The sequence below is a fragment of the Malaclemys terrapin genome, chromosome 3, assembly GCF_027887155.1.
Source record: "Malaclemys terrapin pileata isolate rMalTer1 chromosome 3, rMalTer1.hap1, whole genome shotgun sequence".
NCBI classification, from domain to species: Eukaryota; Metazoa; Chordata; order Testudines; family Emydidae; genus Malaclemys; species Malaclemys terrapin.
Genome location: NC_071507.1, coordinates 195401593 through 195545771, shown reverse-complemented (window position 1 = coordinate 195545771; position 144179 = coordinate 195401593). Strand labels below are relative to the sequence as shown.

At 41.9% G+C, this 144179-nt stretch overlaps 1 protein-coding gene across 1 annotated transcript; it reads right to left on the bottom strand.

Annotated features, from left to right (window-relative positions):
- Nucleotides 1-26851: 26851 nt before the first annotated feature.
- TFAP2D (transcription factor AP-2 delta) lies at nucleotides 26852-80704 on the bottom strand. Its single transcript, XM_054024339.1, has 8 exons — nucleotides 80666-80704; nucleotides 79351-79848; nucleotides 75908-75968; nucleotides 64099-64264; nucleotides 62032-62150; nucleotides 52035-52176; nucleotides 44093-44206; nucleotides 26852-27071 (listed from the first exon to the last, which is right to left on the bottom strand). Exons 1-8 carry the CDS (start codon nucleotides 80702-80704, stop codon nucleotides 26852-26854), a joined length of 1359 nt encoding a protein of 452 aa, XP_053880314.1.
- Between the last annotated feature and the right edge of the window lie 63475 nt (nucleotides 80705-144179).

Sequence of the window (144179 nt, the reverse complement as noted above, 5' to 3'; positions counted from 1 at the left end):
TGTAAATTCGTCTTTCTTCTGTCTCCCTTCCCAGCTCCCCCCTCCCCCTCCATACACCCCATTTCCAAGCATGCATCTCCACTGGAAGCTCAACCCACAAAGGGGACGAAACAAATAGCAGATAGTTATTATAAGAGGAGCAGGGCAATTTCTGTGGCAAGTTATTAAAGCAGATAAGAGGGATTCTCGGCGAAGATTGTCTTATTATCCATTGCTGCGTGGGGCTATCAAATAGGACTTTAGTTGGTTTGAGAGAAACGTCCGTCTCAAGCAGTAGTACAAATAGGATATTGAAAAGCGAAACGTATATGTGTTGTTTGCATGTAGGCTTATACTTTATGTTACACTCACAATCACAAAAGAAACGGTTCTGCCTGTAATGAGCAATACTTCCGATTCAAACAAATATCAGATAAAGGGACACTTTACTACCAGTTTTGCTGAAGTCTCTGGCTCATCTTCTAAAAGTCTGGTGCTGCAAAGTGACTCCGTTTTATGATCTATTTGTGCGTTATTACGAGTTACAATTGAGTAGTACGGGAGATTATGTAAGTGCCACGTATCAGAAAACAAAGTAATAATACAAAAAAAGATCAAATCGATGTATCGACCAATGCTGCTCCACTAGCAAAATGTTTTAGGCTGTGCATTCTGGTTCACAAGTCACATATTTATTAGAACTCTCATTAACACAACGCAATAGGGCCATGTGTCTGATGAACATTTGGAAAACGATTTGATTTATCAAGGATATTTTTTTCCCCTATGGAGTTTATTTCTGCTTAATGTGGTCATTTAAAATATAATCATATTATTTTATATTAATATATTATATTATATTAGCTAAAATGTATAATAAGCTTCATATTAAAGACGTTAGACGTATAATAATAATTGATCAACATAAATATGTGGCTTACATTTTAAAATGTTTATCGTTAGTGTTTTAAAAACTATTTTAATATACATTTTGAAATTAATGCAAACAAATATTTTCATGTCAAACGACTCAGAATTGTTGGAACTGATCAAATGATGTAATTTCAATATCATATTTGTTATGTTTTATTCTTCAGGGCCATATTTGAAAGAGTGAATACATATTTTAAAAGTAAGTTATCAACATGGAATCAAAATGTCCATAGCTAAATCTTACTGTTATTACGATTAAAATCTAAGAAAATTGTTCCAAACTGACCACATCTGAAAAATCCTACATATTTTAATACGAAGCTTTAAAATCCCTTTGAAATCCATCATTGAACGGGGCAGCAGCGCCCTCTGTTGGGATTTGTCTTAACACAATAACTCTTGACTATAGAGTTTAAAAGGTTGTTAGTTCTTGTGATTCTTACCGTCTACAACTTCAACTATAACTGTGATTCTTACCGTCTACCGTCTACAACTAAGAGTAACAAACAGCTAACGCTCTTCACTTCTAGCAATCACACGGATAGCTATTTTAGGACAGACATCTCTCTTTCTGTTGAACATTTTTACAAAATAATAAATGAAACAAGTCAAAATGCACTGTCAAATCTCAATAGTTTTATCCTTTCACAGTCAAGTAACAATGGTTCTTTTATGCTATCTTTTAAATGTATAAAAATACAAAATAAGTAATATTGTCTATTTACCCAAGTTAATAACTCTTCCCCCAATCAACTTAAATCTATTGTTATTTTGTCAAAAAGTAAGGCAATACTACATTATTTCAACAAATATTCTATTTTAACTCCCATTTTATTTAATATTTGATCTATCTATCTATCTATCTATCTATCTATCTATCTATCTATCTATCTATCTATCTATCTATCTATCTATCTATCTATCTATCTAATAAGCTTGCATCCTTTCCCTGTATTTTGAAGCCAGAATGCACGTTTATAATAACAAATCTCTCTCTCTCTCTCTCTCTCTCTCTCTCTCCCACCCCCTCCCCCAGTGTATTATTGGCTACAGTTTAAAATAAAATCAATTTAGTGCAACGCCCTCTGCTGGTAGCTGGAGGCTCTTATCCAAAGTGAATTTTATGACAACCATTTCAGACTGAAAATGCCTTTTATTCAGTAGTTCCAGGCACTATCAACTCTCTCTCTCTCTCTCTCTCTCTCTCTCTCTCTCTCTCTCTCTCTCACACACACACACACACACACAGACACACAATTTCAGAATCCAATCCTTCTTTTTCCCTTTTTAAACTTTACTCCTTCAGAAAAATGTGGAATTTTTACCCGTGGTTAAGATTTGGATGACACAATTTATATGCTTTTTTCACCTGAAACCTCTCTTGTTCTGATGCTAGGCCCTGTACCATTCAGCTCTCCTGTCCATGAATAACACAATATACACACGTTTCTAAATAGAAGTTAAATCCAGTTTCTAATTTTATTCCTGGTAAATCCATAAACTCCATTTATACTTTTCCAGTGGGTAGTCTGCAGAAGTTATCGATGCTCCTTTCCCATGAACAGTAATCTTGAAGCTGCACCTGCTGTTAAGTGGCAGGAATGGTTTGGATCAAGCCCATAAATCCAAGTGACTACACAAAAGCATCAAACTTCCTTTGAATCTTAAAATTTGTTAAAGTTATTTGCCTATCTTAATGGGAGGATCTTTCTTGATGGGACTGATCCTAATGTCAGGGCTTGCCTTACCAGGAGGTGAACTGAGGTGGCCGCCTCAGAGATGGTGGAGTGCTGTGCTGGAGGAAGGAGGGAACAAGAGAAATAACAGGCAGGCAGGAGAAAAGGTGAGAGGGAATAACAGAAAGCAGCAGGAGCTGCAGGGAGAGAGAGGAGGAGGATCGTCTTATGTACCTCTCTAGCACCCCCATGAGCCTGGACTGATTAACACCTGCTTCTCAGGGAGCTTCCTGATTCCTGCTGCTTCCCTGAACCCACTTGAGGAGAACAGGAAGTCAACTGAAGTAGTAGGAGCCCGTTAGGCCCTTAAGACGCTGATATCTTCCCTCACTCAGGCCCTGCTACCAGCCTGCTTATTTGTCCCCTTCAACTGAGTGTTGAGAGTCACTATAGCTGGCACAGAACAGCAGTCATGAGTGAAAGAAGAAAATGCCCCTCTGGGGCAGCATTCAGAAAAAGAAAGAAAGCAAAGGAAGCTTTTCTATCTAAGCAGGAAGGAGCTCTTCTGAAGTACATAGACACAAATGTTCACAGTGAGCCTTCCAGCCCCAGTGAGGATGTGAGTGGTGAGGAGATGACCAGTTAGTCAGAGTGCAGGGGACCTGACAGCTACTGCAGCATCCATATCTCCATCTCAAATGGATGTAACCAGGCACATTCCCGAAGAAAAGTGTAGATCAGAGAAGAGTGCGGTGGAGGCGCAAGAAACAGCTGCTGCTGAGTTTAGTTCCTTAAGTCTAGATGATCCAGGACTGTGGACACACTTGAGCAGTAGCCTGAGGGACTTCCTTGTACTGCCTGGGCCACAGCAAGTGAAAAACTTCATGTTCCCCAAAGACAATGAAAATAGAAGTTTCCATCCAACACATTACTGGCATGAAATCCCCAAAGGTGACAAAGTGGAGAGGCCATGGCTTATGTACTCAAAAACTCAGAATGCTGCATACTGTTTTTGTTGCAAACTCTTCCAGTCTAATGTTCCAGCCACATTGGGTTCTACAGGAACAAAGGACTGGAAAAATCTGGCTAGAAATCTGGCATGCCATGAGAAGGCAGCAAATCACCAGAGAGCATTCCATAGGTGGAAAGAGCTTGAGATGAGACTAAGGTCAAAGGCCACCATAGATGATCAGCATCAAGAGAAGATTGCATCAAAGTCTCTTTACTGGCAACATTTTCTGAAAAGGCTCGTTGCCATTGTGAGAATGCTTGCTAGCCAAAACCTAGCACTGCGTGGCACTTCCAATCAGCTGTATGTGCCAAACAATGGGAACTTCCTTAAAATTGTGGCGCTGATGGCTGAGTTTGATGCTGTACTCCAGGAGCATCTAAGAAGAGTCACCACCCAAGAAATGTACATACACCATTAAATTGGAAAAACAATTCAAAACGAGATCATACAGTTACTGGCAACAAAAGTCAAACAGAAGATTGTGGCAGATCTGAAGTCAGCAAGATATTACTCTGTTATTCTGGACTGCACACCTGACATCAGCTATACGGAACAAATGACTTTAATGGTGCATTTTGTAACAACAACAGAGCCTAGTGAAAATGTCTTTGCAACGGTGACTGTCAGACAGCATTTTCTAGAATTTATTGACATTGATGATACTGCAAGAGCTGGTATGAGTGACAATGTGCTTCTTAAAAAGCTGGAGGATACGGGAATTGCGATAGCTGACATGAGAGGTCAGGGCTACGATAATGGTGCCAACATGAGAGGAAAGAACAGAACAGTGCAGACACGGAGCCGAGAGCTAAACCCTCAAGCTTTTTTTGTCCCATGCAGTTCTCATTCATTGAACTTGGTGGTCAGTGATGAATCAGCTTCTAGTGAGGCTGCTGAATTTTTTAATGTAATTCAAAGCATCTATGTATTTTTCTCTGCATCAACTCATAGATGGAAAATTTTGAAGCAACATCTGGGAACATCCTCTCTGACACTGAAACCACTGAGTGCCACACAATGGGAAAGTCGAGTGGAGGCGATAAAGCCTATCAAACACCAAATTGGGAAGATAGATGATGCCATAGTTGCCATTATGGAGGATAATACTATGACAGGAACTGTTTGTGGGAGAACAGTGGCAGAAGGAAATGGAATCACCAGAAACATACATAACTTCAAATTTCCATGTGGCTTAGTGTTTTGGCATGACCACAACATGTTTGAAATAAATGTTGTAAGCAAGAGACTCCAAGGTGTTGACCTTGATGTATCTGGAGCAATGGGACAACTGGACAAAGCAAAATCATACCTACAGTCTTACAGTCAGATGAGGGATTTCAAAATGTTCTGAAGAGTGCACACAAGTTGGTAGATGAGCTTCACACTGAAGCTATTTTCCCACCCATTCAAGAATACAAGAGTCACCGAAGAAGACGACATTTTGATTACGAGGCACAGGATAATCGCATAAGAGACCCCAAACAACAATTCAAAGTGGAATTCTTTAACCAGGTGCTAGATTGTTCAATACAGTCAGTCGAAGAACGTTCATGCAGCTCAAGGAACACAGCAGTATATTTGGGATGTTGTATGATATTCCAAAACTCCTCACTATACTTGAAGAAGACCTACACCAGCAATGCAGGGCACTAGAGACAGTGTTGACACATGATGACATGCGCAATATTGATGCGAGTGATTTAGGTGATGAACTGAAAGCCCTTTCAAGATACATTTCAGCAGGATCAACTCCAAAGGCTGTTCTGGAATATATGTGCACAAATAAGATGACCACCCTCTTCCCAAATGCTTTTGTTGCATACTTCTAACACTTCCTGTAACAGTTGCCAGTGGAGAACACAACTTCTTCAAGCTGAAGTTAATAAAAGCACATCTATGCTCCACAATGACACAGGAGAGGCTGGTTGGCTTTGCAACCATCTCAATAGAGCATGAGACAGCCTTGGAGGGGGAGGGATGGCTCAGTGGTTTGCACATGGGTCTCCTAAGCTCAGAGTTGTGAGCTCAATCCTTGAGGAGGCCATTTAGGGACCTAGGGTAAAAATCTGTCTGGGGATTGGTCCTGCTTTGAGCAGGGGGTTGAACTAGAAGACCTCCTGAGGTCCCTTCCAACCCCAATATTCTATGACTGTGGACCTTCAGGAAGCAGTTCAAATCTTTGCAACCAAGAAGGCAGGGAAAGCACCACTTTGATTATTCAAACAGATAAAAATGCCAGTGTTTAGTACGCAGACAAGAAAAGTTACATTTGCTGTTCATGCATTTGAAAGTTAAGTGTTACTTAACATTTTTGAACAGGCATTTTAAGTTGCTAGGTCTCCTTTATTGGGGTAGGTAGCAGAGCAGTACCATGAGAGGAGTAGAACAGGAAGAAGGCAGAACTGAGACCTTCCAAAGTTTTGGCCCAAGCAAGCGGGCATGGGGGCATCATTTGAGCTTCCCACCTCAAGTGCCAAAATGTTGTGGGCCGGCCCTGCCTAATGTGGATATAGGAATCTCCCATTATTATTGATTGCACACTTTCCATTTCCAGTAACCTCCCCACAGAGTCCCTCTCATAATATCTGTTTAAAACAGAGCAGAATCAGTACAAGTTATTAAAATATACTAAGAAAATAATAAATTCAAGTTCTCTTCATTTGGAGGCTGCATAACAGATTCATTGCCCTGCATGTCAGACTGGATAGAATTTGAAAGAGCAGAATATAGTGATTAAGTCAGTTCTCAATATGATCACAGTCAGGTTACCAGATTCATTTAAAAGGCCACAAAGAAAAAAGGTACCAAAGAAGACAGATTGGTAAGAGGTAAATGTGGTCAACTTGGTAACCAATAATACCTGTTTTTACCCCATCAAGAGAGAAGTGTCAGAGACTCCAGAAGTCCACTAGGGACTTCACTACTGTTAATGATTTTACAAGGAAGATGCTCAGATTTTACAGTGATTGCAGTATAAAACCCTATGACAAACAAATAGAAAAAAATGAAATTATAACTTAAATAGTCACAAAACATAAATACATCTCTCTCCCTCTCTCTCTCTCTGAGTGTGCATGATTTATAAGTGCCTGGCAAAATAAGCTAACACTTTGCCGCCTTGTTCACAATTTAGACAAGAATTCTATTAATAAATCATATGCAATGTGTTCTAAGGCACTTAGGCTAGGTCTATACTACCCGCCTGAATCGGCGGGTAGAAATCGACCTCTCGGGGATCGATTTATCGCGTCCCGTTGGGACGCGACAATCGATCCCCGAATCGGCGCTCTTACTCCACCAGCGGAGGTGGTAGTAAGCGCCGCCGACAGAAAGCCGCAGAAGTCAATTTTGCCGACGTCCTCACAACGGGGTAAGTCGGCTGCGATACGTTGAATTCAGCTACGCTATTCACGTAGCTGAATTTGCGTATCTTAAATCGACTCCCCCCTGTAGTGTAGATGTACCCTGAGACATTTCTACAAACACTCTTTGTTTGCTGGCTTTTGCTGAAGATTTTCTTTATCCTTGTCTGCATCTGTGTGTGTGGAGGGTGGGGAAGGGGTACAGGGGGTGGTAGAAGGAAATAGCTCAGGAAAATCCAATGCAATCTCATGCAGGCGCCACCCCTATCGCTAGGAGGCGCTGGAGGTCTCCTGGGTAAATATTTCCAACGGACGTGGAGGCGAATAGTCTATTTCATATTAGGAAACAAATAATGTAACATCTTCAAATGTGTAATAATGGAAAATTTCAGAGAGGGAGGAGGCAAAAGGTGAAGAGACAGAGAGCTGATAGATAGATAGATATCTGAACAATTAGTATGTTTTTTTTTAAATGATGCCAGTGAGCTAAAATTAAGAATAGAAAGTAAATAAACTCTAAATAAAATAACTGATCATCTGGTTTGGAGAGATTTATATTAACTATCTATTCACGACCAATTAACCCCCCCAAAATTTAGAGAAGTTAAAGAATGTTTACCAGAAATGGAAACTTAACTATACGAATATCCAGATTTTCTTTTTACTGAAGGATGCAGTGTTTAAAATTAAAACGTGGTCTAAATTGGGGAGACAAAATTATGTGAGCTGAAGCTAATATTAGTTCACTCATACTTACTATCTATCTAAGATATTTCTATAGCCCTCATCACAATAGTAGCTGGATGCCTATTTTTATTGTATTTATCCTCATGTCTTCCTGTGAGGCGGAGAAGTGCTACTATCCTCCTTTTACAGATTGGGAACTGAGGCCCAGAGAGACTAAAGACTTGCCCAAAGTTAGACAGGAAGTTTGTAGGGAGCAGGTAATTGAACCCTGAGGTTCTCAAGATGTAGGCTCACATCCTAACCACTGGCTAATCCTTCCTCTCTATCCTTCCATTTTTCAACCCTTTAGAACATAGGTGGTGGAACTAGAGATGTGGGGGGTGCTGCAACACCCCCTGGCTTGAAGTGGTTTCCATTATATACAGGGTTTACATTTGGTTCAATGGCTCTCAACACCCCACTATAAAAACTGTTCCAACACCCCTGCTTAAGAATATGATAGAATAATCTTTGGTTTAACAGACCCCAATTGCTGGAAGCCAAGTGCATATAGGTTTTGAAATAAAAATAGTATCTTATTCAATTTTCCCCGCACTTTGCATTGGATATTGAAACCAAAACTGATCATCGGAATATTCATCCGATTAAATCATACCTTTCTTATTTATTTAAACTCCTATGTTCCCATTGAAGTAACCGATCACTCGATGTACATTTGTAATCAGAAATTAATTTCAGTGGAGATATATTCATACTATGAAAACTGAAGGAAGTTTTCAGTCTGCTCAAACATTCAGATGTGAAGTCAGAAAGTTAGAAGATCTGATTTTATTTGTTTTACCTCAGTTCTGCTGTATACATTTTGATACAGCATTTGCGTATGCAATTTGCTTCATGGTGCTTTGAAATACAGATTTGCTTTCCATGTATACAAAAGCATCTATATTATAGGATACTCCCTGGCAGCCTGTTCAGTGAATAATCTATGGCCATGATACAGTACTTAAATTTCATGGCACAGGGGAGTCAACTTTAAGGAGTAAGAGGAAAAAGTAATAAACTAACCTACTGTCTGACTTTCTCTTTTTTTTCAGGGGCTTTTTTTCCCCTTCTCTTGACTCCACTCTGTAAATCAGTAAGATGGTGGCTTCCTTAATTAGGTATTTAGATACTAGGATCATTGGCATCCTTATAAGAATCTGCTTAGATGAATGGCTGGAATGCTCTCCAGTATAGCTGCAGTATAAGAACTAAAGCTGAATGATATTTGGAATTTCTGTCCCACAGAAAATTCTGACTTTTCAACATCTGTTTTTGTCCCAAAATGGGAGAAAAAGATTTTTTTTTTTTGAGTGGAAATTCGGACCGATTTCGAATCAGAAATGTCAACGTTTCATTTCAGCGTTGTTGCCTGAAACAGAGCACAGTGATGTTCCTGAAACTGAAACGTTTTGCTTTGTTGAGCTGACTCCGAACACTTCCTTTCCAGTCAGATCAGTATCAAACTGCACTTCTCTTGCCTTCTGGGAGTTGTCCTTCAGGTTCCCATGGTGTTCTATGGGCCAGGCTCCCTGGAGGACTATACGTCCCACAGTGCAATGTGGTCCAGCCCATTAAGTTGCTTGGTGCATCAGGGGTGTCACATGACTCTGCGGACATCAAGGTGTAGTCCTGCCAGGGAGTCTGGCCCATAGGGGACAAAAGAGGCATCTTGCTGGGTTACATATCCCATCATGCACCAGCACAGCCTATTACTAACCCACCCAGGGTTTCCAACTCTCGTGATATGTTGGGAGCGAGGTGAGTTTGATCTGATTCAATTTTTTTTGTTTGTTTTCATTTCAAGCATTTTTAACAAAAAGCAAAGGAGGACTAGATTCCCAAAATGGCAGGAGGCGCATGAGGTGGTAGAGCTGGTGTCCTCCTTATAACATTTAGCCCAGTGGTCCAGACACTCATGTGGCAGACCCAAGTTCAAACTGCCTTCTCCACATCAGGCAGAAGGGCACCTGGGTCTCCCTAACCACTGGTCTAAAAGTTATAAAAAGGTCACTACCATCCCCACCACCTTCTCCTCCTCTGGCCATTTTGTGACTCCAGCCCGAAAAATAGAAATGTGTTGGAAACAAACCGTTTCATTTTGACAATAACGGAACATTTTGATTTTTCAGTTCTGTCAAATATCAAAGTACTGGAATAAGACACCAAAGGAAGTTATGGAATCACCATCATTGGAGGTTTGTAAGAACAGGTTAGAGTCAGACAAACACCTATCAGGGATGATCTAGGTTTACTTTGTCCTGCTTCAGCATGGGGGTTGGACTAGATGACCTCTTGAGGTCCCATCCAGCCCTACCACATTTCAATGTTTCTATGCCTACAGTATCCACGGATATTCTTGTTAGGTAGAATAGATAGATCTACTGCCACACACTGTATTGGTAGCATTTTCAAGAAGAGGTGACAATGTGAACCTGGGGGAGTAGGGGGAGCTGATGTTCTATTAATGCAAAAAATGACCATGCTCAGTTTCAGCAATATTTTAGATGGCATGAACAGTTATGAAGGATCAGAGGGGTAGCCGTGTTAGTCTGAATCTGTAAAAAGCAATAGAGGGTCCTGTGGCACCTTAAAGACTAACAGAAGTATTGGAGCATAAGCTTTCGTGGGTGAATGCCCACTTCATCAGAAGCAAGGAAACACACTGCTTGAAAAGAGGAGCATTGTGGCTGTCTATTATTTCACACAGTTGTAGCCCTTATAACCTGAAACTCAAATATCCTGGATTTTTACATCAGACACACAGAAACATTGCTTTGGAAGACAAGGAGCTGGTTATTCAACGTATATGTGTGTAAAGGCCTGATTTAAAATTATTTTATTAAATAGTAGAGCTGGTTGGAAAAAGGAATTTCCATTCCACAGGAAAGTCTGACAGTTCGAAACAAAAAACTATTCCATATTGAAATGAGAAGTCAACATTTCCCTTGAAATGGAAATTATGAAAAAAATATGATGCAGAAACATTGAAATATTTCATTTTGATAAAGTTGAAACATTATTATGTACTTTAATATGACATAGAGTCTTAATTGTAATATATAATGTAGAAATGTAATATTATAGTTAAAATTCTAATATAGATGTCAAAACGAAATGCAATGGAATGAAAAAGTCAAACTGAAACACTTCGACATTATGAAAACGAAACCTTTTGATGATTCTGAATCAAAATGAGAAAGTCAGAACAGTTTAAAATGTTTCCATCGAAAATTCTGTCAAAATCGACACGTTTCTGTGAAATATTTCAGTTTCAATAAAACAACATTTTCCAATGCAAAACTGCTCCACTGAAAACATGTAAAACAGCTCTATTGAATAGTTTAAGCTCCAGAGTGGTTAGTAAATCAGGGAGCTTCAATTTTTGAGTGCTTGAAAGGGGCTTGATTTCCAAAAAGTGCAGAGCCTCTGCTCTTTGAAAAACAGTCCCTTTACCTTGGTTTCTTAGTCCAGTACTGAACTAACCTTATAGTTAGAACGTTTTTCTAATATCTAACCTAAATCTCCCCTGCTGTAGATTAAGTCGATTACTTCTTGTCCTACCTTCAGTGACCATGGCAAATAATTCAACACTGTCCTGTTTATAATGGCCTTTAATGTATTTGAAGACTGTTATCAGGTCCTCCGACCCGTCTTCATTTCTCAAGACTAGACATATCTAGATTTTTTAATCTTTCCTCATAGGTCAGGTTTTCTAAACTTCTGGTCATTTTTGCTGCTCTCCTTTGGACTCTCTCCATTTTGTCCACTTTTTAAACTGTGGTGACCAAAACTGGACACAATACTCTAGCCGAGGCTTCACCAATGCTGAACAGAGTGGAACAATTGCCTCCTATATCTTACATACCACACTCCTGTTTGTACAACCCAGAATGATATCAGCCTTTTTTGCAATTGCATTGCATTGTTGGCTCATATACAATTTGTGATCCACTGTAATCTCCAGATTCTTTTCTGCAGTACTCGGGCGAGCCAGTTATCCCCCATTTTGTACTTGTTCATTTGATTTTTCCTTCCTAGGTGTAGTACTATGCACTCATCTTTATTGAATTTCATTATCTTGTTGACTACAGACCAATTCTCTAATTTAGCAAGATAATTTTGAATTCTAATCCTGGCCTCCAAAGTGCTTGCAACCCTTCCAGCTTGGTGTCATCTGCCAATTTTATAAGCAGACTTATAAAAGTAATTAATGAAAATATTGAATAGTACTGGACCCACAACAGACATCTGCGGGACCCCACTCAATACGTCTGCCCAGTTTGAAAGTGAATAATTGATAACTATTTGTTTAGTATTGTTTTTCAACCAGTTGTGTGCCCACTTTATAGCAATTTCATTTAGAGCACAGTTCCTTATTTTGCAGATGAGAATGTCATGTGGGACTGGGTCAAAAGCTTCCCACCTCTGGCCCGCCCCCACCCTGTATGAATGTCCTGTCCTCACCATTATTTACCCTTCCACCAATCTTTGTGTCATCTGAAAATTTTATCAGAACTGATTTTATATTTACTTCCGGATCATTGCAGAGTTTGATCCTACACTCCCATTGAATTCACAATTTCAATTTGAGTTTGAGTGAATATTGCTACCATTGTATTGCAATTGAATGGAAAGGTTTTGTGGTCGAGCCACTGGACTGTGTAGTCAAGGGTTCAGTTCCTAGCTCTGCTACAAATTTACTGTGTAATCTCAGGTAGGTCACTTAATTTCTCTGTTTCTCTGTTCCTCATCTATAAAATGAGAAAAACAAGATGGGTTCACACAGTCCTGCTTAGCACGTAGTATTATTAGTTAGTGGCTATTATTTTCATAGTGGCTTGAAGATGAAAAGCACCACCTAAGTGTTGAGTATTTATTATTGCTTTCTTATACAGGTGAGCTGGTGTGACATATATACTCCAGTCGAGGGTCACCAATTCAAATGTGGCCCAAGTCGATAATGACTAAAAGTCATTCCCATTTGATGCTCACTTGGAGACCAATGGAAAATGAATTGGTGGTCCCAGTTTATATCACAAAAACCACCGTCACAACTGGCACTAACTGGCCACATTGGCTGCCTTACTCAGTGGCCAAGGACCCAGTCACAGCTTCTGTCCCTCTTCAAGCTGGTTCTTCCAGAACAAGATTGAGGCCATAGAAGAGAGCTGTAGCTGACAGTACTCATAATATACTTCACAAGCAACAGTTCTTTCCTACAAACTTTGGACAATTTCATTTTGTATTCAAAGTTTTCCACCTGACACCTTTCACAAGTATTTCATTCCCTTTCAAAGTGGCATTAAAATCAATTTTGTTTCATCAAAACTTTTTGATGAAAAATGCATTTTTCCCAAATGATATGAAATTTTAAATGAAAAAAAAATTGTTTGGTATGAGATATTTTCAGATTTTCCAACAAAATGATTTGAAACAAAAAAGAAGTTTGGAAACAGTTTGAACACATTTTTTTGCTTCAGATTGTTGAACTGAAAAATCAGTACATTCCACACCCCAAAAATTCCAATGAAACAACCATTTTTTATTACACTGGAACTTTTTCATGGGACAAATCCTTATTTTTCTACCAAACCTCAATTTAGAAAATGAGTTGGTGATATTGTGACACACCATCGTGGTTGAAAGTGCCTGTATTTACTGAGTACCCTCACAAACCGGCTATCTGTATCTCCTGCCCCTCCATTTACACCATGGCCGTTGACCATTCCTAATTCCTTGCGCAGTTTTATTACCCACTTCACAGTGTATGGTAATTGGCAAACTCTTTATGTCTTGATGACTCCTTCATTCCAGTGGTCATAATGACATTGCCTAGGGTAGTTCATTAATATTTTTATTAAATACATATTAATAAAAACATATGGAGACTAGATGGCTCACGGGTGGGAACAGTAATGGCCTGTGGAATATTTCATCTAGGTCACTATTGCAAATCCAGCCCAAATCAGTAATAAGCAAAAGTCATTACCTTCTCATGGCTGTATAGTGGTTTCTGTAAAATGAGTTTTGTGATCGCTGTTACAGGTATCTAGGTCAGACCTACGCTTCTTTTGATAGTTTCAGGAGAAGCTAAAGATTTTATGGACACAAAGACTGAATTATCTTGTGCCTCCTAGAAGCCACAGATTCAGGAATGGACGCCAGCTTGGAGAACGTGCCTTGCTATCATTCTTGCTCAGCCTGCTCTGGCAATACGCTGTGGTTTTATTGCTGCCAATCAAACTGCTTTCACATTCACAAAATCCCCTTAAAACAGTCTGAAACAATATGGGCAGATGGCTAGGGTGGTCAGATGTCCCGTTTTTAAAGGGACAGTGTCATATTTAAGCCCTCCTGCAGGAGTCCTGATTTTTTCTTAAAAATAGGCAAATTGTCTCATATTTTTTGCCTGTCGCACATCAGTACAGGTGGGTCCTGCTGCTGGCCAGATCCCTGCTCGCCAGCCGCCCGCCCACCAGTGGTGAGTGGGGGATTCCAGTGGCTGACAATGGGGTGGGTGTGCAAGGCTGGTGGAGGGGCAAAGATGCAGCGTGCGGGGCTGGCTGCTCCCTCTGCTGGTCTGTCAGTGCAGCTCTGCTGCATGCCGGCTCTCAGCCACCCCCCGTCCCATTTCCGTGTGGCACTGCCTGAAAGCTGCAAGCTGCGGTAGCTGGTGAGCGTGGGCAGGCACCAGGCGGCTGCCAGTTATGTGTCGTCTCTGCTGCCCACCCATCAACCCTTTATATGCTCCTCCTCTCGCTGTCTTCTCCCTGCTTTGCCCATTCACCACCACCCCAGCCCCGCTGCTCCTCCATATTCCCCCCGGTGGGGCGTGTCCGGCTCCCAGTGCTGTGTGGAGAGCCAGGTGTCCCGTATTCAGCATAGGGAAATATGGTCACCCTACAGCTGGCCAATGACCCTGTAGTCAGGCGCAAGTGAGGAAGCATGAGCACCAGCCGGTATAGCTGAGCGGGTATGGGAGAGGAACGCTGTAAAGGGATGGCAGAACATGGGAATGCTGATATGGGATGCCATCAGTAAAGAATTAAAGGATGGTAGCATAATTAATAACAATCAACCTGCTTTTGTGGAAAGTAGGTCTTGCCAAATAAACTTGATATTGGGTAACGTTTTCCAAAGCACTGAGATTCACAGACTGTAAGGCCAGAAGGGACAACCAGGCTCATAGGGGGGAGGGATAGCTCAGAGGTTTAAGCACTGGCCAGCTAAACCCAGGGTTGTGAGTTCAATCCTTAAAGGGGCCACTTAGAGATCTGGGGCAAAATCAGTACATGGTCCTGCTACTGAAGGGGGCTGGACTCAATGACCTTTCAAGGTCCCTTCCAGTTCTATGAGCGAAGTATATCTCCTTTTTTTTTTTTCATCTAGTCTGACCTCCTGCAGAACTCAGGCTGCAGAACTTCCTTGAATTAATTCTTGATTCAAATCCTATTGCTGTGGTTGAATTAGACCAGTGGTTCTCAATCTACTGTACCCCTTTCAGGAGTCGGATTGGTCTTGTGTTACCCCCAAGTTTCACCTCACTTAAAAACTACTTGCTTACAAAATCAGACATAAAAATACAAGTGTCACAGCCCACTGTTACTGACAAATTGTGTACTTTCTCATTTTGTCTGTATGAAATTGTAGTTTGTACTGACTTCGCTAGTGCTTTTTATGCAGACTGTTGCAAAACTAGGCAAATATTTAGATGAGCTGACGTACCCACGGGACGACCTCCGAGTACTCCCAGGGGTACGCGTATCCATGGTTGAGAACCACTGAATTAGAGCATATCTTTTAAACAAACATCCAGTCTTGATTTTAATACTTCCCATGATGGAGAATCCACCACAACACTTGGTAAGTTGTTCCAACAGTTAATTATCCTTGCTGTTAAAAATGTGTACATTATTTTTTGTCTGAATTTGTCTAGCTTCAACTTCCAGCCATTGGATCTTGTTTTACCTTTGTCTGCTAGATTGAAGAGATCTCTATTATCATATTTCTGTTCCCCATGTAGGTACTTATAGACTGGGATCAAGCCACCTCTTAGCTTTCTCTTTGTTTGGTAAAATCGATCGACCTCCTCGAGTCTATCACTAAGAGGCATGTTTTCTAATCCTTTCATCATTCTCATGACTCTTCTATTCATCCTCTCTAATTTTTCAACATCCTTCTTGAACTGAACACAATATTCCAGCAGTGATTGCACCATTGCCAAATATAGAGGTAATGTAACCTCTTTACCCCATACAACATTCCTGTTTATACATCCAACGATCACATTTGCACTTTGGCCACAGCATCACACTGAGAGTTAGGTACTTAGGTGCTTTTGAAAATCCCATTACGTATCTATTTGCATCTTTACATGCCTAAGTATCTTTAAAAATCTGAATCCTAAAATATATACATTGTTTTGATCATTTTTTAAAGAGATTAGAAGTTTGGCCAATAAAGATAACTGTGTTGACATAATGGACTTCTGTAAGGTATCTTAATTTAGTACCGTACAACATTCTTGATTAAAAAATTAGCACTATACAAAATCAATGAAGCATATATTAGATGGATTACAAAATATCTAACCCATGAATCTTGACAAAGTAATTGTAAATGCGGAATCATTGTCCTACAGGGGCATTTCCAGTGGGGTCCCTCAGGGATACGTTCTTAACCCAATGCTTTTAAATGTCTTTATCTAAGATTTGGAAGAAAAAAACATATAGCCTGCCAAGTTTGCACATTACACAAAAGTTGGTGGAATGGTAAATAATAAGAACAGGTCAGTCTTACAGAATGATTTGGATCTCGTGTTAAGATGGGGTCGCTACATGCATTTTCATACAGCTAAATGCAAGGTCATACACCTAGAAACCAAGAATGGAGGTCACACACATTCAATATGGGGGACTGTATTTTGGAAAAGAGTGACTCAGAAAAGGACTTAGGGGTCATGGTGAATAAACCACTGAACAGTAACTCCTTGGTTGATGAGGAGTCTAAGAAAGCAAATGCTATTCTTGGTGTATAAGCAGGGGAATATCAAATAGAACTAAGGAGATGTTATTACCACTTTATACAGCATTAGTGAGGCCACTTCTGGAATACTTTGTCTAGTTCTGGTGTCCACACTTTAAAAAGGATGTAGACCAATTGGAAAGGGTGAAGAAAAGAGCTACAAGAGTGATTCAAGGTTTGGGTAACCTGCCTTCCAGTGGGAGACTAAAGACACTCAATCTATTTAGCTCAATAAAGGGAAGGTTACAAGGTGACTTGGCCATGGAACGTAAGCAGCTACACGGGGAAGAGATTTCTGACAGTAGAGAGCTCTTGAATCTAATAGACAAAGCCATAGCAAGATCCGAAGGCTAGAAGCTGAAGCCGGACAAATTCACACTAGAAATGATGTGCAAATATTTTACAGTGAGGGTAATTAACCATTGGAAAAAAACTTACCTAGGATTGTGATGGATTCTCCAAAACTTGAAGTCTTTAAATCAAGATTGGATACCTTTCAAAAAGATATGTTCTAGCTCAACCAGAAATGATGGGCTTGAAGCAGGAACCGCTTGGTGAAATTTGTGGCATATGTTTTGCAGTAAGTCAGACTCGATGATCATAATGGTCCCTCTTGGCCTTAAAATCTAAGAGTTCCCATTTAGTGTGCACTTCCTGACATCCTCATAAAGGCATTCTGGCTGAGTCAGCCAGAATGCTGCATGGGTGTTCTCAATGAGGCCTGGACTCTCTAATTATTCCCAATGTGGCCTTTTGTTTAACAGCCCTATTACAGCTCCAAATAAATACTTTCTTTTAAAAAATATTACCCGATCTTCTGATAGCTGCTCTGCCCAGTCCTCCAGTTGCCTTGCTCAAATAGCACAGTTTGAAGAGAGGTGTAGTGTCTTCATTTTTCAGGGAAAGTCGTTCTGTCTTATTTCAAAAAGTCTTGTCCTGCTGCATCAAAATTCCCTGCTGCCCCCTTGTGCACAGGATGACTTTAATGTTTTAATTCAAAATAGAAGTAGTATTGAAAATTGGGGGCCATTCATTTTAACACTAACTGCTAGAATCAGTGAATATTGATGCCAATCACATGGCACAGGTATTAAACTCTATCCCAGCCCCTGGCATTTGAGTTGGGTCAGAGTTATTGCCCCTCCTGTGTGTCTCGCCATGATTCTGCTCCCCCTTCAGTTACATCAATGTTAGAAACTGAAAAAGACTATGTGCTCTTTGAGCCACTGAATTCAGTGCTGCTAAATAAATAAATTAATGGAGATGTCTTATCTCCTAGAACTGGAAGGGACCTTGAAAGGTCATCAAGTCCAGCCTGCTGCCTTTACTAGCAGGACTAAGTACTGATTTTGCCCCAGATCCCTAAGTGGTCCCTTCAAAAATTGATCTCATAACCCTGGATTTAGCAGGCCAATGCTCAAACCACTGAGCTATCCCTTCCCCCCCCCCCAAGTATGAATATATGCTGATATTCATACTCTGGGAGCAGGGCCACCATTTCAGAAAAATACTGGGGATGTGGGAGCTGTCAGCATATGGGACATTATATGTGACTATATTATATCCTGCAAAGCTGAGGCAGCAGGGGAAATGGAAGACATAATGGAGCAAACAGACCTATGAAAAGTCAGCAGAGGTGGGGAGGGGACGCAAACTAAGGTCGGGAGAGGAAGGGAGATAACTGCCCCCTTTCTCCATAGCAAATGATGCCCGAGCTTGGGAGTGCTCCATGAAATGGAAAAATAGGCTGCTTTAAAAAGAGGAGGACCCTCCACTGGAACACACAATGCCAGTCATAATTTAGTTTTTGCTGAACAGGAAAGCCAAGTTAAGCTCTCTCTTTTATTGCAGGGGCCACCTTGTAGTCCTGATGTTGAGCACGTGGAAAGGGGATGCTGTCTGGGACATGAAAACTGTACTTTGAAACATTAAATAGAAAAGAGGAGATACTTCAATGATGAGATTGTTATATTCCAGTTAATGGGCGTTCCTTAAATGAAAGCCCTGGGACTCAATAGTGATAGGCTAATGTCTCTAATGATATTTAATGTTAATGTACTTAACTAAGAGATTCACTGATCATACCCAAATTGTGTTGATATCTCTGCACACTGTGGGTGAAATACTGGCCCCACTGAAGTCAATGGGGGTTTTGTCATTGATTTCCATGGGGGCAGGATTTTACCTTATACCTGCTGGGCTCAATCCTGCTAACTTCTGACCATCCTGAATGCCCATTAGATTGGGAGTTGAGGGTGCTCACCCTTTCATAGGATCAGGTTCCCTGTTGTGTTCTATTACTTACCTGGCCTACGGCCTCAGATGTGCTCTGCACTTTGATGCTGCTGCAGGTCCGTGACAAAACATTTGCATGTGTTATTCTGATGGCTTCCATGATGTCATATCAAAGACTCTCTTTGGCTTCGCTGGGCTTTGGATCAGGCCCCTAAAAAAACGGCAGCTAGAATTTCAAACAGTGCATGCACAAAGCAGAGTACACCCATGTGCATACACCTTGTTGCTCAGAGGCCAATTCTGATGCAGTTGGATGACCCCTCCCCTTCTACTTTGCACACACATATACAGACACATGTGTACAAATCAGAGGTTGCTTCTATACGTTGGCATTTAATGCATGTAAAAGTGAACATGCGCGTTGCAAATCTGCCTGCAAATCTCTCTTGGTGTTCTTGTTTTCCTGTGGATAGGGAGGATGACTTATACCCCAATGTGAAATTAATGAGCTGAACTCATCCCCGGTGTCACTGCACTGAACTCACACCAGCAATGAATTTGGCCCACTGATCTCCTTCTGACTCTCTGGTACATACCAAAGGGCAGGGACTCACAGAACTGATCCTGGACAAAAGCAGTTAGACTACAGAAGAGGTATTTCCCAGTGAATTGTGCTCTTCATCATTCATTAGCAAGGCTATGATTTTGGCATGGAAGTCATGGTGTTCATGGTAATCGTGAATTTTAATAAAGTCTGTGACCTGCACAACAGTGGCTCCTGTGAGCCTGGCTTCCCGCTCCAGTCATTGCCCACAAGGTCATAGTGCCCCCCAGGCTTGGCGTGTCTGCCCCTCCACAGACGGAGATGGAGGGATAGGTGGGCCAAATTTGATTGTCGTTGAGACCTAGTTTCTGGAGTCACACCGCCACTCATGTTTGGTGGGTCCACCCTTCTGTAGATGGAGCAAATGTGCCAACCCTAAGTGGTGCTGCAACCTAGCAAACGGGATCGCAATGCTTGTAGTGGGGAGCTGGCCCTAGCCCCATGGGACAGAAGCCACAGCGGCTGGACGAGGACTTGCTCTCCAGCTGCCTCACCCCTGGGGCCTCTCCTTCCCTGCTACACTGAAATGTGGGAGCCGAGACTATGTGTGGGGCCTGAAAGCCTGCTTCCCTCTCCCTTACACAAGGAAGGGGGCCCAACCACTTGAGGGCTGGAGAAGTATTTCCTTTTTGTCTGGACTGTTTTATATCCCTGGAATGGGGTGGACTTGCTAAGAGGCACAGCTGGAGGGCGACCACAGGGTTGCTGTCAACCAGAGAATGACATATGAGGTAAATGAGGCACCTGCACTTACCCAAAGGGAATGAGCTCAAGACATAACTTTTGACAGTTCTGAAACTTGACATTTCCTTATTGTCTTTCATTTTTATGCACCTGCACATGGCCGCTGCTGGAAGTCCTGAAACACTTTCCCAACCAAATTAGAAGCTGTATGTCCAGGAAATGCAAAGCCTTTTCCTGTGAGGTATCCAGCAAAACTTTGCAGACGTCAAGTGCTCTGAATAATTAAGATAAACATCTAAGCTAGAATTAAGCTGAACTAAAACATCCAAGAAGTTGGGGTTTAGATCTAGAAACAAACTTTTGTGGCTGCTCCTTATTTCTATAATGGGAAGAATCACAATGCTGGATCTGAATGCTTCCAGAACCCTGGACCTGAATCTGAACTGGAGTTTTGCAGTTTGTGCCCATTACTAATCCTTCCTTTTGATTACCACCCAAAATCGAATTTAAATTTCACACCTTCTGAGATTCTCCCACGGACAAAGGATAGTCATGGCCCTAAGGAGATCTAAGTTCAGCTCTTGGTATTGTTACAGGCTTCCAACATAACCATGGGCAAATTGCTTAATCTCTCTGGGCCTCGGTTTTCCATCTGTAAAATGGGCATGTGATACTTCCATTCTCTCACCTGCACTTTGTCTGCTTCATCTATCTGGATTGTCAGCTTTTCAAGGCAAGTATTGTCTTTTATTGCATGGATCTACAGTGTCTAGCACAATGAGATCTCATTCTTAGCTGGGGTACCCTCTAAGTACTACTACAATACAAGTACATAATATAATAATGCTGGTTGCTGTCACATGGCCCTACTGTTAAATCTTTAATCTTTCTTCATAGACAGAAATTATTTTCCAGCGCCAGACATCAGGTTAAATCAACATAGATTTTATTGCCGTGAAATGTTCTGTTGAATGTGGTTGCTATCTTAAGAGACTCATGTAAAACGGACAGGTCATATAGGAAATAGAAATATAAAAGATTATGTTCTTTACCACTGAATTATAAATAAAATTAAATTAAATTGAAGGAGAAAACCAAAACCTAATCCCCCAACAATAAATAGGACATTTCTTGTTTGTGACCAAGTGCACAGTCACATTTAATACAATCACAACAGCTGCTGTACAGAATGGAGTTCATCATACAAATTAAATCAAATTTTAAAAAATAATAGCAATAAAAAAGGTCGGTTCTTTCAATGTGACCTTCACTTGGCAAAGGAAACTGAAATAATATTCTTCTCCCTCCCAATCAGCTATATTTTGAGGCTTGTAGAATCTGTAATGGGGGAAGAGGAGAGGATATGGTTATAATTACTGTCCTGCATAATTATTGTCATTGATTTTCCTTTGTGTTGCAAGGCTGGATTGTCTATTAATACTGTTTTTTTATCTTCCTTTAAAGTAAATAATTAGAGCAGCCGAGTTGCCTCTCTGAAGGATAAAAGAAAGTCAGATTCTCAGGGAATTAATCATCAGCCCTTTCGGATTGATGATTTGTAAGACCAAAAAAAGTCTAGCTTGATTAGAAAAAGTGTTCCGAGACAACGAACTATCAGGAAATAAAAATGACTTTTCCTTAGTCAAGTGTCAGCTGTGCCAGTGAGTCAATTTCAAAGGGAAGAGACACGCAGGGGCAATATTTACACAAAAGCCTATGATTTGGGAGGACTATGCATTGTCTGGTTGCCATATCTTTTAGCAAAAAATGGACGAGAAACTTCAAAGAACGGATGCCTTGTCGGGTTTGGAGATCTGACAGTCTCTTCCCAATGGATATTTGGAGTTCACCTATGGGGGGATGGGGGGAAAGCTAGGGGCCAAATTCATTCTTGGTGTCACTCCATCAAAATGGAGTTAGGTACTAAAGCTGCAGCTTGCTAGCATTTCAACATCAAGAACAAGTCTCTCTGCAGTCTTTGAACTTTAACTGGGAGAGTCATGGCCATTCATCTGCTGGACTCACTCACTGCAACAGGTGTGTAGGAATTCCACTAGTTCTTTCTCTACCTGCTGTATAAAGGGCGTATGTTACTGTCTCCTTAATGTGCATTTGCAACCTTTAATAACATTATAGGGGGCTACATGAGAACACTCAGGTCTAGTGTTTGGAGCAGGGGCTGAAAGTGCGGACTACAGGATTTTATTCTCAGTCCTGCCACTGATTTACTGTCTGACCTTGGGCAAGTGACTTAAGGCCAGGTTCGGTTCCCCTTGCTCCCAATGAATAATACCCTAACTCCGTCAGTAAGGTCATCACTATTAGTCAATGGGACTACTCATCAAGTAAGCTGCTACTGAACCAAAGTAAGAGTAGCAATAGCTGGCCCTTAATCTCTGTGTCAAAAGGAGAATTATATTCATTTACTTACCACTTCTTGGGTTTTCTGAGGCTTACTTAATAAAGCTTTTGTAGAGCACCTTGGATTGAAGATGCCATATAAGTGCAAAGCATTCTTAAGGGTCCTGTGGCACTGTATAGACTAACAGATGTATTGGAGCATAAGCTTTCGTGGGTGAATACCCACTTCATCAGACGCACCCACGAAAGATTATGCTCCAATATGTCTGTTAGTCTATAAGGTGCCACTAGTCCCTTTGTCGTTTTTTACAGATCCAGACTAACACGGCTACTCGTCTGATTCTTAATAGTGTTGTCAGTGAGAGCAGGTGCTAACAGAGCTGCTGAATTTTTAAAGGCTGGGTGGCCTGGTTCAATTAGAATAAGACATTCACACAAAACTTGAGCCACACATCTATTCTGGGGGTTAAAAAAAAAAAAAAGTTACTTCTGTTTTTTTTTTTTTTTTGGTCTTGGATTTCAGCCATGAGAAAGATGTTTCTAACCTGCGTAGAATGAGAAATTCATGGATATGTGATGAGAGAGCTTCTTCCTGCCCTAATTTCTAGCTCAGAAATGTGCACATATATTTGGATATACTTTGGATAAACACCCACCATTCTGGATACTTCTTTGAATCTAACTTCAAGCCACTGCCCATCATTCAGGCTGATCTAATGGATGAATGGGATTGGGAGGCTTTCCATTGGTAGCAAGCTTGAAACCTAAGTAGTAACCTTCAAAAAGCTAAATTGACATAAGCAAGTTTTAAACCGGTTTCAGTGCATCTACATTAGGGGTTTGCATTGGTGTAACTAGCCTGATTTTAAATCAGTTCAATTACATTGGCGCAACTTTTCTCTATAGATAAGGCCTGAGAAAGAAAAAGATGTTTGTGTGCATGTGTAGGTAGGGTGGATAAGAATTTAGCCTGGGATTTTCAAGGAACCTAAGGGAGTTAGTTGCTTGAATCCCATTGAATTCTAAGGGTATTTTGGCATCTAATTCTCTTAATCTCTTTGAAAATTCCAACCATTTAAACAGAACTTTAAAATATTTTTCCCTCCAAAGAAAGTAAATACATTAATTGGAAAGACTGAGAACAAACAAGCAAACACAGAGAGAACATCAGCTTCAATTAGGTTCTCAAACAGCGTTTTGATGTGTTTTGCATTCAAAGAGTTTCAGGGGAGCAAAGAAGAGAAATAGGAGTATGAGATGAGCTATAAGAAAGACCATACATGAAAAGAATCTCATTGACTTGAACACGTTTCGGATCAGGCCTTAAGTGATTCCTTTCTAAGAACTTCTAGTGGACAATAGGGCATAAGTGTGGAAAGCCGGGGTTTAAACAGCACACAGTTTCTAATAATGTTAAGTGGGTAGAACAGTATCCCAAAATACAAATAATGTGCTCCATTGATAGCAGTGACTGAGCTCCAGCAGAAAATGTAAGTATTTTAAGAGTCAAGTGTCAGGGGGTCGCCGTGTTAGTCTGTATCTACAAAACAACAAGGAGTCTGGTGGCACCTTAAAGACTAACAGATTTATTTGGGCATAAGCTTTCGTGGGTAAAAACCTCACTTCTATGCATCTGAAGAAGTGAGGTTTTTACCCACGAAAGCTTATGCCCAAAAATATCTGTTAGTCTTTAAGGTGCCACCAGACTCCTTGTTATTTTAAGAGTAAAGATTGTAGAGACATTAGAATGTATATTGAACACCATATTACTTTAAATAGGGGCATGTAAGCATTTTTTGGCTCCGATATTTGATCAATATTATAATTGAATGCAGTGTCTCGGCAGAATTCATGGCCACAGGTACTTTGGTGCCTTTGTAGAAAATGTTTCAAAATTTGTAATGTAATTGGAAAATAATGGGGAAAAAATTGAGAATGTATTTGTATTCCCCTTTCCCCCCCACCCCCCACACTCACCATTTTATAGAACAAGCTACACAGCTTGTCAAACATTTTCAGAATTCAAAACTTTGATAAAAAAATTACAAAAGTGTTAGATTTTTTTTCTTGTTTTTCCTCCCCCTACTCCCAGTAGTTCTAATGTTGATTTATTCAAGTTTTTTGGTGCTAGGGAATGTGCCTCTTTTTATTTGTCAACTGAATTTCATTACACTTTCATAATGTGGTCAATCTGGAGATATTTTTAAAAAGCAACTTGACATTAGTGGGATACTGTCATCTTAAAAAAAATCCAGGGTCAAATCCTGAGACATACTGAGTGCCTGTAACGCCTAATAGTTTGAGGGAGTTGGGTTGGGCACCAGGCACTTAGCACCTTTTAAGATTTTGCTTTCTGTTTATTTTTGCTTATTTATTTCGTTATTTTTTGTATTTCCCTCAGCTTGGGAATGAAAATCGATGAATGAGTTTCTGTGTTGCTTATAGTCAGTGACTAGTGAATTTCATTTTCAAATTTCTCATGCTCTAGCACAATCCTGCAATGTCTGAGTTGCAAACATTGCATGAAAATGTTTGTCTTTCACAACTGTTTCCACAGGAATTTTTAAAAATATGTCAGGGAAACTTTTGCACAGGTCTTAGATTTTATATAAAAAGCCTTGTGTCTACAAAGACTAAATATAGGGCTAAATTTGACCCAGTAGTGACTCTTTAACAGTTGGTAGGTTTTCTGAAACTCAATCAGCTCTCAATAAATGTATGAATCCTGCTCACAGTGAAATTAATGGCATAACTCCCACTGGCTTCAGTGGGAATAGGACTAGGCCACAATTGACTCACTTCCTTCTACACTTCAACTCTTTCTGAAGGCCAGTTTTTGTAATCCCAGTTTGGTTGTCCTATCTACTTACAGCCAAGGCACTCTTGCATGTGCAACAATATTTTTCCTTCCCCAATAAAGAGACATGATGGAAACCAAAAAAGAAGTGGTGAGCTAATGAAATAAAACTCCTCTAGCATGAATTGGCTGGATGGAACTAACCTAAGACAAGACAAAGTAGAATCAGACCGGAGACACTTTTGGCTTGAAGTGAGTTGAGCCTGGAGGATGCTAAGGCTGGCTCCATTTTAGATGGTGAGTGTGGCAGGTGGTAAAGTGAGGCTTTAGAAATACTTAAGCAAGGCCTTTAAACCTCTGGCTGCTGTGGACAAGACCAATCTATCCCGAGACATCATTTATTTGAAATGGGATTTTTTTAGAACCTCTGATCTGTGAGTGGGTGTTTTTGGAAACTCCTGAGTCCTGGCTGCATTGCTAAAGACAAACAAGCTGCAGATACAAGCCATTAAAGAAAAGAAAAGAAAAGAAAAGAAAAGAAAAGAAAAGAAAAGAAAAGAAAAGAAAAACAAAAGTCCTCTCCAACCACCTGCATCAATCTATTTGAATACAGTCCCAGATACGATTGACTGCAGTTTCTGAATTCAGCTGCCAATACTAGGGGCGGATAAGGGATAAGGGACAGAAGCCTATCATTTAATCTGACCTCCAATGATTACAGTTACTAGGGCTTTTGCTGAAACTATCAAGGCCCTTTCATTTTAGACTGTGATGTCCTTCACACGAGAGGCACCCAGGGCTGCTTCTTGAACAATCAGGACAGTTCTCTGGCATAATTCCAATGCAGATTTACCATAAATTCCTACACTGGGCTGTGCAGCCCAACTATTGAGTGGTCCACTCTTCCCAGGACATAAAGGTTCTTCTCTTTCCCCTTTCCAAGTTTCCATACTGTCTCCTGATGGTCAGCTGATTGGGCCAGCTTGGTAGGGCGAAGGAGGCACTCTTTCCATTTGATCCGTCGCATGGGCAAAGTTATAATGCCAGATCTGCATATCCCATGACTCTGGCGCTTGCCCCATTCCTAACTATGCTGCCGGATAAGAAAGTGCTTCAAGTTAGCCCGGACAAATCACGCGTGCCACCTCATCTGAGTCCAGAAGTGCTTATAAAAAACAGTGTTAGTGTATCATTGGGAACAATCAAACACTACGTGCACAAAAAAATAGTTTAGAGCAACATAAATTAAAAAAGTGACAATTTCATCACACAATTACTGTACACTTCTTTTCTCAGGGTTTTTTTTTTTTTATCTTTTTCTTTTTTCCCCCTCCCTTTTTTTTGTTTTTTGTTTTTTGGTCCACTGGAGATAAATCACCCGCAATGATATATATATTTAAAAAAGAAAAAATATCAGCAGCAAGACTCTCTGGAAATAGATTCTGTTTGATGTAGCTAGTCTGTCTTTTCTGTTTTGCCCTCTTTCACAGCAGCCTCTGAAGTTTTCCGCAGGGGGGCTTTCTCCGAGTTGGCGTGTCCTTGGCCAGATTCTGCTGCTCCTCCATTTTTGTGCGATGTGTGTTTTTCCAAGTAGTTCAGCATTTCACTGAGAACAGTTTGGAAAGTGCTTAGGGCAGCACATATTGCAGGAGTTCCAAAGCCGTGAGTGATCAAACTGTACATGGGAGAGAGACAGGGAGACAGAAAGAAAAGAAACATTGAAGAGTTTACCGTGCACTGATTGTCTTGTAGTGAAATTCAAGACTTTCCCCCTCAAATATTTATTGCCTTTGGAGGAAAGAAATAAAAGAAAACCAGACTAGATGCAACTTCAAAGGGGTGTTTTTGCGATAGGAGGATCAGGTTTGAAACACCTAGAGCCAGCTTCTCAGAGGATGTAGCACCATTGACTTCAATGGGGCTATGCCGATTCACACTAGCTGAGAATCTGTCCCCTATGCTCACTGGAATTGCTGGGTTAACAACATCTTTCTGTGGTAGATTAAATAAATTCTGTATCGTTTGCTGAGTCTTCCAGATGAGACCATTAAAAACCCAGGGCCTGATTGCTATGCACAGACATTATGGATCCTAAGGTAGAGTTAGTCAAGGTTTGTCCTAGTGTTATGATAAGGCTGACAGACCCCAGTAATCAGGATCAAACCTGGGACATCTGAAGCTTATTATATGAGCCTCTACTGCATGAGCTAAAAGCCACATACCTCTTAGCTAAGGCTGTTGCAGACTCATTAATCGCTAGATGGTATAGATGCTACTAGAGAGGGACAGCACAGCCCACCAAGCAGGCATGGGTTACATCATAACACAGTCTTTTTCCCCCCTGCTGCTTCCGCTCTGCACCCCAAAAGTGGTTACATTTTAGTGGTGCTGCACAGATGTAGTTGATAAAGTGCTTTGAGATTAAAGGTGCAGCACTCTTCTATATCTTTTGTTATATAACAATAGGCAAAATCCTGCTGCTGGGGAAATACTGAAGAGGCAGTGTATGGGATAGTGGCTGTTTTGGACAATAAAGAGGATTGAACCCGTGACCTCGCAAGCAAAAGGCATAAGTACTTATAGCTTGAGCTAAAGACCCACACTTTGTAAGTATGGCTGTAACATACTCATATCCTCTGTAGATCAGGCACAGGGGTGGACACACATGCACACTGATCAATGAATTACACTTGCAGGAAGCGAATGCCCCCTGCTGCTCAGCGGTGACTCCTCTGGCTGGCTAAGGAACTGCACTAACAAGCACCAAAGAGCCACTAACCCCTGCAGCTAAAAAGCAACTGGCTATCATGGGCGATTCCCTGTGATGCAGAGATTGGTGAGAGTGGTTGAATGCACTAAAACACCTGCAGGGCTGTCAGGGAAGCACCTCCTGTATTCTGCAGAGCAAGGACAAGTCTCCTCAGCATTTTGGCTCCCCAATCTGGCCAGACATTTTAGAAATAAGTGAGAGTTTGTTGACAAGAAATTGGAGGAGGCGAGTGGGGAGTAGGGTTGACAGGTGTTCGGTTTTCGACCAGAAAGCCCAGTCGAAAAGGGACTCTGGCGGCTCCGGTCAGCACTGCTGACTGGACCGTTAAAAATCCAGTTGGTGGCGCAGGCAGGGTCCCTACCCAGCTCCCTACCCAGTTCCTGGGAAGCTGCTGGCATCTACCTCTGGCTCCTAGGTGGAGGGACGGTCCCCAGCACCAGCTCAGCCGCTCCTGTTAGCTAGGAACTGCGGCCAATGGGACCTGAGGGGGTGGTGCCTGAAGGCATGGGCAGCACACAGAGTCACTTGGTTGCGCCTCCACTTAGGAGCCGGAGAGATGCTGCAGCTTCCTGGGATTCTCCTGAGGTAAATGCCACCTGGAGCCCACATCCTGCACCCCCTTCTGCACCCCAACCCCCTGCCCCAACCCAGATCCCCCTCCCCCCTCATTTCTGGCTGCACCCCAGAGCCTGCATCCCCTAGGCCAGAGCCCGTACCCTCTCCTGCACCCCAACCCCCTGCCCCAGCCAGGACCCCATCCCACATCCCAAACTCCTCATCTCTGGCCCCACCCCAGAGCCTGTACCCACAGCTGGAGCCCTCATCCCACCCCCGAACTCCAATCCTGTGACCCATCCCGGATCCCCCTCCCACATCCTGAACCCCTCATTTATGGCCCCACCCCAGAGCCCTCACCCCAGAGCCCATACTCCCTCCCACACCCCAATCCCTTGCCCCAGCCCGGTGCAAGTGGGCGAGGGTGGGAGAGAGTAAGCAACAGAGGAAGGGGGATGTAGTGAGTTGGGGCATGGCCTCGAGAAAGGGGCAGGGCAGGGGGCGGGGCAAGGGTGTTCGGTTTTCTGCAAATAGAAAGTTGGCAACCCTAGTTGGGAGCAGCAGAAAAGTTCCAGTGCAGGGCACTTGCGTTTAAGACAGGCTTGACTTTCTGCCTCTCCTAGAAGCAGGAAGGACCAGAAATCTTAGGGAGGGTCATGGTCTTTTGAGATATCTGACTGAAATGTGGAGAGTTTAGTTGGTCAGACACCTTGGAGAAGTCTCTAGACATTGGAATCTGAATCTCCTAGTCTTCTGAGGGTTCCCAACAATAACAACAACAATAATAGAGTAATAACTATGTAGCATTTTTCAGCCAGACATCCCAAAGCACTTTTCAAAGGTGTTAAGCATCATTATCCCCATTTTACAGATGGGAAAAAACATTAACAATAACTACTTAATAATTACTGAATAATAATATCTGGAGGCCCCATTGGGCCTTCATTTTAGTTATAGTAAATGAGGAAAATCTAAATGTATTCATACTGTAGAGTCTTTTCCTCTAAGGACAGGGACAGTGCCTTTTTTATGTTTTGAAAGTGCCTGGCACACTGGACAAAAGATTAATATTTACACCAATCTTGCCATTTTATGTGATATTTGCTGTTTTTCTTAAAGTCTAAGCTTCTGGAGTCATGTGATTACAGAGGATCTCAATTTACATTCTGAGAGTGTAAGTTTCAAGCCCTCATGACTGTGGAGAAAAGCTCTAAAATACAAACCCTAAAGGCTGCTATACCAGAAGGCAAGTAAAAGGAACCCAAATGTCGGGAATCGGGGGTTAATCTCATTATTTTTAAGCCACACTCCTGATCTTTCAGGGCCTGGTTTATGATTTTGGAATGGCCAGGGTTGTGTACACTGGAATACACAACAAATATTTGTTAGCTTATATTCAAGTGAAAGCCATGAAGTTCTTTTGATAGTTGCCAGTATGCACTGTCATTTTGTTTGTTTTCCACATGATTACAGAAAAGCCAAAGGCCCATGAATATGTAAGAATATGCGTTTGTGCAAAGGACTGTGTGGAAGTGATTTATGCAAGCCCCACCCCCCTCTGTTTTTAAACATTCTGGTCATCAAGTCAGGGAATAGAAACAATACCAGGTGACTAAGATGGCCTGTCACATCATGAAGAGCAAAGAGGGAATACTATATTGAACATTCCCAGGGATCAGCTCACCAACAGCCCATCGGTGTATACAGGTGGGCAGATCTCAAATAATGAACAAAACTGTAAAAAAACACCACCTGTCTGCAAACCATGTATAGGTTGAAAAAAGAGCTGTATACCTGGTGTCAAACCAGTCAGCATCATAACTAGAGCTGATTGGAAAATGGTTTATTTTTCTGTGGGAAAAAATAATGTTTTCAGTGAAAAATAAAAACCCAAATATTTTGATTCTGAAATGCCACCTCAGTGCCTCACAGGAGTTGTAGATCAGGCATCTCAACGTCCCTTTCTTCTCTATAGGTTGGGCTCCCTCATAGGATCACATCTCCCATCATGCACTCCAGTCACACAACCGCCATAATACACAGCCTCTCTTCCTCCAAAAGAAACAGTTTTGAAGACAATTTTTGGACCAGCCCCACTGTGTATAATTTATTGTCCCTGTTTTATTGATAAGGTACAGCGAGGCTGAGTGAAGATGTCCTTTATTCTTTATCACAGTCATTCACCTGGCCCCACAATTTTTTTTAACCCTTTGAAAATGCTGCAAAGCTTGGATAATTTCCCTTTACCAGTAACAGTGAGTTTATTCCAGTCACAGGAGAAAGGATAGCCTCATGTTTAATGCACAGGTCTGGGAGATTGAAGACTTGGGGCAAAGTATTTAACTGCAGTTCCATAGCACACACATTTAGGTACTGAAATAAAAGTGGCCTGGTTCTCAGAGGTGCCTACTGAAATCAAAACAATCAGAGGGTGCTCAACATCTCTGAATCAAGTCACTTTTATTAAGGTACCTAAATACGGATTGAGGAGCCTAAATCAAGCAGTTGAGTTTGGAAATCTTGGCCTGAGGTATTCCCAAATCTTCTGCCCTCCTCCTTGTGTGACCTCTAAGTAAGTCACTTCACCATTCCAAAATGGGGGCAATAACATAGCACAGAAATATTGCAAGGCTAAATTAACTGGGTTTTGTACCATGCATTGAGATCTTCACATGGAAGAAGTTATTTAGGGTCATTGTGTTATAACCATTATGCTTTAGTACACCCGGCATATATTCCTGCCTACAGGCATGCCTAGTGTTATGATGCAATTATGGCTGCTCATGTATTAATGATGTCCTTACTTAAAATTAAAACATCCCAGTGTGCCTGAAGGCTTGGACTCTAGTTTGGCAGCTACCTCGAGCACTCCTGCTCACCCCAGGCGGGTGGCGTGCCATTGCATTGCAAAAAAAAAACATGCTCACTCTCCATGGGTGGTGCCATCTGCACCAATTTTTAATACCCTAATTAAAAAAGCAAAAACAGAAACAGGCACCCACTGCCCAAGCTTCTGGGAACATGATCATCCCCAAAAAACATAAGTGACTATCCAAATTTCACAACACGCTGCAGACAATTGGCAGTAACCACACACAGCTCCCAGATGAGATCCCAGCAACTGAAGCAAGAACTAAAACAGAACCTGATTTCCTTACTCATGCTGAGTGGCACCTAACGCCACAAGTGCTCCCATTGACATCAAGAGTCCTTTTGTATTTCATTTGCAGGATCTAAGGGCTTGATTCGGATACCTTTCCTCAGGTTAAGTGGCATAAGGAAGCCCTCGGGAACGTGTGTGGAGTCTGAGTAAAGGTATCAGATACTACAGGAATAGAGAACTCTATAAAACTATACAGCTAGCCTGCAGTTTCAAAGACACTAACCCAGTCAGCTCCCTTCATAGCCGAACACGTTAGGAAAATGCCATCATAAAAGGATGGGCTTTTCTATACCATGGAGAGCAAAGATGAGTTCTGATGGGACAGAAAAGACGGTTCTAGAATCTAGGGACCTCCACCAAAAACATCCTGCTCCACAGAGCTCAAATCTTGTGGCTGATTTCACCTATCACGAGAGTCCATATGGAAAACCAAGGCAGCCAAGACCCAGACCCTAAAATGTTTTGTCACAAGACTGACAACACTCAGCATTTCACTAGAGAGCAAATATAAACTAGTGGTCACTATACACCATAGTGCAGCATGCCCTGCTTAGCACACGAGTTCAAAACAATCACCAGAGTGGCCACTTGACTTCAGGGGATTATGGGACATTTCCGGAGGCCAATCACAACACAGTAATGCAACACATCATCCACATTGACAGCCCGGCACTCCAGCCGGGGTGCAGCAAGCTCTATGCTTCTCGTGGAGATGGATTACCAGGAGCGCTCCAGCCACGGAGTCCTGGCGCTCTAAGTGCCTTGCCAGTGTGGACACCTCAGGAGTTAGGGCATCTGGGGCTGATTTAATGCACTCTAACTTGCAAGTGTAGACAAGGCCATATTGGTATAAAGATGCTTATACTGTATAGATGAAAAGGAACAAGCTATATTAGTATTAACACAATGTACCTATGAGCACGGCTTCACTGGCAAGCTGCAGTGCTTTAACGGGGCTTATATAGTTGCGGCTCTAAAAAACCCACCTCCACAAGGGGTATAGCTCCCAGCGCCAGCGCTGGTGCACTGTCCACACTGGCATGTTACAGCGCTGAAACTTGCAGTGCTCGGGGGGGGTGTTTTTACTCCCCTGAGCGAGAAAGTTGCAGGGCTGTAAAGTGCCAGTGTAGACAAGCCCTATATCAGTAAAACAATCCCACCCCTAACAGACATAGGTCATGTTTACACTATGGGCATAGATACAGCGCAATAGCTATCCCACTGTAGTGCTGTAGTTTAGACACACACTAGAGCGACAGAAGGAAGTTTTCTGTCACTACTAATTCCACCTCCCTGAGCAACAGTAGCTAGGTCAACAGAAGCATTTTTCCACCAGTCTAGCTGTGTCTACACCAGGGGTTTAGGTCAGCATAGCTGCCATGCTCAGGCATTTGGATATTTCACACCCCTACCCATAGTAATGTAGACCTCCATTTTAAGTATAGAGCAGGCCATAGTTATTCTGGTCCAAAAACTGTATGAGAACCAGGCCTTAAGTGCTTTTGAAAATCTCACTGCTGTGACCTTAGTCTATGAAGAATTATCTGTGTCTAAATAAAGAAAACAGACCTTTGTTTTGATTAAATAGTATGTGGGGACTAAGAGATAATGAAGAAGTCATGTTGGGAGGAGTTCATCACCCAGGGATGGTCGCTGGTGAAATGTCACCATATTCAATGGCTTTGTAATGTAATTATGGTTTTAAAAGAGTTACTCTGAAAAGAATGATGTGGCCCTGGCATCTCATGTCCCCCCCGCTCATCCTCCCCAGACAATTAGAGCTGTAACAAATATATAATCAATCCCAACACCATGCCTAACTGTCCTGGTTATGGGAGCTATCATGAGAGTAAAACTCCAATCAAGTTCAGAGAAAAGGTTTGTAAAGGTCACATATTGCTGGAGTCTGTCTGAAGCCTTACAAGATGATGGATGGTCCAGTGGTTCGGGTGCTAATCTATGATCTGGGTGCAAATCCCTGCTCAACCACAGACATCCTGTGTGACCTTGGGCAAGTCACTTGGGCCCATATACTGAAAGGTGAATGGGAATTAGGAACCCAAATACATTTGAGGATCTGGGCCTTAGTCTTTCTCTGCTTTGGCTCCTCATCTACAAAATGGCACTTTTCTACCTCACAGGGGTGTCAAGATGGGTAAATATATTAAATGATTGGGAGGGGCTCAGATACTACAATGATAGGTAATATATAAATACCTTATATGCAACATTTATGATACATCCATGTGATTGTGATGCCACAGTATCACATATATCTTGCCATGTACCATTACGATGAATAAGATTTTGTCACAGTAAAATTATGCATAATCCACCGCACAGTCATGGTAAAAAATAGATATTTCACGTGATAGTAGTGGTAACCATGGGGACCATGCTGCCGTGCATTAACAGTTGGTTAGTTTGCTTTGATCTAGTCCTCTTTGGTCCCTCACCAAAGGCTCTTACGTAAATTAAGTTGTCATGGGATAAAAGGGAAGGTCCTTTCATGGATAGAGAACTGGTTAAAAGACAGGGAACAAAGAGTAGGAATTAATGGTAAATTTTCAGAATGGAGAGGGGTAACTAGTGGTGTTCCCCAAGGGTCAGTCCTAGGACCAATCCTATTCAACTTATTCATAAATGATCTGGAGAAAGGGGTAAAAAGGGAGGTGGCAAAGTTTGCAGATGATACTAAACTGCTCAAAATAGGTAAGACCAAAGCAGACTGTGAAGAACTTCAAAAAGATCTCACAAAACTAAGTGATAGGGCAACAAAATGGCAAATGAAATTTAATGTGGATAAATGTAAAGTAATGCACATTGGAAAAAATAACCCCAACTATACATACAATATGATGGGGGCTAATGTAGCTACAACGAATCAGGAAAAAGATCTTGGCATCATCGTGGATAGTTCTCTGAAGATGTCCACACAGTGTGCAGTGGCAATCAAAAAAGCAAACAGGATGTTAGGAGTCATTAAAAAGGGTATAGAGAATAAGACGGAGAATATCTTATTGCCCTTATATAAATCCATGGTACGCCCACATCTTGAATACTGCGTACAGATGTGGTCTCCTCATCTCAAAAAAGATATACTGGCACTAGAAAAGGTTCAGAGAAGGGCAACTAAAATGATTAGGGGTTTGGAGAGGGTCCCATATGAGGAGAGATTAAAGAGGCTAGGACTTTTCAGCTAGGAAAAGAGGAGACTAAGGGGGGATATGCTAGAAGTATATAAAATCATGAGTGATGTGGAGAAAGTGGATAAGGAAAAGTTATTTACTTATTCCGATAATACAAGAACTAGGGGTCACCAAATGAAATTAATAGGCAGCAGGTTTAAAACAAATAAAAGGAAGTTCTTCTTCACACAGTGCACAGTCAACTTGTGGAACTTCTTAACTGAGGAGGTTGTGAAGGCTAGGACTATAACAGCGTTTAAATGATAACTGGATAAATTCATGGAGGTTAAGTCCATTAATGGCTATTAGCCACGATGGGTAAGGAATGGTGTCCCTAGCCTCTGTTTGTCAGAGGGTGGAGATGGATGGCAGGAGAGAGATCACTTGATCATTACCTGTTAGGTTCACTCCCTCTGAGGCACCCAGCGTTGGCCACTGTCGGTAGACAGGATACTGGGCTAGATGGACCTTTGGTCTGACCCAGTATGGCCGTTCTTATGTTGAAATGGGACTGAACCAAAGCAAACTAATGAATTGTTCACTTGGAGCAAACTGCAGCACATTAACCGGTTGTTTGGTTGCTTTGCTCTAGTCTTCTTTGAAATGGGACTACATTAAAATGAATTAACCAACTGTTAATATATGGCAGCTGGTCTGTATAAAGGGAAAAATTCACGGGTCTGTGACAGTGGTGACCACTCTGACCGAACTGAATCTGTAACCATTTGTTTCACTTGACCTTTGAAGACGGTTAGAGGGATTGAGGTATAGGCTGATAAATGGTGGTTGGGGGTGGGGACTTCTAGCAGTGATTATGAGCTGTGCTTGGCATAAGGAATGGTTTGAGTGAAATTTGTGTTTGGTTTTGTAATTTTAAATAATTGGCGAGGGGCCCAGAGCCTGTATATGGGCGCTTTTTACAGTTACAAATCCAAAGATAGTAGCTAAGTAATGTAATGGGGAAATATTTATATCCTTGATGTACTGAAAAGTGAATTAGAGTTGAAATCTTGGCTCCACTAAAGTCAATGGGAGTTTTACCGTTGACTTCAATGGGGCAGGATTTCACCATACATTTTAAAAAATTATTTCACTTTCAATAAGTTAAAGGGCCCGTCCTATGTTCCTTGCACACACACACACACACACACACACACACACACACACACACACACACACACACACACAGCTTCCACCAAATCCAATGGGAATTTTGGGTCAGAAACAAATGTAAGGTTAGCCCTAAACCAAGATTTGCACAAGTGACTAGTGATTTGGTTTTGTGTGCTTCACTTGGGACACCTTGAAAGGGCTTGATATTAAAGAAATACTGAGCACACACCCTCTGAATATCAAGACTCTCTAAAGTATTTCAAACTGGGCACCCAAAACCTGAGGTACCCTAAGTCATTAGTCACTTTTGGCATAAATTGTTATTAGTAAAAGCCATTTAAAATGTACTGTACAGTACTTGGCAATTTTTCTTTCTTTCTTTCTTTCTTTCTTTCTTTCTTTCTTTCTTTCTTTCTTTCTTTCTTTCTTTCTTTTCACATGCCAACATTATTTTGAAAGCAGCTACCATTATGATATCTAGGGCCTACATTTAAAATCTGAAGCATGTAAAATTTTCTATGCTGATGTTAGCCTGGAATTTCCTTAAATCCCCCAATAAAACATTTCATTTTACTTTGCTTCCATGACTTATTAGTGTTTTGGGAATAGTCAGAATGCAAAAGGCAGTGTGGGATGATGGACGTTGCCCTTTCAGGCTACAGAAGCCCGTTGGGTACTTTCTTTGCTAATATCATTTTGTGCTTGGAGAGATTTTTCTTTTCTATTGAAAATTCATAGAGTCATGTTTGACCACTAGAGAGCGCCTGTGGCAGATTTGGTGACAAAACCCTGTACAAGGGTAATTAGGACCCCATAACTGTGTTTTTGCTACTGCAGGTCTTGAACTTGGGCTCTCTGGATCAGATGCATGAGCCCCCACTACTTGAACTTAAAAAACAAAGGTAGTAGCAGACTCATACAATTCTATATGTGGGCTGGTCACTAGAAGCAAACAAAAAGCCACTGAGAGGCAGGCATCAATGTGGTTTCACAAATGCTCCCAGCCTTTGGATGGCCCTGAGTTTTCCCAGGATTCGCGTGCTCACTTCCTGAACTAAGTGATGCATTCTGCCAGGAGCTGTGCAAAAGCTCTCCCATAAGTCCTGTCTGTACTAAAGTCTTTCAGCATGTTTGTAGCCAGGTTATAGAATGATTAACTCCAAACCTAGTTCAGATCCATACATGACACAGAAACACATTTCCTAACTCACGGCTCTGCAACATATACCAGTGTTTGCTGCCTGTCGGGTAACTCATGTTATTGTCATCCTTTAACTCAGACTTAGCATGATCCTTTTGTCGTGTAGATCGGAAAACCTAACTATGCTTTTGTAACCAGGTTTAGCACTTTTCTGCTTCCCAATCCTCTTTGCAGGAAGCCATCTCAGAGGGCATTAGCAAGGGAAGTTTGAAAAACACCCCAAATCCTCTATCCAGACTCACGCAGTATAGGATAATTGCTCAGATTTTCCCAGAGTGCACCGATATAAACATGGCTGCATGGTATCAGTGGATAGTCGAACATAGTTAATACACTGTACACTTGCAGTGTAGAGCTGCTGAAACTGTGTTTTCTGTATTCAGGCCAGATAGGCATGTCAGAAGCTAACTGCACAAACATGGTTGTATCAGTCGTGTAGATGAGCCTATGGTTTATGCCTGTCTACTAGAGTTGTGTGAAACTCAGCAGTTTTCAGGCTCACAGGGGGATTCTTTGAAGCTTTTCCTTGCTTTCAGCTTGCGTGAGCTTTAAGTTTTGCATTTGAGCAAACCTAGAAACTCTTATTCCTTCAGTGGGACTATTCCTGTCCTTAAACACATGCTTGAGTATCTTGATGAACGGGGGGGGGGAGGGGGGGGAGTCTCAACAAGAGATGCCACTGCCTGATTTGAGGTGAAGAATTAAAACATTGGAACATAGGAATTACAATACTGTGTCAGATCTGTCTGTGCTCCATCTGGTCACTGATGCTAGCTAGTACCAGATGCAAGAAACTCTGCAGTTGGCAGTTATGGGATAAGCTTGTTCCTAGATAAAAATTCCTCATCGTGCCCAATAAGAAAAGGCTAGATTCTGCTCTGTGCATGGGAATTTATATCCCTTCCAAAGCTCTTGTTTATGTCCTAATATTTACTATCCATTTATGTTGTCCATGTAAATGTGCAGTCTTTTTTTCTGTTAAACTCTTTTCTCACGCTGCTTTTCTTCTTATCTGTTTTGAATTTGCCACCTTCCAATTTCATTCCACATTCCCTTGTTCTTGTCTTATGAAAGAGAGTACAGGTCTGTCTCATCTTATGCGGGGGTTCCGTTCCGCGGTTAGCACGTAAATCGAAAACCGTGTATAGCCAAAATTCCATTGAGTTCAATGGCGGGCGAAATTGCCCGCACTACAGGTATAGTATTCAAATTGTTATTTTTCTCTTCTTTTTTTGTTTTTTGTTTTTGTTTTTGTTTTGTTTTTGCCGACCACGTAAAGTTGAAATCGCGCATGTTAAATGCGCATAAGATGCGACAGACCTGTAAACAGAATTTTCCAGTCCACTATCTTTATACTAAACCTGAGTGAAACTACATCCGTTTTTTATTTTTTCCACCTAAAGTCATAATCAGCTCAGATTAGAGTGAGAGAGAGAGAGAGAGATTCCAGGCAAAAGCCTGATATTCTTTCTATGTTTGTCAAAATGTTTGTGAGCTTTCAGAACAACTAGTGCAAGTCTGAAGTTTGTAACCCCCCAATAACTATCTAGTGGCTTTGTCACAGGACAGAGAGCTATGCAACATTATAAACTTCCTCATAGTACAGGAGGTAAAATGTATTCCGAGACAGATTATTATATTGGAATAGAGCTGGGACAGCAGGTTTGTACTCTTGTTAAAAAATGTCACGGAATTGTTGATGACCCCAGTGGTCATTACCTCAGTTTTATTGTTTCATCTGGGAAATATTATGTTTGGAGAGCACTGAGCACATGATTGGTGCTCAGATTACAAATAATGCCACTAATGATTATCTTTGCAATCAAAAAGGGCTACCAATTTATTTTAAAAAACAATTTTGCAATGTTGATGTATGTAATAAGAATGAATAATTAATACATTTCATGAGCATCAAAGCCCTGGACATTATGACAGTGTATAGGCCAATTTAATCCCTGCCATAAATTATTGCAATATCTTTGACTTTACTAGAGTCATACCTACTTACATCAGTGGATAACTTGCTTGAATGAACAGGGCGATCACTTCATCAAGCATCAAAAGGTGGTCCTCTGAGATGGACCAAGGCAAAGCCATATGCCTTCAACAATGCACAATTTTTTTTGTAAGGAAGAAAAGAATAATACCTTATCCAATGAAAGCAGTGGAAGCATAGAGTAGGGCAAATGTACGGTAGCTACCTATATCATCATTTGGCTGGGACATTTGAACAGACTCCCCTGTTTTGGTAGACATTGCTCTGGGATCTTTAGTAACCAGTAAAAACCAGAAGCTTGGTTTTGTTTCTGTTCCAATCGGTGGCCTCCGTAGCAGCCCAGGGCTCTATAGTAGTAAACTGGGGACATGAGCTGACTCAGGAGGAAGAGTATCACCTACCGTGGAGAGTACACTGTCAGCACAAAGAGCAACACTAAATCCCCAGCACCCCTTCCTGCAACATCAGAGCTTTTCCCCGAAGGCCTCCCATTCAAGAAATGAACAGGCTTAACTGTGCTCAGTTTGTGAACTGCACAAAAGCTCACAACCTAAGTTTGTGTCAGTGTACACCACATAATGGAGGAGTGATTAATAGTGTCAAAGGTAATAAGGATATATTCTTTTTTAACAATATGTTGAACAAATAGGACCAGATTTTCAAAAGAGCTCATCATCTAACATGCTCTTTTGTAAATCTGTCCGATGGAGTCTATAATTAGGGAGTGAGTCTCCCACTGGGATAGATGGTTTATTCTCTTATCAGTGTAGTGGATGTTGACCAGCTGATCTACCTGTGTTGGGAGTCAAGCACACACAGGTCTTTCTGCTTATTGTGATCAAGTCCCTTCCTATCGTGAGGAAGGTGATGAACAGCTACTTCTCTGTGTGACCACTAGAGGGCATAACAGCACCCTGGAATGTTAGCAACCATGTCTCCGGCTCAGATTTTGTCACAGATATTTTTAATAAAAGTCATGGACAGGTCACGGGAAATAAATAAAAATTCACGGAAGCTGTGACCTGTCCCTAGCTTTCACTAAAAAAATCCATAACAAAATGGGGAGGCAGGTTCAACTCAGCATCCACTGCTGCTGGGGCTCCAGGGTCCCTCGCCACTGCCGTGAGTGGGAGCTCCAGGGTCCCCCCGACGTTGCAGCAGAGCGGCTCTGGAGGGTTCCCGCCACCTACGGCGAGTGAGAGCTCCAGGGAGTCCCACCACCATGGCTGGGAGCTGCAGGGTCCCCCCACCAGGGCAGGGGCTGGAAGCTGTGGGGGCAGGAGGAATGGCTGGGAGCTCCAGCTGTGGGGCAGAAAATGTCATGGAGGTCAATGGAAGTCTCAGATTCCATGACATAATCATAGCCTTAACCATGTCTGAAATGTTCGGGATCAAAGTCTGGACAACATTTAATTTAAAGATGGGTCCAAGCCCATCCCAACATTTCAGGGTGTTTGGATCCAGGAATTGGTTTGTCCCATTATAGAGTTAGAGGACAGATCTGAAATTCTGACTCAGGTTCCGATTACAATCGCCACTTCTCTAACCTGGGGAATGTCTGGCTGAAGCCCGTTTCTTATTTTATTGTCCTAGACTTTTTACCCTCTTGACCTCGCCTATTGACTGATGTAAACCGCATCGAGGCCAAAGCCAATCAAGTGACCGGTGAAGGAAGTTCTGCCTTTAGGCTCCAATTCAGCAAGGTACTCAACCACATGCCCAAATTTAAGCACCTGAGTAGTCCCATTGAAGATGAAGTTAAGCATCCTCAAGGATGTTAGCAGTTGGGATTGAAGTCCCAGTGTAGCAGGCATGACAAGATGGCCAATGTTAGTATGGTGGGTCCCGTGCTTTTCTTGGCAGGGGGCTAAGACGCCACCCCTTGCCTCTGCTCTTGGGCACCCACTAATGGCCCTGGTAGGTGGGAGAGGAGGGAAGCGGGGGAGGGGTCTGGCTTTGCTCCTCACTCTGAGTCCCAGCCCCTCTCAACCCCTGCAGGTTTCTTACCCTCTGCCCCCATGAGTGGGGTTACTCTCAGTCCTTAGACACTGGGGAAGGGAGTCTCCCTGCCCTGCCGGGACAAGTCTCCCTTACTTCGGTTCTCTGGTCTTTCCAATCTCACAACACACCTCCAAGCTTCAGTCCTCTCTCCTTCCTCCTCTTCTGACTGCCTGAAGCAGGGGATTTTATTAGGTTCCTGACAGGGCCTTAATTGACTGCTGGTGCTCCAATTAACCTGTAGCAACCCTCCCTAGTCTACAGGGAACCATGCCTTAATTAGCCTAGGGCTTATATATTTCCCCTCTACCACTCTCCCACTGCTCCCTGACCCTCCTGTATCACACAGGGCAGCAAAGGGGAGGATGGGAATCTTGACTTCAGTATTAGGTCCGTTCCCTCTGTGTCCCTTTTAAATCCCATTTAATGTAATGTGCAAAACATACCATGATTAGCTGCATTGTGTCACATTTGCTTTGTGTGCATATAATGTGACTTATCCATTCCCTCAACAGGATGGTCCCATTTATATCAGCTTATGATTGATGGGAGCTCTATGTGTGTGTGCATCTGTGTGTGAGTAAAGGGGAAACAAGACCCAGGAGACACTGAGTACTGCATGGCTCAGAGGACTATTAATGGGAACTCAGTCCAGGATGGTAAGGACTGAAAGCCATTACTCTTACAGGACTGTGCCGTAAAAGAGAGTGGTATGTGTAGTTAGTTAATAGATAAGGTGCCAGTAGATGGTGCTAGAGAGCACGCAACATTGTTCCTGGGTTTTGTAGCACCAAATACAATTTGTTGGCATGAGACACTCCAAATGGCTACTTGTGGGAGCAGTTTACTTGCAGCTCTTGTGGTGTCCCTAGCCTCTCTTTTCCAGAAGCTGTGAATGAGCGACAGGGGATAGATCACTCGATGATTACCTGTTCTGTTTATTCCCTCTGGGGCTCCTGCCATTGGCCACTGTAGGAAGACCGGATACTGGGCTAGATGGACCTTTGGTCTGACCCAGTATGGCCACTCTTATGTTCTTATGTTCTCTTCTGTTAGCTCTTAGCAGGTACCATTTGATGGCTCTTCAGTGGCTTACGTGAAATAAATTGATCATTTCAATCAAGTTATTTAGTGGTTAATAAATAACTTGCACAGCCCAGTGCACCGCACTGAAACCATTTCCTCCACTGGCAGTAACCAGAAGCTTTGTTGGCAGTCTCAGCAGAAAGGCCAGGGACTACTGAACCACGAAGACTTAATTTTCCTCTCCCAATTTCCGGGTCAGGGCAGAGGTGTAGCAACAGGATGATGTAAAGCTTCAACTGCTACTATTCCTGTCTTGTGCAAAAATACTTAAGGGCTGTCTGGCTGACATAGACCCTACCTGAAGCTCATGGTAGTTTATGTGCAAAGAGAGGAAGGATGATTTTGTAATCAAGATATTAGACTAGGAATTGGGAGCTGTGTGTTCCGTCCCCAGCTCTGCCATAGACCTTAGCCAAGTCACTTAGGGCCCGATTTTCAAAGGTGCCTAAAGATGCAGATAGGTACTTAGTGAGATTTTCAAAAGTGCCTAACTAACTCCTGTTTCAGTCAGAAGGAATTTGGCACCTCAGTGCTTTGGAAAACTCCACCAGATGTCTATCTGCATCTTTAGGTGACTAAATACCTTTGAAAATCTGGCCTTGAATCTCACTGCACCTCAAGTGGTATGGGCAGGATAATACTTCCTTTCTTCTAGCCAAGGGGGCAAGAACCTTTGTAGAAATGAGGGGGCCACCGCTCTGATGCCGTTGCTTCCACCTTTGATCTATTTATACCATAGGCAATTTGGGGCAGGGACTTTCTCGCACTATGTGTATGTACAGTGCGGCTGTAATCTCAATTAAGGCTGCTTGGTGCTCTGTATGTTTCCCTTCTTGTGACTCTTAGGTAATGTGTCCACTGCCCCACAGTTTGAACGCCAGGGGTGTGAATAGCGGTGTGCTCCAACGTGCTGCACTGTAACTCCCCCATGTGGACACTGTGGGTGCAAAGTGAAAGGTTCCTACTTCTCATTAAAGTAGCCCTGTTTGAAGGGGACTCTGTTAATGCAAACTAGGAGCCTTTTAGTTCACACCTGCAGCATCCACATGGAGGAGTTACAGCTCATCTCTCTGCTGTTCACACCCTTGTAGTCCGAACTGTGGGGAGATAAGAGAACAGGTGCCACTGTATTTGAATGCAGAGTCTTTATGGCCTGGTCTACAGAAGGGGAGGGATCGACCTAAGATACACAACTTCAGCTACGAGAATAGCGTAGCTGAAGTCGACATATCTTAGTTCGACTTACCTCCCGTCCTCACGGCGCAGGATTGATGGCTGCCACTCCCCCGTCAACTCCGCTTCCACCTCTCGCCACGGTGGAGTTCCAGAGTCGATGGCAAAGCGATCGGGGATTGATTTTTCGCGTCTACACTAGACACGATAAATCGATCCTCAATAGATTGATCACTACCCGCCGATTCGGTGGGTAGTGAAGATGTACCCTATGAGATCCAGCTTTGGAATTTTGTCCTTCTAAGCAGAAACAAAATATCTATCAGTTCCTGTAGAAGAAATCCAGTTTAAAAGACTTCCCATTCACCTCTCCAAGATCTCTCCTATTCAGTTAACCTAAGCCTTTGTCTTTCTTTGGGAAGTTGCACCACAAAATGACTTCAAAGGTCATACCTGAAGTGTGTTAAATGTCTCTGGATGTCGAGGTCTAATATTGGAGTTGGTCTTGACGATCCGAGGGGCGATCTGTCTTGACTCAATAGGTCCTGGAATTCTTTACATATTTGTCTAAAAGAAAAGGGGAATCATTTAAAAGGGATCCATGCAATCTCCGTTGTGAGGCTGATACCCACACCAGACATCATAACAATTCAACTGTATTGGTGTAGTGTCTGTCAGTCCAGCCCTAGCACAAAAATCGTTTAGATTGCAATGATATATGACAGCACAAAATGACCAAAAGCATCAGTAGACGGACACTGTCAGCAGAATCTTCACAAGCCTCTCTGTAGGACCCTGTCTAGATTAAAGAAACAGGTTGTGTTGGAAAACAGGTTTCCTGACCTGTTTTTACACATGCTTTTTGCACCTAGAATGGAACAGTTTTAACACCTTTAAAGATGTGTTAGCTGAGTCAGCTAACACACTTTTAAAGGGTTAAATTTTGTCTACACTAGTGGCAAGGTATGTTTGAAAGCCTATTAACATGATAGGCATACCCTAAACTTGTCTGCAAAATTTGTACAGACACTGTGCAGGCAAGATGATATTTGCATGTGAAAACTGGCCAAATGTGCATAAAGTGCCTCGCCTAGCCCCCGTCCTGGGTCCTGCTAACCCCAGCTCTACAACCAAATGCAGCAGTGGGAACTGTGGAGCAAAATGTTCCCAGATCTATTTGCCCCTGCTGCTGTTCATTATGTCCATGTTATAACTACCTGTGGGTCATCTACAGTGTCTGAACCCAGGACCTATTACAACTCAACACAGACCTCTCTCCTGGGGCTGACCGGAGGACAGTAATTCCATTTTGCAGCAACTTTTGAAATCTGGTTTTGTTCTGCATCAAAAACTTTTGAATGTTTTCCCTGAAATGGAAGTGTGTCAAAATGTTCCCTTCAGGCTGAAATCTGAGCTCTGTGCCCATCCACTGAAATCAGGACTCATTCAGAGGAGAGTTTTTCATCCCACATCACTCTGACTTAGGCAGAGCAGGTATTTGAAGCAGCATCTCCCATATCCCACCCAAAGGCCTGCACTATCAGGCTATAAAGTATAAGGAAGTTGCCCCTTTCTTTCTCTGTTGCATCCCAGGCCTGATAAAAACTTATTCAAAACCAATAGGTCTCTACAAGCATTTAGACAAAAATGTTCACACCAGCTCGACCATCTCTATTCTTGGGCTAAAGGAGTAACTCCACTGATTGGCAGCAATAGTGGGCTGCTATCCTCTTGCAGAACAGCCAGTGGAGGGAAGCGTGCAAATGTACATTACACAACTCTGCTGTTAAAATCATCTCATCCTGCGTATCTGAGGCCTATTAAAGTTTGAGTCCTTTTGGGTGCCACTTTTGTAACTAATTCCCTCAGGGATCATCTATTGGGGTTGATCTTCAGTACCACAACCCCCTTACGCTAAAGGTGGAACCCCATAAGCGATAACAGACTAGCAACCTCTGAGCTAGTCTGGGTTTACCCAGCCTGCCTCTTGTAAATGGGGGCAGTGAATATGGCTCTGCGAGCTGACTTGTTGAAAGGTTTGCATCAGTGCAGACTTGTATCCAAAGAGAGGGATTCAGCACTTTTTCTGGTAAAATTACAGAGAAGTGTATGCATATGGAGTATACAGTTTTAATGAATCAGGCCCTTAGAGGGGGAAAAAAGACTCTTTTAACAACAGAAATCAGTCAAGTGCTTTGGCTTATAAATGATCTAACACACCTAGGATGCCTGTCAGTTCTACCTCCAGGTTCTACCTGTTGGAAACATTCAGCTTAAAAGTTGTTAGGATTTGACTCCGGGAAGTGTCAGAACTGAGCCAAGTGCTCGGTTCCTATCTCTTCCCTCCCGATATGTCAGAAGTCGTTAAATAGGGCTGTAGATTGAAGGGGGAGAAAAGCAGCTTTGCATTATACATGAAAACTGACAGAGAGCAGTAACCTACTTTAAAGTGGCTTCCCAGGCAGAGAAGTGTCTCTGGAAAAACGACTCCATGGGGTTCCATAGTTACTCGCTCTGGGACAGCCTGTGATTCTGCAGGCAGCCCTGATGAAGGGATGGCACATGAGCACGCGGTCCCAGGAGCAGACCAGAGAGTGAATTGTGACTCCAAGAGGCACAGTACTTCTCATGCTCTAAGGGAAAACAAGTTACTACTCCTTTCCGTGGAGCAGCGTTCTCCTCGCTCTGCATCCAGTCATCTACTCAGGCCAGGGTGCGAGTGGGTGGGGTCAGGGTCCTCCCATTGCTTACCCCTTCACCACCCACTGGCTACGTTCCTTGCCGATGCTCTATCCACTGCCTCCCTGCTCCCTTGCTTGCCGCCAGCTGTATCAGGCAAGTTGCCCCAGCTCGCCTCATCATGGTCACAGTCACAGTCTGAGCAGCACGGAGCAGGGACGTGAGGGATGCTTAACTCCAATCAGGGCCAAATGAGGACTGTTAATGACTTAGGGGGATACATTCCCAGAAGGGTTATTTCCTGTGCTGGGTGCAAGTTGCAGCCACAAACTTTGCTCCTTTTTTCCATTGCACCCACAAAATACACATCCTCCCTTTTACGCCTGCAGCTGAATTTTGAGTGCAAATCAGACGGGGCAAGTGCTCAGATGTCCAACTCGCTATTCAATTTTGCAAATGCAATGAGAGACTGGGTGTCTACCCAGCTGAATGTACACTCCTCGGTGGCTCTACTACGAATCTGCTCAATTCACATATGAAAACATTATTTCCTTGGCTGCCAGGGATGGGCAAACCAATTTGTGTGATATTAGGACCAACCAGAACTCACACCCAAATTTCAGACCTGGCTGACCTGAAGGTCAAAAAAGTTTGACTCGATTTATGTGTATGTTAATGTGCATTAGAGCTGAGTCAAGAATTCACAGGAAACCATTTCATTAGATGAATGTTGCCTCTTTTGCGACACCTGGAATATCTGCAACTGTGAGCAGATCACTGTTTTCTCAAATTTTCTCTCAATACAGGACCTAAATTCAGGTGATGAACAACATACCCTTTGTAATCTATAATTACTTTCACTGATGCTTAAACAAATACTGGAGAAAGCAAGCAAGCAAGCAAGCAACCATTGCTGGCTTAGAATAACTCACTCAAATGATAACTACTTATCGATCTGTGTGTCAATGAAAGTAACGCTAATATATTGATCACCATAGGACCTTAGCTCCATAGCTGTATTTTGTGTCCTTAGCTGAATGATGGTCATGCAATGGAGTGGAAGATTTAGAGCTGATGGCATAGGAGGACATCACCTGTTTTGTGCCAGAGGTTTGACAGGTTCCCACGCTCCTTATGCAGTGGGTTATGTTGGGGCAAATAGGTTTTTGACAAGATGTGTTTAACAGCTGAATATCTCCCAATCTTTAACGTATTCATCCACAGAAACCCTGTGAGGTAGGGAAGTACTATTACCCTTGTGTTACAGATGGGGAACTGAAGCATAGAGAGACTAAATGACTTGCCCAAGATCATTCAAGAAACCTGTGACAAAGCAGGAAACTGAACCTAGGTCTCTCTAGTCATAGCCTAGCACCCTAACCACTACACCATCTTTCCTCTAGCTCACATATCTCATAAGTTTTTGACTTGGAAAATCATTCTTCTGGTCCTACATCATCATGCATCAGCTGATTAACAGTCAAAGTCGTCAAGACATTTCCCCTATGTTATAGCATTGCAGAGTTAGATGTTTTGTAAGGGTTTTACACTTTCCTCTGAAGCATCTGCCATTGGTCATTCTTGGCGACAGGATGCTGGACTATAGAGGTCATTGATCTATTGTCTCACAGCAGTCGTTCTATTCTGGGATGTAACCATAAAATGAGCCTGTGGTGGGCTCCAGACCAGGTCTAAGAGGTGAGATGGGAAGCACTTCATGCAGTCTTGTACAGGTAGATATGCCTGTGGTGCAACTGGCTTGTCAATGGATCTTTTGAGAATGAGGACGCTTTGAAACAGTGGATCTGTGCTAGACTTGTGTAAGTAATTGAAGTTGCCATGTGGGCTTTTTGGCCCTGACAGAGTAATTGTTTTCAATGGCTCCTTGGGGAATTGAAAGAGTTTATCAAGGACTATCTGCCTCTGGTGTGGTTATGGATTTTCAACATTTGGTTATGTCTACAGTGAATGCCAATCAAAGTGATATCCTGTTTCTCTCCACTTTAAGTCAGTGGTATGAGTTTTGGACTATTGCCTGCAGGTGTTCTACAGCCTTTGATCCTGTAACACATCTGTGGTCACTACAACTTCATGATTTTTCCTGGACAGTGCATCACAGCTTATTAGATTATAAACTCCTTGGTTCATGGACTATTTTTGTTCTGTTAGTACAGTGCCTAGTACAATGAGGTTCTGATCCATAATTGAGCATCCCGGGCATTACTGGAATCTAAATAATAAATAATAACAATTTTAAACTTCAAAGTTAGTAAGTCTAGAACTCAAACCTTACTGGTCTATAAGCAAAGTCCCCTACTGCTTGAGCTGAAGCGTAACATTCAGCAGAATGTTAATAACTAGTGCTAGTAAAATAAACAATCAAACAAGTAGAAAAAATCATTTTTGCTGATTTTTCAATTTTTCAAAAAATGTTGACATTTCCATGACATTTTTTGGTTGTTAAGAAATTTCCATGAGCTGATTGAAAAACCTGAAAATTTTCATTGGGGAACTTTTTCAACATTTTTCACATTTTATCAAGAACTCGAAATTCAGAAAATCTCATCAGCTCTATCAATGACACACAGTTAAGCAGTTCTGATTCTATCCAGTAGAGGGCAGTGCCCAGCAACCTACCCACCAGTTCATTTACTTTCTTAGTTAAACAACTACATATTTAATGGAGAGATAAAATAACAAAGCGAGGGTAAGGCAGCTGATAGCTTTGGGTTTGTTAGAAAATATAATCAAAGAAAGAAGGCTTAGGTGGCTGAGACATGTACACCATATGGAAGATGGGAGGCATGCTGAGTGAGCATTGAATTGGGTACACCCCAGGAGAAAATGAGGAAGGCCGAGGAAGAGCTGGCAGAAGACAGTGATAGAAGCTATTGAATGCATTGGCATGATGTAGGAAGATGTACCACAACTAGCCAGCAACTGTAATCAGTGGAGGAACTGAACTGTCAGTGGCAGAGAATGGATTCAGGTAAGGTTAGACACAGCATAGCCTTGAGTTTCTATGGTGCCCAAGCATTTTAGTTTAATTTCGGAGAGTGTAACTATCCAGAACTTCATAGCTGTCACTATAGTGTACACCATGGCAGCTATGAACTTCTTGTAAGCTAAAGCTCAGATCCTCCTTCTCCATGAGTATCAGCCCTGACGCTGGAACTAATGGAGAATGTTCATTAGTAGCATAATTATGGATGTATTATTTAGTATAGACATTTGTATGATGCCCATTTTTGTAGTATCTGGGATCACAATTCCTTAGGGCCTATGATACTGTGCGGTGTAGTTCAAATTCCATCCAGTAGAGGGCATTTGTAATATACACACCAACCAGTCCATTACACTACGTCAATCACCCTACATACAGTCAAGTATCAGAGAGGTAGCCGTGTTAGTCTGTATCCACAAAAACAACAAGGAGTCCGGTGGCACCTTAAAGACTAACAGATTTATTTCAGGATAAGCTTTTGTGGGTAAAAAACCACACTTCTTCAGAGGTTTTTACCCATGAAAGCTTATGCCCAAATAAATCTGTTATTCTTTAACGTGCCACCGGACTCCTTGTTGTTTTTTCCTACATACAGTATGATAAATTATATCTTTACTTTTAAAGATATGGTTAACTGACCAACTAGTGAGTACTTTTAGCTGGTGGAGGGGAAATATGGCATTTCTATGACTCTGAAAATATGATAGCGTCATGGCGTCAATAGTTGCATTAAGGATCAGGGAGCATTTCCAGATTAAACTGCTGTTTACTTCTCTCTTTATTTATTTTGGTCCATATCAATGTATCATGTATACGGAATGGGGGCTAGGTTATGACATGGACTATGCATCTGCGCTGGGGTGTGCGGTGGAGAAGATAACCTCTTTATGAGGCCCCCGGATGGACTGGCTGGATTGTGGGTGCAGAGATGCACAGCTAAATGGACTCTGTGTGCCCGGTACTCCTCACCCTCTCTGCGAGCAGGTGGCTGGTAAATGTAGAAAGTGGCAGGGGAATGGGACGACTTGTCCCCTGATGGGCCAGCCAGTAGAGCTGAACCAGCCTGGGGAAGATGGTAATTTGTTGGTGGTATAAGCCAGAGGCAATTTACTATCTCCCGAGGGGAAGGCGAGAGAATAGAAGAATTTGTGCCTCGGAGGGATGTTGCTGACTCACCATGCCTCTGGGGTAGTTGTGGGGTGGTGCAGCTTACATATACCACCCCCTTGCTCAGGGCTATGCCTGGAGGCACAATCAAGCCCTAAATACTCAACGGTTTAACCAGAAGCGTAGCTACGCAACTCCCAATGAGCCAAGTGGTATTTTAGCAACTTCTGGGTTATTTACTTATTCCTACATTTGTGAAATGCATCAGACAGCTGATATACGTGAGGGAAGAACATAAGTATAATAATAACAATACTTTACACTCACATCTTCCCTTGTACCCAATGTTCTCAAAGGGCTGCAGTACCAGGAATGAATAAAGCTTGACATCAAGCCAGTGATGTACATGCATATCCTGAGTCACGCGTTGTTCTTAGTCCGTGAATGGAACTCTCATTTGCCTCAACAGGAATTGAGCACTAGATTGCATAGTCCTTGATGTGCTTTGCCACTTAGAACTCGAAGAAGTCTTGGCTCTGACTCACATATAGCGTTGGACATATAAACGACGTGATGACAGCAAAAGTCTGCTCAGAATAGACAAAGATACTTGTGGTCCAACAGTACATGAAAAATTGTAACCGTTGGTGTGTATTGACCATAAGGGCCAACTGGTCTGCATACCTTCTTCCCAGCAAATTATCTTTATTTCATGAGTTATATTCTGGCATGGTTTGCTCCCATTATTGCAGACACTAATGAGGCAGGGTCGTCTTGTGAATTGGGGATTCAGGAGGGCTGGCTTCAGTTCCTGGCTCTGCCATAGACTTCCAGTGTGATGTTGGGCAAGTCACCTAGGCCCCGATCTTTATAGGCATTGCTGTGCTCGGCATCACAATGCCTAATGTATTTAGGAGCCTAAATCTCATCTGCAAAAGGGATTTAGGGACTTAGGCGTGTAAATCCCATCAATAGTTGAGATCTAGACTCCTCAGCGCCTAAATCCCTTTTGAAAATCAGTTAGGCTCACAGCTCAGTTAGGCATTGCGAAGCTGAGCGCAGCAAGATCGGGGCCTTAATCTCTCTGGTGGAGATCCTCAGTTGGTGTAAACTGTCATAGCTCCTTGGACTTTAGTGGAGCTGCAGCAATTGCACCAGCTGAGGATCTGACCCCCCCCCATCCAGTGCCTCAGTTCCCCCTCTGTACATTGGGAATAATCATTAGTTATTAGTTGTATTGTGGTAGCAGATTGGAGCCCTAGTCATGGAGCAGGATTGTGCGGGACATTGTACAAACACAGAACACAGAGCTGGCCTCTGTCCCAAAGAGCCTACGTTTTAACAATGCTCCCTCCCTATCTATGCCCCAGTCCTGCAAAGACTTATGCACATGCTTAACTTCCTGCACTGTGAGCAGTCCCAGTGTAAGCTCTTCAGGTTAAATGCTGTCTCTTACTGTGTTTTGACAGCACTTAGCACAAAGGGGCCTTGATCTCGCTTGCGGCCTCTGGGGGCTATTGTAATACAAATACTAATAAACCTCCTATGATCCAAAGGAAAAGCGTCTGGACACATTTCTTGTGTTTAATGATTTTTCTTGCTTACTTTGTCGCTAGGATCATCTTTTTCCTCGCTGTCTGTTCTTTCTGTTCCATATGCTGTCTGGCAAGATGTTCTCCTACTGCCTTGGCTGGGAACTCTGTTTCGCAGGTGTAGCCAAAATCCCTGGCCAAATGTAAGGCTTCCCCTGGAGGCAGACAAAATGGGTCAATCGGTTTATATGAAACTTTTTTTTCAAGAATTTTTTTCAGCTATATATTTAAAAAAAAAAAGTAAGCACAATAGGTCACTGCAGTGTGAATACGTCCTTGATCTCAGTTACTCCAGCGTAACTGAGACCAGATTCTGGCCTCTTGGCCCTGCTATTATATCCGGCCCAGATATGGGGCACTGTGTAAGGAATGGAGGGGCACGGTGGCCACTCTTCCAGCCTTTCGGTTGGAATAGCAGCTCTGAAAAGGCTGCAGTGAAGTCCCGCTGGTGAGACGATGGAGTCCATCCATCTCACCTCCCTGCTGGGTCCTTCCCCCATTCCCTGGAGTCTGATTACTGAGGCTTTGTGCGGGTGGGTAGAGGATTTCACTTCAGCTGCGTATCTTTGAATTTTCCTTTGTATGTTTATTGATTGGGTGGGTTTCCCCAGTTTAATTTCCAGTGAAACCCATCTTAAGTGAGCAGCCAAGGGATCAGAAAATACCAAGAGGTGGGGCCAGATTCCCTGAACCTGCTGGAGGGAGGTGTCAATTAGACTAATACCTCTTTCCATTTAGAGGGTGATGCTACTGTCATCTCCCGTAAGATTTTTTCTGACACAGGAACATATTCAATTTCCACATGCAAACCCCCCACTGTCTACATAAATCAGGTTGTCATGCACCTAACGGCATGTATAAACCAATTCAATGCATGCACTGATCACATGACACTCATTACATGATATAAGTCGACATCGACTTTTGCAAGCACAATCTGTTTGTGGGTGCTCAAAACCAGTGGTTCTCAGCCTTTCCAGACTACTGTACCCCTTTCGGGAGTCTGATTTATCTTGCATACCTCACTTACAAAATCAGACATAAAAATACAAAAGTGTCACAGCACACTATTACTGAAAAATCGCTTACTTTCTCAGTTTGTCTGTATGAAATTTTAGTTTGTACTGATTTTGCTAGTGCTTTTTATGTAGCCTCTTGTAAAACTAAGCCAATATCTAGATGAGTTGGTGTACCCCCTGGAAGAACTCTGCATACCCTTAAGGGTACGTGTACCCCTGGTGGAGAACCACTGCTCAAAACCATATACATGTTAAAAAGTCTTGTATGTTAAAATCATTTATTCTGGATTTTTTTTTTAAATGGAGATATCCTATCTCCTAGAACTAGAAGGGACTTTGAAAGGTCATTGAGTCCAGCCCCCTGCCTTCACTAGCAGGACCAAGTACTGATTTTTGCCCTAGATCTCTAAGTGGCCCCCTCAAGGATTGAACTCACAACCCTGGTTTTAGCAAACCAATCCTCAAACCACTGAGCTATCCCTCAGATCAAGGTGACTACTCTGGATCTGGAATGCAAGGGTATACTCCTGAACTGAACAAAGGACATGTCCCTGCAAGCTAAACATACTGCTGAGTTAGAAAAAGGAAACTGGTTTCTACTATTTGTACAGCTCCTAGCGTAACAGAACCTTGATCTAGAGTTGGTTGGAACATTTTTCATGAAATCTGATCTCATCAATATATGATATTTTGTCAAAGCTGAAATGTTTTGAGGAGACGTCATCCAGAGATTTTTGGTCATGTCTGACCAGAGAGAGAGACAGAGACTGAATTGAAAAACTCAGGTTTTTGATCTGAAAACACCTATTTCAACACAAATTCCATTTTCTGAAACATTCACTTGGTTTAGTTTTGGTTCCACGTTGGAACAAAAAAATCTTTTGAAACCTCAAAAGTTGTCGCTAATCAGAATTGCCGTCCTCCCGACAACTCTGTCTTGATCCTAACTGGGGCCTCTGGACACTAATGCAATACACATAAGAGTCCTGATTCAGCAACGTATTTAAGCCCATGTCTAACTTTAGGCATGTGATCAGTGCTCCTGACTCCAGCAGAACTACCTATGATGTGGTTAAAGTTAGGCACATGCTTAGTTGGTCCTGTAACAGGGTGGCTTGCCCCTTTAAAGCTGAAGGGCTGATTACATAATGAACCACATCCAGGAGAGATCAGGGTGACTGCTCTATAAAGAGCAGCGGGAGGCTGCAGTGAAGGGGGGAATGCTCAGGGATTAGCCACTTCTAGGGATAAGCTGGCTGTAGCAGAGAGTCCTGTAGGTAGGTCTACACAGCAATGTAAGCCCATGCTTGAGCCAGGGTTCAAGGCTAATCCTCCCTTGCATCTACACTACAGTTGCACTAACCCAGGGCTTGGACCCAGTATCCCAGGACCATGGAGGGTCCAAACCCGAGTCAAGCCAGGCCTCAAAGTCTGAGCCATATTGCTTTGAAGTGTAGGTGCAGCCCTGCTTGATTCAGGTCCCAGAAGTATCCCACAACTTCCTTAGTCCTCTCTGTTGCACCCTGAAACTCCAACAGTCACCACTGTCATGCAATTAGGATGTCTTATACAAAGTGTGCCTTGTGAGGTGTCATTCTAAAAGTCTTGATCCACTCGACAGTAATATCTTGTTGGATTGTATGTGCCACCGTCGGATGTGAAATTATGAAGTTTGGCTATGTATGTATTGCTAAAACATGTCCTGAGGTTGAAAACACCCACAAGCAGTCTTTCAGGTACGACAGCAAAAATGTTAATGGCTTACTGAGGAAATGCACACAAGCACATGGATTATCCAGGAACTGCGTACAATGGAAATCTCTCAGAGATAGCACTACACAATGGGAACTGTTTGACCCAGGTCACAGCAAAAGAGCTTTCCAGCAAGTGGGGAGATGATATAAAAGGGGGGAAATGACATTATGGGAGGTCCTCACTCACCCTAGAACAACACACCTGGAAACATCTGAGAAATAAAGACTGAACTGTGGGAAGGGGAAGTGATGGGCCCCAGCTAGAAGGATCTTTAGCCTGTGTATGAAAACCTGGAAAAGCCAAGGCAACTTTTGCTTTAAGAATCTGCCAGACTGTTTATCACTCAGGGTGAGAATTTGCTAATTTATACCCTACCTATCTAGTGTGTTAAGATCAGTTTGCAGGTTTTTTTATTTACTAAGGTAATCTGCTTTATTCTGTTTGCTGTCCTCTATAATCACTTAAAATCTACCTTTTGTAGTTAATAAACCTGCTCTTTGTTTATTCCAAAACCCAGTTTGTGCAATTCATAACTGGGGTGGGGGGCAAAAAGCTGTGCATATCTCTCTCCACGTTGAAGGAGGGGGCAAATTTCAATTAGCTTATGCTGTGCCATTCTCTGTGCAGCACTTGACAATACAATTTTGGGTTTACTTTCCAGAGGGAGAGTGCTGGGCAGTTCCTTAGCCGAACCTTCCCATGCAGAGCTGATTTCAGCCATCTGTGTGAAAATAGCTGCAGCTGGGTGTGTCCCTACCTGTGTGTGTGCTGGAAAAGGGCTTGAGAGCCTGTCACAGCAGTACAGAGTAAGTGGAACCCAGGCTGGTGGGACAGGCGGGCTCAGTGGTATCCCAGTTCCAAGTGGCACCCCGCGGGGAACCCATCACACTCTCTATCCCAACAATCTGCAATCCACTCTATTGAAAACAGAAGCTGCCCTGCTCCCCACTTGGCAAACGGCAGCAGCTGAGGTCAGCGCTAACCCATTCCATTCTGATCACCAATTTGCAAGCACACTATCAGTCAGCGAGCCTCCTGGGTTTGCAATGGAGAGCGAACCGATCAAGCCTTTTGCAAAGTGAGCTGCTTCCTGGTAATGTGCAGAATGGGCAGTATAGTTTTTCCACAATGCACCACAGTCCTAGGTCTAGAGCAGCCATATTTTAGGGTGGGCACTCAAGGGACTCTGGGATATGGTTACTTTGGCTCGGGTCTTCACACTGCAGTGAGGACGCCAGAACCCTAGAGCATGGCTCAGAAAATGTTGAACCTAGGGTTAAAATACAATGTAGATGCTCAAGCCCAGGGTTCCCTAGAACAGATCAGCTGACTCAAGTCCCACTAATCCTGGCTTACATTGCAATGTAGACATACTCTGAGACTCCAGCCAGGAAGGTCCTGGGAATGGCCTCCAAAAGCAAGAAAGGCTCCAGGCAGCAAGGCCTGGGAGAAGGAAGAGAAACCTTTGTGTGGCGTACCTGCCACGTACGGAGGGTACATGGGAAGCAGCCAGCCACGTTACAGGGCCCAGAATAATAATGTTAGCATTTGGATAACATTTTCAAATACATGCAGGCAAATGGAAAGCAAATGTGATTACAATTGTAAATCCTGTTCACCAATTGATTGCATGTATATTGGACCACTGCTGAGTACATAGCCGTGTTGACACTTATGCCAAGGGGATTATAATTTGAATTTTATATCTTGAGTTGGGATTCTAGTTCTGTTTGGGTGCTACTTCTGTACAAATTAGGCGTAATTACATCTATCTATCTATCTATCTATCTATCTATCTATCTATCTAATCAAAATGCATATATGTCTGCATGTGTTGTGTGCATATATATGTATATATTCACACATACACATAACTTTAAAATTATGTATTTGCTGGAAAGAGAAAACTGATGTAGATTTTATATAGTGCTTTACTGAGACGTGCCCTGTGAAAAGAGCTTTCTATGTTAAAATGTCAGGTTCTAAATATTGTAGCCTGTAGGGTATGATTCTTCACACACCCTCATTGTTGAACAAACCTGAGGTTTTGTCCCAATACCAGCATGCTGTTTATTTAGATGCAGCTCTTATTATGTCTTTATATACATGCCGGTGTTGCACATTATCTTGATTATGGCTTGAGGGAGTTCTTAACTGTACATAGCGTCGAAAAATAAGAAACACGTTGCATGAAATTTCACTTAAAATGTTTCCCTTTTTTCCCATCAAAATTCTCACAAAAAATATTGACTGGAAAATAGATGGAAGTTTGGAAAATGTTGATGAGCTGTATCGGGTCTCTTTTTACATCTGCGTATGATGTCATCTTGGTTTCTTCCTTTCCTAGCTTGCTATTGCTTCTTTCAGTGGAGTACTAGTCCCTCCACGGTAAAGATGGATGCTAGCTTCCCATTAAAAGCCCTGCGTTTTCCAATCCAGTGCCCTGTTTAAACACAAAAAAATGACTTTGTTGCTGATAGCCGGAGCATTTTCCTGAGTCAGAGACAAAAGACGGCATCAGAGACCATTCATTATTTCCCATTAAATCTGGGGCGCTGCCTTGTTTACAGCTCTAGTCGGCGCTGAACGGCAATGTGTTCCTATAATGCTTGACAATTGACCAGGAAGATTTGCATGATTGAAAGGGACAGTTGCTGAGGTTGAGCTGACACAAACAGCTCTGGAAAGCCCCACTGGAGGGACCAGGCTGTGTACCTTGACAGGCTTCTGACGGCAGGTGCAAGGAGCAGCGTGAAGCTCTCCTGGGCCTAGCCAAGACTGAGGGATGCTCCTATGTGGAGTGAAGGCAGAGGCAGTGTCCCAGGAGAAAGCTCTGGATCTGAGTCTCCTCTCCTCCTTGGCTTTACCTCCATCTGATTCTACTATCCAGCAGAACTCCTACACAAGGAACAGAGGTGAGGGTGGATGTTGTCTTTCCACTCACTGGATGGGAAGGGAGGAGGGAGAGATGTGAAAACAAAAGCTAAAGGAAGGGATAAGAAAGAATATGATGTTTTATATCAGTGCAGACAAAAGAGCCATTTTCCCTGCTGACCTATTTACCAGGAAGTGCAGCGCTTGGGAAGGGATACCAAAGAGATGATCCTTGAAAAGATACGTGTAGGGTACAATAAAACTGGTGTCCTCATGGGGTTTGGCAGAAAAAATCCTGGATTGTCTTTTTTTAAACCTTGGATTTTAAAGTCTTATTTTGCTTTATTTAAAGTTCCAATTGCTTGATTGGATTTTTCCACTCTTGGATTTTTCACCTTGTGAAATCATAGTGTGGCTGGCTTTTTCCCTTCCATGGGGGAGCCTCTCCAAGCAAATGTGATCTCTGCACTTCTCCATGTTTCCTTCAGCCCACCCCAGGGCTCGACCCCAGGAACTTTGGCTGTAAGAGGATAACCCGCTACTCTGTGAGCTAAAGGACTAGCTTGGTACTGTTGCAGACTCATAAACCACTTTTCTAAACCAGGCCCTGGAAGGAACGAAGAGCTGCATTATGGCGCAGGCTGCAGTATAATGATGTCCTAAGTCGGTGGGAGATTGTGCCTTTGCTGGGGTAGACCTAGGTGTGGATTTCACTCCCTCCTGAAATCCATCACATTCAACCAACTTGGTTTCTTTGTTTCACTTTCAGCAAGGCCACATAAAAAGAACTCCTCGCCCTGGCTCTAAGTGCCCGTGACAGAGAAGCGGAAATACAATCCGATGAAAACGCAGCCAGCCGGAGCAAACCAGCCACCCTCCTCTGCACAAAAGAAGCCACAAAAAACAACATTTCCCTACTTCAGCTTCCACAAAAACCACATCCCCACCCGTGAAATGCACAGAACTTCCGCAATTAGACGAGCTGTGTGATGGGCCCCAAAGATCCACAGATTCTGACAATTTCAGACCCAGGGAAGGGGCAGAGTGAATTCCTAAGGACTTCATGGACAATTCCCTGCTGGTGGCTCCTTCTGTTATGTACCCAGAGAGCTTGTCCTCAAGCACTTCTTCTCTCCTCTTGTAGGCCTGGTTTGACATAAGTAACTTGCCTCATTTCTTAGTGGGCGTAATTGGGAAGATGAATGGAAGGTTAAGTGGTAAACAGGGGCTTGACAAACAGTATGCTGGAGTCAGGGAGTCTCTGCTAGCTAAGATAAGCAGCAACACCCTGATGTCAGGGACTATGGACGAGATAAACTTGGAATGTAAAGATCAGGTTCCACGGGAACAGCACACAGACAGATCGTGCTGTACAGGGATTGGTTCCTGCAGAGTGACCAAGCCATTCCAAAAGTGTGTGATTTAATGTACAATAAATGCAATATGATGTGTAAATGTATATAAAGGAAGAGATTGTTTGTGTTACTTTGGATGTGCAGTACACCTTGTACCCACCCCCCTACGATTGAGTCTGATCAACTCAGTGTCGTTTTGCTCTGTGCCAAAGAAAGGTACCCGAGTGACGAAATCCAGAGTTGAACTGAGTGTTTTGGATCCCAGAGAACTGGATGAAGTGTTCTCTCAGAACTGGACAAGATGTTCTGGATAAGCTGAATGGAAAAGGTTTTGGAGGGAATCCCAACTCCTCCATATCAGCATGAGAAAGGCAGCCTCTCAAGTAAGCTGATCTCAAGCTATTTAGAAGAACAGGAGTACTTGTGGCACCTTAGAGAATAAATTTGTTAGTCTCTAAGGTGCCACAAGTACTCCTGTTCTTCTTTTTGCGGATACAGACTAACACGGCTGTTACTCTGAATCAAGCTATTTAGGGCTTTATAGGTCACAATCAGCATCTTAAACTCCACCTGGAAACTAACAGGCACCCAATGCAGATCCTGGCACATTGGTGTAGAGTGCTCATTATCTGATGCATGGCTTACCAAGCAGGCTGCCACCTTCTGCTCCAGCTTCCAAGTTGATTTAAGTCGTGGCCCCATATAATACACATCGTAATAACTTAATACTAAAGAGAGGAAGGATGGCCCAGGGGTAAGAGGGGTAGCTGGAGATCCAGGTTTAATTCCTTGCTTTCCTACAGATTTCCTGTGTGACCTCGGGAAAGTCTGTATGGCTTGGTTCCCCAGCTGTAAATTAGGGGTAATAGCACTTCCCTACCTCTCAGAGGTATTGAGAAGGCAAATGCATTAAAGCTTCTGAGATGCTACAGAAATGGGTGCCGGATAAGTACGATAGATGTGACCAGGGCATGGGTGATGGCTGTGTAATCTATAGGATCATGTGGGAGTTAAAAAAGACACACCGATTTTTAACTTGTCTGTCAAATGGTGGCCAGTATAATCCTTCCCAGTTCCTGGTATAAGCGTGTTCTATTTCCGTGGAGGTCTTGGGAACAGCTTCACCAGCCACATAAACAGGTTTCACTTTGATTGTAAAAGGCAAAGAAGTGCAATTTGTGCTAATGTGGCATTCAGGGGGTGTGCAAGGTGAGTGTGACTTATGTGCCAACAGAGCCAGGTGAATACCTCAACATATTGTTGGAACATTTGTTCAGACAGAAACTTGGATTCACTTTGGCTTTGTTCCCACCCCTTTGGTGTTCACTTTCTATTCGTATTCCAGCAAACCAGTTGAATAGCAGGAATGCTCAGGCAAATAGCTAATTTTAAGCAGGCATTGGCCGACAGTGAAGTTTGCATCACAAACATGAGTGTTCATTCTCGAAACCTGACTCTGAGAGGCTCCCACCCTTCCAGCAGTCAGAGAACAGAAACAACACCCCGGGCTTGATAGTGGCTTTGTCACTAGCCCTGAGTAAGGGGCAGTGGGGAACTCACACTGACTCTTGTAAGTTGCAACCCCTTCCCTGTTTTCCCCCTTACTGCAGGAGAGAAGTAATTTGCTACTGACTTAGCCCAGAAGTAAATGACTGCTTCCTGCCATCGCATGACCAGCTGTGCTGGCAAGCAAATTGGGGTAGGAATAGGATGTAACCAAGGCTCTGCCAACACCCCGCACCTCTCTGCCGAGCCCCTGCCCACCTACCGAGTAAGTGGTCACATAGCTGTGCTTCCTTCTGTGTGCCAGCACCTATGGGCTGGGTATCCCATAAAGGAGAGTAAGGGGAGGGATGGTTCTTACTCCCCCGTGCAGGTTTATCTTCTTAGACATTGTCTACAATAGGGCTCTATCCTGATTACAACCAGCTGTGATCTGGGCAAATCCGCAATGCAGACCAGGCCTAAATCGCAATGTAGTCATATGTGCTGAGTGGGCTTGATCAAACGAGGAGCTAGGTCCCTCCTGCCAGGTGCTGCGTGTTCTCCACTCCCACACTCGTGCTGACCATTCCATTTTCCCATTTTCAAACCTGAGCCGCCCTGTTTACTTCTGAATGGACGTGTAGGGTGTTATCCCGTCAGGTGCTGAGCTCCCACTGCGTCAATGGGAGGTGAGAGCTCTCAGCACCTAGGAGGAGCTGTTCCTCGCCTCTCTGGGGCACAGAGCTGCACACAACCAAGCAACAGGCCAGCAGTTATCAGCAGGGAGTGCTTGTTGAATGCCTTTCAAACTGCAGATAGATCCTGAGAAATCTTAAGCTGCTCTAGGTTTGAAAAAGGAATTTTTCTCACAAAAATTCTTTGTTGAAAAATGTGTCCCCTTTTTGGGGGGAAATGTTCAATATTTTGAACCAGCTCTAGGCAATTCACGAAGAGACACACACAAAAAGGACACATTTGCCAGAGAAATAGTCCCATCTGTAGAATGGGTATAGAATCCTCATCTACCTCACAACAGCACGGTGATGCTTCTTTGGTTAATGTGTGAGATTCCCTGGTCAGAAAGCATCATATAAATGTGAAGGGAAGCATGGTTTAATGAATAGCTACTGGACTGGGGGACAGGAGACCTGAGTTTTAACTCCTGTCTCTGCCAGTGATTCCCTCATGAATTTAGGCAAGTCACTGTGCCTCTTTGTACAAAATGGGATGATGATGTTTAAATCTAGGGATGGAAGGTGTCATATCGAAGCAAATTATTACATAGACAAAGATGGGTGAGGTAATATATTTTGTTGGACCAACTTCTGTTGGTGAAAGAGATAAGATTTCAAGCTCACTCAGAGCTCAGAACTTGTCTCTTTCAGCAACAGAAGCCGGTCCAATAAAAAGATATTACCTCATCCACCTTGTCTTCTTAATATGCTGGGGCCAATGTGGCTACAACATTGCAATCACATTATTACATGACAGTATTATTACATTATGATATTACAAAGCCTACCTTCAACCAAGGAAGTCAGAAGGGTGACATTTGCTGCTTTCCTTCTTCCTGCAGGCAAATTCAGTCCCAGTCTGTCCAATTTTTCTCGCAAACAGCGCCCCCCATTCTTGGATTTTGCTCTGTCATGATAAATGGGATTAAAATATCCCACACTGATTTTATTCATAGATTCATAGACTAAAATGCCAAAAAATCCCATTGTGATCATCCATTCTAACCTCCTGTATAACACAAGCCATTCAACTTCTCCAAAATAGTTCCTGAAGAATATCTGTGTATTCATTTTACTTGTTTGTTCATTACATGCCAATCTAAAATTTCCATTCACCCCTTTTGCTAATCTTGGGTCTATCCCACCACTGCTGATGTCAATGAAAAATCTGTCAGGGACAGATCCTTATTCCCTTACTCACACCGAGTAGTGATTTACTCTAGTAGTGGTCCCATTGAAGTATCACTTGGGTAAGGTGATATTGAGCATGGGTACGGTGATCACCATCTAGCTTTAAATTACTTCAGGCTGTGACTTTCAGCACAGTCCTGAGCAAAGGGTTTCACATAAGCGGCTCCACCCTAAAAGTAGCCTCGTGAACAGAGCTGGACAAAATTTGCCAGTTGAAAATTTTTCTGGTGCAAAATGCAGATTGGGCGACACTGAAACGTTTTGCGAATTCATGTTGATTCCAAGACATTGTTCTTTTTGAAACATCCTCACCTCCGAAAAAAATCCAGACAAATAGACACCGTGGTTTTTGATATTTCCTATATGAAATGCTTCCATTTTTCTGTTTGAAATAACGTTTTTGTTTTTAAATGTTATTGAATTGCTATTTTGAAACAATTCAGAAATCTTTTTAAATAGTCGACATTGAAACAAAACATTTTGTCAAAATTAAACATTTTGGTTGGCCTGAAACTAAAATTCTTTCTGACTTTTTGCTTCTCTCAAAATTAAAAAAAAAAAATTGGTTTTGGTCTAACCCAAAATGATATATATTTTTTTACTTTTTAAAATCTCCAATGAATCAAAATACCTGTTAGTCACCCAGCTCTGCTCAAGAGACTTTGGGTATGTCTACACTGCATCGTACACCTGGATCTGTGGGCCCCAGGACTTGGCGTTTCCAACCCTGCACTTGAGCATCCACGCTTCATTGTAAACCTGGGCTTACACCTGCTGGACCAAGGTCTCACAGCTGTAGTAACGTGTCCATGCCTCAGTATAGAAACTTTCTTGCTTGGGTCTGTGCCTTGACCTGTGTCCACACTGCAAAAGGACAGGGCTTGGGCTTATCCCCCCCAGCAGAGACCTAGAAGCCAGGTGCAGAATCAGACAGATTTGTGTGTGAGCAGAAGGGTGGTTGGTCTCAAACCTGAGTCACCCTCCAGGCTCGCTATGGAGTATTGACATACCCCTTACACACACCCCTCTGAGTCACAATCCACTCCCATTTTCCCCTGGCTGTGTGAGGTGGAATAAATTACTTCACTCTTTTTAGTAGATCAGCTTACTGCTTGTTGCAAACCTAGGCAGCTCTTCTGGCTGGTGAGTGGGGCAGAGGGGAGACAAAACCCTGCCCACTGCTCCCTTCTCACTGCCCCTTTGTCCCAGAGTGGGGAGAATCGAGCAAGTAGCACCTGCTCACTCCATCCTGACTGGAGTCAAAATCTGAGGGGGGTTGAACAGGGGGCCTCACTCCCTCGTATTCCCTTATGCGGCTAAGCTGTGACTAGGGCTTGCTGAAAATTTTCCATCAAAATTCTTTTTCAACAGGAAATTAGTTTTTGGACGAAATGAATTTTTCCACACAAAGGGTCTGCTTTCCATGGAACATTTGGTCTTGCCAATGAAAAGCTGATATTTTTTTTGATGAAAAGTCCATCTTTTTCTGCAGAAAATGTTGATGAAAAGAATATTTCTTTTTGTTTTCACTGAAATTTTCCTCAGAACCTGCCCCTTTCCCCACCATTTTCTGATCTACTCTACCTATGATGATCTAGACAAAAGTGTATGAGGAAAAGAATGACATTGCTACCTTAACTCTGCTACACCTGACAACAACTTACCTTCTCAAAATGCCTCCCAAGAGCGAAGCATTGAGGCATTCGGGTGGAGAGAGGCGCCTCTTCACCTCCGCAATGGTCACTTTGTATTTAGAAGTGGAGCTGAGTAGAGACAAGCGCCCAGGTACAGAGCAAAAAAGATCTGTGGGGTTAACAACACAGGTACCACCTACAAAACAAAAGACACATGCCTTAGGTTAGAAGACGGAATCAAAGTATGGTCTCTAAGATATTTTTCTTTGCTTTGACAAATACAGGCACAATTGTGCACTTTTCTTTCTTTCTTTCTTTCTTTCTTTCTTTCTTTCTTTCTTTCTTTCTTTCTTTCTTTCTTTCTTTCTTTCTTTCTTTCTTTCTTTCTTCTCACTCTACAGTTTTCAGAAGACCTACTAGATTGAAATCTAATAGGTGGAGGAAATGAACCAATTTTTTTTTAAATCATAAATTTTAAAGCTAGAAGACACCATTATGATTATCCAGTCTGATCTGCAGAAGACTGGCCGTGTAACGTCAGCCAGAGGTGCTGGAACAATTTTTATGGTGGGGGTGCTGAGAGCCATTGAACCAAACTATAAATCCTGTATATAATGGAAACCACTTCAAGTCAGGGGGTGCTACAGCACCCCCTGCACTCCTAGTTCCAGCACCTCTGATGTCAGCCAGTGATTCCTGCATGTAGCATGCTGACAACTTATGGCTGAACTAAAGCATTTGCTTTAGACAGCTAGTCATGATTTAGAAACTCCTCAAGTGATAGAGAATTTACCACATCCCTTGGTGATCTGCTCCGATGGTAAATTACCCTCACTGCTAAAAAACTGCATCTTAATGTTCACAAGACAGTGTATAACATCAATCGTGAACATTGGTATCCTATTCAGTCTAGGAGAAATGGTCATGTTACAATTACTTTTTTTTAATCAGAATGGTTCCAGAGGTCTCAGAACCTTCAAACACTCTGCCTTCCATTAGACCAGCTCTTCAGCTGGTGTATCACCATAGCTTGACTGGAGACAATGAAGCTACACTGGTTTATCCCCAGATGAGTTCTAGATCTATTTATTCCTTGCAATTAACATCTGTTTGGCCTGGGCCCAGGTTATCTACAAGACCACCAAAAGCTCAGGGATGAAGAATGTGGTCAACAATTCTGCTTCTCAGGCACAATGGAACTTTCAACCATAAGGGTGTGGAATGAACCCTCCCCAGGATCTCAAGACTAATGATCCCCTTCTGCTCCAAATGGAAGGTGCATTTCTTCAATCTGCCCTCTCTAATGTGCAGTCTCTGATGCACACGTGAACCCTGATTTGAGTAAGCATCTAGGTGTTAGAACAGATAAGTCAAGTGCCACATGCATGCAGTGGAGTTTATGTATGTACAAGTCAGAGTTGTACAAAAGTCCCTGCACATTTTCGCACAAACATTTTAAAATTTCTGGTCTATAATGTACAGCTGAAAATGGCAATACAAATTTGTGATGGCTTCAGATGTTTATCTGATCTTTCTTTCCACCCTGATTAAGTTCAATATAGCCTCATTGCATGTTTGTATATATATATATTCACACGCCTACATGTGTATATGTATAGAAGGAGCTATAGATATAGATCTACTTATTTCAAAATAAGAGGCAAGTCCTTTGTCTATTTTACAAACAATCAGACTGTACTGAAATTAATGAAATGTTAATATTTCTCTTTCTCTCTTAAATTAAACCCATATGTGCACAAGCAATTGACACTGAATAAATCATTATTCATTTAATATGAAAATATGTTGGTCCCACTTTGGCTTTCCTTCCCTAACCTGAGCTTATTGAAAACCTTGTCATTAATCTGTAGTTGTAAATACCTTACAACTTAAATATTTAAAAACACAGTTACCGTGCCAAACAATCCCATTAATAACAATACGGAGGGGGAACATGTATGGGAGAAAGAAAAAGTGTTCTTTTCTTCAAAACAAAAATCAAAAAAGCTAAATTCATTTTTTTTTTAGAAATGCTGAAAACCAGATGCAAATTAGAACATGGTAAAATCTGTTGCATATAATTATTGCACTATATTAATTATTCATTGCTACTGCACCACGGAGAAGAGGGGAGTTTTACGGACAAAGATGGCTCCAAAAATAGGCCTCAAGGAGCAGGCAATCTTCTTTGAAGTCCTTACTCACATGAATACTCCCACTGGGGACTAATGGGAATGAGGACCGTGGGACTGGACCCTACACCCAACAGAAGAGACCAAGGAGTGGCAATAAACAAAGGGAGAGGCAGTAGGAATAGAAAGGGAAGGACAACTACAAACAACAGTGAATGATCACAGGTTATGCTTCCTGCTGCATGCACATATTTTTAGCTTCCAATTCTTTTTTAGTTAGTCTATTAAAACGTAGAGATAAAGTTGAGAAGAAGCTGAGGTCAGCAGTGAGAGGCCTGTTTGTGCATTATTTCCTCTGAAATAGCAATGACAGCAACTAAGGCCAATCATTGCTCACCTTTAGAAACACAGTTCTTGGTACGGAACATCAAAGGAATTGTCCTAGCTGATAGCCAACCACAGGGAGTGGGCAACAGCTGAAATAACAGAGGACAGGGCGAAACATTCTAAGCCTCTCAGGAGTTTAATGTCTGATCCTGGAAACCCTTGCTCTCATGAGTAGTTATCACTCCCTTCAGTAGTTGTTAGGGACCAGATGCTGCCACTAGTACTCATGCTGAGTAGCACCTTACCCATGAAAAGTCAGTACTCAACATGAGTAAAGTGGCAGATTGTGAGCCACTTACACACACTGGTGAGCAATTATTCACATGAGTAGTCCCAGTGAGGTCTACTAGGATACTTACAGAGTAAAGATTTCAGAACATAGTCCTTTGTGAGTGGTGCCGTTGAAAGGATGCCAACAGGACTACCCCTGCTAGCAAGGCACTGACATAAATAAGTTTTCATAGGACTGGGCCCATTCGCCATAAAACTGATCTTGCAAACCATTCCTTACTTATGCAAAGAGACCTGTTGACTGCAATGGGGCCACTCTCAGGACAAAGCGTTATCGAGATGGGGAAGCGTTTGTAGGATCATGTATGGTGCATAAGCTACGACTGTGGAACGCATGGATAAATGTGATTATTAAGTTACCATCTTTCTTTATCACATGATTTTGTCTTCTTATTTGTCATCCTCATTACTATTTCAACAAATATAACAGTACCGAGGAAAAGGAGAAAAAAAGATATCTATAATTTGGGGAACAGAAAACCCAACTGAGGGACAGAAGATTCTGGGCCCGATCCTTCAAAGTATAGAGTGCCCGAAGCTACCATGAACTTCACTGGGAGATGAGGATGCTGTTGATAAACTCCTTGAAGGATTGGGTGCTTTAATAGGGAAAGGATATTTTTAATTTTTGCTGTAATATTTTGGGGCCCAATCCTATTCCCACTGAAGGTAAAGGGGAAAAATCTCCTTCCCATTTACTTAAATAGGAGTAAAACTGGCTCTTTTGTACTGGACTCTGCTTTGACTTTGTTCTCTCACCCCTAATCTGACCGTCACCTCTTGAAATAGAACTATCAAGAGTTGTGCTAAATAGTTGACCAATTAGCATTAAAAGGAAGTAAATGCCAGTTTTGGGAGAGTATTTGTACTTTATTCCTCTCTTTGCACCAAATGAACTATTTCAGTGCAAAACACTAGCCACCAATAATGATAAATGCATCAAATAATAATAGTAGGAACACCAATGGACTTCACTAACTTACTAGAAACACATCAGTCCTGTCAACACAATGAAAATGTCAGTAAATTACGGTGCAAAGACAGGTTTGTGGATTTTGGTTTTAATTTTTCCCTTTCATATGAATAGAAGATGTACATGATAATGTAGTGTGGTGGAAAATCATTTAGATCCTGATTCATTTAAGCACATGCTTAACTTTAAATCTCACTGGCATACTTAAAGTTAGGCATGTGGTTATGTTGAATAGGGCACATGTGTGCCCATTTATCAGTAGATCTGTGTTCTGTGATGCCTCCCACCCCCCATTAGTTAAAATGCTGTGCATTAATTATTTGTGTTTTAATAGAAAACAATGCTATTGCTTTGTCAGAAATGTGAGACACATATTTCTACTGCTGTCACTGCATTGTGAGTTCATATTTTTTCTGGCCTGTAGCAAATAGCATGTGTATATAGTGCTTTTCTATAAGAATCAGCATAATGCACTAGAGTCATCAGTGAAGAAATGGGTTTTTAAGGAGATAGATGTGGGATTTATTTTATATAAACAATGAACATTAGGTTCTGTTCTTTTATTATTCTATTATTTATGTCTACAGGTGCCTTTAAAATGAATTTCTGGGTTACAATTCATGACACCTTTCAGATTCTTTTTTACCGTGTTCTGAAAATCTGGCAAATTTGCAGTTTCTTACAAAATGGAAAAATGGAAATCCTTTTGTTTTGTTAAGTAATAGAAGAGCTGTCAAAATAGCTACTGATGAGTGGTTTATTTGACACATTCCACCTCTTTTTCTGTGTATGAGTCATTGTGGGCAATTTAGAATTTTCTCAGAATTATTCATCAAATTATTCAGATTCAAATTAATGTCTGTGAAGAACGGCTGCTCTGTAGTTTATTGGTGAGCAGTTCATTATAAATGTTCCAAATTCCAGCTGTGTTGGTTATTTGTGACTGGACAGACTGAATACATATAACCTTTGTAATCAGGTTTCTTACATTTATGAGTTCAAATTGTGTGACTATCTCTCATAGTCACTTAAAACGTACTGTTTCCGTGTACATTTGTGCAATAAACTCATTTACAGAATATTCATGTTAACTAAACACAAAAGGGGTGTGAATGCAGCAGAAGTGATTTTATTTTATATATATATACTATATACTATAAATAGTAAATAATCAGGGGATTTTTTTTGAGGTTTTTGCCCAGCTTTAGGTCCTGACCCAGCAAAGAATGTAAGCACCTGTGTAACTGTAAAATCATGAGTAATATGGTTGAGTTCAGTGGGAACTGCTGAGTTGTCAATACTTTTGAAAATCAAACCACTTAAGTATAGGCCTAAATAGTCAATTAAGAGCCTAACTTTGGGCACCTATGTTTGAAAATCTTGACCTAAGAAGTTAATTCAGATGAAGTAGGGAATGCCACTATAATGGATGCAAAACAAAATAAACAAAAGGACAAGTGTGCTTTTGTTTGTTTTGTTGTTGTTTGTCCTCATCTCACTGGCTTCCAGGAACACAACTGTAAAGATTTCTACAGAGATGCACAAAAGGAAGACATTCAATGGAAGGAGGATGGGTGCTTGATCAATCATAATGCCAACATCATGCAATTATACTGAAGGGATTTGTGCTTTATAATGAGAACATAAATCTTATTTTAATGGTATGGGCTCAAATGCAAAATGTTCAGAGATAAAAGGGAAAAAATCAGTCCATTTCTCTTTCACATCAATAACTCCTAAGCATTGTTAGAGTTTGATTTGTTAATTTCACCTGTCTCCCTAATAGTCAAATGTGTCATAAAGGAGCAGAACTATCTAAAAGAACTCCTAAGACATTAAGGTTTTTTTAAGCAGAAATTCCCAGTTAACAATCTTTTAGCAGATGTTCCAACTCTTCATCCTGCCAGAGATTTGGGGAAATGTGGGCAGGTTTCTTTTTGTTTTTTTTTAATTTGGCTTGCTGTGTTCTGTGTATATGCTGAATGATGAGATTTTGGCACACTATATTGTGTTTTGTGTTGTGCTGTGTGTGTTCTCCCGGTTTGTGTGTGTTGATGAGACTTTGGTACGCTGTGTGGTGTGTTTTGTGTTCCCTATGTTGTATTATGTACTTTTCTCTTCCCTTGTGTTGTCTTTTGCACTCTGTGAGTCTCGTTTGCATGGCGTGCCGCTGGGCGTTGTGCTAGTCGGTGTGCTCTCTCTGGCGGGGGGGGGTGCGCTCGTGCGGTTGGGGGGGCGTTGTATTTGACATATTGTATCATGTCTGAGTGCTGTCCTCGCTGTGTGTGCGTGGCGCGAGATGTGCGACCCTCTTCTACTGAGGTTATGCCTGGGTTGCTTGCTTTGTGTGCTGCTGGTGTGTTGTACCGATGTGTGCGTCTTGTCCTGGTGCGCATATCTGCTTGTGGTGGTGTTCAGGTGCGTGTGGTGTTCTGTGCGCTGGGCGACATGTGCATTGTGGTTTGCTCCCTCTGTCCCAATCTATGCTATGGAAGTTCTGTTTGTGTGGCTTGGATTGTGCGCCGGTGTGTGTGTGTGTGTGTGTGGGGCTGCCGCGTGTTTCAGCCATTCACAGACAGGCCGAGCTGAAGCTGTTGTCTCGCGTTAGGAAGCACAAAAGCTCCCAACCTTGCAATGGAGCAGAAGGTGAAATGTAGCAGAAGGTGAAGAAAATAGCAGAAGGTTAGCACAGAGCGGACTCCCCTGCCCACCAGTAACTCCTTCACTGCCCCATGCTACAGCTGAAGCCACATTTCCATGCAGCTCTGATGGAAACGGGGCGTTTGTTCCCTTCCCCAAATTTCGCAGGAACCCTGATCTTGCAAACATTAGCGACCAGTTGTGGCATTGGTTTGACACCACAAGGGACGATTTTTGCAGGCAAACAAAATCGAATCCCTCGCCCAACCTAGTCACGTGCTTGCCGTTCCCGTGTAGGGCAAAGCAAGCTGCAGGAATGGGTTTTTATTTTATTTTATTTTATTTTATTTGACGCCTAATAAACACAAACGTCTAACGCTGCGCGGATTACAGACCCTGCCTTCTAGCGTAACTCCTCGACCAATTTTTGTTGTTGTCGATTTGAGATTATCTCGGCTGGAACCGCGAAACCTATTAATTAAACAAGTTATTAGGATTTAATGCAATTCAAATTGGCCCCTGAAAAGAGACAGCCGTGTTAATTACAGTGCATTAGGACTCGGGACACAATTATAGGTATTACAGGATTATCAAGACTATTGTACGGTTCTTCAACAGATAAGAGCTGGTGGGGGAAAGGAGGTGGGGCCTGAGAACAACAAAAGGAGGAAAATACAATTAATTGAAAGATTAAACTGCCTTTATGTACAGTACTATATTAGCCTACAGTACAGAATACGCCTATAGATCCAGATCTTATCCTTTGCCCTTAATTACCTGGAGAAAATAAGTTTCCTTTTAGTGGAAAGTTTCACAACATCATTGTAGAACGATACATTATCCTTTGTTATGTAAAACCGAATTCTGCTTTTTTTCGATTTCCTACGTATAGATTTTATTTTGGATACAGAATAGTACTTCTTAGTATTGGAGAAATATAGGAATAGGTATATCCTAGCTTGGGGGGGGGGGGTGAGTGAGAGAGAGAGAGAGAGAGTAGGATAATCTGTCTTGACATAGAGAATATTTAGCAAGCAAGCAAAATAAATTCCCTGTTAACTTTCCTGCCAAACGGGTGTTTACAATTTACATGAAATAAAAACAATAAAAGATATTACCATTCATGTTTCTCCCCAGTTTTCAGTACCACTAGTGCGTAGATTACAGAGATAGTATATGGAAAACACCTTTTACAGCAAGATCTAATCTACCGCTCCTTCCATGTATTACCCGAGGTATCATAAAGGGGAAAATGTATTGGGAAGCTTTATTTTGTTGTTCTGTGTTAACATTGCCTCGAAGAGTCCCCCGCTTAAACTCTCGCCCTTAACGAGTGAGACAGTAGGCTGTAGTTTCGTCATTAAGTGTCTCAAATTAAAATTGAAGATCAGAGAAAATGATCAAGCCACATCGAATCCCTTTCAAATTGTAGGCAGCGCCATAAGTAAATACATAAAAGGCAGAAGAGAGAAGGGGACGCGTCTTTCCCGTGATTTTATTGGCAGACTTTTGGGTGACTGATGCTCGAGCTTTTAAGATTTTGTGTTTTTAATCAAATAAGATCTGACAGTGTTCCTAGCTTGGCATTAATGCTTCCGCATTCGCATGTCAGTCACCTCGAAGCGATCTGACAAACTCAAGATCTCTGCAAACGTGCAGAGTTCAGATCATATTAATTCCCCAAAAATGTTTTGATTCAAAGTAGTTTGTATTTTATGTTGCCAAGGGCAATCGAAAAAGAGCTATTGCCGATAGCCTGGCCTCTCTCTCGTCATGGCCCAGAGGCGATAGCAGTATTTAAGCTTCTTGAAATTAGCCTGGGGCAGGCACGATGGATGATCACAAAGCGAAACAAGAGCTTTTTTTTTTTTTTTTTTTTTTTTTTTTGGAGTTTGCCATCTCGATTTCATAAAACGACTGGGGCCAAATGTCATCGTGTTGTCTTTTTAAATCCAAATATTTGGAGGTGAAGACACTCAAGCGGCGTCTGTTTCATATGCAGGGGGGCTTGGGAGTGGGGTGGTTAGCAAACAAGCCCCCCCAAAATCAAACGGGAAGCGGGCTCTTTGGCTTTAAAATGGCAACCTAAAAGGGAAGGAGTCGATCATAATAAAAGCCTGAGACATTTACTGGGAAAGTGTCAGAGGAGAGGGTGGGGGTTTGTTGGTGTTTTGTTTTGTTTTAATGATCCAAACCCACAGACGACTCCTTGTAAATAGAAGCTTCGTTTCTTCAAGTGATTTCTTTTGAAACAGGCGATCTGAATATTCAACTTTAAGGCACAGCTCCACTCTGTATGTACAACATTAATATGATCTCTGCAGAATTTGGTACTCAGAAATATTAACATATCAAAGCAGCTGCCTGAGGCTAGAGAAGCTATCGATACACGAGCAGTAGGTAAAGTAAAGATTATTGGTTCTGATGGTTGGAGTAGTGGAGCTCCGGGCTATCTCCTACACACCAGTAAATGAAAGTGATAGCATGGGGATCTCTGCATCAGAATCGGTGGCAAATATTTTATCTAGCTGGTAATTATCTCGCCACCACCTAAGTCCTGCAAAAGTCTTTTCCTTTCCGAGCCTCATTGAAGGAAAACACAAAATCATGGCACTGAACAATATCGCAGCCAGCCAGGATGTGTAATGTCAGATCTGTGTTCGGAGACGGATACAGGGGTTTGTTGAGGCTGTTTTTGACTTTTTTGGATTTATTATAATTATTATTCAGGTTGATAAAGAAAACCACGTGGCCTTTAAGACCCCCGCCCCCTCCCCGAACAATAGAATGACTTCTGTTCAAGGGGAAATGACATGAAGAGTTATGTTTTAAAATCTTTTTCTTTCTTTCTTTCTTTCTTTCTTTCTTTCTTTCTTTCTTTCTTTCTTTCTTTCTTTCTTTCTTCGAGTAAAAAAAAAAAAAAAAAAGCCAACCTCATTTTTAAAAAAAATATGTGTGTGTATTAACGAGAAAAAACATCTGACATGAGAGGTTTAAAATATTAGGGAAGCCCAGAATTAATATATTCTTGTTGATGTATCGCTAGACAAGAAGTCTGATGTATTTATAAGGGATACTGTACCGAGCGTAGGCGTAGGATGTTTTGATTATTACTAACACCTATCGCTTTTTTTTAAGTCGGACAACATATTTATTATGCATTTTTAATATACATTTGAAACTTATAGACTCGTCTTTGATATCTACCCCTGACTTCACCAAGAGATAGCCCTCTTGTGCAGCTGCCGTTCGGCATCAGATCAGTGGAGGGAAAACCTTACATTTCCATGCTGGATTTCCTTTACTATCAATCTTTAAATCCTTGAGCACCTTGATCGCTTTAAAAAAAAAAAAGAGTCTTGACTACAATCAGCCACACAGGTAATTGGAAGCTCCTTAGCTGAGCTGGAGAAATTGAATAAACTGGATGTGAGCAAAACGGATATATGAACCCTCTTTCACAAAGGAGATTAGAGTCCAGTCAAGTAGTACAGACATAAACCCCAATTGATGGGAATTAATTCACTCCCCGTCTCTCTTTGATAAGGATTCAGCTTCCTAGAGGTCAGATTTCGGTTCAGAAACGAAAACACTTTCTAAGATATAATTAATATCAACTCAATTGCAAGGAGAAAGAACCAAGGGGAATCACACAGGCGGGGGCACACCCTTTTTATGGACAGATTGCAACAGATAGGAACGGCTAACACACATCCGTGTACAAACAATCCCTTCAACGCCCTGAAGTTTCAACCCGCCATGATTCTCCAGTTCTGCTGCAAATAGAACTGTCGGAGGAATGTTACTCTCAACTTCCCTGTTTTCTCCCACTTTACAGCCGTCTGCAGGGTTGTTTCCCCACCCCCCGTTCATTCCTTTGTGAAATAAGAATTAAATCTAACTTTGCCTCCGAGCCGTTTGGCAGGGACTACATTTTAAACCAGGGGCAATGTAGTGTTATACAGGACAGACTCCAAAGACAACCCCAGGTTGGAAGGACGAGGCAGCCGTCACGACCGCCGGGAAAGAATCCAATTAGTGGAGCTGTTCTTTCAGCACCAGATGTAGTGTCACCAGCCTCCTCAGTGACGGCCCTACCTTTCATCTACCGTCCAGATTGCTTTGGATAATAGCCTCTCACCTGGCTTTTTGTTCTTTCAACAATCACGTTTACACTACCAGGCCCCAGCGTGTTTGTGTTGTCGGGTTTCATTGCGGAACGTTATACTAGTGCTAAAATCTTTTGTAAGCAAATCACTCTTGTTTAAAATATAAGTGGATTCAATTGTGATCCACCCCACCCACCTCCCGCCTTTTGTTTTGGGCTAATTCTCCCCTCCCACAATCACTGGGTCAAGATTTACAATGTTCCTTGCCACGGAACTGGGGATTTCAATCGGTACCTCGGGTTCTAAAACCAGTCGAAAAAATTCGGAGTGGCTCACCATCTGTGTCGGATCTGAATCTATGTTTAATACTAGAGATTTTTTTTTCAATGCAATTTCAATGGCAATTCGTTCCCGTATTTTATTTTTTATTTAAATCTATAGTTTGTCCCGGGATCTGAATAATAACATCGGTTTTATTCTACTTCAATAACACTGTAGCTAATAGTGTGATGAATAAGAACGGACTTTATTAAACGGAAAGTGAATAATTACGGGAAAGAATATTATTTCCAAAGACGTCGGATGGATCTTTGACAAAACCCTTATATTCGTTTTATTCTGAATACATATATTTATGATAAGCATTAGTTTGGGATACAGTATGTCTCTATATTGGGGTTGAATATATGGCCCTCTAGACAATACGGCCTACTTTTGCATCTCTCACAAGTCATAACAGACTTCTTCCTCCCCCACCCCCACCCCACGAATAGTCATGAGCAAGGTATTCCGGAAAGAGAACAGAATAGATTTAGACTTAGACTTCAGATATTTTCAGTAGCAGATGGAATCAAGGGCGGCTTTACCCAGGCAGTTAACTACTTCGTCAATCAGCAATTTATCAACCAGTCTGTAACACTGAGTTATTTATTACACTCATATTTCCAAAACTCTCGCCCTTTGCATACGAGATCAGACTGCAAATTTAACAGCCAGGCGCTAGAGAGCACAGATATTTTAAAATCAAAACGAGAAATCTACCCGAGAAACGGGGAAATAATGAAACAAACAGAAACCTCGATTCGCTTTTTAATTTCGGATAGCTGCCATGAAGTGGGGTATTTGTAAATTACTGATGCACTATAGAGCCATCAAGACACTACATTAGTTTTAATGTGCTTCTCTTTACATTGAAATCATCAATAGTTTTTCGATATATCTGTAATATGCGTACACAACAACAGATAGAGACATAGTTTTTTTTTTTTAAGTCAAATATAGGAAAATATATTTTTTAACCTGCTTACCTCTCCTTATCACCCCACCTTGGCTGTTCAGTACTAGCCCACATTGGGCCTCCACCGACCCCTTAAATTATGAAAAATAAAAAAAAAATCAGTCAGATACCAAAACGCTTAAAATTAAGCAGCGTTTGTTTTTAATACGGAGCTCGGTCAATAACGACAGTAAAGACAAGTATCAGGGGGTAGCCGTGTTAGTCTGTATCTACAGAAACAACAAAGAGTCTGGTGGCACCTTAAAGACTAACAGATTTATTTGGGCATAAGCTTTCGTGAGTAAAAACCTCATCCGAAGAAGTGAGGTTTTTACTCACGAAAGCTTATGCCCAAATAAATCTGTTAGTCTTTAAGGTGCCACCAGACTCTTTGTTGTTTCGACAGTAAAGACAATATTTCAGCAACACATTTCTAAAATGGGATTCAAATTACCTGACAACTCCATACAAATCTCAGTCTAATTCCTTAATTTTCCACTATCCTTGGGAATGTATTTTTTGACAGAATAAGTTTCAGGTTCCTTGCTATTTGGATATAATTTTTTGCCTAGATCGATAGATAGATTTGAGAAGTTTATGTGTATGTATATAAATAGTCTCTCTCTGTGTGTACATGCATACAGTGTGTGTGTGTATAGTGTATACACAAAGAAATTCTCCCAAATATCTGTTGATCTAAACAAATAAAATCTAAGCAACAATGCAGCTGTCAATAATTCTACGAGATATCGATTTCTCTCGTTCTCTATATGTGTGTGTGTGAGTGTACACACATGCACATACCGTGTATATATAACATAGCCACTCATGCACTATGTTCAAGAGAATATATGTGTATGTGTGTTGGCATATATACGAAGAAGTTTGTATTTCTACACATCTCTTCCTTATATTTACTCTAACTCTTTTTTATTTTTAGATCCAATTCCTCCTTTATACATATTTTTGATAGGGATCATGAACGGTTTTTTTTTATATATATACTAGGGGGAAAAACACAATGGAAATGTGGTAAAGACGCATTTTCCTTTACAAACAAACGAGATATTTGACATGAAAGAGTCCTTTAAGGGTGTTAACCTACTCAACAGCCCGTGAACAGTTAAGTAAATGCGGAGGGAGAGTCGGTGCATAATAAAACCCCCACTTTACAAAACAACCTTTACAGTCCTGGCGTTCTCCCCCACTTTCACCCTATTGACGCTGGCCTGTAAGACCCTCCTTTTCAAGGCTCTTTCTTATTTTAAGTGTTCTGCTTTAAAGTGATTATGAAATCAATATGAAAAAAAACTTGGCGACTGAGCATAAATTAAAGCGGTGACGGGAAAAGGTGTGACAGTTTCCTTTGTTGCCCATGGAAAATCTTTTTAGGGGACTGAAAGATGCCACTCCAGCCCCAAGACTGTTTGCATCTGTTAGGCTGACTTAAACCGCCCTCTAAACTATTGGACTTTCACTTAACATTCTGTGCAGGGAAAAGTATATTTACATTTGTTGCATTGGAAATGAGGCATATGCTGATGAACGTTTTAAAAAGAAAGACGGAGGAGAAGGGGAGACTGGTTAGACCACAGTTTTGGTTTATAGTACGCCTGTCCGCTCTATTTCAGTTTACCACCAAAACACCTCCCACTAAACACACGGTGAAATTAACAAGCCCGAAAGTGTGTTTTGAAGCAACTAAATACATACATTCAATTTCTCCCCGATGAGTCTTTTCTATACCTCAATATATTTCCCTCATCTGTCTGGAAAGAGAGGGGGTGAAAAATAAGTGTAAGGGAGGGTGCCAAGATGCAGGGGAGGGGAGGAATCAGGTTTATTTTTTAAATGAATTTTGATCAAATGATGAACCTTTTCCCCTATTTTTTTTCAAAGCTGTTTATTTCTATTTTTTAATAAAAATGAATCTGGAGCTGGCAGCTTAACCAAGTTTTATTATTTCTACATTATTATGATTTGTAAGGGAAACATGTTGTTTGGTCGGATGACATTGCATAAATGACCAGTTGAATGGCACTAAGTCGAAAATTGGATAAAGTATGGTGCTCTTTTGCACAGGATTTAAGCATTGTCCACTGCCTTGCAAACGTTCTTAATCCCCTCTTTTGAAAGATACAAGGCTTTGTGCCTGGCAAAGAAAAAAAATTTGTACAGATACAAAAAAATCAGCAGCAGACGTGGTTATAAAAAGGAGTAAATAGGTTTTAGTTGGGCTAAGAAGTGAATGGCAGATTTTGGGGGGGGGGGGGTTGGACATAAGGGGAGCCTTATGGAAAATATAAAAAAAAAAATACCCAGAGAATATACAATTATTTAGTGAATTTAAATGTGGAAAAATCAAGATTTATAGAGTTTCTCCTCCAAAGCGATCGAACAGATAATACGATTTGGTTGGTACTATTTCCCCCCCGCCCCCCAATAATCCCTTGCTCCGAAGTAAATAGGGAGGAAAATCTTTCTAATGGGGCTCTTCTTAGTTCTCCAAACTTCTGGGTTTTTTTAGAGCAGCTGACCCCTATGTATGGGGGAAAGGACAACATAGCGTGCATTGTGGGAATGGAGGCAAAGACTGAGGGGAAGTAAGTACAGTAAATACGGTTAAATCTGTTTTAGCCTGGCTACCTCTGGAGTGAACCCGGCTCCTTAGCTTGTTTTAAGGGAAAGTATTTGTATTTAACTTTTTAAAAAATATGTATTGTTCTAAATGATAGTTTTAAAAATACATTTTAACTTGGGACAGAGACGACTGGATATGAATTCTTAGTTGATGGTAACGGATTCATAATTGACTATAAACTAGGTTAGATAGATAGATAGATAGATAGATAGATAGATAGATAGATAGATAGATAGATAGATAGATAGATAGATCTGCATCCATATCTATATGTCTCAAGACCTTCATTATTTTAGTCAAACATTCATTTTATGCTTTACTTTTTGCTTTAACATTTCATCTATCGCAGTTAAACTAAGGGATATGTGCAGGACACTATGAGATTTAAAAAAAAAATCTCATAGCAGAGATATTTTTTCCTGACGTTTCTCCTTCCTCCTCCCTCGATCTATTTGGATTTGTATATGTGTCCGCGGGTTAATTAAATATACACATTACCACATGTTAGGAAAGGGAGAAAAACGGATTTAGATGGATTATTTTGTAGCCATTTCGAGTGCCCTTGGTTTGGAGGAGATACACACAAACACACACACAAACACACAGATCTCGTGATTAACTGGCCAAACCGCACCTGTTTCAACTCAGCCACCACCTACAACCTTAATCCAGGTGTGAGGTTATTTGTCCGGCAAGAGAACTACATGTTTTCAGTTTTGGACCCAGGTAATGTTCTTGTGCCTCCACCCTATATATGTGATCGGTGTGAGAGCGATCCTGAAGCAAAGAGGCTATGAGGATGTATCATCGAAGGTATATTGCATGCTATTTACCTGCAAATCGTCTGTCCCCGAGGCTGCAAGCCCGAGGCTTGGTCCTGGCAGGAGTCTTTGATCGGGATGCATCCCATATTGGGACCCATGGCTCATAAGAGATAAGTCGTGGCGCCGGTAAGCATCTAAACACCCCAGCTCTCTCCTCTGCTCGTCCAAGCAAGAGGATTTGAGAGCCCGGGCGTTGTGCAGGTTAATAAAATCGGTGGGTTCCCCATGGTGGATCTGCTGATAGTATTGCTGCGAGTGGTGGAGAGAATTCAAGGAGTAAGCATCAGGGTTGACTGCCGGGTGGCCGTGTTGGAACTCGTAGTGGAAGGACTGGTGGTGAAGTGGTGTGTACTGGTGATTAGTGGAGAAATACGGGGAAGCAAACTCAGTGCCGGTGGTGGAGTAAGTTAGAGGCGAAGAGGAGGAATAGGCGACAGTTGAGTTGGCCACAGACTCCAGACATCCAAGCTGCATCAAACGATAGCTGTTTGATCCGTCATGACGTATCTGAAAGGAAGAAGGGAAAAGGAGACCCAAAAACTGGAGGTTTGTCATTTAAAACACCGTGTGCGACTCCGCCAAGCACCCTACCCTGCATAGCTTCCCCCCAGTCAAGGTGCCTAGCTCCAAGCCGCCCCAAGGTCGCTTCCCCAACACCTTGGGCGGGTGTCACGCAGGTCTGTTAAAAATAATAAATAAACACCCGAACCTGCCTTAGTACAGTCGAGCGAAAACGAATCCACCGCACAGAAATACAAAAAAAGGGACCACAACCAAAAATACTGATCGCAGCCTCTGCTATCTGGGAGTGAAACAAAAAGTCATCGCACAGAAGGGCTTTAACTCCACGGGAACACCCAGAAGGGGGGAAAAAATCTCGCCCTTGTATTATAGAGCATTACATATCTAGATAGATAGCTGCCGCCTTCTTGTGTTTGGAACCCCGGTTTCTAAGGAATCCCGTCACATTGTCCCCATCAAATGTTCCTAGTGGAAGGCGATGCTCCATCCTTGCCACATCTTCCCGTTTCTGGCGATTTGATTATTTTCCCCCCAACTTCATTATATTATTAGGGGTCTTATTCTGTTTTCGTGCTGGGACTGTTTGAACGTGGTAATGAGTTGCTCTGGCTGGTGACAGATGTCATAACGAATTCTCTCCCTATACTTCTTTAAATTATCTCTGAAGCCGGATTATAATTAAATGTAACGGTCCAATATGGATTAAAAAAAATGGAAACAACCACAGAGGCACACACGCTCACACCCATACACACACACACCCATGAACACACACACATGAACACACACACACACAAAATACCTCTGCTTCGTGGACTAGTCCTGGAAATGTAGTTGACATTTTGGGTTCTCCGAAAAAAGGCTCAGGATAAAATTCCCTCTCAAAAAAATCAAATCAAATCAAAATAAATTTAAAACAGCCAAACTCCTTGTATCCCCACCCGATTTTTAAAAAATCTATATCTACGAGAGAATTTGCAATGTGTCTGCATAGATCAGATCGCTTTCCTTTTCCATGCACCACCTTAAAAACCTGTAGGAACAAAATTTTCCCTCTGCACAAAAGCAGCTCCCTGGATCAGATTTTGTACTTGCTGGGTATTTCTTTGGCTGATGTCGTAGGTCCCTTGGTAATATAGAAGTTTTGAAAATTAAGCATCAGCACTGAGAACTGGGAGGACAATAGATAGAGGAGCTTCATCCCAGGAGACAAGGAATAAATATTGTATCTTCGCCTAATAAGGAACTGCAGGTTCTTTCAACATTTTTATACAGTTTTTCCTCCACTCTTTAGAATGCTTTTTTCTCACACAGGCTAATATGGGAGCTAATCTGATCGAAGGGGGCATTTTGAGCACATTTTATCGGGAGGCTATAGAGCTAATAGATATAGTAATCTATATTAATTAAATCGTCATTTTAAATAGGTAAGTGTGAGCCTTCCTGTTGGTTCTACTGCTTTAAAATATAGACCCAAAGAAAAGATTGCACATTTTTGGTGTGTGTCTTTAGCTATATTTTTCTAAATTAAAACAATGTTGCTGGGCTTGTTTTGTCTTCTTCTTACGTTTAAATCGAATTCAAGTCCACCCCACATCCCAATCTTTTTTTTTTTAATAAAGGCTGTCTAGCAGACAATCTTAGTTTTTTTTTTACATAGCTTTTAAAATAAATAACTAGTCTGAGACCATAAAGTATAATTGCAGTGAATTTTTACACACACACACACACACACACACACACCCCTTACATATAGTGTATATATACACACACATACACTAAATATACACACATATGAAATAAGAGGGAAAAGACGGGACTGTGTGAGAGAAAGATGGACCTTTTTCCATTTAAATTATTTTTTTTATTTTTAGTTTTGTAAAGAAGTGCTGATACATTTTATTCGTGGAAAATTAATTGAGGTTGGATCGCACTGTATTGCACATGTGAAGGTTTTACAAATATATTTATATATTTATTTATTGACAGTGGTAGGTTGGGTCTGAAACACACTTGGAGGAAGAAAGAAGAGGACGAAGAAGAAGACGACGAAGAAGAAACGTTCTATTTAGAACGGGAAGTATCAAAATATAAACGAACGTTCTAAATCGAGCACAATACTGGGAAGTTGTAAATGTTCTGAGAAAGGTTCTTGGCCGAATGGCATTTCCTGACGATGTGTGTCTGCTGATGGCTAGTTTCCACAAATTACAAGCCTGGAGTTAAAAGAGGGTATAACTCGCTTTTAATTGCCATTTAATTTGGTTTGCTTTTAAGTGTTTAGCTGCAAAGGTGTCTTAATAATAAGCCGCAGGCAAATAGGCATGTGGCTTTTTTTTTTTTAAGGTCTAGTTTTGGGGAGGGTTTACTGGTATCTGTTCATGCAGGCTAACAGGACCTGTCATTCAGCCCTCTTTTCTTTATACAAATGGACAAAGGCACACGACTAGAATTGAAATGCATTGTCTGAGATGGAAAAGTGCGATTATCCAGGCGTGCACAGGGGTCAGCAGCAAACACTTTTTAGCAAGCCAACATTTTATTAGCGGGTTCATCTTGGCAGAGTTGCCTCCCCTCCTTAATGGAGAAGGAGGAGGAAAAGAGGAAGGAAGGGCATTTTATTAACTTTTTTCTTTTAATGGGGAATTTCGACACTGATTATGCTAACGTAATTACTGAGATATCAAAGATCCCTTTTCTTTCCCCATGTTTGATATTCCAGGAACGATTCCAAACGCTAGCAATAGCTGGACTTCTCAGGAGTCTGGTAGACAAGATGATGAAATAATGTGGAGTAAATAAACAAGCTAGACTCCTTTAAATTATTGGCCCACTCCCAATGAATGAAATATGTGTGTACAGTAAACACACAAACAATAGGGCATATACCTAAAAAAGTTAAGACACCTTGAATAAATACTTCTGATAAAAATTACTTTGTTTCTTCTTCTTCTTCTTCTTCTTCTTCTTCTTCTTCTTCTTCTTCTATAGCATTCAGATAGAAAACAATCTCTCAACACTCTTTAAAGGTAAAGATTTTCCTGAAAACGATGGTTTATATCATCATTAATGCCTAAGGATGTTATTTTTGTCGCATACGTTTGTTTTGATTATTGTTTCTCCTTCGTCATAATTTATATTAAAAGGGTTGAACTACAAACAAATATAACAAATAAAAAAAAAAACGTAACGGAAAACGCGACAGACTAGGCTGTGCATGGGGACAATGAGTTATGAAAAGCGTGGATGTGAGTCAATTTTCTGATAGGATCATACAGTATTTTCTCTCTTATTATCAAGTGTATGTAAATTCATTCCTCAGATCAATGCTTTCAATGAGCGATTTCTCCACACAACACATTCGCCTTCTATTTTATTTATCTGGAAAACTTCCATATGGGAAGAGGGAGTTATTTTAGTTTGAGTTTTGCTACTCTCATTGGCTGCAATTACTTTCTGTACCCAAACAAGAGGTAACTCTTACATTTTAGGAACACATACATACTTAGTTAAGTGGGACGCAACAAGGACTGATTCCTTCAATACCCACTTAACAAAGAGAGTAACTTCTCCCCTCCCCCACCACACACAAATATGCACAGTCGCAAATAAACCGAAAGATGAACCTAACTTCGCTTGTGTGGGGAGTTTTGATCAGTGAACCAAACAACAATAAATGTTCCTGTATCGAGGAAAAGTTTAAGAAATCTACATGCCATATGCACGTACTGGTCAATTCCATCTGTTACGTTTGGTTATGTCCCCTATGCTTTTCTAAGGCACATCATATAGACAGTTTCTAACCTCCCCCCAAGCCCAATTAATAGACTGAGGCAAGCTGCAGATCACTTATTAATTACTCCAAAAGAAGTTCTTTCAGGAAAGTTAATTGGTATCTTTCTGTTTTCCTATCATCGCCATAAGCTAATGGCTACAACAGACTTTAGCGTGAGGCTTAATTGAATTAACTGGGTAAATTATTTAATAGAGCGTGCTCTCCCATTGACGAGCATGCAAAGGTTTCTTCTTTGAGGAGAACCTAGCCGGACATTAGGGATGGTGAATCTCGAAAGGAACTCTGGGCAAGACAGACTGGACTTCTGGAAAAGTGCTCCTTGTCTGTGCTCATCTTAATTCATCTGGTAGCTCACTGAACTGTACAAATCTGTGACTGCTGTTGTGACAGAGAGCTTGGTCTGGATGTCTGGCTGTTGTGCCGTGTCAACTGTCGAGCAGAGTGACTTGGTGTTTGACCTAAAAATGTGCTCAAGTATTTAGAGACCAGCCTGGACTTACATTTCCTTTCCCTTCCCCGTGTTCTTGTCTGGAGTCCCTGGTTGCGAGGCAGGCTGGCTGCACAAACGAGCGTTTCTTTAAAGACTTTTTATGACAAATCACGAGCCTGCTCTTAACAGTCTTTACTGGCGCAAACCTCCCAGCGACTTTAAGGGGAGTTTTGCCAAAGTCCTAGGACCAATTCTCTTTTCAAAGGGAGTTTGAATGAACAATGTGATGAAAGACTCAACAGCGGGGATTCCCTTTAAGACCTTTTGTGAGAGTTGTAGCCACACGCCTACAGAAGAATTGTCTCTATCCTTCATTGGCCGACAAAGGCTGTTTACGAAAGTATATGTTTGCCTTTCCCTGTGGCTTTTTGTGCGCTTCTAAATTGTGAAGGGCGTGAGCTTCGAGGAACCTCCTCTTGCCTTCAAAGAAAAGGCATCCCTTCGAATAAGATCCCGGGGACATTTCTTTGTCCACCCGTCTTTCTAGCCTCGTAACCCATTGCTTTCGGGAGTCCGATTGGTTGTGATGCTTTGTCTTATCGGCCGCAAGGCTCTTGCCAATAATTTTGACTCCTTACAGAGTGAAAACTGGACGCAGAAGGGTAAATCCAGACTATGAACTCCACTCTGCAGGCCGCACCCCGGCAAAACTTCCACTGATTAGACTTCTTGAAGAAGGGACTTCAGGATTGATCCCTGCATGCATGTGGCTTATCAAAAGACATCCAGGTGGTCAATATCAGAAGGCTACATGCTGCTGTATTCCATTACATGTCTTTTGTGTTAAATTCAGAAGACCTTACGATAGGTAAAACGCTGCAGGATTTGATCTATCTATCTATCTCTAGATGATGAGATCTATCTATCCATCCACACAAGACGATAGATAGATAGATTAGATTAGATCTTGTAAATATGCTGAAAATGGTATTACACCTGGTGCCTTTTGAATATTCAATTTTTTCCTATTAAAGATTGTTATTTTAAGACCCTAATTCATATGACATCCTTGTTTCTTCTTCTTTGTGTGTGTGTGTGAGAGAGGGGGGCAATTAACATTGATCCCCGATTTCACCTAACATTGCTAGAGGAAACAAGTTAAATATCCTTTTGCGGAGTTTTGGGTTGCTGTGGCCAAGTTAGCATTTCTGGAAGAATTCCCCCCCCCCCCCAGTAGATTAAAATTTGGTCATTGGTACCCTCCCCCTCTTTCCTTTTTAACACCAACTAAAACAATTTTTCCCGCCACAACACTCCATCGTCTTTGTACATCTGTATTCTGCTTCAACACAGCAGCCGAGAGGCAACATAAGGGGACAGAGAAAAATGCATCTGCAAGCAATTAAAACTCTGTGAATATATTAGTCTAAAATTAAAGGGCATAAATAGTGTCTCCGAGTAGTCTCTTTGATAACAGCGAAAATTCTTCTAGTTGAGATTTCGACTGAGACTCAAGGGCAACTATTCAAAGACGGGTGCCTGCCATCATTAAACATCTAGCAGAGTATGGTTTAAACGTGGACTTGATCAATATTTTCGTGCAAAAAGAAGGATGGGACTGAATTCAGCCTGGACCATCCAATGCAATATTTTAGAATGGACTCCTTAGCCTGGACAGCTTGGCGGCTCAATCTAGTATCCAATCATCAGTGTTTTCAAACATTCCTTGCATACACCGAGCTCTTAAACTGCCCAGAAGAGGTGGAAAACCACTCCCCTGGGTTTGAAATCAAGACTCTACCCTCAGAACAGGTTCTGTTTGAAAGCACAAAGAACAGAACCTCTCTCTTTCATTATGCTCGGGTCACCCACTGGATGACCTCTTTGTTCCAGCTTTCCCTTTCTGTTCTTTATTGACTATTGTGACCGTAATGTTTGCACAGACTCTCGTGTTGTTCTCCTTCCCCTTGGCTATCATCCCTTTGACTTGTGTCATTAGCTAATTTCCTCTTCTTAATTGGTGTCGCTTATTCCACATCATGAACTAGACCAGGCTGGCCCTAATTTGCTTCTTCTAGAAGCCTTGCTGTTCGATTCCTATGATCTTTGTCTCTCCAAACCAGCTTCCTATTCTTGCAAATATCTTGCTCTCTTCAGTACTTAAGTACCGTCTGTCAAATCCCTTCTGTCCTTCCTCAAGTGAACTTCCCAATACCTTCAATAGGAGCTTTGCCTGAGGGCTGAGGAGAGACTGCAGAACCTAGTGTGAAGGGTTGCATCGGAATCTTTCCTAAAGGATGATCAAGAATGGCCATGGCCCCATTGACTCATCAATACCATTTTGCTACTTCCTCGGTGTCACAAGTCTGTAGTTTCCTAGGTCTTTCATATATTCCTTCTTAGAGGTGTAACTGGACTTCTCTCAAATCTATGCATTGGTTTTACCTTTCCGAAGACATTTTAAATACTTCTCCTAGCTCTTTCTCTGTTCTTTAGCTAGCTCCATCCATCAGGCGATCTAGGCTGACTCTACTATCCCCCTTGTGACATTTGTAGTTCCACCTTTTTCTTTTCTTGAACGATCTTAATTCCCTTCAGTATTTCTACTGCATCCCTTAGAAGGAACATGATCACTTGTGGTGGCATCTGGCCTCCATCCACGTGTGTGAAGGATTCCCCCTACCTAAACAGCCAAAGCTACCTCTTCTGTCAATTACTTTTGCAATCTCTTAGAGACCATTTTTATTTTCCATGAGTCACTACAAAAAGTAATTCTCCCTCTGCTGATACTCACACCTTCTTGTCAACTGCTGGAAATGGGCAACATCCACCTTGATTTCATTGGCCTAGTTAGCACTACAAATGTAATTTCCCCTCTCTTGATATTCCCCCCTTCTTGTCAATTCTTGAGAATAGGCCACTTCCACCTTAATTGAATTGGCCTCCTTAGCATTGACCCCCACTTGGTAAGGCAACTCCCATCTTTTCATGGGCTGTATATATATACTGCTTACTGTATTTTTTACTCCATGCATCGGATGAAGTGGTTTTAGCACAGGAAAGCTTATGTCCAAATAAATTTGTTAGTCTCTAAGGTGCAACAAGAACTCCTGGTTGTTTTTTCTGTACTTGAAGAAAGTCTTATTACTTTATTTATCGTAATCTCCTGTGCAATCCTCCTTTCATTCCTCAGCTTGGCTGTTCTCACATTTTTACACTCTCTTCCCTTCATTAGGTAATCTTCCCAGACCTCTTCTCTCTTTACCTGGTCTCTTTCCTTCATGTATTTCACCTTTCTTACCCTTGAATACTTTTGGAACTTTTGTCCATCCAAATCCACTTTTCTTTACTCACAGCTGCTGAGTGTAACAGGGGGCTCATCAGACCACGCTAATTTCTTTTGGATATTTTTAATCCTCCTCCTGTTTAGCTATTGCTTTGTCACCTTAAATTTCACCCCCGTTCCTGGCTATCTAATTTTCTCTGCTGAAAAGTAAAGTTATGTTCTAATTACAAACCCAACTAGCTTATAATTATGCATGTGTGCAGGATCAGTGTCTATCTTCATATCACTAGATCTCCAGTCGTATCCTTTTTTGCTAATTAACCATTGATGTCTTTCAAGTTATTTTAAGTTTGAGGAAGGGTGGTGGTCACAGATATCTCATGTTTATGTCCAATTAGGAAACTAAACTTTCTCCAGGTGTGTCCTTTGTATTTGTATCTGTACAAATGGTGTTTGCATTTCTCCTCATCCCCAAACCCTATTGCTCCTACTGACAGGATGTTCTGTATATAATTTCTACTGCCAGTCCTTTCCCCTGTAATTAATAAGGAAGTACATTAGTAGTAGGAGTTAGGACTGGGTGGAGAACAACAATTTTGTGTCTGAAAAAAAAATGAGGTTTCCAGTTGTATTTTCATTCTGATCTGGAACAAACAAATTAGACCTTGCCAATGGGTTTGTAGGATAAACACACCCACCCACCATGAAAACGAGTCCCCAGATTAACCAATGATTAGCACCCTCAGCTAGCATAGGGACACCTGGGTTCAAATCCTTGTTCTGCTTCGTTGACTAGCAGACTTGTATCTTGGATTTACAAATTCCAGATGAGTGCTCTAACTACCCAGCTATTCTTTTCTATTCCACCCTGAACCTGAGAAGTCTTCACACTGAAACTGAAATATTTCTCTACATTACGGTGGTGTTGGTTTTTTTTAATAGCATTTTTTTTTCAACAGAAATAAAGTCATCAATATTTTTCTCACTAGCTCTAGTATGAATGTCCCAACGTCCACCTCTGCAGAAAATGCAATAAAACCAAGATTCATTTTGGATGTTGTTCCAAAGCCCATTAAAGTCAACGGAAAGATTCCCATTAGCATCAAGGAACTTTGGATCAGGCGTGTAGAGTTCACCATTTCTCAATGGGTCTGTAAACCACGATACCTGTGGTGTCTAGAAGGAAGCAGGGATGATAAAGCACAAAGCTTGAAAATTAACCATTGAACCCAATTAAAACAACCCTCAAGCCAATCACAGTTTCAGGACAGTTTTGAACCATGCACTCTGTATATTTCACCCAATCAAGTCAAATAGGCCCTTGAAAATGCCCCTAATCAGAGAAACTGACGAGCTAATTTAAACCAAGATGACACTATCCACATTATTTTCAGGATGCATTTCAATATTTGAAGCAGAATCCTATCATTAAACTTCTCTCTGGTAGTGGAGAATGAAAACATCTGTAGACTGTGATGTATTAAAGATGTACCTTATATTAGAATCATCCATAATTAATGCAGACATTCCAATAAATAATACAGTGTCAGGTTCTTTGGATTATTGAGTATAATCTACTGTACTCATATATTTATGCGCTGGCAGTAATAGCGAGCACATTTCCTTACCTAATTAAACACAGAGCACTACAGTATGTTTAAATAACATTAAGGTTGTGACACAAACTTAAAAGAGTAAATTCAAAGGTAAGGTTGACATCCCTGTCCTCGCTCATGAGGCCTGGCTTGATGGCTTTTCTCCATGTGTATGTGTGTGTGCAATGCATCGATTTATGGATATTCATTTTAAATCTGTCCCCCCCCCATCTTCATTTATAGCCTTAACACTCTTTACATTTAGGTGTAATATTATTAATATTTTTAAGCCATTCTTTCCTCAGGAGCCTGGGATTGCTCTGAATAGCTTGTATAAATCAGTATTTAGGTTAAGTTATATATATATATATATAAATTGAACACATATATTTATTCATGTATTTGAAAATGGGATTTTATTGACCCAAGAATCCAGGGTGGTTGCAGGGGAGCCATTCTACATTTTTGTTCAGGTTGATTCAATATTCAGGCATTTGCTATTAAAATGCATATGCTGTATCCCCAAAACTGAAGCCTGCTACTTCAGAGACAGTTGAGTCCATCAGGGGAATATATATTTATGTCTTTAAAACATATTTTAATTTCCCGATTGATCATAATGGCTCATGCATTAATTCAATTTTTTTTCCATTTCTCTTACTTTAAAATTGGTCGTTAACATTTATTTGGCAAAGGGAAAAAATGTTTCAAACAATGGTATCTTGCCTGCAAAGTTTGAAATTTCTGGAATTATTTTTTTTTTTTTTTGGTTGGAGGAGGAGCTATTTACAACCTCCTGACAATAGCTAGTTTCATAATGAACATGCTGGTAGTGTCAAGTATCAGAGGGGTAGTTGTGTTAGTCTGTATCCACAAAAACAATGAGGAATCCGGTGGCATATTAAAGACCAACAGATTTATTTGGGCATAAGCTTTCATGGGTAAAAAAAAACCCACTTCTTCAGATGCATGGAGTGAAAATTACAGATGCAGGCATAAATATACTGACACATGAAGAGAAGGGAGTTACCTTAGAAGTGGAGAACCACTGGAATGGAATGAAATGGAATGTCTTCACCTGTTTAATGGAAGTGGGCTTAACATACAAGTTGCTCAGCCCATCCAGACCAGAATTTAAGCACATGCTTAACTTTTATTTTCTTACATAGGACAAAAAGTTCAAGTCGTGGTTTTAATACCGTACAGCAACATACAGAGTGAAAACTGGGTCTAGTTAGCAGAGTATTAAAGACAATTAAGTAATTTTACCGTGTGTTTATATGTGATGGTTATAGTTATAACATTTATAATATAGTGTATTTATGTACACAAATTATAGGGGTATAGTGATATGTGTGTCACACATACACTATCCACAGAGAGATCATTAGGTTAGGATTGTGTTAGGTGTGCAGTTAATTTTTATGGAGTCAATTTCTGAAGTCAATTTACACCTGCTGAGTATCTGGTCCCATATTTTGAATATACAGAAATAGATCTTAATTTGCACTTGTAATTCCCAATAACACCAAATGGGATCTTCATATATGTAGTGATGTATATCAACTCTCTGAATTTGTGCACATGTGTAATGTATACATTGTATCTATGCATGTTGTGTGCACAGTGCAGTTCCTGTTGATATCGCTGTGTATCACAAGTGCACACAAAGAAGATATATTTCTTTATATTGGACATATCAACATTAGTTGGACATACGACCCTAACCATATATCTGACACTAAATTTGGAATCAAACCTAATCCTTAAAGATTAGATCAGTGGTTTTCAAGCTTTTTTACTGGTGACCCCTTTCACATAGCAAGCCTCTGAGTGTGACCCCTCTCCCTTATAAATTAAAAACACTTTTAAATATATTCAACACCATTATAAATGCTGGAGGCAAAGCGGGTTTTGGGATGGAGGTTGAGAGCTTGCGACCCCCCCATGTAATAACCTCATGACCCCCTGATGAGAACCCTGGTTTAGATTAAATATGAAAATTGAATATTATCCATTGCAAGCCATAAGCCTTGCTATTAAAAAAGGGGAAATATTATTCCTTGAAGTTAGAAAGATGGATAACGTAAAAAGAAGCCAGATTAGACAGATATCATCAGCCTGATACCTGCTGCCCTACAGGATGGGTTCCTAAAACGAAAAGTTTCTCTTCTTTTATTGTCTACAAAGAGCCCCTCAACTAGGTTGTTTGTTTGTAGTAACCCAAGGGAGGAAGAACGCCTGTCTGGCATCCCTCTCCTTCCTTGTAGCAAGATCAGGCTGCTGTTGGGAGGGGTCTCCCTCACCCCCATCCCTTTCCCTTCTTGAAGGATCAGGAAGTTGATTTCTCGAGGAGCAACGCAGGGTGCTGGCTTGTAGTAGACAAGTAGAGCCTCTTGTCGAAAGGAGCTGTCCATTCAGAACCAGTCGGCCACGTGGTGTCTGCCCGCCCCAAAAAAACAAAACAAAAGAGGGGAAATATTAATTAATTTAAAAAAGAAAAGGAAAAAGCCAATCTGCTCAATCCTCCGCCTGCAGGCAGGCTCTAACGGAAACCACAGCTGCTTTCCCTCTCCCCCCAAGAAATCTACATTTGGGCATTAGAATACTTAAAAGGATTAGTCATTAAATACTTGTACATTTGGTTTAATTCGCTAGAAACTCTGTGTCACAGGGTTACATCAGAAAGCTAAGAGTTTTAATCTCATCTGCAGCATTTACCTAGACGTTTTATTTCTTCTGCTGCTTGTTCCAGGGCTCATATTAATATCCCACGTGCCCAGAGGGAGGAGGTTAAAAAAACGGAGCTGGTTGCTGTCTGATGGTATAAAAAATATATCAAAGGGCCTTTTAAGGTAAAACAAAAAAAGAAGCATGAATGGGAGTCTGGTGTTCCCTTTTGCAGCCTGGTGCTTATTGATGCTTCTGATGATGATGTTGTAAGTAGCTCATTTCCCGGGAAGGCCGTGTGGCTCTGTGGATTAGGCACTGAACTGGGAGAGTGGGGTTTTGTCCTCATCTCTGCTATGTGACCGGCGGTAAGTAACTTTTCTCCCTAACTCAGTTTCCCTATATAACAAATGTGCATCTCCTTTGTGAAGCACTTAAAAATCCATAGCTGAAAAGCAACATATAGGCTTGATCTGGCAAGGCACTGAGGCCCATGTATTCAGAAGTAGTTCGGTGCATAACTCTCATTGATTTCCATGTGCGTCAGGGTCCCCAATATCCTTTAGAGACACTGGTTCCACAAGGTATGTAAGCAGTCCCTTCAAATTCAATGGGACTATTTACCTTCTAGAAGCAAGGTGTACTTTGCTGACTTGGCTGAAATGAAGGGCAACTGGGAGGCGTCAGTGTGCATTATATGTACTGATCCATGGAGGATGTGAGTCTGCCACATCACACAGTTAGAGTGCCTGCCTTTTAGCTCAAGATGTTTAGAGTTATGCTTTTAGCTCTGGACATCCCTGTTTGAATACCTGGTGTGTGGGCCAAGATGACAGATGTCACATGATTACCTCACAGGACTGGACCTTAAAAGAGCTATATTTGGCTATATGTCCCAAGTTAAAATGTATAGCTGCAATATATGGAGTCAACATGGGCAAGTCACATGTCAATGCATGATTTCGCTTAGTTATAGGAAGAAAGTCTATTAAATGTAGATAGGCGTCTTCCATGATCCATTGTGAGTTAAATGTTCCTTGATGAGCCACTTAATTTGAATATTTCTTTCACATTGTGCAGGCTAAACACCTTGTTGGTGTTTCTCAGAAGCAAACACATTAGAAATACAGGTGTAGAGGGGAGGGATAGCTCAGTGGTTAGATCATTGTTGCTACCACTGTTATATAATTGCAACAAAGCTTGTACAAATTATGTCAAGTAAGGTGTCTATGGAAAGGTTATGAATCGCTGAATCTGATTATGCTATTTGTACGCATGTATCATTTTTGTATTTGATGTTATGAGAATTGGCTCTACACCTGTATTTCTAATGTGTTTGCTTCTGAGAAACACCAACAAGGTGTTTAGCCTGCACAATGTGAAAGAAATATTCAAATTAAGTGGCTCATCAAGGAACATTTAACTCACAATGGATCATGGAAGACGCCTATCTACATTTAATAGACTTTCTTCCTATAACTAAGCGAAACCCAGGGTTGTGAGTTCAATCCTTGAGGGGGCCACTTGGGAATCTGGAACAATGATCTACATACTCATATTTTATCAGAGAACCTCACAACCAAGTCAAGTATGCTAACCACTGGGCCACGCTTTCTCTACAGAGCTGCTGCTGCTTCGGTGGGGAAGCACCGAGACTATTATTACCCTCTTTGAGAAACTGAGGCATAGAGAGCCAGTGACTTGCCCAGAGTTAAACAGCAAATTCTGGATGATAGGAGGCAGACTTTCCTGGTTCTCGATTGCATGCTCAAGCCATTCAAGAACTCGGGATTTATAACTCTTGGAGCCAAATACATATAAGTGACTTCAGGGCTGTTGGGCAATTCAGTGGTAGTTTTAAACAGTGTAATTGATTCCATCAGCTATGTTATGCTACAAAATGAGCTCCTTGGAAAACAAATCTAAAGACAAAGCACGTTGCACTATTTAACAGTTATCATTTTTATTACAATAATGCCCAGAGGCCCTCATTGAGATCAGAGGCCCAGGGTACCAGGCACTGCACAAATGCACAGAAACAGTTCCTGCCCTGAGGATCTCACAGTCTAAATAGACAAAATTGACCCAGCATAGGACAAAGGAAGGATTATTGTTCTTATTTTAAACATGGGAAACTGAGGTACAGATAAATGAAATGACTTGTCCAATGACACACAAGAAGTCTGGCAGAACTGGGAATGGCTCACAGACATCCTGAGACCCTAGACAATGCTGTAACCACTAGACTTCCTTCCTCTGGACTGGAACTCAGGAGATTGTGGTTCTGTGCTCATCTCTGCCACAGACCAGCTGGCTGATCTTGGGCAAGTCACTTCCCCTGTCTGGCTCTCAGTTTGCCTATCTGTAACATGGGGATAATGATACTGACCTCTTTTGAGATCTACTGAGGAAAAGCACTTTGTAAGAGTAGGTATTATTATTATTCCACAAGGAGAAAACATATGAAGAAAAATGTGTTCTAGAATATCAGTTCCATCTAAACTGGGACCACAGATACTAAAATGCCTTAATCATAATCATATTGTATGGGATCATTACAAAAAAAAAAAGAGTTAAAGTTGTCTCAATATCTTAATTGTGTGATTCTATATGTTTATAGATGGGGGGAGGGATAGCTCAGTGATTTGAGCATTGGCCTACTAAACCCAGGCTTGTGAGTTCAGTCCTTAAGGAGGCCAGTTAGAGATCTGGGATGGGTCCTTCTTTGAGCAGGGGGTAGGACTAGATGATCTCCTCAGGTCCCTTCCAATCCTGATATTCTATGATCTGCATTTCATTTAACTGTAACTTTCTGAATTTCCTGGGTTAGTAATGCTTGGTTTGGGGATAATTACACAATCTCTGTTTTGTTTGTGGTTAATTTGTTTTTCAACCTTTAAGTTATTGATACATACTCTCAACCTTCATATAATTTTTTACTGGTACTATTAACAAGCTTCATATTTCTTACAAGGAGTTTATTGTAACATCTGGAACATTAAGAGAGCAGCTGTGTCTTTCTTTGCAATACTTTGTGATATTCAGATGCCCAGCACAGCATTCTTCCGTTGGAGGGGAACATCATGCTGGCGCATTTGAGCGATAGTTGGACCCTGTGGCTCAGTCCCCCGTGGCTCAGTCCCCCATACGTGGCATTGGTGGCATGTCAAGGGAGGGTGAGATTTTTCAGGGGCAGGGAGGGGCATGTCGTAGATTCCAAGGCCAGCAGGATCCACTATGATAATCTAATGTGACTGTCTGTATAACACAGGCCATAGAACCACTCCCGGCTAATTCCTGGTTGAGCTGCAGCAGATCTTTTGGAAAAACCTCCAATGATAATTTAAAAGTTGCCAGTGATGCAGAATCCACCACGTCCCTTAGTAAATTGTGCCAGTGATTAATTAACCTCTCTGTTAAAAATTTACACCTTATTTCCAGTCTGAATTTGTCTAGCTTCAGCTTCCAGCCACTGGATCTCTCTGGATCTTTGGCTGCTAAATTAAAGATGCCATTACCAAATATTTGCTCCCCATGTAGGTACTTGTCGACTGTGATCAAGTCACCCCTTAACCGTCTCTTCATTAAACTAAATAGACTAAGCTCCATGATTCTATCACTATAAGGTGTGTTTGACAATCCTTGAATTGTTCTCATGGATGTCCTGTGACCTCTCTCCAATTTATGAACGTGAAAAGAGAAAGGATATAACATAGCTTCACTTCACCTGTCCTCCACTGGTGGTGGGTTCATTAGGGGGCTGTGCTAGCCCTAACAGCAAGGAGCCATGCATGAGTGGCTCAGTGAAGCTCCCCCCACTGCTGATTGGCAGACAGAATCTGCCCCAGGAATGCTATCTGCATATACAGAAGCTAAAACAATGAACTGGAGGAATTGCACACAATGCAGTAGTGCCCAAGCAGGGTTTCTGTACTGAAAGGGCTATTTAAAAATGTAGAGCATGGTACTTCATCACCCTGCACCTAGTGTAGTCATCGTCCCTTGTGCAAAGCGGGTGTAAAAATGCTGCCGCTCTGATTAGGTGGTGCTTTACATTCACTTTGCACTGATGTAAATGACTCTATAAGGTACAGGGAGGCCCAAGGAGCCCAGGTCCTGGGAGCGGGATTGGTGGGGAAGAGACCCCATGAGTGGCTCTCAGGATGCATCTACCCAATGAGTGGCAGCCCCCAGCAGCACATCTCAGAGCCTTCGCCTACAGAGTAAGGCTTGTGCTACTGTGCTAAAAATAGCTGTGTAGATGTTTGGGGTCCGGATCTGAAGTCCATCCCCTCCTTAAGCTTGAGAGCCCAAGCTCCAGCCCGGCCCAGAATGTCTACACAGCCCCGAATGTCTGTAGACCCAGGCTCCAAGACTCGCTGCTGGAGGACGATGTTCACTGTGTAGATGCATTCTTAGTTGTTCCAGCTAGAACAGTTCTTTAGGGACAACTCTACTGGCCAAGGGCCACTGGAGTGCTGTGACTCTGTCCTCCTACCTCTATCCATGCTCCTGATGGAGCCATCCAGAAGTGAGGGCAGATGTTGTACAGCTGGCTGGTTATACCCCTTACATCAGGGAATCCCCTGCTGCCCAGCTAGGCTAGTTCTCTATCTTTTCTGTGCTGCTGGACCACAAAGGGGCTGGATGGTTCTGGGGACCATGATACGGCCAGGACGGTCCTAAGTGTAGGCTCCTATTGTTTTAGACACTGCATTGATTGCCACCTTATATAAGAAAATAAACTAAACATCAGTGATCGATAAATAATAGTTGCTAAAGCCCTGATAACATTTGGGCTTGTTTCTTACAAGTTCCGCACAGGTTCTGTTGCTTTCCCCCATGCTGGCACTACTAGATAGCTGTTACTTTCCATGCCCATGCGCCTTGGCCAAATATATAAACGACTCTCTGAAGAACACACTGACTTCCTGTCTGCTTTCAGGGGCAAATCCAGGTATTGACATGGATCTATAAGCACATTTGGCCCAATCATAGATTCACAGAAATGTAGGGCTGGAAGGGACTTGGATAAGTCATCAAGTCCAGCCCCATGTGCTGAGGCAAGGCCAAGTAAACCTAGGTCTTCCCTGGCAGGTGTTTGTCATCCTTTCTTTCAGTAAAACCAGGGGAGGAGGCTAATGAGAAAGGTCTGCGCCTCTGGATCTGTTGGCTTCATTTCTCCCCAGCTGTTTTACTGGGGATGGGGGTCCCACAGTAAGTGAGTCACAGGACCTCCCCACAAGCTTGTTGATCCCCTGGAACTTGCATGACACAAAGGCCGTTTTCACTAAGGGTCTGCACCTCTGCATTGGCTCTGGAGCCCTGTTCTCTCTCCCTGCTCCTGGCAGTGCAGTTCCAGGGATTTAAATAGTTTTATTTCAGGGCTTTTGTGAGTGTCAGGCAAGGGGGACAGGTGAACATAACACTCCTCCATTGGCCTGCTTGGAGCACGGTGTGATCTGCCCCAGTCCCAACCTCAGCCCTGGCACTCACTTGTTCCCAACCTCACTCATCCACAAGAGAGCTCCCCTGTTTGATCCAGATCCCCACTGTCATACAAAGCTCCAGGTAGTCAGGTTTGTAGCAGAAGTGGGCCCATTTCCAAACTCTGCCCCAGAACTGCAGTGGAGATATTGCATCCTGGCTGATCTCCAGGCCTCACTCTGGCATTCCTACCCTGCTGTATGGGGACGTGTGGAGAGTTCCCTGAGCAGTTTGTCTTTGTGGCATACCAAGACCTCCACCCATTTTGTATGCTCCACAAATTCTGCCTGACCCACATGTGCCAACCAAAACACACACCATGCAATGGAACCGCACCAGTTTTGCTGCATCTGAGACTCTCTATGGCTGCAAAACAGAGGGCAAATTTTTTCTGTGATGTAGAGTGTAGAATCATAGGACTGGAAGGGACCTCGAGAGTCCTCTGCACTCATGGCAGGGCTATATATCCTGACAGGTGTTTGTCTAACCTGCTCTTAAAAATCTCCAATGATGGAAATTCCACAACTGCCCTAGGCAATTTATTCCAGTGCTCAACCACCCTGACAGTTAGGAAGTTTTTCCTAATGTCCAACCTAAACCTCCCTTGCTGCAATTTAGGCCCATTGCTTCTTGTCCTATTCTCAGAGGTTAAGAAGAATAATGTTTCTCCCTCCTCCTTGTAACAACCTTTTATGTACTTCAAAACTGTTATCATGACCCCTCTCAGTCTTCTCTTTTCCAGACTAACAAACTCAATTTTTTCAATCTTCCCTCATAGGTCATGTTTTCTAGACCTTTAATCATTTTTGTTGCTCTTCTCTGGACTTTCTCCAATTTGTCTACATCTTTCCTGAAATGTGGCACCCAGAACTGGACACAATACTCCAGTGGAGGCCTAATCAGTGCAGAGAAGAGCGGAAGAATTACTTCTTGTGTCTTACTTACAACACTCCTGCTAATACATCCCAGAATGATCACTTTTTTTGCAACAGTGTCACACTGTTCACTCATATTTAGCTTATGGTCCGCTGTGACACCCAGATCCCTTTCCACAGTACTCCTTCCTAGGCAGTCATTTCCCATTTTGTATGTGTGCAACTGATTGTTCCTCCCAAAGTTGAGTACTTTGCATTTGTCTTTATTTAATTTCATCCTATTTACTTCAGAGCATTTCTCCAATTTGTCCAGATCATTTTGAAGCTTTCAACTACCTGAAAGGGGGGTCCAATGACAATGGATTTAGGCTGTTCTCAGTGGTAGCAGATGACAGAACAAGGAGTAATGGTCTCAAGTTGCAGTGGGAGAGGTCTAGGTTGGATATTAGGAAAAACTTTTTTCACTAGGAGGGTGGTGAAGCACTGGAATAGGTTACCTAGGGAGGTGGTGGAATCTCCATCCTTAGCAGTTTTTAAGGGCCAGCTTGACAAAGCTTTGGCTGGGATGATTTAGTTGGGGATTGGTCCTGCTTTGAGCAGGGGGTTGGACTAGATGACCTCCCAAGGTCCCTTCCAACCCTGATATTCTATGTTTCTAATTTTAACCTTATCCTCCAAAACACTTGAAACCCCTCCCGGCTTGGTATCATACACAAACTTTATAAGTGTACTCTCTATACCATTATCTAAGTCATTGATGAAGATATTGAACAGAACCAGAACTGATCCCTGCGGGACCCCACTCGTTATGCCCTCTCACCATGACTGTGAACCACTGATAACTACTCTCTGGGAACGGTTTTCCAACCAGTTTTGCATACACCTTTTAATAGCTCCATCTAGGTTGCATTTCCCTAGAATCATAGGACTGGAAGGGACCTTGAGAGGTCATCTAGTTCATCCCCCTGCACTCATGGCAGGATTAAGTATTATCTAGACCATCCCTGACCAGTGCCAGCTCTAGCTTTTTTGCTGCCCCAAGCAGCAAAAAAAAGCGCCGCCCCACGAGCCCCCCCGCCGAGCGCCGTGCCGCCCCCCCCCAGCGGAGCGCCACACCGCCCCCCCGCCGAGCGCCACCAGAACCCCCCCCAGAGCGCCGCCCCCCCCCGCCGAGCGCCGCGCGCTGGAGCCCGCCCCCTCCCTGTGCCGAGCGCCGCCGGAACACCCCCGAGCGCCGAGCCCCGCGCTCCCCCCCCCCGCCGAGCGCCGCGCTGCCGGAGCGCCCCCCTCCCGCGGAATGCCGCGCCGCGCTCCCCCCGCCGCCACTTACCAGGTGCCGCCCCAAGCATGTACTTGGGTGCCTGGTGCCTGGAGCTGGCCCTGTCCCTGACTGGTGTTTGTCTAACCTGCTCTTAAAAATTACCAATGATGGAGATTCCACAACCTCCCTAGGCAATTTATTCCAGTGCTTAACCAGCCTGACAGTTAGGAATTTTTTCCTAATGTTCAACCAGTGTGGTTCTATTGTAACTAATTTTCTAAGTAGCTACCCCTTCATTAAGTTATTCAGGTATGTTGATTTTTGAATGTAGTTCTTATGCAGGATACAAGACACCATCAGTACCACTGCAAGCACAGGGCTGGGGTATTTCATACATACAAGCAAAAGGTAGAAATTGGACACGCAGGACAGGGAGCATGTGGGAACTTGATCCTTAATCAGGGCCTGATCTAAAACTGATTGAAGTCAATGGAAAGAGTCTGACTGGCATCAGTGAGAGGTGGATCAAATCTGATCAAGATTTCTGCTGCCTGACCCCAGAAAGGCTGCTGCCTAATCAAGGGAGTAGTTTTCAATTATACCAAAGATGTGGGGCCACTGGGGAGTGTTAGGTGTCATCTGCAAAATACGGAGTTTTTTTCCCTTCATTTTCTCTCACCCTTCTAAGAAAAAAAAAATCCCCATGACTCTCTAGCATCCCACAGGACACTTGGTCTATTTAGTGAATCAGCCCTGGTAAATTTCATCACATAATGGTAAGTATGCAACAAGGCCTTCATTCCTGAACGCTGGACACAGTTCCCCTTTTTGTGTGGGTGAACTCACAGGGGAGCCTCTTCTTTTGTTTTTTCTGCATTTTGCTACCTTTTGCAATCAAACATTTTTGGCTTATTTTTTTGCATGGAACATCTCATGCTAAATGGGGAGAGGTCTCTTTCTTTTAGATGGGCTAATTGTTTCATTTTTCTATGCGCATGCAAGGATATCACCTTGTACCTCACATGAAACTTTTCCATCAAAATGCTGTGCTTCCCGCCCCCCCCCCCCCCAAAAGCAGGTAACTTTCTCATATTCAAAGCATAAACCCTGCTGCCCATGGGACTGCTTAGATGAGGCCTAGATAAGAGAGTTACATTAGGGCAGAAATTCGGGTCACATCCTATCAAACACAAAGCATCTGGCCAAAGGCAGCCTTGGTTAATAGGATTTGCACATGATCATTTTAAATGATAAGCTTCTTCCTGGAGTTTGCAAAATGTAAAGCCATGTAGGTATTTTCTATATCGTTGTGCTGCAACCTACCAAAATACAACAGACTTGCATCTAACTTGGGTTATTTACAATTATGCTACAAGAGTGGCAACTACGCTAAATAAAAGTCACATCACTGTGCTATGTCAGCTACCTTTGGAATATATTTGCAAGTGGCACAAATGGAATTTAAGAAGAGGTACACTCAGTACAGTCACAATCATCGTTATACAACTCAGTTCTATGTTACCTAGTCACAAAGTCACACCAGATAGTGCCTATCCTTCAACATCAGATCGCAGGGTTGTGACCTTAATGCATTTTTAACAGTCACGCTTTCTCAAGGCGTTTAGAATCATTTTACAAACAAACCTGCTAAGGTTTATACTTGACAGGCTGAAGGGAACGCAGTGAGAATTTTTCAAGGCTCTGCAATATGTGATGACATATGTAGCACTGTAATGCCAGGTGGACTGTGCTCAAGAGAACCAAGGTGAGTTTCTGTCTCTGCCACTGACTTCCTGTGTGACTTTGGCCCAGTTGCTTACTATCAGTATGTTCCCAATCTTCTATTTGGTTCATTTTTTCCCACTCTTTGTCCATCTTTTAAGAACATAAGAGTGGCCATACTGGGTCAGACCAAAGGTCCATCTAGCCTGGGACCCTGGCTTCCAACAGTGGCCAATGCCAGGTGCTTCAGAGGGAATGAACAGAACAGGTAATCATCAAATGATCCATCCCCTGTTGCTCATTCCCAACTTCTGTAATTTTTAGCATCTAGGATTCTTTGTTATTAATTGGGATTAGGGTAAAACTGAGGCCCAGTCTGCAGCCATAGAACAAAAAGACAGTCCCTGACCTAAAGAACTCTCAACATAAGATAGGAGACAACAGGTGGGTAAAATAGACAGGGGAGGACAGATAACAATGAGAGAATGCTTAGTGTTCTATTTCATATGAATACACGCCTTATCTCATTTTGGAATATGTTATTGTCTGAACTCTTCCTGGATCTACTTTAATCTCCAATTAAAGATGATGCTTTTATTTTCTTGAATATAAACTTGGCAGCAAATCCTACCAGTGAACCTAGTTTTCATCTAATTGAAAATCAAGCTCAAGTCCAATGGCGTAAAGCTAATATAAAACGGGTGTAAGTAAGATCTGAATCATGACTAGTCTTCTTTAACATGTGTAACAAAGGATAGTTATCATTTTGATCGCCCGGTCTTAAATTATTTCTATGACTGTCCTGTGGAAGGAAAATGAATTAGAAAAGATATTGTAATGGAAAATTCGTTTGCATCTTTTGTGCAGAAAGAACCTGTTGAATGACATTTAAAAGAGGATTAAAGCTGATTTCTTACAAGTTGTAGAATAATCAGATTTCTAAGCTAAAGTGGAATTAAGGTCCTTCAATTCATCTGCAAAGCTGACTGAAGTTGAATCATCGTTCGGTAATTTACATGTCATTTACAGGGGCATTCATTGTGCTTTTACTACTGTAAATATGATCTGAACAGCTTTTGATCTTTTGCAGCATTTGCAGGAACACATTATTGTTTCAGAGGGGAAAAAAGGCAGAGTTTTATACAAAAAAATCTGGAAAGCTCTTTTACAATGTCAAAACAAATGTGTCAACCAAATGGTAATATCTGTACCAGTTTCATTTATCTGAGCTCAGTGGTTGAGAGGCTTAATGATTGTTTGTCAGGAAAATACATTTTAAGAGAAGCAAGCAGATTGCTGAGTAGTGAACATGTTTTATGGAATATGTAACATTGTAAATGTCTTTTTTGTTTCAGTAGAATTTACAGAGGATTGTAAGACTAAGTGCATTAATATAAAAACAAGAAGGAAGAAAACAAAGCCTATATTTTACTGGCTAAGTACTCTGCCATCCATTTGTTCTTGCAAGGCGGATTCAGTTGTTGCCATTAAAATTCATGCATTCATATTTTCCTTACTGGCCTATTCTAGTTCTGAACTGACAGTCATGCCAAAGCCCATTGAAAGTTCAGTGGAAAGACTCCCAGTGGCTTTGAATCAGTTTCCCACTTCATTAGCTTCAATGGAGCGATCCCACTTTACACTAGCTGAGGATTTGGCCCTATATTTTAATACTGTGCTCATCACCACACTGTCTGAGAACCTCCCCACTACCTCTCAGGTGGACAAACACCAGAGGGAGCATTAAACCAGAACCTTGAAAGTTGGGCAGGGCTAGGGATTGCAGGTTTTATTACATATGTATGTTCTAGAGCAGGTCCAATTTTCTCTTACTAAATTTGTTGACAAACATTGCCATATTTCTTTAAGTAAAAAAAATATTTGTCCAGTATTAGAATAAGTCTCTGGCTGGTCAAATATTACAGTATGGATGAATTGATGAATAATGATAATGTTCAGCCAATAAGTTATTGACAAATATTTTCCTCTGGCATCCGACTACTTCTAATACCTATCTACCTCCATGAGGGTTGACTTTTGCCCATTAAATGCCGGCCTCTCCTGGTGAACAAAAATCCAATAGCTCCAAGATATTCATCTTCAAAGAGGGTTGTACACAACTCCCTTGGTCACCCACTTATGACAGCCCTTGATTGACAATTAGGTGTCACAAATAACATTGTCATTGGACTATAGGGCTTCCAATGCCCATGAAGTCAATGGAAAGACTCCAGTTGACTTTGTGGCAATTGGAGCCACATTACCTTCCAGGGAGCTATATTCTCTTGAATCACCGCTTCCATCAGCCAAAGCAGTGAGATGGTGGTGACTGAGACTTAAATTGAGGTGCTCTGCTAAAACCTCAGATCACATCTCACTGGCAAAGGGTTCAAAATTCCACAACCACAGTCGTCTTAATTTGTTGAAAAATACTGGATCAGAATATGCCTGTTGTACAAAGAGACACCCTGAGGCTGGGAGTTAGATGTCCAACTCCCACTGAAATTTCTTACTCCCATAGGCTTCTTTGAAAATGCCAGCCTGAGTTTATATCCGGCTTTAAAGTGCGCCTTCATGATCCAGCTGCTCCTCTGGTGTAAATCCATTGAAATCCATGCCAATTTACACCACCTGAGGGTTTTTGCCCTGAATTTTGAATCTGCAAATCGGAAGCCTTTTCTTAATTCTCTCGTTCTCGACTGACCCTTTTGATACTTACATGAAGGAGACAATTGGCAACTAGTTTTTCACCAAACCAAGAAATCGGAACATAATCAATCTTTTTATTATTAGTCTTTAAACAAACTATTTTAATATGCAACACCAAGCCTTGCGCCTCAGGCTTGCTGCGTAGATTGGCTTACTTGGGCAAAGAGACCTGTTTGTGACCATTGTGTGTTTGTTATTTTTGACTAGGCACCCACAGGATTTTGGAGATGTTTGCCTAAACTGATTACAATACATTGGTATTGCAATTGGTGAGATCACTGGATACTGGATTAAATGTCTAGCAAGGCCTGATTCATCACTGCACTGCTCTGGGTTTACAGTTTTAATGTAGTTGTGCTGGCACAAAACTGACTGCCAGGAAGGATGGCCCAGTGGTTATGGTGCAGGCCTCAGACATAGGAGACCAGAGCCCAGTTCCCTGCTTTGCAACAGACTTCCTGTAGGTGTGCAGCGATCATGCAGCCTGTCATGTTGACCAATACTGTCTCATTGTTCACTTGCACTCCCTCTCTGTCTCTATCCATCTCTGGTCTTATACTTTGCTTGTAAGCTCTTTGGAGCAGAGACCCTCTCCTTGTTCTGTGTTTGTACAGTGCCTAGCACAATGGAGTCCTGGTCCATGATTAGGTACTTGTGGTGTTCTGGTAATATAAGTTATAATATCACTGTATTCTCTCTATGTCTCAGTTCTCCATCTATCAAAGGATAACAGCACTACCATACCCCATGGGAGTATTGTGAGGATAATAATACTTGGCTCTTAAATAATACTTTTTTATCAGGAGATCTCAAAGCACCTTACAAAGAAGCCTGCAACATTACCATCCCCACATGGGGAAACCGAGGCATAGAGATGTGCAGTGACTTGCCCAAGGTCACCCAACTGGCCTGGTAATAGAACAAAGCTGGTAAGAGAGCCTAGCTCTCCTGAGTGTGAACTCAGTGCTCCATTCATTAGGCCACACAGCATTAAAGGCTCAAATATTATGATGAAAGGGGCCATATAGGTAACGTGCATAGAGTAACTTAGTGGTGAATCAGGCTCAATTTGATATTTACAATTTAAATATATATAATTGTAAATATCAAATTGAGCCTGATTCACCACTAAGTTACTCTATGCACGTTATCTATATGGCCCCTTTCATCATAATATTTGAGCATTTAATGCTGTGTGGCCTAATGGATGGAGCACTGAGCTCACACTCATATATATATATATAATTCCCTTTCATAAAGGCTCCAAGTTTTGCAGCCACCCGATGCCCAGAATTCCCATTGATTTCACTGGTGGTTCCACACATGTAGCTGCCAAAGAGCAGGGTTAAAAAATCATAGGCAATGCAGGCTTATGCCCTAGAGTTTTGCAGGAAGCTACCATTTGCCGTATCGGAACAAGCTTGTTGCTTCATCAACTCCATTATCCTGCCTCTGGAAGGAACTAAAAATCGTCTCATAAATGCACCTAGTCAACTGTGCATTGCAGAATATGGATGAACATCTTTTTTTCCTGAGTTCGTGTTGACCCATTTAGACCCTGAAGCATGAGGTTTGAAAATAGTTCTGGTTATTGTTACTGAGATTCTATCTTTATAAACACAGGGAGTGGGATTTCTGAACGGGCTCAGAGTTGGCTTGATTTTGCTCCCACTGAAGTCAATGCGAGTTTTACCACTCATGTCAATGACAGCAGATTAAGGCCAATGTGGTGAGCACTTTTGAAAATTTGACTCCTCTATGTCTCTTCTAAATAAGCTGCTAGGCTCTGGCAGACACACAGCACAGGAAGGGGGCAGTGTAGGGGTCTAAACACAAGACAAGATGACAGGGATTTTTTTGAGTTCTAATCTCAGTTCTAAACCAAACTCCTCCTGTGGCTTTAGGGATGCAGTTTTCCCATTGGTAAAATAGCAATGATTATAATACCTTGCTTTTGTATAGCACTTTGCAGCTGTTGATCTCAAATCGGGGTAGACATCATTATCCACATATTACAGATGGGGAAACTGAGGCACATGGAGGGGCCATGACTTGCCTAAATTCACCCAACTGGCCAATGGATGCAACAGGATTCCTAAATCTTTTCCATATAGAGGTACTACAAAGTTTGGTACTAAAGATGTTGAAGATTAATTATTATCAATTTATGCTGCAATAAAGTCTAAAGACCAGGACCATAACAGGGCCCAGTTGTGCAAGACATTGTGCTAAGCATATTAGCAGGAGTGTTGTAATCAAGACACAAGTAGTAATTTTTCCACTCTACTCCATGCTGATTAGGCTTCAGCTGGAGCATTGTGTCTAGTTCTTGGTGCCATATTTCAGGAAAGATGTGGACAAACTGGAGAAAGTCCAGAGAAGAGCAACAAAAATGAGTAAAGGTCTAGAAAACATGACCTATAAGGGAAGATTGAAAAAAAATGGGTTTGTTTAGTCTGGAGAAGAAAAGACTGAGAGGAGACACAATAACAGTTTTGAAATACATAAAAGGTTGTTACAAGGAGGAGGTAGAAAAACTGCTGTCTTTAACCTCTGAGGATAGGACAAGAAGCAATGGGTTTAAACTGCAGCAAGGTCGCTGTAGGTTGAATGTTAGGAAAAACTTCCTGTCAGGCTGGTTAAGCACTGGAATAAATTGCCTAGGGAGGTTGTGGAATCTCCATCACTGGAGATTTTTAAGAGCAGGTTGGACAAACACCTGTCAGGGATGGTCTAGATAATACTTAGTCCTGCCTTGACTGCAGGAGACTGCTCTAGAAGACCACTCGAGGTCCCTTCCAGTCCTATGAGTCAATAATTCTATGATTCTGTGAATATACAGTGATTATGTCAGTCCCTGCCTCCAGGAACTTATGATCTAAAAAACAAGACATGACTGGTGAATGACTCAAACAGGGGCAGGACGAGGTTGAACTTCCCCTCTCACAAGCACTTTGAGACTGTATAAACAAGGAAACATTCTTATGGGAACGAGAACACAGACATAAGCTCAGGGGAACACAGTACATATGCAAATAAAGAATAAAATACTCCTTCCCTTCTGGTAACATTGGCAGTAATCCATCTAACTCACTTCCTACTGGAGTAATCCCTGGACCTCACCACCTCACCCATCCACCTTCCCCAGTCACTGTGGGGACAGCAGCATCCAAGTGTCTCTTTGCAGGTCTGTCCCCAGTCCAAGGGAACTGATTGCCTTGTTCCAGCAGAAAGCACCAACACCTATCCCTAGTTAATCATTCAGTTTTATTAAAATGCTGGTTAAGTGGCACCTCACCAGAGTCCATTCAGCTCTGCTGCTGTCCTCTGTGCTATCTCTTAATGCTGTGTCTTTGGTCTGTATTGTTTCTTGCAGTGGAGACCTCATGGGAAGGGAGTCAAGAGTACTTAGGATGCTCAAGCAGGGTCCTGGATGCTTGGAAATAAGTACTTTCTCACAAGGTAAGAATTCTTTCCCCCTCAATGAAGCTGTCTGGGAGCCCACTAACTTCAAAGTCCAAGTCCATGCATCATTATGGTGACTACCCAAGGGTCACTAGCGAGGTAGCCTATGCAAATTAAGCTCTTGATAGCAGCACTTTTCTCTTTTCACCAGTAGAGGGAGCAGAGAGCTTTCCCCCCATACTGGAACTTCTGGCCAGAGGGCTTACATCTACAAAGGTGCCATATTTACAGGAATATAGACATTTGTAAATATCACTACAGCCAGTTAATGGTCTACTTTTGAATTTAATTTTCTATACTGGACATCTGAGAGCCCTTTTTGAAGCTCCAAGGATCCCTCTGTTTTCCCCCTTTGCCTCTCCTCCCTTGAGTCGAACAGGCTTCCAACAACTCCTGTGCTGTGCATGTGCAAGGGGGAGGGGGGTCAGTCCAGAGTGATGCAAAATGAGTTACATCCATGCATGCACACATACACACTGGAGAAGCTGAACATATTGCCTTTAACCATTGCCAGCGGGGGAGCGAGAGATTGATTTTTGTCCCAAGTTCACTTCACCTATGAGACAGAATGTTGTGCCACCCATTACAATGATGGCCAAATCCTTCTTTTGGACTTTGAAGTATAGAAGTGACATTTATTAGATGAATCCATCCCAATTCAGTGCAAAAAGGTTTAGTTACAAAACTTCCCCATTCACACTAGTGGAATTTACATTGCCAAAGCCCTGCACCGTAAACTTAAACTCTCTTGGGCCAGATCCTCAGCTGGTGGAGCTCTACTGATTTCCATCCGTTGGAGATCTGGAGCAATTTCTCTAAGTGGCATTATTGTCCTCCATTCATGTGAACCAGAGAGAACTCAAGAATTATATAAATGTAGGTCCATTCTCTTTCCTGTTTAAATTACTCAAGCCATGGGATTTTCATCATTTCTGCTGAGAGGCTGTTTCCTGTCCAGTGAATCTCAACACTAGAAAATGTTCTTGGTATTCAGCTTTTGCTCAAGTTTTCCAGCATCCTTTCCTACTGTGACTGGGTGCGCTCACACTCTGGCACCTCCTGCTGGTTGTCATGGGAATTAGCTGTGCATGGTAGTGAGTCCTCTTTTGGTGGTGCCTCACTGCCATCACTCCTGCTATAGGACCCATGTCTCTCCAAGGACCATAGTGTCCTCTTCAGTGACACAGTCCTCCGTCCATGCCACACACTGTGCTTGCCCCTTCCGGGGGACCTACAATCTGCTATTCAGCCACTTTCCATAGTGGCTACTGCAGTGAGTTGTCTGGCCACTTCCTTGTGGACCCAGCATACTCTTTGCCCTTGCCTCAGGCTGCAAACCCCAGCAGCCAGCTAGGAACTGTCTCCTGCTCCCCCAGGTCCTGCTAGCAGCACTGCTCTGCCCAGTTGCTAGCAGTTCTCTCTGCTCTCCAGAGAAACAGTCCTTCCTCCCTGGGCTCCCAGCAGAGAACTGGCTTCCCCTTCCCTACAGCTCCCTTTTCATATGGGCCTGCTTGGCCTTGATTGGCTGCTTCCTTCAGCCCTTCTCTAATTGGCTGCCACTGGTGCATCCTCCCTTGGGCTGCTTTTAACCCCTTTTTTGCCAGTGAGGGGCAGCCGCCCCATCCCACCTACCTTCAGAACATCAGGCTATGCCATGTATCCTCTCTCCCTATTGAAGACTGAACTATTTTATTTGTTTCCACCCATGTTTCATAAGCTTTATGGCTAACACATGATTGTGAAGTTCTGAGTTCCAAACCCAGATTGTCTTCTTGGTGTGTCATGTGGCTTGAGTCAATAGGGTGCTGAAAATTAGATGCATAATTGAAGGTGTTGGGTCCCTGCCCTTTTCATTGCTATTGACTATAACAGGAGCTCAGCACCTCTGCAAAGCAGGACATTGATTTAGATGTCTACATTTAGGCATGTACATTTGAAAATTTTGGCTTTAACTTCTCAGGCTTTGTTTTGCTCTAGATTTTTTATGCAGAATTTTTTTTTCTCCGTCGCTAACTTTCGTGCAACTCCCCTTGTGGAGAAATGGTGCCTAATGCAAACAGGACTCCAAGGATTGTCTGGCCTTTTAAGCACCATGCCATCTAAATTTGTCCACAGCAAAAACAGAGGTAAAAAACAAAATGGTGGCCTCTGGCACCTTGTCTACATTTGCTCTCCCATGAATGCTACCAGCGTCAGGGCTGCACCAGTATTATCAATGGTGGGAAAAATTCTAGAGCTAAAATAAGGATAATATTTACTTACCCTATGCAAGATTAAGGCCATGATTCAGCAAAGCACTTATACATTTAAATCTTAAGTCCTATTGCCCACCAAAGGTTTTTTATGTCTACAGGTGGATGGGAAATGGTTTTCCCATTCTATGAAAAAAATTGAGATTTCAGAAAATATTCCCATCCCAAAATGGGATGAAAAGTTGAAATTAGATTTTTTGCAAACTATTAATTAATTAATTAATTAATAACAACAACAAAACAGTAGTCGCAGTAGTAGTTCAGGTCAATTGAAATGTTTTGTTTTGATAATTTCAAAATGTTTTGTTTTAATTTTGACCATTTTGTAAATAAAAAAAAATGCTTTGTACGATAATTAGCCTGAATTTCAAAATAAAACAAAACATTTTGAACCAGAAAAACATATTTTTTCCTGTCCAAAGTGTCAGAGTAGGATATTTTAACATTTAAAAAATGCTTTTTCAAATTATTTTCAGTCAAGAAATTCATCAAAACCAACCCCTTTTCCAGGCAAAGTTTCACAAACCAGCATTTTTCAAAGAAAAAACATTTAATCAAAAAATACCAACTAGTTCTACTTAGGTCCCATTGATCTGGTCAGTCTAGTTGATCACAATGCTCCCTTTTGACCTTCAAATCTATTGATCTATTAATCTAAAATTAAGTACCTGTTTAAGTCCCACTGACCTCTAAAGTTAAGCACAGGCTTAAATACTTTAATGAAGCAGGACCTAACCATTTATGAAGCCAAAGTGGGGTTGTAATAGTGTTTTTAAGATCAGAATTTTGCCTAATGTTGTGATGAAAGTGATGCAAGATGCTTGGATGCAGTGTGCTTTTAATAACAACAGCCCAGCTTCCCTCCATCAAAATGAGGTTGGCTTGAGTATATCTTTTTCTTTCATGAAAATAGAGGGGTTTGAGCAAAAAAGCGGTTTCCTGGCTATTGCGAGAACATCTGCCAAAGACATATGCTAAGCCAGTTGGGTGTCTTTGAGAAGCACAACATCAGCCACCTGATCACCTAAAAGAAAACAAAAATAAAAATACACAAAAACAGGCAAACGTATCCAATGGTTTGTTTGGCATAACGTTACTTTCTCATCTGACTCACACAATGCAATCTGCTGCCAGGTGAATTTCATGAGCAGAGTTCTACTTCAAATGGGGTGTTGTGAGATTGAATGAATTGGTGTTTGTAATATGCTTTGAGATCCTCGGATGAAAGATATGGCTACCTAAGTGCAAAAAAACCCCAAAACAAAACAAAGAAACCCCCCACTACCAACAAAAAAACCCCCAAACCAACAACAAACCTCAACATGAATATGCTAGAGGTAAGATGCCATTATTTCAGCTATGATTAAAGGCTGCCAGCTTTAAAAAACAGAACAATGAGCTTCACTGTGGCAGAATGCTACAGAACAGATTTATGACACGCAATGGGGCCACTGAGTTGATTAGCAGTGGTGTCCCTTTTAAAAAATACTTTCTATTCACATTCAGTTTAAATAATTAACATGGTATTTACCAATGCTCCTAAGATCTTTTGTTATCTCATTTGGCATGTGTTGCTCTTTTTTTTTTTCCCTGGTAGGTCTAATAAGTAAATTGCAAACATACATTATTCTTCACCACTCTCCACTCACTTTCCCCCCACTGGCAACCAATCCACCGCAATTCTCTTCCATTCCCATTAATTGGTCCTTAGAGAGCCTCACTCGCATACCTTTGCAGAGACAGTCAGTGAATATTTCTTAGTAATACTGAGTCAGAAGCCCTGTGATAGCTCACAAGTCACATACTGAACTAGAGCTGTTACTACTCCCGTTCATTATGTTTAATGCATGAGACTTCTTAACTGGCATGGCTAAGGTGATGGCTCAGACCTTACTTCCAGAGTTTCTCTGGTTATTTTAAAATATATTTATATTTTGTGAAGAATTATAACTGGATGGCAGATCATATTGGGCACAGTAGCATGGTAAGCGATATTTCCTCTTGTAATTGCAAAATGATAAAATAAGGACAAATTAAATCTCTGCAGGAGAGAGACAGAAAATAGCCAAGGTCTTCCTTGACACTGATTTTGTCCACCAAGCAAAAATGTGGGGCCTGGAAAATTTTAATATAGAACAAAATCCATGCTGATTTTCAACAGTCCAGCATTTGTTCATGCAAGTCACATTATTACTGTTCATATTACAGCAATGCTGAAAGGTCCCAACCTAGGTGGGTGCCATGTTGTGCTAGGTGCTGTACATGCAATTAGAGAGTGTCCCTGCTCTGAAGAATTTACAATAGATCAGACAGCATCAGGGTGGGAGAAAGGAGGTATTATTATCCCCATTTTACAGATGGGGACCGAAGGCACAGAGATGAAGGTCTGGATGCATAAAAGGAGTTAGGCACGTGGAAAATCACTGCAATTCACAGAGCTCATGTTAAGTGCCTAAGCTCCTATACAGTGAGTGGGGAGAGATAGATGCCTTTGGATACAATCTACGAAGCCAGCACACTAGGCAGAGAGCCACCTAAGCTAGCCAATGGGAGAGGCAGATGAGAGGGCTGTAAGCCCCTTGCACTCATACAGAGAGGCACTGAAGTCCAGTCTGTAGGAAGGCCCCTGTCACAGCCAGGACCCTCTATACTGTTTTGTAGGAAAGCAGAGGAGGAGGAATTAGGCCCCTATGCCATTTTGCGAGGAGGAGGTGATGATTGTGGTGCCACCTTATAACTGATTGAGGGGGAGGGATAGCTCAGTGGTTTGAGCATTGGTCTGCTAAACCTGGGGTTGTGAGCTCAATCCTTGAGGGGGCCACTTAGATATCTGGGGCAAAACAGTACTTGGTCCTGCTAGTGAAGGCAGGGGGCTGGACTCAATGACCCTTCAGGGTCCTTTCCAGTTCTATGAGATAGGTATATATCCATCTGCATATAACTTTTAGCCCAGTGGCTAAAGACCATATCCAGAATACACCCAGGCAATTTGCCCCCCTGTCCTAATCACTGGACTACAGATGCATTCCTGCTTTCTCTTTCTGGCCCAATGACTATTTAAGTATTTTTTCTCAGTGGAACAGTTACTGGGCTAGAGAGAGCATGTGCAAGAGAATGACTCTGTGGCTAGGGCACCCCTCTGGCAGGTGGGAGATGCTGGGTCCAGTCCCCCTGCTCTAATCACTCTTTATTTATCCATCCTGGAACAGCTTCAACAGGAAAGATTGAAGGAGCCCCATATTACAATGTCCAGTGATTGCACACCTCTCCTGAGACGTGGGAGACCCCTGTCCGAATCCTTTCTCCACCTCTGGTCGGAGGGTAGAAATTGAGCCTCAGTCTCCTACATCCCAGGCAAGTGCTCTTGAAGTCTTTAAATCATAACTCAGCCAGAGATTAGGGGTCTCTTACAGCCGTGGGTGAGCGAGGTTCTGTGGCCTGTAATATGCAGGTCAGACTAGATGATCATGATGGTCCATTCTGACCTTAAAGTCGATGAGTCCATGAGCCTAACCACTGGGCTAAATGTTATGAGGTGGGCACTACCACCTCCTCCTCTTGTGGATACTGAATGGGATCTGATCTGGTAGTCAGCCTCTAAGCACACTACTGGATCAGGCCCTGCATGTGACTTGGATGACCACATTCCCATCTTCCCCTGGTTTGTGAATTGCTCTCAGGCTTATGTGTGAGATAGGCATCCAGGTGCCTAGATGGAGGCAAAATGCAGCATGCCCGGAGGCAGGAACATAGGTGCCCTGGGAACTTTTACTCTGAAAACTTAGGTTCTGAGGAATTTCAGGTGCCTACAGAGGTTAGTCAGGAATTTTGTGTATTACAGTGGAGCCAAAATTGGCACTAGGCACCTAATGCCTTTTGTGCATCCAGGCTGAAATGACTTGTCCAAAGTCACCCAGGAAGCTATGACAGCTGAGATTTGAAGAAAGATTTTCTGAGTGTCAAACTAGCACTCTAAGCACAAGACCAACCTCACAACATATGTTGTCAATACAAAGCACTGAGTTTTGGCTGAGGAAATGCACACCTTGCTCCTTAGGCCAGGTCTATCCGGGAAAAGGTTTAGCTATACAACAGATCCTCCTAGTGCATGCTCAGGGTATACTAGCAAGAAAGTGCATTTGCTGCAATAGCTTATACCAGTTTGGTGAGCCAGAGGGTTTTTATGCCAGTATAATTGCAGCTACACTAGGGCTTTTGCTGGTATAAAACTGTAGCAAACTTAAATCAATACATACAATCATTCCCTCCCCTCCAATGATGTTATTATACTGGCAAAAATTTCTAGAATAGACCAGGCCTTGGACCTGCTCCTGGCCAGAATTTAGACAGATTATCCTCCTATCTTAAACGTTGATGTCAGTGGAGAATCATTGATGTAAATGAAAGGAGAATTTGTCTCATGGATTCTGTGTGATTTAAAAAAAAAAAAAACTGGACTCAGGACTAGGGTCAGGGCAGCTCATCTAATTTAGTAGAAATCTAGTTTGATCATATCCAAACCCAGTCAGATAAGATGGAACAATACTGCATCAAGCTGGGGTCTGATATTAGAGCTAGAAATTTAGACCACAAGATTTTGGGGGCAAAGACCTACCACTTTCTATCACTAACCTTACCCACCACATCCCCATGAGGCACATGAAATTTCGAGGCAACCCAAGTAACAGTGAAGTTTTAGCGCTCTAAAGAAGAGTCAAGGTTTAAACAGAAAGTCAGTCTTAACAAAGGCCATTTTCATGCCCTGCCCTAGGTTTGCAAGCAGCTAGTACAATGGAGCTCCGACCTGGCTGAGTTCTCTGTGCATCGCTGCAATATAAATGTTAACTAATAATAATAGAGCTAGGCAGTTGTAGTCCAACTTTGGAAAACACTCAGTATCAGCATAACTAGTCTGTGCAGAAGTATCAGTGAGATTCACAGCAATAAGGCCATTTATATGTATCTCATATGCAAAATAAAAGCATGTTTATGTGCACAACAAGGAACAAGTCTATAATGCCATGCAATCTCGGCACATTCAGGAAGATAGACTGGATGATCTAATAGGTCTTTTCCATCTCTAACTTCTGTGATACATACAGTATAAAGCACACCAGGGAACAATTTGCTGGCATGCATGCCACAGGCCCCCAAATGCAGCAGGAAACTGTCATACAGTTGATAGCATTTGTCACCGTACAGAGCTCTCTTACAGATGGCGTTCAAGAGTGGTTCAGTAATTCACCGATCACTGTCCCCATTTGGCTTCTCAAGGAGGTGCAAATATTTCAGTGTGGTGATGTACAGTCATTTTCATCTTTGTGTCTGGGTGTCTTCACGCAGAGATGTGTCTTTGAAAAAAAAAATCTGAGTGTGAAGAAGAACCTGGGCAGTCTCTTGTATATTAACAAGACCAATACAGGCCTGGAATTACACCTCCACTCACCAACTCTCTTGTATGGGGTCTCAGAGTTTCTATAGTCAGCGTGATATTCCTGATTGTTAGTGATTTCTCTGAGACCTTGACATGGGCCGACCTATAATCATCTGTTTAGCGTCTCTGTGGCTGTGAAGTAGGTTGAACAGCAGTTCAGCCACCTAAGGGTGCAGGGAATTTTTTCACAAGACATGGCCTCAGTACTTCAGAACTTGAGAGAGCAGAATCTGTATTATTGGTAAGGTGGGATAAAAACACTCCTTTGGCCAGATCACATCCCGTTGGCAGGGTGGCCTGGGTGGGGTGGGATGGAGAAGTTTGCCCAGGGCCCCTCACTTGAGAAGGCCCCCACACCAAGTGGCATTGCGACTTGGTACAAACCTGAGTGGTGCTGCGATCCCGCATGCAGGTCACAAAGCTTGGAACAGGGAGCTGGGCTAGCCCCGTGGGACAGGAGCTGCCGCTGTGGGGTGAATGAAGAGGGGGTTTGCTCTCTCCCCTCCCAGGACCTCCCTTGAGTAGTAATGTTTTGGGAAGGGTGGCAGGGTCCTCAGTTTCCGATTTTGCCCAAGGCCCCCAAGGACCTCTGCGTGGCCCTGCCTGGTGGAGATCTGTTAGGGCCAGTGTGGGTCTGGGGGAGGAATCGGAGACACCCTCCCCACTCTGGAGTCTGAAGGGATCTGAAGATAAATAATTTCCGTACTGAAGCCAAGATGGGTGAGCGTGTTCACTAGTGCCGAACAACACCAGTTAGACATAATAGTTGCAATAACAGCAGGACTCCAGCAGGTCAGTGTCCCACCGTGCTAAGTGCTGTGCAAACCTATAGGAAATGATGGTCCCTACCCCGCAGTCCTTAGCGTCTAAGGGGCAGAATTTAATTTTGGGACAATTGTGACTTTCAGGTCCAGAGTGTGGCCCTGAAGCCACAGCCTGCGCTGGAGCGTGTGATGCAACAGCACTGCGGAGGGAGTCCCCAGCAGGCATGCCAGCTAACTGAGTTAGATTTCTTTCTGGGCGCTCCGGAGAGAATGCATACCAGCAGGATGTCCGCCACCCTTACAGACTAGTCATTTCTGCAGCCAGCCAGCCAGCTGTGGCATGGGCCCACCCTCAGACTGTCTCTCCCCACCCATTTTCATGTCGCAAGCATCTGCTGGGCTGCGAACAGGGATCAGTGTCTGTGCTCTTCGCTATGATTATGTCTCGTCCCTGTAAAGAGCCATAGGGCAAGAGGGGAAAGTCCCGGCACAGCTCAATGCCTGGCATCTTTGAGCCTTTAACATAGAAACATCAGACAAAAAGGACCAAAGTTCACTGATACCTTCTTTCTACCACTGTAGGAATTAATTCCCTGGGCTGCATCCACAAAACACTAAGAAATGACCCCTGCTCATGCTCTGGAGAAAAAGCACATACCAGCTAGCCTGCAATGGGAGAAAAGAGTCCAAGGGACAGATCCTGGGTTGGAATAAATCAGTATAGTCCATTGAAATCAATGTACAGTGTATGATCAGACAACCAAGGGTGTGGGGCACAAACTGTATTGATCAATTCAACCCTATGCATGAGAGTAAGAATTGCCATATTGTTAAGTACATGCTATTTACCCCAAGATTCCACTGTCCTAAAACAGCAAAAAAGTAATTCTTTCTTTCTTTCTTTCAGGTCAAATTCTGTCATTATCTTCTAGATCAGTGCAAAAATAACTTATAATTCCTATAACTCTTTGATTTCCACATTTAGTAAAAGCATAGGATGTTTGCCCTTAAATCACTAAGCCAAATATAAAAAGATCTGTAATGCAAAGAAAGATGAATTCATAACGGTTAACCGTTGAATACCATTATGCATCTAAAGCCCAGAGAGAGAGAGATTCCACTGAAAAAGGGCCAGTCCTTGTCATATGCTTTTCAAAAGGGCAAGACATGCTCCATCTGCCTAGATATTCAAAGCCAGATTTTCAAAAGTGTTGTGACTGCAAGTTTGTGCAACACTCATGCCCACAGATCGGGCTGGAGCTTGGGCTCTCAAGCTTAAGGAGGGGATGGACTTCAGATCCGGACCCCAAACATCTACACAGCTATTTTTAGCACAGTAGCACAAGCCTTACTCTGTAGGCGAAGGCTCTGAGATGTGCTGCTGGGGGCTGCCACTCATTGGGTAGATGCATCCTGAGAGCCACTCATGGGGTCTCTTCCCCACCAATCCCGCTCCCAGGACCTGGGCTCCTTGGGCCTCCCTGTACCTTATAGAGTCATTTACATCAGTGCAAAGTGAATGTAAAGCACCACCTAATCAGAGCGGCAGCATTTTTACACCCGCTTTGCACAAGGGACGATGACTACACTAGGTGCAGGGTGATGAAGTACCATGCTCTACATTTTTAAATAGCCCTTTCAGTACAGAAACCCTGCTTGGGCACTACTGCATTGTGTGCAATTCCTCCAGTTCATTGTTTTAGCTTCTGTATATGCAGATAGCATTCCTGGGGCAGATTCTGTCTGCCAATCAGCAGTGGGGGGAGCTTCACTGAGCCACTCATGCATGGCTCCTTGCTGTTAGGGCTAGCACAGCCCCCTAATGAACCCACCACCAGTGGAGGACAGGTGAAGTGAAGCTATGTTATATCCTTTCTCTTTTCACGTTCATAAATTGGAGAGAGGTCACAGGACATCCATGAGAACAATTCAAGGATTGTCAAACACACCTTATAGTGATAGAATCATGGAGCTTAGTCTATTTAGTTTAATGAAGAGACGGTTAAGGGGTGACTTGATCACAGTCGACAAGTACCTACATGGGGAGCAAATATTTGGTAATGGCATCTTTAATTTAGCAGCCAAAGATCCAGAGAGATCCAGTGGCTGGAAGCTGAAGCTAGACAAATTCAGACTGGAAATAAGGTGTAAATTTTTAACAGAGAGGTTAATTAATCACTGGCACAATTTACTAAGGGACGTGGTGGATTCTGCATCACTGGCAACTTTTAAATTATCATTGGAGGTTTTTCCAAAAGATCTGCTGCAGCTCAACCAGGAATTAGCCGGGAGTGGTTCTATGGCCTGTGTTATACAGACAGTCACATTAGATTATCATAGTGGATCCTGCTGGCCTTGGAATCTACGACATGCCCCTCCCTGCCCCTGAAAAATCTCACCCTCCCTTGACATGCCACCAATGCCACGTATGGGGGACTGAGCCACGGGGGACTGAGCCACAGGGTCCAACTATCGCTCAAATGCGCCAGCATGATGTTCCCCTCCAACGGAAGAATGCTGTGCTGGGCATCTGAATATCACAAAGTATTGCAAAGAAAGACACAGCTGCTCTCTTAATGTTCCAGATGTTACAATAAACTCCTTGTAAGAAATATGAAGCTTGTTAATAGTACCAGTAAAAAATTATATGAAGGTTGAGAGTATGTATCAATAACTTAAAGGTTGAAAAACAAATTAACCACAAACAAAACAGAGATTGTGTAATTATCCCCAAACCAAGCATTACTAACCCAGGAAATTCAGAAAGTTACAGTTAAATGAAATGCAGATCATAGAATATCAGGATTGGAAGGGACCTGAGGAGATCATCTAGTCCTACCCCCTGCTCAAAGAAGGACCCATCCCAGATCTCTAACTGGCCTCCTTAAGGACTGAACTCACAAGCCTGGGTTTAGTAGGCCAATGCTCAAATCACTGAGCTATCCCTCCCCCCATCTATAAACATATAGAATCACACAATTAAGATATTGAGACAACTTTAACTCTTTTTTTTTTGTAATGATCCCATACAATATGATTATGATTAAGGCATTTTAGTATCTGTGGTCCCAGTTTAGATGGAACTGATATTCTAGAACACATTTTTCTTCATATGTTTTCTCCTTGTGGAATAATAATAATACCTACTCTTACAAAGTGCTTTTCCTCAGTAGATCTCAAAAGAGGTCAGTATCATTATCCCCATGTTACAGATAGGCAAACTGAGAGCCAGACAGGGGAAGTGACTTGCCCAAGATCAGCCAGCTGGTCTGTGGCAGAGATGAGCACAGAACCACAATCTCCTGAGTTCCAGTCCAGAGGAAGGAAGTCTAGTGGTTACAGCATTGTCTAGGGTCTCAGGATGTCTGTGAGCCATTCCCAGTTCTGCAAGACTTCTTGTGTGTCATTGGACAAGTCATTTCATTTATCTGTACCTCAGTTTCCCATGTTTAAAATAAGAACAATAATCCTTCCTTTGTCCTATGCTGGGTCAATTTTGTCTATTTAGACTGTGAGATCCTCAGGGCAGGAACTGTTTCTGTGCATTTGTGCAGTGCCTGGTACCCTGGGCCTCTGATCTCAATGAGGGCCTCTGGGCATTATTGTAATAAAAATGATAACTGTTAAATAGTGCAACGTGCTTTGTCTTTAGATTTGTTTTCCAAGGAGCTCATTTTGTAGCATAACATAGCTGATGGAATCAATTACACTGTTTAAAACTACCACTGAATTGCCCAACAGCCCTGAAGTCACTTATATGTATTTGGCTCCAAGAGTTATAAATCCCGAGTTCTTGAATGGCTTGAGCATGCAATCGAGAACCAGGAAAGTCTGCCTCCTATCATCCAGAATTTGCTGTTTAACTCTGGGCAAGTCACTGGCTCTCTATGCCTCAGTTTCTCAAAGAGGGTAATAATAGTCTCGGTGCTTCCCCACCAAAGCAGCAGCAGCTCTGTAGAGAAAGCGTGGCCCAGTGGTTAGCATACTTGACTTGGTTGTGAGGTTCTCTGATAAAATATGAGTATGTAGATCATTGTTCCAGATTCCCAAGTGGCCCCCTCAAGGATTGAACTCACAACCCTCATGCCCACAGATCGGGCTGCCATATGTCTCCATTCTAGCACTTGCCCCTGAAGTTCGCTGCTTTTGCAAAAATGTCGCCCTATAACTAGCTGATTCAAGGCAATTCTTAAAAATTGGGCCCTTTATGCTGGAGAACACCACAAACACTGACAAGTCACAATAGCAAATGAGAATGAAGAGTTTCATTTCCTGGTATTGCCAACCTTGCGAGGTTTCGGGCATCCCCTCCTGTCACTGTGTGCAGCCTTTTAGTTTTTGCTATTAACGATGAGTCATTGACGAATTACACAGAGCCTATACACAGAGGTATATAGGTGCCTAATTTGCTTTGAAATCAATGAGAGTTAAGCCCCCAAATATCTTTGAGTATCTGGGCCATAGTCTCTGCCATGGTGGCGTGAGCGGTTGGAGGGGCTAGTTGCCCCAAGTATGTATCCAGCCAAGACACTAGGATGGGGATCATAGAGGCTGCTATAATCTCCCTCCAGAAAATCAGGATGAAGCATTTAAAAGCTTAAATCGGCTCCTGAGCCAGATGCAAACACTGTCTCCTCATCTAAAAGGGAAAGGAAAATGTTTAAACCACACATCCTATCTTTTAAAGGCTCCATAAAGAACTCACCCACATGGCACATGACAAAGGACTGGCAACCTGTGTTTTATTCCTGGCTCTGCCACTGACCTGATTGGTGACTTTGGGCAAATCACATCACCTCTCTTTGTGCCTCAGTTTTCCCATATGCAAAATGGGAGTGATTCTTAGATTACAAGGGCAGAAAATACCATTGTGATCTTCTAGTCTGACCTCCTGTATGATGCAGATCATAGGACTTCCCAGGATACATTTCTGTTTGAACTAGAGCATCCACCAGAACCCTTGGTAAGTTGTTCCAGTGATTAATTACCGGTACCGTCACTATTAAAAATGTGCACTTTATTTCTAGTCTGAATTTGCCCAGCTTCAACTTTCAGCCACTGGATCTTTGTAAACTTTTGTTTGCTAGACTGAAGAACCCTCTATTATCATATTTCTGTTCCCCATGTAGGTACTTATAGGGAACATCTACTCTGCAAAGAAAAACCTGCCACTCCGAGTCACAGAACTCGTCTTAATTGACTCAGGCTTGCGGGGCTGGGGCTGGGGCAGTGGCTGTGGGGCTAAAAATAGCAGAGTAGACCTTCAGGCTTGGGCTGGAGCCTGGGTTCTGAGAACCTCACCGGGTATCAGAGCCTGAGCTCTAGCCAAGCCTGAACATCTACATTACTATTTTTAGCCCTGCAGCCCAAGCCCAATTAGCCGGAGTCAATTGACCCAGGCTCTGTCAGTGTTCCCGCTCTTTATCACAGTGTAGATGTATCCATAGATTGTGACCAATGCTGCTGATGTCTTTTGTACAGCACTTTGAGATCTACTGATAGAAAATGTATGTAAGATCTACTTATTATTATTGAGTTGATGGCAGACTATTGTTGGCCGGGATGGCTAAATCCCATTGAAATACTATGGGATTTGAGTGCCTAACTCTCTTAGATTCCTTTGAAAATACCACAGATAATAATAAATGATAATATTACTATTAGTAGGAGCACCTGGAGGCCCTAATGAGGGATCAGGGCCCCACTGAGCTGGACACTATATATTAAGATGGTCCCTACCCTAAGGAGCTTAAAAATCTCATTGCATTTAGTAAGATCTACTTTGACCCTGATCCTGAGCGATGATGAGCATTCACAAGTCCCACAGCAGTCAATGCGGTTGCAAGCATTCAGAAACTCCTTGCTTTGTAAAGTTTTACAGACCAGTTTAGTGTCTCATGGAGGAGGTGGCTGCATTTCAGTGGTGTGTGAATGTACTAGAAGAGGTAGTCAATTATTTTTTGTCAAGGTCCACATTTCTTGGTCAAGGGATAGTCAAGGTCCAGACTCCAGAGAAAATAATAATAATAACAAAAACAACAACAATAATAAGTAAACAAAAAGATTTCAGGGTCCATTCAAAAGCATCTCATCGTCAGGGTTTGGCCCACAGTCCGCCTATTGACTACCCCTTATGTAGAGTGTTGCGGTTTGTTAAAGTTGTACAGCACTGGCTAGGTAAATACAAGATAATATATCTTAAAGGGACTAACTCCTGTAAGTAAAGGCTACAAAATCAGGCCCATTCCTATCAATAATAAAGTGCCAAAAAGACATTAGGTAAAGGTCAGCAGAGTGCATTTACAGATAACTTTTTTGTTGATCTATTTTGCTTGTATGACTTTTCTACATTAATTCTTTCCTCTTCTCCTTGTCTTTGTCTTCCACACTGATAGTTCCTTTAACGTTCCCAAGAAGGGTGGCTTGCTTTACAGCTTGTAACTGGGTCCTGGCCAATGATACTGCTGGGTGGTTAAAGGGTCTGTGTCATTGGTGACTGTCAATCTGCTCTTTGAAATATTCAGTGCATCTTTTCAGCTGCATGTTTGACCTCTTTTGACCCAACAATTGGTTAAGATAGTCCAAGACCATTGCCAAACTTACCAGGCCTCATTCTGCACTATTTTGCATCTCATGTAGTTTTCTACACCTGGGCAAACTGGGGGTACAATGAAACATAGCACTGGAAGGGACCTCCTGGGTCAGAGTCCAGATCTCTGTTATTGTAGGGAATCCTTTCAGATAATCCCATTCATAAATTTACAAAGCTAGTGAGGATATTTCCCCTCCCTCCCACTCACACACTATTCCTACTGGGATTCTATTTCAGAACCTCACTCCTCTGATGGTTAGAAACCTTCTTCTAATTTCCACCCTAAATTTATTCATAGCCAGTTTATACCCATTTGTCCTTTATCTTAAATAGTTCTTTTCTCTCCCTGGTGCTTACCCCCACATTCCCCTGATGTATTTATAGAAACAATTATATCTTCTCTCAGCCTTCATTTTGTTAGGCTAAATAAGCCAGGCTTTTGTAGACTCCTTTTGTAAGATAGGCTCTCCATTCCCATGATCATTGTAGTAGTCCTTCCCTGCACCTTTCGCAGTTTGAATTCATCTTTCTTGAACATGCTTGACTAGAACTGTACAAAATATTCCAGATGAGGTTTTACCAGTCATATCTGACTCTTCCCTATCTCTGCTGGAAAGACCTCCCCGATACATTCTGGTGTATCAAAATGGCGTTGACTTGCAACCAACCATGTTACATTCATTTTGCTGGGATGTGAATGACTGTACATGGTCAAGCCCATTGTGCACCACATTACTCAAATCCCACCTCTACTGCAATTAATTATGGCTTCTGTGGCAAAACCCACCTGAAGTAAACGTAGCCATAAGAACATCAGAATGGCCATACTGGTTCAGACCAAAGGTCCATGTAGCCCAATATCCTGCCTTCTGACAGTGGCCAACGCCAGGTGCCCCAGAGGGAATGAACAGAACAGGTAACCATCAAGTGATCCATCCCCTGTTGCTCATTCCCAGCTTCTGGCAAACAGAGGCTAGGGACACCATCCCTGCCCATCCTTGTTAATAGACATTAATGGACCTATCCTCCATGAATTTATCTAGTTCTTTTTTGAACCCCATTATAGTCTTGGCCTTCACAACATCCTCTGGCAAATACTTCCTTAGTTTGTTTGTTGCCAGCTGCATGAATGCAAAATGCAACTACTGTGTAATCTCACAACAAGTTTCCTCTATGGGTTGAATCCTGCCCTCATGACAAAAACATCACTGGTTTGTTTGTTCAGCACTTCTTCTGCTGGTGTATGGTCCTGTTTCAAATTTATTTCATTTGAAATAAATGAGAAGAAGCCTAGGCTTTGGATTGCCCCCTGCATTTGGTAGTGCTGTGATCAGCACTCCATTAATTCTGCCTGAATTTCACGCTGATCAAGATGTGGTTCCACAGGTTCGCATGTTCCGTGGAAGTCAAATATTGGGGGATGGAAGGGGGGCTTGATGAATTCTCTGTTGGCTCATATCCAAACTCCCACTTGCATGAAGGGTGAAGAAGAAAGTGACTGTTCACCAGGTAGGAAGTTTTCATGCTCAATTAGCTCTAAAGATAATGTCTCTATCTGGCTCTCTTCTAATTTCAATGCAGTGCCTAGCCTTATAAATTCTTCAGGACGTGACATTGTATGGTTCATCCATTCTTCATACACAAAATGTTTTTTTCCCACATTTCACTTTTGAAACTTTACAAGCTGTTAAAATTTCCATCCCTTCTGCTCCATTTCCCCACTAAAATTCTAGCACATACCATATGAATTGTTAACCCAAACACCTGCTATGCAAATGGTCCTTAAAGTCGGGTAAGCAATGGAAAGCTGAGGACTACAGAGCAAAACCAAGACTCTCTCACATACAGAGGCCCATGGGCTGGATTGCCAGGTACACCTACAAGCTTCAACATACCTCAAGGAGGCATAGAGGCATAGGAAGGGACCTAGGGGAGAGTTTTAGCTTGATCGCAGGTAGCAAATGCTGACTGTTTGGTACTCAAGAGGGTGGTTCGGAACCTAGTGACTCAGAACTCGGTGGAGTAGGTGGGCCTGGGATACCCTACCCATCCCTGCTCCTACTGTCATGGACTCTAACCACTAGGTGGGGCTACTACTGCAGAATGCAACCACTTAACAAGGACCAATAATATTTGTTACAGAGCAATGCAAAAAAATAAAAAATTAAAAAAAAAATCTTTTCCTTATCTGCTCTTTACATCAGCTCTTATCTAGAGCAGGGCAACATTTTTCTACCAAACCTTTTTTTCAGTTAAAGTGGAGATGTATTGATACCAAAATGTTTCATGAATTTATGTCATTTTAGCCGATTTGTTTATTTTAAAATTTCCAAGAAACCATCAAAACATTTCATTTTGATATTTTCAGAACAAGAAGCAATGGTCTCAAGTTGCAGTGGGGGAGGTCTAGGTTGGATATTAGGAAACACTATTTCACTAGGAGGGTGGTGAAGCACTGGAATGGGTTACAGAGGAGGGGTGGAATCTCCATCCTTATTGGTTTTTAAGGCCTGATGAGAGACTGCCTGGCTTCATTTCAGATGTGGGGTGGTGAGGTGTGCAGCAAATGACCACACCTGGGGACTGAGGAACAGCTACCTGTGTAGCTGTGGATGTCACACACCTACTGTACGATGCTCATTTCGTGCTGGTCTATTGGGAATACTTTCCAGACACCACACTGCTAACCCGTGAGGCTATTGAATGGCGACAACTTGAGATGTCTACTTAAGCCCTGTTGACTTTTTTTTCCTTTTGATTTCTACATCTCTGTTTTATCTACTTAGTTTAGAGTTTGTATTTAGAACTTTTTTGTATCTTTATTATACCACTTGTGCATTTGTGAATAATAGTTGGTATGTCTGTATCCATTGAACTACTGCTCACACTAGTGCCATTTACCCCATTTGGAGTTGACAAGGTATTACATCAGATAGATCTGGAGTACCAGACTGCTCTGTGACTCTGGGCTAGCACATGGACCTGGACCTCCATGTGGGACTGGGATACCACATGAGTCTGGGCTACCATGTAGATTTGGGCTGTCATGTGATTCCTGATGGTGGTTTTACTACCACTACACACACACACACACACACACACACACACACACATGGATGCAGACACACACGCCCTTATTCACACATGCCCCTTCCTACTACATGAGCGGCATGAAGGAAATTAAGATACACATTTCTGTCCATTGACTTTAGATCAGGCCTTCATACTTATTTGTTTGTCAAGTGCAAATACTTTATAGTCCAGATAACAGTGTCCTAATCACGCAAACACTTATGCACATGGTTAATTCTACCATGAGTAGTTTCATTCTTGGGTATGTTTCCAATCAGAAATCCCCCTGAACTCAAAACAGCATGTTGTGGGACCATGTAACTGATCTCTTCTCTTCCTTCTCCCCAAAGCTACTGAATCATAGAAAGGACATTTGCAAAGAAGCTATGGGGAATAATGCCATGAGGACCCACTGCTGTCCCTCACTATAAGAGTTTTGGGGCTTTTCACGTGCATTTTGCTATCCTCCACTATATATGCATGTGGGCCCATGTGTATTGACTGGAAAGACTAGCCAGAGATTATTTTTCTCCTTGTTCTTCTGCACTGCCCATCTGTGTCACTAGAGCAAGTTCCTGGAAGCTCATCCATGCCTTTATTTCCTCTAGTCTAGATTGCTCTCTCTCTCTTTTTGTTGGCCCACTGAATAAAGTGATCCTATAACTTCAGCCTGTTCCATATTCAGTTGCCAGGGTGCCTAAGAATCATGCGATAAAACATGTCTTATGGCAATTTTCAGCACCCTGGCACTAGCTGATGGCCAAGCAAAGGACTGATGTCATGAGTACGTTGGTGATAATAATCATTCTTTGTGGATACAGTTCTGATCCGATCTGGGATCTGATCTCCATGTACACTCTGCCCAGCTTACTGGATGCAGCTAGTCCCCTTCTGGGATAATACATGCTCTTGTCCTCTCAATAGCTAAGTGTAGGGCAAAGATCCAAAATAAGGGACACAATATTTCTGCAGATTTAAAATAATGCAAGATCAATTTATTTGTAATATATAACATTGCTTACAATACCCCAAAATGTATCGATTAAAAATAATGTCTTACCCATAAATTGCATTCATTAGTGGATCAGTCCTGCAAGGCTGGCTTGGAGCCAACAAAATACTTGAGTAGATAAATAGGTGGGCGACACTGTTGACATTAAATATAGATTATTTTTCGAACTGCCAGTTCTGCAAACTGAAACTGGGATCTGAAAATCAACCCATAGTCTTTCTAGCTTGTGCATCGTCACAAATTACGAGGATTCTGCTATTGTAGTTTAGGGATTGATCCTTTTGTGACTGAGGTCAGTGGGAGGCTTTCCATTAATTTCAACAGGAGTTGGATGAAGGCCTTAGTTAACAATTATGCTGATGACATGTATGCCAGAATAGAATCCAGATCACAGTCTCAAAGGTATTTTGGTTTTGCAGGGTTAGCTGGAATCAAAAGCAGTAGGCTTTTAGATATTGGTCAGGAAAATAAGCAGATGCATTGAATGAGTAGTTCCCAGTTATAATGCAGTCCCTTTTCTCACCATGCAGAAAAGGATTAATTTCTTTTTCACAAAGTTGGGGAGCTGTGTTCGATGCAAATAAGAACATAAAAATGATTATACTGGATCAGTTAATGGTCTATCTAGCCCAGTACTTTGTCTTTTGACAGTGGCCGGTTCCAGATGGTTCAGAGGAAATGAACAGAACAGGGCAATTTATTGAGAGATCCATGATCCATCCCCTGTTGTCCAGTGGCAGCTTCTGGCAGTCAGAGGCTCAGAGACACCAGAGCATGAGGTTGCATCCCTGACCATCTAGACTAATAGCCGTTGCTGGACCTATCCTTCATGAACTTATCTAATTCTTTTTAGAACCCAGCTATACTTTTGGCCTTCACAACATCCCCTGGCAATGAGTTCTACAGGTTGACTGTGCATTGTGTGAACCTTCCTTGGAGGTTTTTAAGGCCCAGCTTGACAAAGCCCTGGCTGGGATGATTTAGTTGTGAATTGGTCCTGCTTTGAGCAGGGGGTTGGACTAGATGACCTCTTGAGGTCCCTTCCAACCCTGATATTCTATGATTCTATGATTCTATGAATAAGTACTTCATTTTGTTTGTTTTAAACCTGCTGCTTATTAATTTCATTAGGTGACCCCTGGTCTTGTGTTATGCGAAAGGGTAAATAACACTTCCTTATTCACTTTCTCCACACCATCCATATATATATATAGACCTCTATCATATCCTCCCTTAGTCATCTCTTTTCTAAGATGAACAGTCCCAGTCTTTTTAATCTCTCCTCATGTGGAAGCTGTTCAATGCCCCTAATCATTTTTGTTGCCATTCTCTGTATTCTAATATATCTCGCATTTTGGGTCCTTTTACTGTTTTTGTCATTTTGGATATACATATAGATTGAACCTCTATTATGGTGCTTTTAAAATAGTTTCCATGCAGCTTGCAGGCATTTCACTCTTGTGACTGTTCCTTTTAATTTCCATTTAACTGGCTTCCTCATTTTTGTGTAGTTCCCCTTTTTGAAGTTCAATGCTACTGTGGTGGGGTTTTTGCTTCCCGCACCCACAAGGATGTTAAATGTAATTACATTATGGTAATTGCTCTTATCAAGCTGTCCAGCTACATTCACGTCTTTGACCAGATCCTGTGCACCACTTAGGACTAAATCAAGAATTGCCTCTCCTCCGGTGGGTTCCAGGACTAGCTGCTCCAAGGAACCGTCATTAATGATGTCTAGAAACTTTATCTCTGCATTCCTTCCTGAGGTGACAAAAATGGGAAAAGTTACATGTGGTGTCTAACAGATCTGGGACCCTTTTAGAAACTAGCATTGTGTTCATTTTCTCTTTCTCAGTGGAGAGTGTGAACTCATGTCTACCTTCATTACTGACTTCACTTCATTTCATGATAACTCTGCAAAGCACGGCAGGTTACCAAGCAACCAACAGCTGTCACCAAGGGTATCTGTGACAAATGCACTCCTGACACAGACATGTCATAACATCATGTGTTAAATTCTCAGGGTTGGTGCAGTTGCCATAGTCATTCCTAGTGATGGCTTTTGGCTGGCACACTAAAACTACCTGACACTTGAGGGAACTAAAGAAATGAGTCACTTTGCAGTTAAACCAGTTTATAGATTCATATATGGACAAGGAACACATAGACTGACAATAGTGATAATATGACAAGCAGGGCTCTGTGTACTGCATAATTCCAGGGACCCAGAATTTCCTGCAGAATCTGTCCCTTAGTTGGTCATTTTGCTCTGGAATCTCAGTTTTCAGGGTTTTTTTTTTTTTTTTTAATGAAGTTTTCATTTACTATGACAAGCTGACCAATGTTTACCAAGTGCAAACTGGAGAAATCATGTTTGCTGTTGTCTTCAGGCAGCCTGAAACAATAGCTCTGAGGGGTGTGAACAGCCCACATACATTTACCTCTGTGGGGTAACTATGAAACCACTCTTGGAAGACAGGATACTGAGCTAGATGGACCTTTGGTCTGACCCAGTATGGCCATTCTTATATATGCTTATGTTCTTATGAAACCCTTAAAATGACCACAAAATGTCAACACTGATAACTATTTATTACTGGTCCTTTTGGCTGGAACATGCACCAATTGTGTTTAATCAAAAATCCCAAACTGCTTTGTATACTTTCTCAGGTACCAGAAGCTTCATTCATTCCCCATCCAGCTACCAAAAATGCCAGCTCCCCCATGACAAATTCTACATTGCAGGTATGTGTGTTTAGTACAGAATTCTGCCACACAAATAAAACAAAAATGAAGGGCAGAACAAGACATACTGAAATTAGCATCAGATTAAATTATACAAGGAATACTAGACCAGTTGTATTACTTATTGGCATATTTAATTAAATAAAAATCTTCATTTTTACAACTTGTTTGTACGGGAGCTTGCAAATGTAGAGAACGGGAACAAGGTTGTAGCAATATACCTGACACTTAGTGTTTAAGGACAGTATTAGCAAATAAATACATGTCTCACAATAAGTGACCTAATATGACATTGATTCAATCTGCCATTGTATACTAAAGTTTCTTGAAGTATTACAACATTAACATGGGCACCTAACTTGTGTGCATTAAAACGTTCAGTCAAGAAAATATTTTCATTTGTTTTAAAAACAGGTGTTTTCAGATTCTGTGTTGTATTTCTGATAGTTCAATCAGATTATATATTTTTGTTTCAAGGTTCTAATGTTCAAGTTATATGAGACATAGAATCATAGAACTGGAAGGGAGCTCGAGAGGTCATCTAGTCCAGTCCCCTGCACTCATGGCAGGACCATATTATTTAGACCATTCCTGACAGGTGTTTGTTTAACCTGCTCTTAAAAATCTCCAATGAAAGAGATTCCACAACCTCCATAAGCAATTTATTCCAGTGTTTAATCACTCTGACAGTTAGGAAGTTTTTCCTAATGTCCAATCTAATCCTCCCTTGCTGCAATTTAAGCCCTGTCCTATCCTCAGAGGTTAAGAATAACAATGTTTCTCCCTCCTTCTTGTAACAACCTTTTATGTACTTGAAAACTGTTATTGTGTCCTCTCTCAGTCTTCTCTTTTCCAGACTAAACAAACCCAAGCTTTTCAATCTTTCCTCATGGGTCATGTTTTCTAGACCTTTAATCATTTTTTGTTGCTCTTCTCTGGACTTTCTCTAATTTGTCCACATCTTTCCTGAAATGTGGTGCTCAGAACTGGACACAATACTCCAGTTGAGGCCTAATCAGCACAGAGTAGAGAGATTTGTTCTACAGCCAGTTGACTTTTAGCATATACGGTAGAGGCTCATGCATTTAGCTTCAGAGGTCCCAGGTTCTATCCGGCCTAACCACGACTGTTGGTGTTACAAGTGGGGAATCATCCGGGATTTCAACTGGGAAGTCTCTGAATGTGCTTCCTCAGCTAGGGGGAGTATGTAACCCACACACCTTCTCAGTGTGATGTTCTGTCCCAACTAGTGGCACCGAGACCACTTAGAGAGGGAGAGATTAATGAGTCTGCTTGACATCCTTAGCTAGCAGCCAGTTGGCATTTAGCTCATGCAATAGAGACTCATGCACTAAGTTTGAGAAGTCCCAGGTTTGATCACCCCCACCAATGAGCGCAATCTGTTGGTGTTACATCTTACTTAAAACACTCCTGCTAATACATCGCAGAATGATGTTCACTTTTTTTGCAACAGTGTCACGCTGTTAACTCATATTTAGCTTATGGTCCTCTATGACCCTCAGATCCCTTTCCACAGTACTCCTTCCTAGGCAGTCATTTCCCATTTTGTATGTGTGCAACTGATTGTTCCTTCCTAAATGGAGTACTTTGCATTTGTCGTTATTGAATTTCATCTTGTTTACTTCAGTCCATTTCTCCAGTCTGTCCAGATCATTTTGAATTTTAATCCTATCCTCCAAAGCACTTGCAACCCCTCCCACTTTGGTATCGTCCACAAACTTTATAAGTGTACTCTCTATACCAGTATCTAAATTATTGATGAAGATATTGAACAGAACCAGACCCAGAACCAATCCCTGCAGGACCCCACTCGTTATACTCTTCCAGCATGACTATGAACCACTGATAACTACTCTCTGGGAATGGTTTTCCAACCAATTATGCACTCATCTTATAGTAGCTCCATCTAGGTTGCATTCCCCCCCGCATGGGTTGCACGTATTATTTGATCACTTTTATTAAATCCTTCATTAAGATCCACCTGAAGTGTGCTAATCGTAAAGGAAAAGGAAATAAAGGTTTATTTGTCAGTGATTTCCATATGTTACTTTGTTCTCTCTGTAGAGAACTTTATGCACAACGTACAGCTTGATAATAACCATATTTGGATTCAGCACACCCTAATTATCTTAAAAAAGCCTTGCTACCAAGTTTTCACCAAAAAATGCCTCTTAAAGTTAACTTTTCTGAAAACCTCCTTTGCGCTTTACTCCTCTGTCTCAGCAACTCTTGTCAGGCCTGGAATACTCACTTCGTCTCACAAACTGGTGTCCCAATATTTATTTAAAGGGTGATGTAATATATCATTTGAAATCTAGTAACACTCTGGTCATTAATGTCACTGTGAAATGTTTTTAACAGCTCTGTAAGTGTAATTATGGATATTCTCTATTGTTGTGTCCTGCATACTGTAAACAGACAATGGATGGGAAGCCAACAAGAAGGGGAAAAGAGCGTGCGGTCATTCTGCCTCTTGAAGCAAAGTAATTGAACTTTGGAAGATATAAGCAAAGACAAAGCTATCTTTGGCATCCATCTCTAGGCAGACACAAGGGAACAGAGTTCTTGCAAGCTGAGAAAAATGGGTTCTTCAACCAAGAGGGTGGGAGTGGTGAGGTTGCTGAAAACTGAATATAGGTGAGAAATCTGCTTAGGCAAAGATCTTTCACCTAGGAAGACAAGGAAAACCAGCCCCTAGTGCTCCTGTGGAAGGTCCTGGCAGAGAGAAAGTCAGCCCTGGCTGGAAAGAAGAGAGATTGGTAAGAAATCTACCTTGAACCAAGGTGGTAGCTTGTTAAGTCTTAGTCCCTAAAAAGCATTGGTCACTTTCATTTGTTTGTAACCATCTCTACTTTTATTTCTTTTACTTGCCATCACTAAACTTATGTACTATAGTTCATAAAATTGTTTTATTTTTACTATAAAGCAATTCAGTGCTGTGTTTGAAGGGAAGAGTGTATTCACACCCATTAATAAGCTGTAATGGCCTTTTGTCTCTTTGAAGGAGCAACAAACCTTACTATTTCTCTGAGCTGTCTAGGTGAGGGCTGGACACTTCAGGACATACGGTTTAGGGGAAATTCAGGACTGGGAGTGTGTTGGGGTCACCTTGCCAGTTGTAACCAAGGCTGGTGGAAGCCAGAGTTGGGCTGTAGACAGGCTGCTGCTGTAAGAGCTGCTGACCCAGGGCTGTCTAGCACACAGACGCTCAGGGTGTGATCTGCATACTGGTAGGGTGACTGTGAGCATCCCAGGCTGGGACTTACAGCAGTGAAGCATTGTAAGGCGCCCAGGTTTGCAGGGCAAGTGATAACACAGCCCTTTACTGAGCTGCATTGCGCCCCTGGCCCTGACACACCCTATTTGGATCCTATTGTTAAAAGGTTTTAATTACAGTGTCCAACACAGTGGAGTTCTGAGCCCCTTGGGGGCTTCCATAATATAAATGATAAGTCACAATGATCTGCAGCAAGAATCCCCTCTTGGGTTTTTCAAGATGAAAAGTCCTCTATGTGCTTTTCTGCTTCTGCTGCCTTTCTATATATTTGAGCATGTAATCAGATACAGATACACGATGACAGCAGGAGGATCAATACACTTCTATTAGTGCAAATACCTATCTGCATCTAGATAAGTTGCACAGTGTAACAATCACTGTAAAATATATGCCTTGGCAGCAAATTGAAATGTTTTTAAATCATGAAGTTTCTGGGTATAAATTATTTTGTAGAGAAAAGAAAAAGAAAAAAGAAATAGGTTATGTATATCCACCTCTTATTGAACTTGATATTCAAACAGGATATGGGTATGTGACACTCTTAAAACAAACATCACACATCGCAGAGCCAGCTCCAGCCCTTAGATGCTAAACTGACTGAATCATTTTCAATATAGACTTGAGCTGTGCCGAAGATTGCTTTAGATCGTCTTCTCCCTTTTCTTGGACTTGCTTAACAAATGAATGATGCATAGAGGGTCTTCTGCAAAAGTGCCTTCACAAACTGCTCAACTTAAAAGTCAACCACAAACTGGCTATAGCAAAAAATTCTGCTCACTTATATTAGTCTGCATTACGATAACTCCACAGAAGTCAAAGGACATGTGCCGGATTTTCGCCAGTGTCACTGACAGCAGAGTCTGGCCCCATGAGAGAAGAGTTTTAAATTTAAAGCAGTGAGAAAGCAGGATTTGAAGAGGGGTGTGAGAACATCAGAAAGATGTCCTATGTAGATCATGTGACTGCTCAAATCGAAAAAGGTCCAAACACACAGAACTGCATGGAACTAATTATTTGGAGTTGAATCAAACCGGTTGAGATTCATACATGTGTTTGCAGGAAATCTCGGTACATCAAGCTTGAGATGAAGGTACCTCCTTCAGCCTGGTGTAATTGCCTTTTACTGTACTTTGAAAGTTATTATTCCTCCAACTAACTGTGTTTTGAGAGCATTGAAAGCAATTAGGATTCAGGGAACCTCACGCAAATAATCAGTTCATGTTGATTGTTGGTACTGTGCAGTTTCTTATCATCACTCTCTGTTTCCAGTATCCATTTCCTTGATGAAAGGAAAGATACAAATTAAGGTAAAGCCTTGGCAATCTGCTGCCACAGTGACAAGTTAAGAGATGGAATATAAATTATTTCATCTTTTGAAGGCAGAATATCTGCGCTGAGCTCTCAGTTCCAGATTGCAAGAGAAATACAATAGCAGCAACATTTATTTGGTGTTTTATACTACCACCCACCAGCATAGTATCTGAGTGCGTTCCACATAAAGCTTTGAGTGGACTTCATGGACTAATAACAATATCTAGCACTTACATCTTCAAAGTGATATACAAAAAATATATTATATCACACTTGGGAGGTGGTGAAGTATTATTGCCCTTGATTCTACAAAGCATGCAAACATGTTTAACTTTAAGCAGGTGATTAGTCCTATAGAAGTCTATTCCTCTGCTTAAAGTTATGCATGTACCTAAGTGATTTTCTGAACTGGGCCCATCTCTCCATTTATTTCAGCAGCAGAATCCCCATGGATTTCAGTGGGATTGGAATCTGGTCCACAAAGGAGAGTGTTTCTTCACACAATGCACAGTCAACCTGTGGAACTCTTTGCCAGAGGATGAAGGCCAAGACTATAAAAGGGTTAAAAAAAGAACTAGTTATATTCATGGAGGATAGGTCCATTGATGGCTATTAGCAGGATGGGCAGGGATGGTGTCCCTAGCCTCTGTTTGCCAGAAGCTGGGAATGAGCGATTACCTGTTCTGTTCATTCCCTCGGGGGCACCTGGCATTGGTCACTGTTGGAAGACAGGATCCTGGGCTAGATAGACCTTTGGTCTGACCCAGTATGGCCTGTCTTATGTTCTTATGTAAGTTGCTCAAGACCACAAAGGAAATAATAAGTATCAGAGCTTGGACTTTGTTAGTGCCCAGGGCAAGCATACACAAAGCTATTCTGAAACATTGCGGAAACGGTATCATTGCTTTTCCATGAGCTCAAACTCACACACAAGATATTCCTCAACGAAACCTTGGCAAAGAGCTTCCAACATAGAGAACTATTCATGTGACACCATGTGAGCCCAGCAGATCCACCAGTGGTCTCATAGATGCAGATGGCATCCCAGCCCCTATTAAAGACAGGAGTCCATTTGCCAGGAGGAAGAGTCAGCCATGGTGGCAATATAAAGAAAGGCATTTTTGAAGAAATTCAAGTAAAGAAAGTGAAGCTGGTAAATTATAGTGAGCAGCAAAGTGGCAGAACAACACTGGGACAAACACCAATCACTGACACATCAGAATAATGAGAAGCAAAGAGCAGCCAAATCTGTATGCAAGCACCATGGATCAAGCTGTGTCTTCTTGCTAATGGGAACAACTATGGCCAACACAGGTGGTTGAAGTCCTTCATACTTCGACATTTCAACAAGAATGATTGTCAACATTTTGAACTTTATGGAAAAAAATTGTCAATGTATCTGTAATTTCCCCCTGTTTCTCTACCAATTGCAGAGTTGGTTGAGGTTTCCGGAATTTCAATGGAATTTCAGATTTTGAATTTCTGCAAAATAATAGGAGGGACAGGGAAATTAAAAAAATCATAAATTTGTTTTCTAATAAGCTCTAAAATTAAACAGGACATTTAGCATACAAGCAGGGCTCAACATGTTCCAAGCCTGGCACAAATATGGTTCAGTGTTGCCTCACACCACCACTGGGAGTTAAATGAGTATTATTATGTGATGGGGCTCTTCACTCACTGCTGGGATGCCTCCTTGTGCGGCTGTGTCTGGGGACTACCTTTGCCCGGTCTGACACCCCCTTCTGTCCCGCATTTGTGCTGCAAACGCTCTCACAATCTAAGAGTTACAGTGGTTCCTCTTTGTGATTCAGGCTGCTCCCTCTTCACGTCTTGGCCCTCCAGCCAGGTCATTATAGTTTTCCCCTTCAGGGGTATCAAAGTCTCATTGGACTGACTGGGTATCATTCTTGGCAGTCCTCCAATTCCAGGCTATGCCACTTCCCCAGTGGTGGATAGGGGAACCCACACCACCTCTACCCCAGGTTCCAGCTCAGGGACCCTACAGGACTTATGAGGAGAGGCTGAGGGAACTGGGATTGTTTAGTCTGCAGAAGAGAAGAATGAGGGGGGATTTGATAGCTTCTTTCAACTACCTGAAAGGGAGTTCCAAAGTGGATCTAGACAGTTCTCAGTGGTAGCAGATGACAGAACAAGGAGTAATGGTCTCAAGTTGCAGTGGGGGAGGGTTAGGTTGGATATTAGGAAAAACTTTTTCACTAGGAGAGTGGTAAAGCACTGGAATGGGTTACCTAGAGAGGTGGTGGAATCTCCTTCCTTCGAGGTTTTTAAGGTCAGGCTTGACAAAGCCCTGGCTGGGATGATTTAGTTGGGGATTGGTCCTGCTTTGAGCAGGGGGTTGGACTAGATGACCTCCTGTGGTCCCTTCAAACCCTGATATTCTGTGATTCTATGATTCATTCAGCAGCCAAGGTCTGCTCTATCCTCAAAACACTGCTGCCATTTCCCTGGGCTGCTTCCTATTCCACCTCTATCAGGCTTCTTTCGCCACCACCCCTCTGGGTAAGCCCTGCCTTCAGGGCCAGTATCCCAGGACTTATACACCCTCTCGGGGTTTCCTCCCTTTTCCTCGCTAAGCCGAGAGGGTGACTGGTGGCATCCACACAGCAGCCTCCTTCTGCCCTCATTTCCTGATTTTATAGTAGTCTCACCTGCTCCTGCCCAACTTCAATCAGCGCTTGCCTATCAAGCTTAACTCTCCCTCAGGTGTGGCCTGTCAGGTTACTTAACATCTTCTGAGCCACTTTAACCCTTTCCAGGCTTGTGTGGGGTTTTGCTAGACCTGGTAGGAGTGTGTTCTGGGTGATCTGCTGAAAAATTCAATATTTTATTTAAATAAACCAAAAATTGGGATGAAAATCAACAAATGGTCATCTGAAAACCAAAAAGTTTCCCACCAAAAATGGCTGGTTTTCCAATGAATAATGAAAGCAGACACCTTTTGCGAAAATTTTCAGTCAGTCAACAAAACAAAAGAAAACCCCCAAAACATTTTCCATCAAAATATGTTTTGCAGGAAAACGTTGAGCATTGTCCATGTTGTACAGAGGGGAAACTGAACTGGAGTGAAGAGATCAAGTGATTTGGCCAAAGTGACACAATCGGTGACAGAACTGAGATTATAGAGGCTGTCTGATTGCCTATCCCTGTGCTCATTGATTGCTAACACACAGTTACCAACACATACAGATGTCTCTGGGTGGCTTCTGTCCTTGTTCTTCCTGACTGCCTTTCTGAATTCCTGACTGCAACATTTGCTCTGCATGATTTAATGATACCCCTTGGTTAGCTATTCTTTATTCTATGTAACTGGTGTAACATAATCATCATCATTATTTTGAATAATAATTTCTATTGCAGTGGCACATAGAGATCCTAGCCAAAATCAGGGGCCACCTTGTGCTAGGCATCTTACAAATATAATTAATAAGAGAGAGCCCCAGTCCTGAAGAGTTTACAGTCTGAACAGACAAAGGTTGGGAAGGGAAACAGAAGCACAAAGAAGTGTAGCAACATGCCAAAGGTAACACCGCAGGCTGATGGCAAAACTGGGAACAGAACCCTGGTCTCTTGATTCTTTACGATAGTCTCTGTGTGGACTGGGAGTTAGATGTTCTTACAAGGAAGGGGGTTTGAGATTATGTGGTTGGATGATATATTCCATTCCTCTTATGTCTCCCTCTGTCTCCTGTTCAGTTGGCCTACATGGGAACAGGATTGCTTTATTTGCCTTGCCTAGACTTACTTCTAGACACCCCGTCCCATTGTGTGGTAAGGGCTTTTACCCTGAGCTGGCCTGTGATTGTGCTGTACAGGCCACTGGGATAAATGAAGTCCAAACTCCCATGGAAGTCACTGAAGTTATCCTGAATTTACACTAGCGTAACAGAGAACAGAAGTGGGACCAATTTATAATTATAAGTCGGCAGTCTGAATGCTCTACTCCCATGAAGGACTCTGGACCAAATTAAGCAGTGACATAAACACTGGTGAGAATTAGATGGGTGATACAATTTGCTAATAAAGGGCCTAATTCTACAGCCCTTACTCCTGTTAAGTAGTGATTACTCACACAAATAAACCATCGACATGTTTCTCCCGATTCACATTAGTGTTGATGAGGAGGACACAATATAGAACAGTATTCTGAGGATGCCCTACATTTCTGTGATTCTATGATACAGTGAACATTGTGCTATCTCTATGTTAACTAAGCAAACCAAAAACCTGTATTGTACCATAGATGTAACAAAAATGGTCCATATTCATCTGTGGTGTAACTCCTTTGGTTTTTGAGTTACACTAACAATGGATTTGGTCCATTCCTTTCAGTTATTATGAGAAAGAAAGAAAGAAAGAAAGAAAGAAAGAAAGAAAGAAAGAAAGAAAGAAAGAGAAAATAATGATTTGATGATAGCTAAGGACATGCCTAAATTTAAGCATAGAGAAACTCCATTGACTTCAAATGCCTAAGTACCTTGCTGAATCAAGACCTATATTATTATACAGCATGCACAGTAATATATTCGTTGCTCCTAAAGGCCAGAGGGTAACCTTAATTACACTGGAGTAAATCCTGAGTAGTGCCATTGACTTTAGCGGAGTTAGTCCAGATTTACATTTACACAAGATTAGAATCTGGACCTATACAAATAAATAAGGGTAATTTAGGGTGTAAAGTTTAAACTCTAGACCTGCAAACACTTATGTTTATGCCTAACTTTAAGCATGTGACTACACCCACTGATGTCAATAGTAATTAATCGTGTGCAAATCTTTGCCAGATCTGGGCCTAAATTATAATCTCTAATACATATTTAGCATTTAGACATGAGCTACAATCATATCTCAGAACAGATAAAAACAAAGCATTATTCTGTTGCAACTAAAAATAATACTACAAATGTATCCTGTGGAATGCTAATATTGATAATTGCCCACTGCACACCATTGTTCATATTTAATATTACATTGTATTCTGTAGCATAGGTAAAAGTGTCCTCTAAACATAAAGGGCCAGATCCTTAGGTAGTGTAAACCAGCAGAGCTCTGCTGACTTTAATGGAGCTACAACAATTTAAACCAGCGGTGGATCTGCCACTATAGGTTAAAGGTAATAGCTGCTTGCCAAATAAACTTCATGCAGAAATTCCTAGACCATATTTTTATTAAATAGAAATTGCTGCCAAGATATCGTCCTTACAACCTGGTACTGATCTCATAATATAGTCTTTGTGTTTAACAGATTGCTAATTCCACTTTTTGTTGTTTGTTTTTTTGTTTTGGCAACATGTTAGTTTTCTGTACAATTTCAGTAGTGATTCAGACGAGCTCTGCCACTTAATAAGCTGAGACGCTGGAGTGAAGACTTCTCTGTAAGTGTCTGTGCTATGATAGCTGGTCAAAAAACTGAGGAAAAGCAGGGTAAAAAAAACAGCAATGTTTTACTCCTTTTATATTGATTGATTCAATGTTAAAGGTTGAATTTGTTATTAGTTTCAACCAGATTCGCTGCTACAATAAGAAAACTACCAACCTTCCCCCCTCCCATTACTCATAAACACAATTGCTACAACAAATTTAGACGTTTACCTTCAGATTCCAGTATCTGAAAACTAGGAATTTTTAAGGATGATTAGGAGCTTAATTTCATCATCAACTGTAAGATGAACAGATCAAATCTAGTAAATTAAAGTAGTTCTAAAGTCATTTGTAGTTTTCTGTTAGTGCTAGATATATTACATACAATGTGCTCTGAACATTATTTCCTTTGGAAACACTGTTTTAGGACAAAAGCAAAGTCAATAGTATGTCATAACTGAAAATCTGCATTGAATCAGCAAATACAGTTTTTCTAGATTGGTGCTTGACACTTTTTATTAATTGACTATTAAAATAAATGGTATAATTAATGAAGACAAAGGATGTAATCGAGGACTTTATTATTTGTTCGGTACTGCTTCATTATTTTTATTATGTTAAATACTTTGTGTGTATGGGATTTGGAAAATGAAGATAAAAATCTAAATTTGTTTTGCAGTGGTGTTCATGAGTAATGGAGAAAAAAATTGGTAGTTTTTCTTTTAAACCTTATATCAATATCTATCTATGTGCATGTGTGTAAGTATGTATGCATATATACGATGGAAATTTACATACAAACATAAACACACAACACCTATTTGCCCTTATATTTACAACAATAATAGTAATTAATAATTAATAATAATCAATAATAATACTTAAAAGAAGCCAAAAATTTAAAGGTGTTTTACTTACCTGTCCCCAACAATTACTCTCCCACAGCAAATAAGTACGCTGAAATTTTCAAGTCTGTCATAGATAGATAGATAGATAGATAATCATGCACAAATTTTATAAAATCACATTATTGTGAACACAGAAAAGAAGACATAAAAAAAATCACATACCACAATTCTAAAATGCTCAGCATGATTTTATAGCATTATATAATATACCAAAATAAAGGTAAACTAAACTCCATGAAATTCCAAATTGGATTTTCTGTTTTACTTTAAACAAGCTGTGAAAACATTTCAGGAAGGGAAATATTCAGTTCTGAGTTTATGATCTATAAAAATTTAAATCCCTTTAAAATGACACCAGAAACTGTTGAATGGCTGGACTAAATAATTATTATTGGAACAATGACCCCAAATGAAGTTCCTTTACACTACGTAAAAGCTTTTTGGTGACTGTGATTCTGAATGCAACATTATCAAACCATATTCAAGATTTCATGTTACTTTCTGCAATTCAAGCCTTAATATTAAACAGTTTTCTCTGCCAAGTATTAGTTTCATATGTTAATATCATTTTTTATTAACATAATACAAATATCTCTTGCAGTAGTACATCTTTCATTGCTAGCGGCTTTCATATCAAATGTCACAGCAAATTTTATTTTCACTAATAGATTAAGACTTGTACATTGTATTAGTGAAAGTGAACAGTATCACCGGATGACACTAAAATTATAGAACATATTGTACTACATCACCTAATGGTGTGCTAAATTAAATAGCATTCCAGCCCCACCCACTCCACAAAATGGTACCAGAAGTTCTGTCAAATATTTTATTGCTTCTTTGGAGAAAACTTCACCTTTCAAGAACCTCGCTATATCCCTTGTCAAAATATCACATTATACAATTCACTGGAAGTGAACTTATTGCTAAATACCCATTAGGTTCCCAGGAGATGCCTTACATTAATTGTTTAGTGAAAGCACCCTGAGGCTATCACAAGGGAAGAACATTAAATGCATAAAAAGAGAAGTTGACAGAGATCCCTGTAGAACAAGATGCATCTCCTGCCTTAAAACTTCTCCATGAAGAATCCTGCGACACATTGTTCAGACTGGTCATTTTGGTTTTTGTTTTGTTTTTTTCCTATCTCTGCTAGCACAAATACAATTCATCTGAAAAGAAAATCAATGCTTCATCAGTAGAGAAGCTTTAAAAAAGTGGGTAAAAAAAGACAAGCTGGGAATGATAAACAAGGCAAAGAAGAGATACTTTGGACCTGAAGTTAGGGTTTGCTTTGCAGAGGAAAACAACAAATTTGGAGAGCAGAGAAATTGTAGAACTAATGCTGCATATGAAAAAAATAGAAAAAAAAGAAAGATTGTCAGGAGAGGGGAGGAGAAATGTAGGCTGGAAGGAGACGATAGGAAGGGTTATAAAAAGAAGGATGCCTCCAGAAAAGTTCTAAGCAAAACACCAATTAGTTTTTCAAGAGTAAAAAGTCCAGTTCAGAAATAAAGGATACCAATTTTAGCAATTAGGCACACAATATTTCCAGGACTGATGTGTTAACACATCCTTTATATTGTCACTAGGGTGACGAGACAGCAAGTTTGAAAAATCGGGGCAGCTGGTGGGGGGTAATAGGAACCTATATAAGAAAAAGACCCACAAATCGGGACTGTCCCTATAAAATCGGGACATCTGGTCACCCTAATTGTCACTCTCTTTAAAACTACAATCACTTGTTTATATACTGGATACTATTTGTTTATTTCACTGCACGTTTTGGTTCAAAAGGCTTTGGAAAAGAAATTCTACTAAGTGAAGTAGTTTGCTTGTCAACATGATATGCAGCTAGCATTTTTTGGGTTCAGCATTGCTGTCAAAATGCCACTAGAGGGGGCACTAGTTAAACAAGAGGCAAGAATGTAACTTTTACCTCCCCCCCATCACCTATGAAAACAGAACAGATTTTTTTTTCTCTCTGATATAGAAGATCATGTTATTATCGTGAGGGGAGTTATTGTTATTGGGCTAATTAAAGTATGACTGTAGTGAAGATGCAATAGGAAAAGTACCCAAAAGCCTGGGCTTTTACTACATAAAATTACTGTCCCTCTTTCAGAAATACTTTACCTGGGAAGAAAAAGAAAATCTTTCATATTCCGTTGATTGTCTTTAGGTCTATTTATAATCAACATTAGAAAACACTGGGTGTTGCGATGTGAAAGGCTGTATGCACAGAAGATCTGTTAATTGCCTTACGACTTGTGCAATCCTTTTCCTCTATACAAAATGAATGTAAAGTGGATGTCCCTATGCTACTGCTCTGATTTGGTGGGTATTCACACTCATTTTGCACAGGTGCCAATGACTTCAAGGTTGTAGAGAATCAAGTTTATGAGCAACGCTGCTTTACACCAGCTATCTTTGGTACCTCTGTGACCTCCATTACTAGAAGACCAGGTGAGCCTTTCACAGTCTTTAATGTAAGAATTCTCAAAACATCTCTGGGAGGCAGGGCACTGCTAGGTCCCCCTTTTTACAGATGTGGAACCAAGAAGCTAAGTGACTTGCCTCAGGTAACCCAGGAAGTCAGTAGTGGAGCAAAGAGATGAAATCACACATCCCAAAGCCGAAGCGAGCTGTATAATCACTGGACCATCCTTTCCCTGTAAGCTAAGGTCCTGATCCTAAGAGCCTATTTCTGTTCTTATTTGCACCATTTTTATATCAATAAAGCTTCACTGTGCCTGATTCTCCCCCAACCTTACACTGGTTATATGTTCCTAACCTACTGATTTGTATTCAGTGGAGCTACTCCGGATTTACAGTGCAAGGAGAATCAGGCTCTGTTATTCCAAATGCTGCATGGGGAGGGATTTAAGGTCATTTCTATATGAGAAATATGTCATCCGTTTAAATAAATCAATTTAAAATCAATCTAATGATACCAGCGCAAACTCATAATGTAGATGCACTTCAGCAAGTTTAACACTGGCTTAAATCAAGTTAGCTGGCATCAGTCAATTTGCATATTAAGATAAAGTGATGTAAGTAATAGTTAAATGAATTTATGCATGTCTATACTCGTTTTTTTTCTGGTTTAATGAAATTTAAAATGTGAACTGGTGCAACTTTTCTAGTACAGACAAGGCCTAAGAGCTGGCATGGGAGTAAAGATGTGCCTGAATGAGGGGAAGGATGGGCCAATGGTTGGCTGAGGCCTAGACTCCATTTCCTGCTCCGCCACAGATATCCTATGTGACCCTGAGCAAGTCACTGAGTTTTTCTGTACGTCCGCTTCCCATCTACCCCTATACTGAGTCCAAAACCTGCATTAGACTAAAGAATGCCAGTTCTCAGAGGACTAAATTGTTGTGTGCCAGAGGCAGCAAACAAGGTGCCACTAATGTCCATAGGAGCGAATTAGTTCAGAGAGATATGCCCAGATGATCCTAGCGGGTGATCCACAAACAAGAGGAAAGGCAGGTATTTAGCTACCTAAGTCGCTCTCGGGGACAATCCAGTAGGTGTGTTCAGAGGGCATCTAACTTCACAAAGCATGTGGAAGAGGAGCTAGCCCTTCCTTATAATCTCTAGCCTGGTGGTTAGTGTACTTATCCAGAATGTGGGAGACCCCTAGTATAAGTCTCTCCTCCCCTCCACCTTAAAGAGCAAAGGAATTTGAACAGGGATCTGCCACCTCAGCTGAGTGTCCTAACTATTGGGCTATGAAGCATGATAGCCTCTCCCCCAATCTCTCCTATTGAAGCTATTCCACTTTAACTAAACAATTGAATAATTAATTTATTCAGTTGGGGTGGAGAAAGAGTTAAAATGACTCTACAGACCAGTGGTTAGAGCATTCACCTGAGAGGTAACAGATCCCTATTCAAGTCCCTTCTCCTCATTAGGTGGGGCAAGGGGGACTTGAACCAGGAGGCTCTCACATCCCAGGTGAATATCCTAACCACTGGGCTAAAAGTTATAAGGGAGGTAAGTCTTCTTCCATGATTTTCTTGAGTTAGATGGCCTCTGAGCACCCCTACCAGCCTAGGCCCCTCATGCAACTTAGGCAGAGAGCACCTTCCCCCAGTTTGTGGATCACTAGGAGAAATTGGTGCCTACCTGCAACCTGGACTTTGGCACTGACCCATGAGAGAGGGGTGGGGCCAGCATCTCCCATTGGCTAGTTTAGGTGTTCTCTGTCTAGTGTGCTGGCTTTTGTAGATTGCATTCTAAGGTGC

Excerpts from the sequence above, each read along its gene's own strand:
- TFAP2D (XM_054024339.1), bottom strand. The coding sequence starts at position 80,704 with ATGTCAACTACATTTCCAGGACTAGTCCACGAAGCAGAG. Across the intron at positions 64,265-75,907 it reads AGGTGGGGTGATAAGGAGAG|GTGGTACCTGTGTTGTTAAC; the intron begins GTAAGCAGGTTA and ends TTTGTTTTGTAG. Across the intron at positions 52,177-62,031 it reads TCTGACTTCCTTGGTTGAAG|GGGAAGCCTTACATTTGGCC; the intron begins GTAGGCTTTGTA and ends GTCTGCCTCCAG.